The following is a 132238-nucleotide window of genomic DNA, read 5'->3' as shown; positions in this document are numbered from 1 at the left end:
ATAGCTTAAAAAATTTTCTTTCCGGTTAATTGACAAACTCTATTTTGGCCCTTTATGTTCCCCCTAATTAGTGTATAAAAATCCCCTTTGGTATGATTGTTTGGTATATAAAACTCTATTTTCTGGCAGAGTTTGAAAATTGTAAGTTAATATTAAAGGGAGTTACGAAGTGAGTGGTGTGCGTAGCTCCGGAGACGAAATTTATCCTTTTTCCAGCTATAATCCCACTTTCCCAAAGAAAAATAATTATTTTTATCTATATAACACTTTCTTCACCTTGAAATATCGAAAAATAAATTTCAAAAAATAAAATAAGGTAAATAGAAAAAAAAATTAAAATTTAATCCTTGACCTTGACCGAACCCCTGACCACCGTGTCTACAAACTTCTTTACCCATAGCGGTAACATCCACACCACGACTCACACGATGCTTCCACGAATATACAGCTTAAAAGAATTTCCTTCCGGTTAATTGACAAACTCTATTTTGGACCTTTATGTGCCCCCTAATTAGTGTATAAAAATCCCCTTAGGTATGATTGTTTTGTGTATAAAATTCTATTTTCTGGCAGAGTTTGAAAATTATAAATTAATATTAAAGGGAGTTACGGAGTGAGTGGTGTGCGTAGCTCCGGAGACGAAATTTATCCCTTTTTCAGCTACTAATCCCACTTTCCCAAAGAAAAATAATTATTTTTTATCTATATAACACTTTATTCACGTTGAAATATCGAAAAATAAATTTCAAAAAATAAAATAAGGTAAATAGAAAAAAAAATTAAAAATTAATCCGTGACCCGGACCGAACCCCTGACCACCGCGTCTACAAACTTCCTTACCCATAGCGGTAACAACCACACCACGACTCACACGATGCTTCCAGGAATATATAGCTTAAAAAAACTTCCTTCCGGTTAATTGACAAAATCAATTTTGGCCCTTTATGTGCCCCCTAATTAGTGTATAAAAATCCCCTTTAAAACGATTGTTTGGTATATAAAACTCTATTTTCTAGCAGAGTTTGAAAATTATAAGTTAATATTAACGGGAGTTACGGAGTGAGTGGTGTGCGTAGCTCCGGAGACGAAATTTATCCCTTTTTCAGCTATTAATCCCACTTTCCCAAAGAAAAATAATTATTTTTATCTATATAACACTTTATTCACGTTAAAATATCGAAAAATATATTTCAAAAAATAAAATAAGGTAAATAGAAAAAAAAAATTAAAATTTAATCCGTGACCTGGACCGAACCCCTGACCACCGCGTCTACAAACTTCTTTACCCATAGCGGTAACAACCACACCACGACCCACACGATGCTTCCACGAATATATAGCTTAAAAAAACTTCCTTCCGGTTAATTGACAAAATCAATTTTGGCCCTTTATGTGCCCCCTAATTAGTGTATAAGAATCCCCTTTGGTACGATTGTTTGGTATATAAAACTCTATTTTCGGGCAGAGTTTAAAAATTATAAGTTAATATTAAAGGGAGTTACGGAATGAGTGGTGTGCGTAGCTCCGGAGACGAAATTTATCCCTTCTTCAGCTATTATTCCCACTTTCCCAAAGAAAAATAATTATTTTTATCTATATAACACTTTATTCACGTTGAAATATCGAAAAATAAATTTCAAAAAATAAAATAAGGTAAATAGAAAAAAAAATTAAAATTTAATCCTTGACCTTGACCGATCCCCTGACCACCGTGTCTACAAACTTCTTTACCCATAGCGGTAACAACCACACCACGACTCACACGATGCTTCCACGAATATACAGCTTAAAAGAATTTCCTTCCGGTTAATTGACAAACTCTATTTTGGCCCTTTATGTGCCCCCTAATTAGTGTATAAAAATCCCCTTAGGTATGATTGTTTGGTATATAAAATTCTATTTTCTGGCAGAGTTTGAAAATTATAAATTAATATTAAAGGAAGTTACGGAGTGAGTGGTGTGCGTAGCTCCGGAGACGAAATTTATCCCTTTTTCAGCTACTAATCCCACTTTCCCAAAGAAAAATAATTATTTTTTATCTATATAACACTTTATTCACGTTGAAATATCGAAAAATAAATTTCAAAAAATAAAATAAGGTAAATAGAAAAAAAAATTAAAAATTAATCCGTGACCCGGACCGAACCCCTGACCACCGCGTCTACAAACTTCCTTACCCATAGCGGTAACAACCTCACCACGACTCACACGATGCTTCCACGAATATATAGCTTAAAAAAACTTCCTTCCGGTTAATTGACAAACTCTATTTTGGCCCTTTATGTGCCCCCTAATTAGTGTATAAAAATCCCCTTTAAAACGATTGTTTGGTATATAAAACTCTATTTTCTAGCAGAGTTTGAAAATTATAAGTTAATATTAACGGGAGTTACGGAGTGAGTGGTGTGCGTAGCTCTGGAGACGAAATTTATCCCTTTTTCAGCTATTAATCCCACTTTCCCAAAGAAAAATAATTATTTTTATCTATATAACACTTTATTCACGTTAAAATATCGAAAAATATATTTCAAAAAATAAAATAAGGTAAATAGAAAAAAAAATTAAAAATTAATCCGTGACCTGGACCGAACCCCTGACCACCGCGTCTACAAACTTCTTTTCCCATAGCGGTAACAACCACACCACGACTCACACGATGCTTCCACGAATATATAGCTTAAAAAAACTTCCTTCCGGTTTATTGACAAACTCTATTTTGGCCCTTTATGTGCCCCCTAATTAGTGTATAAAAATCCCCTTTAAAACGAATGTTTGGTATATAAAACTCTATTTTCTAGCAGAGTTTGAAAATTATAAGTTAATATTAACGGGAGTTACGGAGTGAGCGGTGTGCGTAGCTCCGGAGACGAAATTTATCCCTTTTTCAGCTATTAATCCCACTTTCCCAAAGAAAAATAATTATTTTTATCTATATAACACTTTATTCACGTTGAAATGTCGAAAAATAAATTTTAAAAAATAAAATAAGGTAAATAGAAAAAAAATTAAAAATTAATCCTTGACCTGTACCGAACCCCTGACCACCGCGTTTACAAACTTCTTTACCCATAGCGGTAACAACCACACCACGACTCACACGATACTTCAATGAATATATAGCTTAATAAATTTTCCTTCCGGTTAATTGACAAACTCTATTTTGGCCCTTTATGTGCCCCCTAATTAGTGTATAAAAATCCCCTTTGGTATGATTGTTTGGTATATAAAAATCTATTTTCTGGCAGAGTTTGAAAATTATAAGTTAATATTAAAGGGAGTTACGAAGTGAGTGGTGTGCGTAGCTCCGGAGACGAAATTTATCCTTTTTCCAGCTATTAATCCCACTTTCCCAAAGAAAAATAATTATTTTTATCTATATAACACTTTATTCACGTAGAAATATCGAAAAATAAATTTCAAAAATTAAAATAAGGTAAATAGAAAAAAAATTAAAAATTAGTCCTTCACCTGGACCGAACCCCTGACCACCGTGTCTACAAACAACTTTACCCATAGCGGTAACAACCACACCACGACTCACACGATGCTTCCACGAATATACAGCTTAAAAAAATTTCCTTCCGTTTAATTGACAAACTCTATTTTGGCCCTTTATGTGCCCCCTAATTAGTGTATAAAAATCCCCTTTGGTATGATTGTTTGGTATAAAAAAATCTATTTTCTGGCAGAGTTTGAAAATTATAAGTTAATATTAAAGGGAGATACGAAGTGAGTGATGTGCGTAGCTCCGGAGACGAAATTTATCCCTTTTTCAGCTAATAATCCCACTTTCCCAAAGAAAAATAATAATTTTTATCTATATAACACTTTATTCACGTTGAAATATCGAAAAATAAATTTCAAAAAATAAAATAAGGTAAATAGAAAAAAAATTAAAAATTAATCCTTGACCTGGACCGAACCCCTGACCACCGCGTTTACAAACTTCTTTACCCATAACGGTAACAACCACACCACGACTCACACAATGCTTCCACGAATATACAGCTTTAAAAAATTTCCTTCCGGTTAATTGACAAACTCTATTTTGGCCCTTTATGTGCCCCCTAATTAGTGTATAAAAATCCCCTTTGGTATGATTGTTTGGTATATAAAAATCTATTTTCTGGCAGAGTTTGAAAATTATAAGTTTATATTAAAGGGAGTTACGAAGTGAGTGATGTGCGTAGCTCCGGAGACGAAATTTATCCCTTTTTCAGCTACTAATCCCACTTTCCCAAAGAAAAATAATTATTTTTATCTTTATAACACTTTACTCACGTTGAAATATCGAAAAATAAATTTCAAAAAATAAAATAAGGTAAATAGAAAAAAAATTTAAAAATTAATCCTTGACCTGGACCGAACCCCTGACCACCGCGTTTACAAACTTCTTTACCCATAGCGGTAACAACCACACCACGACTCACACGATGGTTCCACGAATATACAGCTTAAAAAAATTTCCTTCCGGTTAATTGACAAACTCTATTTTGGCCCTTTATGTGCCCCCTAATTAGTGTATAAAAATCCCCTTTGGTATGATTGTTTGGTATATAAAAATCTATTTTCTGGCAGAGTTTGAAAATTATAAGTTAATATTAAAGGGAGTTACGAAGTGAGTGATATGCGTAGCTCCAGAGACGAAATTTATCCCTTTTTCAGCTATTAATCCCACTTTCCCAAAGAAAAATAATTATTTTTATCTATATAACACTTTATTCACGTTGAAATATCGAAAAATAAATTTCAAAAAATAAAATAAGGTAAATAGAAAAAAAAATTAAAAATTAATCCTTGACCTGGACCGAACCCTTGAACACCGCGTTTACAAACTTCTTTACCCATAGCGGTAACAACCACACCACGACTCACACGATGCTTCCACGAATATACAGCTTAAAAAAATTTCCTTCCGGTTAATTGACAAACTCTATTTTGGCCCTTTATGTTCCCCCTAATTAGTGTATAAAAATCCCCTTTGGTATGATTGTTTGGTATATAAAACTCTATTTTCTGGCAGAGTTTGAAAATTATAAGTTAATATTAAAGGGAGTTACGAAGTGAGTGGTGTGCGTAGCTCCGGAGACGAAATTTATCCTTTTTCCAGCTATAATCCCACTTTCCCAAAGAAAAATAATTATTTTTATCTATATAACACTTTATTCACGTTAAAATATCGAAAAATATATTTCAAAAAATAAAATAAGGTAAATAGAAAAAAAAAATTAAAATTTAATCCTTGACCTGGACCGAACCCCTGACCACCGCGTCTACAAACTTCTTTACCCATAGCGGTAACAACCACACCACGACTCACACGATGCTTCCACGAATATAAAGCTTAAAAAAACTTCCTTCCGGTTAATTGACAAAATCAATTTTGGCCCTTTATGTGCCCCCTAATTAGTGTATAAAAATCCCCTTTGGTACGATTGTTTGGTATATAAAACTCTATTTTCTGGCAGAGTTTGAAAATTATAAGTTAATATTAAAGGGAGTTACGGAATGAGTGGTGTGCGTAGCTCCGGAGACGAAATTTATCCCTTCTTCAGCTATTAATCCCTCTTTCCCAAAGAAAAATAATTAATTTTATCTATATAACACTTTATTCACGTTGAAATATCGAAAAATAAATTTCAAAAAATAAAATAAGTCAAACAGAAAAAAAAAATTAAAAGTTAATTCGTGACCTGGAGCGAACCCCTGACCACCGCGTCTACAAACTTCTTTACCCATAGCGGTAACAACCACACCACGACTCACACGATGCTTCCACGAATATATAGCTTAAGAAAATTTCCTTCCGGATAATTGACGAACTCTATTTTGGCCCTTTATGTTCCCCCTAATTAGTGTATAAAAATCCCCTTTAAAACGATTGTTTGGTATATAAAACTCTATTTTCTAGCAGAGTTTGAAAATTATAAGTTAATATTAACGGGAGTTACGGAGTGAGTGGTGTGCGTAGCTCCGGAGACGAAATTTATCCCTTTTTCAGCTATTAATCCCACTTTCTCAAAGAAAAATAATTATTTTTATCTATATAACACTTTATTCACGTTGAAATATCGAAAAATAAATTTCAAAAAATAAAATAAGGTAAATAGAAAAAAAATTTAAAAATTAATCCTTGACCTGGACCGAACCCCTGACCACCGCGTTTACAAACTTCTTTACCCATAGCGGTAACAACCACACCACGACTCACACGATGGTTCCACGAATATACAGCTTAAAAAAATTTCCTTCCGGTTAATTGACAAACTCTATTTTGGCCCTTTATGTGCCCCCTAATTAGTGTATAAAAATCCCCTTTGGTATGATTGTTTGGTATATAAAAATCTATTTTCTGGCAGAGTTTGAAAATTATAAGTTAATATTAAAGGGAGTTACGAAGTGAGTGATATGCGTAGCTCCGGAGACGAAATTTATCCCTTTTTCAGCTATTAATCCCACTTTCCCAAAGAAAAATAATTATTTTTATCTATATAACACTTTATTCACGTTGAAATATCGAAAAATAAATTTCAAAAAATAAAATAAGATAAATAGAAAAAAAAATTCAAAATTAATCCTTGACCTGGACCGAACCCTTGAACACCGCGTTTACAAACTTCTTTACCCATAGCGGTAACAACCACACCACGACTCACACGATGCTTCACCGAATATACAGCTTAAAAAAATTTCCTTCCGGTTAATTGACAAACTCTATTTTGGCCATTTATGTTCCCCCTAATTAGTGTATAAAAATCCCCTTTGGTATGATTGTTTGGTATATAAAACTCTATTTTCTGGCAGAGTTTGAAAATTATAAGTTAATATTAAAGGGAGTTACGAAGTGAGTGGTGTGCGTAGCTCCGGAGACGAAATTTATCCTTTTTCCAGCTATAATCCCACTTTCCCAAAGAAAAATAATTATTTTTATCTATATAACACTTTATTCACGTTAAAATATCGAAAAATATATTTCAAAAAATAAAATAAGGTAAATAGAAAAAAAAAAATTAAAATTTAATCCTTGACCTGGACCGAACCCCTGACCACCGCGTCTACAAACTTCTTTACTCATAGCGGTAACAACCACACCACGACTCACACGATGCTTCCACGAATATAAAGCTTAAAAAAACTTCCTTCCGGCTAATTGACAAAATCAATTTTGGCCCTTTATGTGCCCCCTAATTAGTGTATAAAAATCCCCTTTGGTACGATTGTTTGGTATATAAAACTCTATTTTCTGGCAGAGTTTGAAAATTATAAGTTAATATTAAAGGGAGTTACGGAATGAGTGGTGTGCGTAGCTCCGGAGACGAAATTTATCCCTTTTTCAGCTATTAATCCCACTTTCTCAAAGAAAAATAATTATTTTTATCTATATAACACTTTATTCACGTTGAAATATCGAAAAATAAATTTCAAAAAATAAAATAAGGTAAATAGAAAAAAAAATTAAAAATAAATCCTTGACCTGGACCGAACCCCTGACCACCGCGTTTACAAACTTCTTTACCCATAGCGGTAACAACCACACCACGACTCACACGATGCTTCCACGAATATACAGCTTAAAAAAATTTCCTTCCGGTTAATTGACAAACTCTATTTTGGACCTTTATGTGCCCCCTAATTAGTGTATAAAAATCCCCTTAGGTATGATTGTTTTGTATATAAAATTCTATTTTCTGGCAGAGTTTGAAAATTATAAATTAATATTAAAGGGAGTTACGGAGTGAGTGGTGTGCGTAGCTCCGGAGACGAAATTTATCCCTTTTTCAGCTACTAATCCCACTTTCCCAAAGAAAAATAATTATTTTTTATCTATATAACACTTTATTCACGTTGAAATATCGAAAAATAAATTTCAAAAAATAAAATAAGGTAAATAGAAAAAAAAATTAAAAATTAACCCGTGACCCGGACCGAACCCCTGACCACCGCGTCTACAAACTTCCTTACCCATAGCGGTAACAACCACACCACGACTCACACGATGCTTCCACGAATATATAGCTTAAAAAAACTTCCTTCCGGATAATTGACAAACTCTATTTTGGCCCTTTATGTTCCCCCTAATTAGTGTATAAAAATCCCCTTTAAAACGATTGTTTGGTATATAAAACTCTATTTTCTAGCAGAGTTTGAAAATTATAAGTTAATATTAACGGGAGTTACAGAGTGAGTGGTGTGCGTAGCTCTGGAGACGAAATTTATCCCTTTTTCATCTATTAATCCCACTTTCCCAAAGAAAAATAATTATTTTTATCTATATAACACTTTATTCACGTTAAAATATCGAAAAATATATTTCAAAAAATAAAATAAGGTAAATAGAAAAAAAAATTAAAAATTAATCCGTGACCTGGACCGAACCCCTGACCACCGCGTCTACAAACTTCTTTTCTCATAGCGGTAACAACATAACCACGACTCACACGATGCTTCCACGAATATATAGCTTAAAAAAACTTCCTTCCGGTTAATTGACAAAATCAATTTTGGCCCTTTATGTGCCCCCTAATTAGTGTATAAAAATCCCCTTTGGTACGATTGTTTGGTATATAAAACTCTATTTTCTGGCAGAGTTTGAAAATTATAAGTTAATATTAAAGGGAGTTACGAAGTGAGTGGTGTGCGTTGCTCCGGAGGCGAAATTTATCCTTTTTCCAGCTATTAATCCCACTTTCCCAAAGAAAAATAATTATTTTTATCCATATAACACTTTATTCACGTTGAAATATCGAAAAATAAATTTTAAAAAATAAAATAAGGTAAATAGAAAAAAAATTAAAAATTAATCCTTGACCTGTACCGAACCCCTGACCACCGCGTTTACAAACTTCTTTACCCATAGCGGTAACAACCACACCACGACTCACACGATACTTCAATGAATATATAGCTTAAAAAATTTTCTTTCCGGTTAATTGACAAACTCTATTTTGGCCCTTTATGTTCCCTCTAATTAGTGTATAAAAATCCCCTTTGGTATGATTGTTTGGTATATAAAACTCTATTTTCTGGCAGAGTTTGAAAATTATAAGTTAATATTAAAGGGAGTTACGAAGTGAGTGGTATGCGTAGCTCCGGAGACGAAATTTATCCTTTTTCCAGCTATAATCCCACTTTCCCAAAGAAAAATAATTATTTTTATCTATATAACACTTTATTCACGTTGAAATATCGAAAAATAAATTTCAAAAAATAAAATAAGGTAAATAGAAAAAAAAATTAAAATTTAATCCTTGACCTTGACCGATCCCCTGACCACCGTGTCTACAAACTTCTTTACCCATAGCGGTAACAACCACACCACGACTCACACGATGCTTCCACGAATATACAGCTTAAAAGAATTTCCTTCCGGTTAATTGACAAACTCTATTTTGGCCCTTTATGTGCCCCCTAATTAGTGTATAAAAATCCCCTTAGGTATGATTGTTTGGTATATAAAATTCTATTTTCTGGCAGAGTTTGAAAATTATTAATTAATATTAAAGGGAGTTACGGAGTGAGTGGTGTGCGTAGCTCCATAGACGAAATTTATCCCTTTTTCAGCTACTAATCCCACTTTCCCAAAGAAAAATAATTATTTTTTATCTATATAACACTTTATTCACGTTGAAATATCGAAAAATAAATTTCAAAAAATAAAATAAGGTAAATAGAAAAAAAAATTAAAAATTAATACGTGACCCGGACCGAACCCCTGACCACCGCGTCTACAAACTTCCTTACCCATATCGGTAACAACCACACCACGACTCACACGATGCTTCCACGAATATATAGCTTAAAAAAACTTCCTTCCGGTTAATTGACAAACTCAATTTTGGCCCTTTATGTGCCCCCTAATTAGTGTTTAAAAATCCCCTTTAAAACGATTGTTTGGTATATAAAACTCTATTTTCTAGCAGAGTTTGAAAATTATAAGTTAATATTAACGGGAGTTACGGAGTGAGTGATGTGCGTAGCTCCGGAGACGAAATTTATCCCTTTTTCAGCTAATAATCCCACTTTCCCAAAGAAAATAATAATTTTTATCTATATAACACTTTATTCACGTTGAAATATCGAAAAATAAATTTCAAAAAATAAAATAAGGTAAATAGAAAAAAAATTAAAAATTAATCCTTGACCTGGACCGAACCCCTGACCACCGCGTTTACAAACTTCTTTACCCATAACGGTAACAACCACACCACGACTCACACAATGCTTCCACGAATATACAGCTTTAAAAAATTTCCTTCCGGTTAATTGACAAACTCTATTTTGGCCCTTTATGTGCCCCCTAATTAGTGTATAAAAATCCCCTTTGGTATGATTGTTTGGTATATAAAAATCTATTTTCTGGCAGAGTTTGAAAATTATAAGTTTATATTAAAGGGAGTTACGAAGTGAGTGATGTGCGTAGCTCCGGAGACGAAATTTATCCCTTTTTCAGCTACTAATCCCACTTTCCCAAAGAAAAATAATTATTTTTATCTTTATAACACTTTACTCACGTTGAAATATCGAAAAATAAATTTCAAAAAATAAAATAAGGTAAATAGAAAAAAAATTTAAAAATTAATCCTTGTCCTGGACCGAACCCTTGAACACCGCGTTTACAAACTTCTTTACCCATAGCGGTAACAACCACACCACGACTCACACGATGGTTCCACGAATATACAGCTTAAAAAAATTTCCTTCCGGTTAATTGACAAACTCTATTTTGGCCCTTTATGTGCCCCCTAATTAGTGTATAAAAATCCCCTTTGGTATGATTGTTTGGTATATAAAAATCTATTTTCTGGCAGAGTTTGAAAATTATAAGTTAATATTAAAGGGAGTTACGAAGTGAGTGATATGCGTAGCTCCAGAGACGAAATTTATCCCTTTTTCAGCTATTAATCCCACTTTCCCAAAGAAAAATAATTATTTTTATCTATATAACACTTTATTCACGTTGAAATATCGAACAATAAATTTCAAAAAATAAAATAAGGTAAATAGAAAAAAAAATTAAAAATTAATCCTTGACCTGGACCGAACCCTTGAACACCGCGTTTACAAACTTCTTTACCCATAGCGGTAACAACCACACCACGACTCACACGATGCTTCCACGAATATACAGCTTAAAAAAATTTCCTTCCGGTTAATTGACAAACTCTATTTTGGCCCTTTATGTGCCCCCTAATTAGTGTATAAAAATCCCCTTAGGTATGATTGTTTGGTATATAAAATTCTATTTTCTGGCAGAGTTTGAAAATTATTAATTAATATTAAAGGGAGTTACGGAGTGAGTGGTGTGCGTAGCTCCATAGACGAAATTTATCCCTTTTTCAGCTACTAATCCCACTTTCCCAAAGAAAAATAATTATTTTTTATCTATATAACACTTTATTCACGTTGAAATATCGAAAAATAAATTTCAAAAAATAAAATAAGGTAAATAGAAAAAAAAATTAAAAATTAATCCGTGACCCGGACCGAACCCCTGACCACCGCGTCTACAAACTTCCTTACCCATATCGGTAACAACCACACCACGACTCACACGATGCTTCCACGAATATATAGCTTAAAAAAACTTCCTTCCGGTTAATTGACAAACTCAATTTTGGCCCTTTATGTGCCCCCTAATTAGTGTATAAAAATCCCCTTAGGTATGATTGTTTGGTATATAAAATTCTATTTTCTGGCAGAGTTTGAAAATTATTAATTAATATTAAAGGGAGTTACGGAGTGAGTGGTGTGCGTAGCTCCATAGACGAAATTTATCCCTTTTTCAGCTACTAATCCCACTTTCCCAAAGAAAAATAATTATTTTTTATCTATATAACACTTTATTCACGTTGAAATATCGAAAAATAAATTTCAAAAAATAAAATAAGGTAAATAGAAAAAAAAATTAAAAATTAATACGTGACCCGGACCGAACCCCTGACCACCGCGTCTACAAACTTCCTTACCCATATCGGTAACAACCACACCACGACTCACACGATGCTTCCACGAATATATAGCTTAAAAAAACTTCCTTCCGGTTAATTGACAAACTCAATTTTGGCCCTTTATGTGCCCCCTAATTAGTGTTTAAAAATCCCCTTTAAAACGATTGTTTGGTATATAAAACTCTATTTTCTAGCAGAGTTTGAAAATTATAAGTTAATATTAACGGGAGTTACGGAGTGAGTGATGTGCGTAGCTCCGGAGACGAAATTTATCCCTTTTTCAGCTAATAATCCCACTTTCCCAAAGAAAATAATAATTTTTATCTATATAACACTTTATTCACGTTGAAATATCGAAAAATAAATTTCAAAAAATAAAATAAGGTAAATAGAAAAAAAATTAAAAATTAATCCTTGACCTGGACCGAACCCCTGACCACCGCGTTTACAAACTTCTTTACCCATAACGGTAACAACCACACCACGACTCACACAATGCTTCCACGAATATACAGCTTTAAAAAATTTCCTTCCGGTTAATTGACAAACTCTATTTTGGCCCTTTATGTGCCCCCTAATTAGTGTATAAAAATCCCCTTTGGTATGATTGTTTGGTATATAAAAATCTATTTTCTGGCAGAGTTTGAAAATTATAAGTTTATATTAAAGGGAGTTACGAAGTGAGTGATGTGCGTAGCTCCGGAGACGAAATTTATCCCTTTTTCAGCTACTAATCCCACTTTCCCAAAGAAAAATAATTATTTTTATCTTTATAACACTTTACTCACGTTGAAATATCGAAAAATAAATTTCAAAAAATAAAATAAGGTAAATAGAAAAAAAATTTAAAAATTAATCCTTGACCTGGACCGAACCCTTGAACACCGCGTTTACAAACTTCTTTACCCATAGCGGTAACAACCACACCACGACTCACACGATGGTTCCACGAATATACAGCTTAAAAAAATTTCCTTCCGGTTAATTGACAAACTCTATTTTGGCCCTTTATGTGCCCCCTAATTAGTGTATAAAAATCCCCTTTGGTATGATTGTTTGGTATATAAAAATCTATTTTCTGGCAGAGTTTGAAAATTATAAGTTAATATTAAAGGGAGTTACGAAGTGAGTGATATGCGTAGCTCCAGAGACGAAATTTATCCCTTTTTCAGCTATTAATCCCACTTTCCCAAAGAAAAATAATTATTTTTATCTATATAACACTTTATTCACGTTGAAATATCGAACAATAAATTTCAAAAAATAAAATAAGGTAAATAGAAAAAAAAATTAAAAATTAATCCTTGACCTGGACCGAACCCTTGAACACCGCGTTTACAAACTTCTTTACCCATAGCGGTAACAACCACACCACGACTCACACGATGCTTCCACGAATATACAGCTTAAAAAAATTTCCTTCCGGTTAATTGACAAACTCTATTTTGGCCCTTTATGTGCCCCCTAATTAGTGTATAAAAATCCCCTTAGGTATGATTGTTTGGTATATAAAATTCTATTTTCTGGCAGAGTTTGAAAATTATTAATTAATATTAAAGGGAGTTACGGAGTGAGTGGTGTGCGTAGCTCCATAGACGAAATTTATCCCTTTTTCAGCTACTAATCCCACTTTCCCAAAGAAAAATAATTATTTTTTATCTATATAACACTTTATTCACGTTGAAATATCGAAAAATAAATTTCAAAAAATAAAATAAGGTAAATAGAAAAAAAAATTAAAAATTAATCCGTGACCCGGACCGAACCCCTGACCACCGCGTCTACAAACTTCCTTACCCATATCGGTAACAACCACACCACGACTCACACGATGCTTCCACGAATATATAGCTTAAAAAAACTTCCTTCCGGTTAATTGACAAACTCAATTTTGGCCCTTTATGTGCCCCCTAATTAGTGTATAAAAATCCCCTTTAAAACGATTGTTTGGTATATAAAACTCTATTTTCTAGCAGAGTTTGAAAATTATAAGTTAATATTAACGGGAGTTACGGAGTGAGTGATGTGCGTAGCTCCGGAGACGAAATTTATCCCTTTTTCAGCTAATAATCCCACTTTCCCTAAGAAAAATTATAATTTTTATCTATATAACACTTTATTCACGTTGAAATATCGAAAAATAAATTTTAAAAAATAAAATAAGGTAAATAGAAAAAAAATTAAAAATTAATCCTTGACCTGTACCGAACCCCTGACCACCGCGTTTACAAACTTCTTTACCCATTGCGGTAACAACCACACCACGACTCACACGATACTTCAATGAATATATAGCTTAATAAATTTTCTTTCCGGTTAATTGACAAACTCTATTTTGGCCCTTTATGTGCCCCCTAATTAGTGTATAAAAATCCCCTTTGGTATGATTGTTTGGTATATAAAAATCTACTTTCTGGCAGAGTTTGAAAATTATAAGTTAATATTAAAGGGAGTTACGAAATGAGTGGTGTGCGTAGCTCCGGAGACGAAATTTATCCTTTTTCCAGCTATTAATCCCACTTTCACAAAGAAAAATAATTATTTTTTATCTATATAACACTTTATTCACGTTGAAATATCAAAAAATAAATTTTAAAAAATAAAATAAGGTAAATAGAAAAAAAAATTAAAAATTAATCCTTGACCTGGACCGAACCCCTGACCACCGTGTCTACAAACTTCTTTACCCATAGCGGTAACAACCACACCACGACTCACACGATGCTTCCACGAATATACAGCTTAAAAAAATTTTCCTTCCGGTTAATTGACAAACTCTATTTTGGCCCTTTATGTGCCCCCTAATTAGTGTATAAAAATCCCCTTTAGTACGATTGCTTGGTATATAAAACTCTATTTTCTGGCAGAGTTTGAAAATTATAAGTTAATATTAAAGGGAGTTACGGAGAGAGGGGTGTGCGTAGCTCCGGAGACGAAATTTATCCCTTTTTCAGCTATTAATCCCTCTTTCCCAAAGAAAAATAATTATTTTTATCTATATACCACTTTATTCACGTTGAAATATCGAAAAATAAATTCCAAAAAATAAAATAAGGAAAATAGAAAAAAAAATTTAAAATTAATCCGTGACCTGGACCGAACTCCTGACCACCGCGTCTACAAACTTCTTTACCCATAGCGGTAACAACCACACCACGACTTACACGATGCTTCCACGAATATACAGCTTAAAAAATTTTCCTTCCGGTTAATTGACAAACTCTATTGTGGCCCTTTATGTGCCCCCTAATTAGTGTATAAAAATTCCCTTTAATACGATTGTTTGGTATATAAAACTCTATTTTCTGGCAGAGTTTGAAAATTATAAGTTAATATTAAAGGGAGTTACGGAGAGAGGGGTGTGCGTAGCTCCAGAGACGAAATTTATCCCTTTTTCAGCTATTAATCCCTCTTTCCCAAAGAAAAATAATTATTTTTATCTATATAGCACTTTATTCACGTTGAAATATCGAAAAATAAATTCCAAAAAATAAAATAAGGAAAATAGAAAAAAAAAATTTAAAATTAATCCGTGACCTGGACCGAACTCCTGACCACCGCGTCTACAAACTTCTTTACCCATAGCGGTAACAACCACACCACGACTCACACGATGCTTCCACGAATATACAGCTTAAAAAATTTTCCTTCCGGTTAATTGACAAACTCTATTGTGGCCCTTTATGTGCCCCCTAATTAGTGTATAAAAATTCCCTTTAATACGATTGTTTGGTATATAAAAGTCTATTTTCTAGCAGAGTTTGAAAATTATAAGTTAATATTAAAGGGAGTTACGGAGTGAGTGGTGTGCGTAGCTCCGGAGACGAAATTTATCCCTTTTTCAGCTAATAATCCCAGTTTCCCAAAGAAAAATAATTATTTTTATCTATATAACACTTTATTCACGTTGAAATATCGAAAAATAAATTCCAAAAAATAAAATAAGGAAAATAGAAAAAAAAAATTAAAATTAATCCGTGACCTGTACCGAACCCCTGACCACCGCGTTTACAAACTTCTTTACCCATAGCGGTAACAACCACACCACGACTCACACGATACTTCCATGAATATATAGCTTAAAAAATTTTCCTTCCAGTTAATTGACAAACTCTATTTTGGCCCTTTATGTGCCCCCTAATTAGTGTATAAAAATCCCCTTTGGTATGATTGTTTGGTATATAAAAATCTATTTTCTGGCAGAGTTTGAAAATTATAAGTTAATATTAAAGGGAGTTACGAAGTGAGTGGTGTGTGTAGCTCCGGAGACGAAATTTATCCTTTTTCCAGCTATTAATCCCACTTTCCGAAAGAAAAATAATTATTTTTATCAATATAACACTTTATTCACGTTGAAATATCGAAAAATAAATTTTAAAAAATAAAATAAGGTAAATAGAAAAAAAAATTAAAAACTAATCCTTGACCTGGACTGATCCCCTGACCACCGTGTCTACAAACTTCTTTACCCATAGCGGTAACAACCACAGCACGACTCACACGATGCTTCCACGAATATACAGCTTAAAAAAATTTCCTTCCGGTTAATTGACAAACTCTATTTTGGCCCTTTATGTGCCCCCTAATTAGTGTATAAAAATCCCCTTTAGTACGATTGCTTGGTATATAAAACTCTATTTTCTGGCAGAGTTTGAAAATTATAAGTTAATATTAAAGGGAGTTACGGAGAGAGGGGTGTGCGTAGTTCCGGAGACGAAATTTATCCCTTTTTCAGCTATTAATCCCTCTTTCCCAAAGAAAAATAATTATTTTTATCTGTATAAAACTTTATTCACGTTGAAATATCGAAAAATAAATTTCAAAAAATAAAATAAGGTAAATAGAAAAAAAAATTAAAAATTAATCCTTGACCTGGACCGAACCCCTGACCACCGTGTCTACAAACTTCTTTACCCATAGCGGTAACAACCACACCACGACTCACACGATGCTTCCACGAATATACAGCTTAAAAAAATTTCCTTCCGGTTAATTGACAAACTCTATTTTGGCCCTTTATGTGCCCCCTAATTAGTGTATAAAAATCCCCTTTGGTATGATTGTTTGGTATATAAAAATCTATTTTCTTTCAGAGTTTGAAAATTATAAGTTAATATTAAAGGGAGTTACGAAGTGAGTGGTGTGCGTTGCTCCGGAGACGAAATTTATCCTTTTTCCAGCTATTAATCCCACTTTCCCAAAGAAAAATAATTATTTTTATCTATATAACACTTTATTCACGTTGAAATATCGAAAAATAAATTTTAAAAAATAAAATAAGGTAAATAGAAAAAAAAATTAAAAATTAATCCTTGACCTGTACCGAACCCCTGACCACCGCGTTTACAAATTTCTTTACCCATAGCGGTAACAACCACACCACGACTCACACGAATCTTCAATGAATATATAGCTTAAAAAATTTTCCTTCCGGTTGATTGACAAACTCTATTTTGGCCCTTTATGTGCCCCCTAATTTGTGTATAAAAATCCCCTTTGGTATGATTGTTTGGTATATAAAAATCTATTTTCTGGCAGAGTTTGAAAATTATAAGTTAAAATTAAAGGGAGTTACGAAGTGAGTGGTGTGCGTAGCTCCGGAGACGAAATTTATCCTTTTTCCAGCTATTAATCCCACTTTCCCAAAGAAAAATAATTATTTTTATCTATATAACACTTTATTCACGTTGAAATATCGAAAAATAAATTTCAAAAAATAAAATAAGGTAAGTTGAAAAAAAAATTAAAAATTAATCCGTGACCTGTTCCGAACCCCTGACCACCGCGTTTACAAACTTCTTTACCCATAGCGGTAACAACCACACCACGACTCACACGATACTTCCATGAATATATAGCTTAAAAAAATTTCCTTCCGGTTAATTGACAAACTCTATTTTGGCCCTTTATGTGCCCCCAAATTAGTGTATAAAAATCCCCTTTGGTATGATTGTTTGGTATATAAAAATCTATTTTACGGCAGAGTTTGAAAATTATAAGTTAATATTAAAGGGAGTTACGAAGTGAGTGGTGTGCGTTGCTCCGGAGATGAAATTTATCCTTTTTCCAGCTATTAATCCCACTTTCCCAAAGAAAAATAATTATTTTTATCTATATAACACTTTTTTCACGTTGAAATATCGAAAAATAAATTTTAAAAAATAAAATAAGGTAAATAGAAAAAAAATTAAAAATTAATCCTTGACCTGTACCGAACCCCTGACCACCGCGTTTACAAACTTCTTTACCCATTGCGGTAACAACCACACCACGACTCACACGATACTTCAATGAATATATAGCTTAATAAATTTTCTTTCCGGTTAATTGACAAACTCTATTTTGGCCCTTTATGTGCCCCCTAATTAGTGTATAAAAATCCCCTTTGGTATGATTGTTTGGTATATAAAAATCTACTTTCTGGCAGAGTTTGAAAATTATAAGTTAATATTAAAGGGAGTTACGAAAAGAGTGGTGTGCGTAGCTCCGGAGACGAAATTTATCCTTTTTCCAGCTATTAATCCCACTTTCCCAAAGAAAAATAATTATTTTTATCTATATAACACTTTATTCACGTTGAAATATCAAAAAATAAATTTTAAAATATAAAATAAGGTAAATAGAAAAAAAAATTAAAAATTAATCCTTGACCTGGACCGAACCCCTGACCACCGTGTCTACAAACTTCTTTACCCATAGCGGTAACAACCACACCACGACTCACACGATGCTTCCACGAATATACAGCTTAAAAAAATTTCCTTCCGGTTAATTGACAAACTTTATTGTGGCCCTTAATGTGCCCCCTAATTAGTGTATAAAAATTCCCTTTAATACGATTGTTTGGTATATAAAACTCTATTTTCTAGCAGAGTTTGAAAATTATAAGTTAATATTAAAGGGAGTTACGAAGTGAGTGGTGTGCGTAGCTCCGGAGACGAAATTTATCCTTTTTCCAGCTATTAATCCCACTTTCCCAAAGAAAAATAATTATTTTTATCTATATAACACTTTATTCACATTGAAATATCGAAAAATAAATTCCAAAAAATAAAATAAGGTAAGTTGAAAAAAAAATTAAAAATTAATCCGTGACCTGTACCGAACCCCTGACCACCGCGTTTACAAACTTCTTTACCCATAGCGGTAACAACCACACCACGACTCACACGATACTTCCAGGGATATATAGCTTAAAAAAATTTCCTTCCGGTTAATTGACAAACTCTATTTTGGCCCTTTATGTGCCCCCTAATTAGTGTATAAAAATCCCCTTTGGTATGATTGTTTGGTATATAAAAATCTATTTTCTTTCAGAGTTTGAAAATTATAAGTTAATATTAAAGGGAGTTACGAAGTGAGTGGTGTGCGTTGCTCCGGAGACGAAATTTATCCTTTTTCCAGCTATTAATCCCACTTTCCCAAAGAAAAATAATTATTTTTATCTATATAACACTTTATTCACGTTGAAATATCGAAAAATAAATTTTAAAAAATAAAATAAGGTAAATAGAAAAAAAAATTAAAAATTAATCCTTGACCTGTACCGAACCCCTGACCACCGCGTTAACAAATTTCTTTACCCATAGCGGTAACAACCACACCACGACTCACACGATGCTTCCACGAATATACAGCTTAAAAAAATTTCCTTCCGGTTAATTGACAAACTCTATTTTGGCCCTTTATGTGCCCCCTAATTAGTGTATAAAAATCCCCTTTGGTATGATTGTTTGGTATATAAAAATCTATTTTACGGCAGAGTTTGAAAATTATAAGTTAATATTAAAGGGAGTTACGAAGTGAGTGGTGAGCGTTGCTCCGGAGACGAAATTTATCCTTTTTCCAGCTATTAATCCCACTTTCCCAAAGAAAAATAATTATTTTTATCTATATAACACTTTATTCACGTTGAAATATCGAAAAATAAATTTTAAAAAATAAAATAAGGTAAATAGAAAAAAAATTAAAAATTAATCCTTGACCTGTACCGAATCCCTGACCACCGCGTTTACAAACTTCTTTACCCATTGCGGTAACAACCACACCACGACTCACACCATACTTCAATGAATATATAGCTTAATAAATTTTCTTTCCGGTTAATTGACAAACTCTATTTTGGCCCTTTATGTGCCCCCTAATTAGTGTATAAAAATCCCCTTTGGTATGATTATTTGGTATAAAAAAATCTACTTTCTGGCAGAGTTTGAAAATTATAAGTTAATATTAAAGGGAGTTACGAAATGAGTGGTGTGCGTAGCTCCGGAGACGAAATTTATCCTTTTTCCAGCTATTAATCCCACTTTCCCAAAGAAAAATAATTATTTTTTATCTATATAACACTTTATTCACGTTGAAATATCAAAAAATAAATTTTAAAAAATAAAATAAGGTAAATAGAAAAAAAAATTAAAAATTAATCCTTGACCTATACCGAACCCCTGACCACCGTGTCTACAAACTTCTTTACCCATAGCGGTAACAACCACACCACGACTCACACGATGCTTCCACGAATATACAGCTTAAAAAAATTTCCTTCCGGTTAATTGAAAAACTTTATTGTGGCCCTTAATGTGCCCCCTAATTAGTGTATAAAAATTCCCTTTAATACGATTGTTTGGTATATAAAACTCTATTTTCTAGCAGAGTTTGAAAATTATAAGTTAATATTAAAGGGAGTTACGAAGTGAGTGGTGTGCGTAGCTCCGGAGACGAAATTTATCCTTTTTCCAGCTATTAATCCCACTTTCCCAAAGAAAAATAATTATTTTTATCTATATAACACTTTATTCACGTTGAAATATCGAAAAATAAATTCCAAAAAATAAAATAAGGAAAATAGAAAAAAAAATTTTAAATTAATCCGTGACCTGTACCGAACCCCTGACCACCGCGTTTACAAACTTCTTTACCCATAGCGGTAACAACCACACCATGACTCACACGATGCTTCCACGAATATACAGCTTAATAAATTTTCTTTCCGGTTAATTGACAAACTCTATTTTGGCCCTTTATGTGCCCCCTAATTAGTGTATAAAAATCCCCTTTGGTATGATTGTTTGGTATATAAAAATCTACTTTCTGGCAGAGTTTGAAAATTATAAGTTAATATTAAAGGGAGTTACGGAGTGAGTGATGTGCGTAGCTCCGGAGACGAAATTTATCCCTTTTTCAGCTAATAATCCCAGTTTCCCAAAGAAAAATAATTATTTTTATCTATATAACACTTTATTCACGTTGAAATATCGAAAAATAAATTCCAAAAAATAAAATGAGGAAAATAGAAAAAAAAATTTAAAATTAATCCGTGACCTGTACCGAACCCCTGACCACCGCGTTTACAAACTTCTTTACCCATAGCGGTAACAACCACACCACGACTCACACGATACTTCCATGAATATATAGCTTAAAAAATTTTCCTTCCGGTTAATTGACAAACTCTATTTTTGCCCTTTATGTGCCCCCTAATTAGTGTATAAAAATCCCCTTTGGTATGATTGTTTGGTATATAAAAATCTATTTTCTGGCAGAGTTTGAAAATTATAAGTTAATATTAAAGGGAGTTTCGAAGTGAGTGGTGTGTGTAGCTCCGGAGACGAAATTTATCCTTTTTCCAGCTATTAATCCCACTTTCCGAAAGAAAAATAATTATTTTTATCAATATAACACTTTATTCACGTTGAAATATCGAAAAATAAATTTGAAAAAATAAAATAAGGTAAATAGAAAAAAAAATTAAAAATTAATCCTTGACCTGGAATGATCCCCTGACCACCGTGTCTACAAACTTCTTTACCCATAGCGGTAACAACCACAGCGCGACTATCACGATGCTTCCACGAATATACAGCTTAAAAAAATTTCCTTCCGGTTAATTGACAAACTCTATTTTGGCCCTTTATGTGCCCCCTAATTAGTGTATAAAAATCCCCTTTAGTACGATTGCTTGGTATATAAAACTCTATTTTCTGGCAGAGTTTGAAAATTATAAGTTAATATTAAAGGGAGTTACGGAGAGAGGGGTGTGCGTAGCTCCGGAGACGAAATGTATCCCTTTTTCAGCTATTAATCCCTCTTTCCCAAAGAAAAATAATTATTTTTATCTGTATAAAACTTTATTCACGGTGAAATATCGAAAAATAAATTTCAAAAAATAAAATAAGGTAAGTTGAAAAAAAAATTAAAAATTAATCCGTGACCTGTACCGAACCCCTGACCACCGCGTTTACAAACTTCTTTACCCATAGCGGTAACAACCACACCACGACTCACACGATACTTCCAGGAATATATAGCTTAAAAAAATTTCCTTCCGGTTAATTGACAAACTCTATTTTGGCCCTTTATGTGCCCCCTAATTAGTGTATAAAAATCCCCTTTGGTATGATTGTTTGGTATATAAAAATCTATTTTCTTTCAGAGTTTGAAAATTATAAGTTAATATTAAAGGGAGTTACGAAGTGAGTGGTGTGCGTTGCTCCGGAGACGAAATTTATCCTTTTTCCAGCTATTAATCCCACTTTCCCAAAGAAAAATAATTATTTTTATCTATATAACACTTTATTCACGTTGAAATATCGAAAAATAAATTTTAAAAAATAAAATAAGGTAAATAGAAAAAAAAATTAAAAATTAATCCTTGACCAGTACCGAACCCCTGACCACCGCGTTTACAAATTTCTTTACCCATAGCGGTAACAACCACACCACGACTCACACGATACTTCAATGAATATATAGCTTAAAAAATTTTCCTTCCGGTTAATTGACAAACTCTATTTTGGCCCTTTATGTGCCCCCTAATTTGTGTATAAAAATCACCTTTGGTATGATTGTTTGGAATATAAAAATCTATTTTCTGGCAGAGTTTGAAAATTATAAGTTAACATTAAAGGGAGTTACGAAGTGAGTGGTGTGCGTAGCTCCGGAGACGAAATTTATCCTTTTTCCAGCTATTAATCCCACTTTCCCAAAGAAAAATAATTATTTTTATCTATATAACACTTTATTCACGTTGAAATATCAAAAAATAAATTTCAAAAAATAAAATAAGGTAAGTTGAAAAAAAAATTAAAAATTAATCCGTGACCTGTTCCGAACCCCTCCCTGACCACCGCGTTTACAAACTTCTTTACCCATAGCGGTAACAACCACACCACGACTCACACGATGCTTCCACGAATATACAGCTTAATAAATTTTCTTTCCGGTTAATTGACAAACTCTATTTTGGCCCTTTATGTGCCCCCTAATTAGTGTATAAAAATCCCCTTTGGTATGATTGTTTGGTATATAAAAATCTACTTTCTGGCAGAGTTTGAAAATTATAAGTTAATATTAAAGTGAGTTACGGAGTGAGTGGTGTGCGTAGCTCCGGAGACGAAATTTATCCCTTTTTCAGCTAATAATCCCAGTTTCCCAAAGAAAAATAATTATTTTTATCTATATAACACTTTATTCACGTTGAAATATCGAAAAATAAATTCCAAAAAATAAAATAAGGAAAATAGAAAAAAAATTTAAAATTAATCCGTGACCTGTACCGAACCCCTGACCACCGCGTTTACAAACTTCTTTACCCATAGCGGTAACAACCACACCACGACTCACACGATACTTCCATGAATATATAGCTTAAAATATTTTCCTTCCGGTTAATTGACAAACTCTATTTTGGCCCTTTATGTGCCCCCTAATTAGTGTATAAAAATCCCTTTTGGTATGATTGTTTGGTATATAAAAATCTATTTTCTGGCAGAGTTTGAAAATTATAAGTTAATATTAAAGGGAGTTACGAAGTGAGTGGTGTGCGTAGCTCCGGAGACGAAATTTATCCTTTTTCCAGCTATTAATCCCACTTTCCCAAAGAAAAATAATTATTTTTATCTATATAACACTTTATTCACGTTGAAATATCGAAAAATAAATTTTAAAAAATAAAATAAGGTAAATAGAAAAAAAAATTAAAAATTAATCCTTGACCGGGACCGAAGACCTGACCACCGTGTCTACAAACTTCTTTACCCATAGCGGTAACAACCACACCACGACTCACACGATGCTTCCACGAATATACAGCTTAAAAAAATTTCCTTCCGGTTAATTGACAAACTCTATTTTGGCCCTTTATGTGCCCCCTAATTAGTGTATAAAAATCCCCTTAGGTATGATTGTTTGGTATATAAAATTCTATTTTCTGGCAGAGTTTGAAAATTATAAGTTAATATTAAAGGGAGTTACGGAGTGAGTGGTGTGCGTAGATCCGGAGACGAAATTTATCCCTTTTTCAGCTAATAATCCCAGTTTCCCAAAGAAAAATAATTATTTTTATCTATATAACACTTTATTCACGTTGAAATATCGAAAAATAAATTCCAAAAAATAAAATAAGGAAAATAGAAAAAAAAATTTAAAATTAATCCGTGACCTGTACGGAACCCCTGACCACCGCGTTTACAAACTTCTTTACCCATAGCGGTAACAACCACACCACGACTCACACGATACTTCCATGAATATATAGCTTAAAAAATTTTCCTTCCGGTTAATTGACATACTCTATTTTAGCCCTTTATGTGCCCACTAATTAGTGCATAAAAATCCCCTTTAGTAGGATTGTTTGGTATATAAAACTCTATTTTCTGGCAGAGTTTGAAAATTATAAGTTAATATTAAAGGGAGTTACGGAGTGAGTGGTGTGCGTAGCTCCGGAGACGAAATTTATCCCTTTTTCAGCTACTAATCCCTCTTTCCCAAACAAAAATAATTATTTTTTATCTATATAACACTTTATTCACGTTTAATTATCGAAAAATAAATTTCAAAAAATAAAATAAGGTAAATAGAAAAAAAAAATTAAAAATTAATCCGTGACCCGTACCGAACCCCTGAACACCGCGTCTACAAACTTCCATACCCATTGCGGTAACAACCACACCACGACTCACACGATGCTTCCTCTAATATATAGCTTAAAAAAACTTCCTTCAGGTTAATTGACAAACTCTTTTTTGGTCCTTTATGTGCCCCCTAATTAGTGTATAAAAATCCCCTTTGGTACGATTGTTTGGTACATAAAACTGTATTTTCTGGCAGAGTTTGAAAATTATAAGTTAATATTAAAGGGAGTTAGGGAGTGAGTGGTGTGTGTAGCTCCGGAGACGAAATTTATCCTTTTTCCAGCTATTAATCCCACTTTCCGAAAGAAAAATAATTATTTTTATCAATATAACACTTTATTCACGTTGAAATATCGAAAAATAAATTTGAAAAAATAAAATAAGGTAAATAGAAAAAAAAATTAAAAATTAATCCTTGACCTGGAATGATCCCCTGACCACCGTGTCTACAAACTTCTTTACCCATAGCGGTAACAACCACAGCGCGACTATCACGATGCTTCCACGAATATACAGCTTAAAAAAATTTCCTTCCGGTTAATTGACAAACTCTATTTTGGCCCTTTATGTGCCCCCTAATTAGTGTATAAAAATCCCCTTTAGTACGATTGCTTGGTATATAAAACTCTATTTTCTGGCAGAGTTTGAAAATTATAAGTTAATATTAAAGGGAGTTACGGAGAGAGGGGTGTGCGTAGCTCCGGAGACGAAATGTATCCCTTTTTCAGCTATTAATCCCTCTTTCCCAAAGAAAAATAATTATTTTTATCTGTATAAAACTTTATTCACGTTGAAATATCGAAAAATAAATTTCAAAAAATAAAATAAGGTAAGTTGAAAAAAAAATTAAAAATTAATCCGTGACCTGTACCGAACCCCTGACCACCGCGTTTACAAACTTCTTTACCCATAGCGGTAACAACCACACCACGACTCACACGATACTTCCAGGAATATATAGCTTAAAAAAATTTCCTTCCGGTTAATTGACAAACTCTATTTTGGCCCTTTATGTGCCCCCTAATTAGTGTATAAAAATCCCCTTTGGTATGATTGTTTGGTATATAAAAATCTATTTTCTTTCAGAGTTTGAAAATTATAAGTTAATATTAAAGGGAGTTACGAAGTGAGTGGTGTGCGTTGCTCCGGAGACGAAATTTATCCTTTTTCCAGCTATTAATCCCACTTTCCCAAAGAAAAATAATTATTTTTATCTATATAACACTTTATTCACGTTGAAATATCGAAAAATAAATTTTAAAAAATAAAATAAGGTAAATAGAAAAAAAAATTAAAAATTAATCCTTGACCAGTACCGAACCCCTGACCACCGCGTTTACAAATTTCTTTACCCATAGCGGTAACAACCACACCACGACTCACACGATACTTCAATGAATATATAGCTTAAAAAATTTTCCTTCCGGTTAATTGACAAACTCTATTTTGGCCCTTTATGTGCCCCCTAATTTGTGTATAAAAATCACCTTTGGTATGATTGTTTGGTATATAAAAATCTATTTTCTGGCAGAGTTTGAAAATTATAAGTTAACATTAAAGGGAGTTACGAAGTGAGTGGTGTGCGTAGCTCCGGAGACGAAATTTATCCTTTTTCCAGCTATTAATCCCACTTTCCCAAAGAAAAATAATTATTTTTATCTATATAACACTTTATTCACGTTGAAATATCAAAAAATAAATTTCAAAAAATAAAATAAGGTAAGTTGAAAAAAAAATTAAAAATTAATCCGTGACCTGTTCCGAACCCCTCCCTGACCACCGCGTTTACAAACTTCTTTACCCATAGCGGTAACAACCACACCACGACTCACACGATGCTTCCACGAATATACAGCTTAATAAATTTTCTTTCCGGTTAATTGACAAACTCTATTTTGGCCCTTTATGTGCCCCCTAATTAGTGTATAAAAATCCCCTTTGGTATGATTGTTTGGTATATAAAAATCTACTTTCTGGCAGAGTTTGAAAATTATAAGTTAATATTAAAGTGAGTTACGGAGTGAGTGGTGTGCGTAGCTCCGGAGACGAAATTTATCCCTTTTTCAGCTAATAATCCCAGTTTCCCAAAGAAAAATAATTATTTTTATCTATATAACACTTTATTCACGTTGAAATATCGAAAAATAAATTCCAAAAAATAAAATAAGGAAAATAGAAAAAAAATTTAAAATTAATCCGTGACCTGTACCGAACCCCTGACCACCGCGTTTACAAACTTCTTTACCCATAGCGGTAACAACCACACCACGACTCACACGATACTTCCATGAATATATAGCTTAAAATATTTTCCTTCCGGTTAATTGACAAACTCTATTTTGGCCCTTTATGTGCCCCCTAATTAGTGTATAAAAATCCCTTTTGGTATGATTGTTTGGTATATAAAAATCTATTTTCTGGCAGAGTTTGAAAATTATAAGTTAATATTAAAGGGAGTTACGAAGTGAGTGGTGTGCGTAGCTCCGGAGACGAAATTTATCCTTTTTCCAGCTATTAATCCCACTTTCCCAAAGAAAAATAATTATTTTTATCTATATAACACTTTATTCACGTTGAAATATCGAAAAATAAATTTTAAAAAATAAAATAAGGTAAATAGAAAAAAAAATTAAAAATTAATCCTTGACCGGGACCGAAGACCTGACCACCGTGTCTACAAACTTCTTTACCCATAGCGGTAACAACCACACCACGACTCACACGATGCTTCCACGAATATACAGCTTAAAAAAATTTCCTTCCGGTTAATTGACAAACTCTATTTTGGCCCTTTATGTGCCCCCTAATTAGTGTATAAAAATCCCCTTAGGTATGATTGTTTGGTATATAAAATTCTATTTTCTGGCAGAGTTTGAAAATTATAAGTTAATATTAAAGGGAGTTACGGAGTGAGTGGTGTGCGTAGATCCGGAGACGAAATTTATCCCTTTTTCAGCTAATAATCCCAGTTTCCCAAAGAAAAATAATTATTTTTATCTATATAACACTTTATTCACGTTGAAATATCGAAAAATAAATTCCAAAAAATAAAATAAGGAAAATAGAAAAAAAAATTTAAAATTAATCCGTGACCTGTACGGAACCCCTGACCACCGCGTTTACAAACTTCTTTACCCATAGCGGTAACAACCACACCACGACTCACACGATACTTCCATGAATATATAGCTTAAAAAATTTTCCTTCCGGTTAATTGACATACTCTATTTTAGCCCTTTATGTGCCCACTAATTAGTGCATAAAAATCCCCTTTAGTAGGATTGTTTGGTATATAAAACTCTATTTTCTGGCAGAGTTTGAAAATTATAAGTTAATATTAAAGGGAGTTACGGAGTGAGTGGTGTGCGTAGCTCCGGAGACGAAATTTATCCCTTTTTCAGCTACTAATCCCTCTTTCCCAAACAAAAATAATTATTTTTTATCTATATAACACTTTATTCACGTTTAATTATCGAAAAATAAATTTCAAAAAATAAAATAAGGTAAATAGAAAAAAAAAATTAAAAATTAATCCGTGACCCGTACCGAACCCCTGAACACCGCGTCTACAAACTTCCATACCCATTGCGGTAACAACCACACCACGACTCACACGATGCTTCCTCTAATATATAGCTTAAAAAAACTTCCTTCAGGTTAATTGACAAACTCTTTTTTGGTCCTTTATGTGCCCCCTAATTAGTGTATAAAAATCCCCTTTGGTACGATTGTTTGGTACATAAAACTGTATTTTCTGGCAGAGTTTGAAAATTATAAGTTAATATTAAAGGGAGTTAGGGAGTGAGTGGTGTGCGTAGCTCCGGAGACGAAATTTATCCCTTTTTCTGCTATTAGTCCCACTCTCCCAAAGAAAAATAATTATTTTTATCAATATAACACTTTATTCACGTTGAAATATCGAAAAATAAATTCCAAAAAATAAAATAAGGAAAATAGAAAAAAAATTTAAAATTAATCCGTGACCTGGACCGAACTCCTGACCACCGCGTTTACAAACTTCTTTACCCATAGCGGTAACAACCACACCACGACTCACACGATGCTTCCACGAATATACAGCTTAATAAATTTTCTTTCCGGTTAATTGACAAACTCTATTTTGGCCCTTTATGTGCCCCCTAATTAGTGTATAAAAATCCCCTTTGGTATGATTGTTTGGTATATAAAAATCTACTTTCTGGCAGAGTTTGAAAATTATAAGTTAATATTAAAGGGAGTTACGGAGTGAGTGGTGTGCGTAGCTCCGGAGACGAAATTTATCCCTTTTTCAGCTAATAATCCCAGTTTCCCAAAGAAAAATAATTATTTTTATCTATATAACACTTTATTCACGTTGAAATATCGAAAAATAAATTCCAAAAAATAAAATAAGGAAAATAGAAAAAAAATTTAAAATTAATCCGTGACCTGTACCGAACCCCTGACCACCGCGTTTACAAACTTCTTTACCCATAGCGGTAACAACCACACCACGACTCACACGATACTTCCATGAATATATAGCTTAAAATATTTTCCTTCCGGTTAATTGACAAACTCTATTTTGGCCCTTTATGTGCCCCCTAATTAGTGTATAAAAATCCCCTTTGGTATGATTGTTTGGTATATAAAAATCTATTTTCTGGCAGAGTTTAAAATTATAAGTTAATATTAAAGGGAGTTACGAAGTGAGTGGTGTGCGTAGCTCCGGAGACGAAATTTATCCTTTTTCCAGCTATTAATCCCACTTTCCCAAAGAAAAATAATTATTTTTATCTATATAACACTTTATTCACGTTGAAATATCGAAAAATAAATTTTAAAAAATAAAATAAGGTAAATAGAAAAAAAAATTAAAAATTAATCCTTGACCGGGACCGAACACCTGACCACCGTGTCTACAAACTTCTTTACCCATAGCGGTAACAACCACACCACGACTCACACGATGCTTCCACGAATATACAGCTTAAAAAAATTTCCTTCCGGTTAATTGACAAACTCTATTTTGGCCCTTTATGTGCCCCCTAATTAGTGTATAAAAATCCCCTTAGGTATGATTGTTTGGTATATAAAATTCTATTTTCTGGCAGAGTTTGAAAATTATAAGTTAATATTAAAGGGAGTTACGGAGTGAGTGGTGTGCGTAGATCCGGAGACGAAATTTATCCCTTTTTCAGCTAATAATCCCAGTTTCCCAAAGAAAAATAATTATTTTTATCTATATAACACTTTATTCACGTTGAAATATCGAAAAATAAATTCCAAAAAATAAAATAAGGAAAATAGAAAAAAAAATTTAAAATTAATCCGTGACCTGTACCGAACCCCTGACCACCGCGTTTACAAACTTCTTTACCCATAGCGGTAACAACCACACCACGACTCACACGATACTTCCATGAATATATAGCTTAAAAAATTTTCCTTCCGGTTAATTGACATACTCTATTTTGGCCCTTTATGTGCCCACTAATTAGTGCATAAAAATCCCCTTTAGTAGGATTGTTTGGTATATAAAACTCTATTTTCTGGCAGAGTTTGAAAATTATAAGTTAATATTAAGGGGAGTTAGGGAGTGAGTGGTGTGCGTAGCTCCGGAGACGAAATTTATCCCTTTTTCTGCTATTAGTCCCACTCTCCCAAAGAAAAATAATTATTTTTATCAATATAACACTTTATTCACGTTGAAATATCGAAAAATAAATTCCAAAAAATAAAATAAGGAAAATAGAAAAAAAAATTTAAAATTAATCCGTGACCTGGACCGAACTCCTGACCACCGCGTCTACAAACTTCTTTACCCATAGCGGTAACAACCACACCACGACTCACACGATGCTTCCACGAATATACAGCTTAAAAAATTTTCCTTCCGGTTAATTGACAAACTCTATTTGGCCCTTTATGTGCCCCCTAATTAGTGTATAAAAATCCCCTTTGGTACGATTGTTTGGTACATAAAACTCTATTTCCTGGCAGAGTTTGAAAATTATAAATTAATATTAAAGGGAGTTACGGAGTGAGTGGTGTGCGTAGCTCCGGAGACGAAATTTATCTTTTCTCCAGCTATTAATCCCACTTTCCCAAAGAAAAATAATTATTTTTATCTATATAACACTTTATTCACGTTGAAATATCGAAAAATGTATTTTAAAAAATAAAATAAGGTAAATAGAAAAAAAAATTAAAAATTAATCCTTGACCAGGACCGAACCCCTGACCACCGCGTCTACAAACTTCATTACCCATAGCGGTAACAACCACACCACGACTCACACGATGCTTCCACGAATATACAGCTTAAAAAATTTTCCTTCCGGTTAATTGACAAACTCTATTTGGCCCTTTATGTGCCCCCTAATTAGTGTATAAAAATCCCCTTTGGTACGATTGTTTGGTACATAAAACTCTATTTCCTGGCAGAGTTTGAAAATTATAAGTTAATATTAAAGGGAGTTACGGAGTGAGTGGTGTGCGTAGCTCCGGAGACGAAATTTATCCCTTTTTCAGCTACTAATCCCTCTTTCCCAAACAAAAATAATTATTTTTTATCTATATAACACTTTATTCACGTTTAATTATCGAAAAATAAATTTCAAAAAATAAAATAAGGTAAATAGAAAAAAAAAATTAAAAATTAATCCGTGACCCGTACCGAACCCCTGAACACCGCGTCTACAAACTTCCATACCCATTGCGGTAACAACCACACCACGACTCACACGATGCTTCCTCTAATATATAGTTTAAAAAAACTTTCTTCCGGTTAATTGACATACTCTATTTTGGCCCTTTATGTGCCCACTAATTAGTGCATAAAAATCCCCTTTAGTAGGATTGTTTGGTATATAAAACTCTATTTTCTGGCAGAGTTTGAAAATTATAAGTTAATATTAAAGGGAGTTACGGAGTGAGTGGTGTGCGTAGCTCCGGAGACGAAATTTATCCCTTTTTCAGCTACTAATCCCTCTTTCCCAAACAAAAATAATTATTTTTTATCTATATAACACTTTATTCACGTTTAATTATCGAAAAATAAATTTCAAAAAATAAAATAAGGTAAATAGAAAAAAAAAAATTAAAAATTAATCTGTGACCCGTACCGAACCCCTGAACACCGCGTCTACAAACTTCCATACCCATTGCGGTAACAACCACACCACGACTCACACGATGCTTCCTCTAATATATAGCTTAAAAAAACTTCCTTCCGGTTAATTGACAAACTCTTTTTTGGTCCTTTATGTGCCCCCTAATTAGTGTATAAAAATCCCCTTTGGTACGATTGTTTGGTACATAAAACTGTATTTTCTGGCAGAGTTTGAAAATTATAAGTTAATATTAAAGGGAGTTAGGGAGTGAGTGGTGTGCGTAGCTCCGGAGACGAAATTTATCCCTTTTTCTGCTATTAGTCCCACTCTCCCAAAGAAAAATAATTATTTTTATCAATATAACACTTTATTCACGTTGAAATATCGAAAAATAAATTCCAAAAAATAAAATAAGGAAAATAGAAAAAAAAATTTAAAATTAATCCGTGACCTGGACCGAACTCCTGACCACCGCGTCTACAAACTTCTTTACCCATAGCGGTAACAACCACACCACGACTCACACGATGCTTCCACGAATATACAGCTTAAAAAATTTTCCTTCCGGTTAATTGACAAACTCTATTTGGCCCTTTATGTGCCCCCTAATTAGTGTATAAAAATCCCCTTTGGTACGATTGTTTGGTACATAAAACTCTATTTCCTGGCAGAGTTTGAAAATTATAAATTAATATTAAAGGGAGTTACGGAGTGAGTGGTGTGCGTAGCTCCGGAGACGAAATTTATCTTTTTTCCAGCTATTAATCCCACTTTCCCAAAGAAAAATAATTATTTTTATCTATATAACACTTTATTCACGTTGAAATATCGAAAAATGAATTTTAAAAAATAAAATAAGGTAAATAGAAAAAAAAATTAAAAATTAATCCTTGACCAGGACCGAACCCCTGACAACCGTGTCTACAAACTTCTTTACCCATAGCGGTAACAACCACACCACGACTCACACGATGCTTCCACGAATATACAGCTTAAAAAAATTTCCTTCCGGTTAATTGACAAACTCTATTTGGCCCTTTATGTGCCCCCTAATTAGTGTATAAAAATCCCCTTTGGTACGATTGTTTGGTACATAAAACTCTATTTCCTGGCAGAGTTTGAAAATTATAAGTTAATATTAAAGGGAGTTACGGAGTGAGTGGTGTGCGTAGCTCCGGAGACGAAATTTATCCCTTTTTCAGCTACTAATCCCTCTTTCCCAAACAAAAATAATTATTTTTTATCTATATAACACTTTATTCACGTTTAATTATCGAAAAATAAATTTCAAAAAAAAAAATAAGGTAAATAGAAAAAAAAAATTAAAAATTAATCCGTGACCCGTACCGAACCCCTGAACACCGCGTCTACAAACTTCCATACCCATTGCGGTAACAACCACACCACGACTCACACGATGCTTCCTCTAATATATAGTTTAAAAAAACTTTCTTCCGGTTAATTGACAAACTCTATTTTGGTCCTTTATGTGCCCCCTAATTAGTGTATAAAAATCCCCTTTGGTACGATTGTGTGGTACATAAAACTCTATTTCCTGGCAGAGTTTGAAAATTATAAATTAATATTAAAGGGAGTTACGGAGTGAGTGGTGTGCGTAGCTCCGGAGACGAAATTTATCTTTTTTCCAGCTATTAATCCCACTTTCCCAAAGAAAAATAATTATTTTTATCTATATAACACTTTATTCACGTTGAAATATCGAAAAATGAATTTTAAAAAATAAAATAAGGTAAATAGAAAAAAAAATTAAAAATTAATCCGTGACCCTGACCGAACCCCTGACCACCGCGTCTACAAACTTCCTTACCCATAGCGGTAACAACCACACCACGACTCACACGATGCTTCCACGAATATACAGCTTCAAAAAACTTCCTTCCGGTTAATTGCCAAAATCAATTTTTGCCCTTTATGTGCCCCCTATTTAGTGTATAAAAATCCCCTTTGGTAGGATTGTTTGGTATATAAAACTCTATTTTCTGGCAGAGTTTGAAAATTATAAGTTAATATTAAAGGGAGTTACGGAATGAGTGGTGTGCGTGGCTCCGGAGACGAAATTTATAACTTTTTCTGCTATTAGTCCCACTCTCCCAAAAAAAAATAATTATTTTTATCTATATAACACTTTATTCACTTTGAAATATCGAAAAATAAATTTCAAAAAATAAAATAAGGAAAATAGAAAAAAAAATAAAAAATTAATCCGTGACCTGGACCGAAACCCTGACCACCGCGTTTACAAACTTCTTTACCCATAGCGGTAACAACCACACCACGACTCACACGATACTTCCACGAATATATAACTTAAAAAATTTTCCTTCCGGTTAATTGACAAACTCTATTTTGGCCCTTTATGTGCCCCCTAATTAGTGTATAAAAATCCCCTTTGGTATGATTGTTTGGTATATAAAAATCTATTTTCTGGCAGAGTTTGAAAATTATAAGTTAATATTAAAGGGAGTTACGAAGTGAGTGGTGTGCGTAGCTCCGGAGTCGAAATTTATCTTTTTTCCAGCTATTAATCCCACTTTCCCAAAGAAAAATAATTATTTTTATCTATATAACACTTTATTCACGTTGAAATATCGAAAAATAAATTTTAAAAAATAAAATAAGGTAAATAGAAAAAAAAAATTAAAAATTAATCCTTGACCTGGACCGAACCCCTGACCACCGCGTCTACAAACTTCTTTACCCATAGCAGTAACAACCATACCACGACTCACTCGATGCTTCCACGAATATACAGCTTAAAAAATTTTCCCTCCGGTTAATTGACAAACTCTATAGTGGCCCTTTATGTGCCCCCTAATTAGTGTATAAAAATCCCCTTTAGTACGATTGTTTGGTACATAAAACTCTATTTTCTGACAGAGTTTGAAAATTATAAGTTAATATTAAAGGGAGTTACGGAGTGAGTGGTGTGCGTAGCTCCGGAGACGAAATTTATCTTTTTTCCAGCTATTAATCCCACTTTCCCAAAGAAAAATATTTATTTTTATCTATATAACACTTTATTCACGTTGAAATATCGAAAAATAAATTTTAAAAAATAAAATAAGGAAAATAGAAAAAAAATTTAAAATTATTCCGTGACCTGTACCGAACCCCTGACCACCGCGTTTACAAACTTCTTTACCCATAGCGGTAACAACCACACCACGACTCACACGATGCTTCCATGAATATATAGCTTAAAATATTTTCCTTCCGGTTAATTGACAAACTCTATTTTGGCCCTTTATGTGCCCCCTAATTAGTGTATAAAAATCTCCTTTGGTATGATTGTTTGGTATATAAAAATCTATTTTCTGGCAGAGTTTGAAAATTATAAGTTAATATTAAAGGGAGTTACGAAGTGAGTGGTGTGCGTAGCTCCGGAGACGAAATTTATCCTTTTTCCAGCTATTAATCCCACTTTCCCAAAGAAAAATAATTATTTTTATCTATATAACACTTTATTCACGTTGAAATATCGAAAAATAAATTTTAAAAAATAAAATAAGGTAAATAGAAAAAAAAATTAAAAATTAATCCTTGACCGGGACCGAACACCTGACCACCGTGTCTACAAACTTCTTTACCCATAGCGGTAACAACCACACCACGACTCACACGATGCTTCCACGAATATACAGCTTAAAAAAATTTCCTTCCGGTTAATTGACAAACTCTATTTTGGCCCTTTATGTGCCCCCTAATTAGTGTATAAAAATCCCCTTAGGTATGATTGTTTGGTATATAAAATTCTATTTTCTGGCAGAGTTTGAAAATTATAAGTTAATATTAAAGGGAGTTACGGAGTGAGTGGTGTGCGTAGATCCGGAGACGAAATTTATCCCTTTTTCAGCTAATAATCCCAGTTTCCCAAAGAAAAATAATTATTTTTATCTATATAACACTTTATTCACGTTGAAATATCGAAAAATAAATTCCAAAAAATAAAATAAGGAAAATAGAAAAAAAAATTAAAAATTAATCCGTGACCTGTACCGAACCCCTGACCACCGCGTTTACAACCTTCTTTACCCATAGCGGTAACAACCACACCACGACTCACACGATACTTCCATGAATATATAGCTTAAAAAATTTTCCTTCCGGTTAATTGACATACTCTATTTTGGCCCTTTATGTGCCCACTAATTAGTGCATAAAAATCCCCTTTAGTAGGATTGTTTGGTATATAAAACTCTATTTTCTGGCAGAGTTTGAAAATTATAAGTTAATATTAAAGGGAGTTACGGAGTGAGTGGTGTGCGTAGCTCCGGAGACGAAATTTATCCCTTTTTTAGCTACTAATCCCTCTTTCCCAAACAAAAATAATTATTTTTTATCTATATAACACTTTATTCACGTTTAATTATCGAAAAATAAATTTCAAAAAATAAAAAAAGGTAAATAGAAAAAAAAAATTAAAAATTAATCTGTGACCCGTACCGAACCCCTGAACACCGCGTCTACAAACTTCCATACCCATTGCGGTAACAACCACACCACGACTCACACGATGCTTCCACGAATATACAGCTTAAAAAAATTTCCTTCCGGTTAATTGACAAACTCTATTTGGCCCTTTATGTGCCCCCTAATTAGTGTATAAAAATCCCCTTTGGTACGATTGTTTGGTACATAAAACTCTATTTCCTAGCAGAGTTTGAAAATTATAAGTTAATATTAAAGGGAGTTACGGAGTGAGTGGTGTGCGTAGCTCCGGAGACGAAATTTATCCCTTTTTCAGCTACTAATCCCTCTTTCCCAAACAAAAATAATTATTTTTTATCTATATAACACTTTATTCACGTTTAATTATCGAAAAATAAATTTCAAAAAATAAAATAAGGTAAATAGAAAAAAAAAATTAAAAATTAATCCGTGACCCGTACCGAACCCCTGAACACCGCGTCTACAAACTTCCATACCCATTGCGGTAACAACCACACCACGACTCACACGATGCTTCCTCTAATATATAGTTTAAAAAAACTTTCTTCCGGTTAATTGACATACTCTATTTTGGCCCTTTATGTGCCCACTAATTAGTGCATAAAAATCCCCTTTAGTAGGATTGTTTGGTATATAAAACTCTATTTTCTGGAAGAGTTTGAAAATTATAAGTTAATATTAAAGGGAGTTACGGAGTGAGTGGTGTGCGTAGCTCCGGAGTCGAAATTTATCTTTTTTCCAGCTATTAATCCCACTTTCCCAAAGAAAAATAATTATTTTTATCTATATAACACTTTATTCACGTTGAAATATCGAAAAATAAATTTTAAAAAATAAAATAAGGTAAATAGAAAAAAAAAATTAAAAATTAATCCTTGACCTGGACCGAACCCCTGACCACCGCGTCTACAAACTTCTTTACCCATAGCAGTAACAACCATCCCACGACTCACTCGATGCTTCCACGAATATACAGCTTAAAAAATTTTCCTTCCGGTTAATTGACAAACTCTATAGTGGCCCTTTATGTGCCCCCTAATTAGTGTATAAAAATCCCCTTTAGTACGATTGTTTGGTACATAAAACTCTATTTTCTGACAGAGTTTGAAAATTATAAGTTAATATTAAAGGGAGTTACGGAGTGAGTGGTGTGCGTAGCTCCGGAGACGAAATTTATCTTTTTTCCAGCTATTAATCCCACTTTCCCAAAGAAAAATATTTATTTTTATCTATATAACACTTTATTCACGTTGAAATATCAAAAAATAAATTTCAAATAATAAAATAAGGTAAATAGAAAAAAAAATTAAAATATAATCCTTGACCTGGACCGAACCCCTGACCACCGCGTCTGCAAACTTCTTAACCCATAGCAGTAACAACCACACCACGACTCACACGATGCTTCCACGTACATATAGCTTAAAAAAACTTCCTTCCGGTTAAGTGACAAACTCAATTTTGGCCCTTTATGTGCCCCCTAATTAGTGTATAAAAATCCCCTTTAGTACGATTGTTTGGTATATAAAACTCTATTTTCTGGCAGAGTTTGAAAATTATAAGTTAATATTAAACGGAGTTACGGAGTGAGTGGTGTGCGTAGCTCCGGAGAAGAAATTTATTCCTTTTTCAGCTACTAATCCCACTTTCCCAAAGAAAAATAATTATTTTTTATCTATATAACACTTTATTCACGTTGAATTATCGAAAAATAAATTTCAAAAAATAAAATAAGGAAAATAGAAAAAAAAATTTAAAATTAATCCGTGACCTGGACCGATCTCCTGCCCACCGCGTCTACAAACTTCTTTACCCATAGCAGTAACAACCATACAACGACTCACTCGATGCTTCCACGAATATACAGCTTAAAAAATTTTCCTTCCGGTTAATTGACAAACTCTATTGTGGCCCTTTATGTGCCCCCTAATTAGTGTATAAAAATCCCCTTTGGTACGATTGTTTGGTACATAAAACTCTATTTTCTGACAGAGTTTGAAAATTATAAGTTAATATTAAAGGGAGTTACGGAGTGAGTGGTGTGCGTAGCTCCGGAGACGAAATTTATCTTTTTTCCAGCTATTAATCCCACTTTCCCAAAGAAAAATAATTATTTTTATCTATATAACACTTTATTCACGTTGAAATATCGAAAAATAAATTTTAAAAAATAAAATAAGGTAAATAGAAAAAAAAAATTAAAAATTAATCCTTGACCTGGACCGAACCCCTGACCACCGTGTCTACAAACTTCTTTACCCATAGCGGTAACAACCACACCACGACTCACACGATGCTTCCACGAATATACAGCTTAAAAAAATTTCCATCCGGTTAATTGACAAACTCTATTTTGGCCCTTTATGTGCCCCCTAATTAGTGTATAAAAATCCCCTTTGGTATGATTGTTTGGTATATAAAAATCTATTTTCTGGCAGAGTTTGAAAATTATAAGTTAATATTAAAGGGAGTTACGAAGTGAGTGGTGTGCGTAGCTCCGGAGTCGAAATTTATCTTTTTTCCAGCTATTAATCCCACTTTCCCAAAGAAAAATAATTATTTTTATCTATATAACACTTTATTCACGTTGAAATATCAAAAAATAAATTTCAAATAATAAAATAAGGTAAATAGAAAAAAAAATTAAAATATAATCCTTGACCTGGACCGCACCCCTGACCACCGCGTCTGCAAACTTCTTAACCCATAGCAGTAACAACCACACCACGACTCACACGATGCTTCCACGTACATATAGCTTAAAAAAACTTCCTTCCGGTTAAGTGACAAACTCAATTTTGGCCCTTTATGTGCCCCCTAATTAGTGTATAAAAATCCCCTTTAGTACGATTGTTTGGTATATAAAACTCTATTTTCTGGCAGAGTTTGAAAATTATAAGTTAATATTAAAGGGAGTTACGGAGTGAGTGGTGTGCGTAGCTCCGGAGACGAAATTTATTCCTTTTTCAGCTACTAATCCCACTTTCCCAAAGAAAAATAATTATTTTTTATCTATATAACACTTTATTCACGTTGAATTATCGAAAAATAAATTTCAAAAAATAAAATAAGGAAAATAGAAAAAAAAATTTAAAATTAATCCGTGACCTGGACCGATCTCCTGCCCACCGCGTCTACAAACTTCTTTACCCATAGCAGTAACAACCATACAACGACTCACTCGATGCTTCCACGAATATACAGCTTAAAAAATTTTCCTTCCGGTTAATTGACAAACTCTATTGTGGCCCTTTATGTGCCCCCTAATTAGTGTATAAAAATCCCCTTTGGTACGATTGTTTGGTACATAAAACTCTATTTTCTGACAGAGTTTGAAAATTATAAGTTAATATTAAAGGGAGTTACGGAGTGAGTGGTGTGCGTAGCTCCGGAGACGAAATTTATCTTTTTTCCAGCTATTAATCCCACTTTCCCAAAGAAAAATAATTATTTTTATCTATATAACACTTTATTCACGTTGAAATATCGAAAAATAAATTTTAAAAAATAAAATAAGGTAAATAGAAAAAAAAATTAAAAATTAATCCTTGACCTGGACCGAACCCCTGACCACCGTGTCTACAAACTTCTTTACCCATAGCGGTAACAACCACACCACGACTCACACGATGCTTCCACGAATATACAGCTTAAAAAAATTTCCTTCCGGTTAATTGACAAACTCTATTTTGGCCCTTTATGTGCCCCCTAATTAGTGTATAAAAATCCCCTTCGGTACGATTGTTTGGTATATAAAACTTTATTTTCGGGCAGAGTTTGAAAATTACAAGTTAATATTAAAGGGAGTTACGGAGTGAGTGCTGTGCGTAGCTCCGGAGACGAAATTTATCCTTTTTCCAGCTATTAATCCCACTTTCCCAAAGAAAAATAATTATTTTTATCTATATAACACTTTATTCTCGTTGAAATATCGAAAAATAAATTTCAAGAAATAAAATAAGGTAAATAGAAAAAAAAATTTAAAATTAATCCTTGACCTGGACCGAACCCCTGACCACCGCGTCTACAAACCTCTTTACCCATAGCGGTAACAACCACACCACGACTCACACGATGTTTACACGAATATATAGCTTAAAAAACTTGCTTCCGGTTAATTGACATACTCTATTTTGGTCCTTTATGTGCCCCCTATTTAGTGTATAAAAATTCCCTTTAATACGATTGTTTGGTATATAAAACTCTATTTTCTGGCAGAGTTTGAAAATTATAAGTTAATATTAAAGGGAGTTACGGAGTGAGTGGTGTGCGAAGCTCCGGAGACGAAATATATCTCTTTTTCAGCTATTAATCCCACTTTCCCAAAGATAAATAATTATTTTTATCTATATAACACTTTATTCACTTTGAAATATCGAAAAATAAATTTCAAAAAATAAAATAAGGTAAATAGAAAAAAAAAATAAAAAATTAATCCGCGACCTGGACCGAACCCCTGACCACCGCGTTTACAAACTTCTTTACCCATAGCGGTAACAACCACACCACGACTCACACGATACTCCCACGAATATATAGCTTAAAAAATTTTCCTTCCGGTTAATTGACAAACTCTATTTTGGCCCTTTATGTGCCCCCTAATTAGTGTATAAAAATCCCCTTTGGTATGATTGTTTGGTATATAAAAATCTATTTTCTGGCAGAGTTTGAAAATTATAAGTTAATATTAAAGGGAGTTACGAAGTGAGTGGTGTGCGTAGCTCCGGAGACGAAATTTATCCTTTTTCCAGCTATTAATCTCACTTTCCCAATGAAAAATAATTATTTTTATCTATATAACACTTTATTCACGTTGAAATATCGAAAAATAAATTTTAAAAAAGAAAATAAGGTAAATAGAAAAAAAAATTTAAAATTAATCCTTGACCTGGACCGAACCCCTGGCAACCGTGTCTACAAACTTCTTTACCCATAGCGGTAACAACCACACCACGACTCACACGTTGCTTCCACGAATATACAGCTTAAAAAAATTTCCTTCCGGTTAATTGACAAACTCTATTTTGGCCCTTTATGTGCCCCCTAATTTGTGTATAAAAATCCCCTTTGGTACGATTGTTTGGTATATAAAACTCTATTTTCTGGCAGAGTTTGAAAATTATAAGTTAATATTAAAGGGAGTTACGGAATGAGTGGTGTGCGTAGCTCCGGAGACGAAATTTATCCCTTTTTCTGCTATTAGTCCCACTCTCCCAAAGAAAAATAATTATTTTTATCTATATAACACTTTATTCACTTTGAAATATCGAAAAATAAATTTCAAAAAATAAAATAAGGAAAATAGAAAAAAAAAATAAAAAATTAATCCGTGACCTGGACCGAACCCCTGACCACCGCGTTTACAAACTTCTTTACCCATAGCGGTAACAACCACACCACGACTCACACGATACTTCCACGAATATATAGCTTAAAAAATTTTCCTTCCGGTTAATTGACAAACTCTATTTTGGCCCTTTATGTGCCCCCTAATTAGTGTTTAAAAATCCCCTTTGGTATGATTGTTTGGTATATAAAACTCTATTTTCTGGCAGAGTTTGAAAATTATAAGTTAATATTAAAGGGAGTTACGGAGTGAGTGGTGTGCGTAGCTCCGGAGACGAAATATATCCCTTTTTCAGCTATTAATCCCACTTTCCCAAAGAAAAATAATTATTTTTATCTATATAACACTTTATTCACTTTGAAATATCGAAAAATAAATTTCAAGAAATAAAATAAGGAAAATAGAAAAAAAAATAAAAAATTAATCCGTGACCTGGACCGAACCCCTGACCACCTCGTTTACAAACTTCTTTACCCATAGCGGTAACAACCACACCACGACTCACACGATACTTCCACGAATATATAGCTTAAAAAATTTTCCTTCCGGTTAATTGACAAACTCTATTTTGGCCCTTTATGTGCCCCCTAATTAGTGTATAAAAATCCCCTTAGGTATGATTGTTTGGTATATAAAATTCTATTTTCTGGCAGAGTTTGAAAATTATAAGTTAATATTAAAGGGAGTTACGGAGTGAGTGGTGTGCGTAGCTCCGGAGACGAAATTTATCCCTTTTTCTGCTATTAGTCCCACTTTCCCAAAGAAAAATAATTATTTTTATCTATATAACACTTTATTCACCTTGAAATATCGAAAAATAAATTCCAAAAAATAAAATAAGGAAAATAGAAAAAAAAATTTAAAATTAATCCGTGACCTGGACCGAACTCCTGACCACCGCGTCTACAAATTTCTTTACCCATAGCAGTGACAACCTTACCACGACTCACACGATGCTTCCAAGAATATACAGCTTAAAAAAATTTCCTTCCGGTTAATTGACAAACTCTATTGTGGCCCTTTATGTGCCCCCTAATTAGTGTATAAAAATCCCCTTTGGTACGATTGTTTGGTATATAAAACTCTATTTTCTGGCAGAGTTTTAAAATTATAAGTTAATATTAAAGGGAGTTACGGAATGAGTGGTGTGCGTAGCTCCGGAGACTAAATTTATCCCTTTTTCTGCTATTAGTCCCACTCTCCCAAAGAAAAATAATTATTTATATCTATATAACACTTTATTCACTTTGAAATATCGAAAAATAAATTTCAAAAAATAAAATAAGGAAAATAGAAAAAAAAAAAATAAAAACTTAATCCGTGACCTAGCCCGAACCCCTGACCACCGCGTTTACAAACTTCTTTACCCATAGCGGTAACAACCACACCACGACTCACACGATACTTCCACGAATATATAGCTTAAAAAATTTTCCTTCCGGTTAATTGACAAACTCTATTTTGGCCCTTTATGTGCCCACTAATTAGTGTATAAAAATCCCCTTTGGTATGATTTTTTGGTATATAAAAATCTATTTTCTGGCAGAGTTTGAAAATTATAAGTTAATATTAAAGGGAGTTACGAAGTGAGTGGTGTGCGTAGCTCCGAAGACGAAATTTATCTTTTTTCCAGCTATTAATCCCACTTTCCCAAAGAAAAATAATTATTTTTATCTATATAATACTTTATTCACGCTGAAATATCGAAAAATAAATTTTAAAAAATAAAATAAGGTAAATAGAAAAAAAAAATTAAAAATTAATCCGTGATCCCTACCGAACCCCTGACCACCGCGACTACAAACTTCCTTACCCATAGCGGTAACAACCACTCCACGACTCACACGATGCTTCCACGAATATATAGCTTCAAAAAACTTCCTTCAGGTTAATTGACAAAATAAATTTTGGCCCTTTATGTGCCCCCTAATTAGTGTATAAAAATCCCTTTTGGTACGATTGTTTGGTATATAAAACTCTATTTTCTGGCTGAGTTTGAAAATTATAAGTTAATATTAAAGGAAGTTACGGAATGAGTGGTGTGCGTAGCTCCGGAGACGAAATTTATCCCTTCTTCAGCTATTAATCCCACTTTCCCAAAGAAAAATAATTATTTTTATCTATATAACACTTTATTCACGTTGAAATAACGAAAAATAAATTTCAAAAAATAAAATAAGGTAAATAGAAAAAAAAATTAAAAAGTAATCCTTGACCTGGACCGAACCCCTGACCACCGTGTCTACAAACTTCTTTACCCATAGCGTTAACAACCACACCACGACTCACACGATGCTTCCACGAATATACTGCTTAAAAAAATTTCCTTCCGGTTAATTGACAATCTCTATTTTGGCCCTTTATGTGCCCCCTAATTAGTGTATAAATATCCCCTTAGGTATGATTGTTTGGTATATAAAATTCTATTTTCTGGCAGAGTTTGAAAATTATAAGTTAATATTAAAGGAAGTTACGGAATGAGTGGTGTGCGTAGCTCCGGAGACGAAATTTATCCCTTCTTCAGCTATTAATCCCACTTTCCCAAAGAAAAATAATTATTTTTATCTATATAACATTTTATTCACGTTGAAATAACGAAAAATAAATTTCAAAAAATAAAATAAGGTAAATAGAAAAAAAAATTAAAAATTAATCCTTGACCTGGACCGAACCCCTGACCACCGTGTCTACAAACTTCTTTACCCATAGCGTTAACAACCACACCACGACTCACACGATGCTTCCACGAAAATACAGCTTAAAAAAATTTCCTTCCGGTTAATTGACAATCTCTATTTTGGCCCTTTATGAGCCCCCTAATTAGTGTATAAAAATCCCCTTAGGTATGATTGTTTGGTATATAAAATTCTATTTTCTGGCAGAGTTTGAAAATTATAAGTTAATATTAAAGGGAGTTACGGAGTGAGTGGTGTGCGTAGCTCCGGAGACGAAATTTATCCCTTTAACAGCTACGAATCCCACTTTCCCAAAGAAAAATAATTATTTTTTATCTATATAACACTTTATTCACGTTGAAATATCGAAAAATAAATTTCAAAAAATAAAATAAGGTAAATAGAAAAAAAAAATTTAAAATTAATCCTTGACCTGGACCGAACTCCTGACCACCGCGTCTACAAACTTCTTTACCCATAGCGGTAACAGCCACACCACGACTCACACGATGCTTCCACGAATATACAGCTTAAAAAATTTTCCTTCCGGTTAATTTACAAACTCTATTGTTGAGCAGCGAACTTTCGGATAATACCCATACCAAAAGCACAGCCGCCCAAAATAAATACCTAGAACATCGTGCCAAGGTATTACGAGAAACAAAAAAGGCCAAAAGGGTGAGGGACTTAATCCCCTCCCAAACCCCCTTAAATATCCCAAAAGATAAAATTGCCCCTATAATTATTAAAACAAACTCAAATATAAGAGCGTTGTGTAACGCCATATATAAAATTATCAAAAAAGATGATATTCAATTTAAAGTGTCTGGGGAAGACATTAAGGCGTATGTAAACACAAGCGACCACCACCGGATACTGACCAAGTTCCTAAATGATAATCAAATTGACTATGTAATTATCCCCCAATTTAACGAAAGGCCATTTAAAATAGTGGTAAAAGGCGTACCTATTAGTACCCCTTTGCAAGAAGTAGAGGAAGATATGACAAACCTAAATTTTTCAGTAAAAAAGGTGAACCAACTTAAAAGGTCATCTGACCAGTCACCCCTCCCCATTTTCCAAATCCATCTGGAAAAAACCGACAATATCGAGGAAGTTTACAACATCACAGAACTTTGCTGTGTGCAAGTGACTGTTGAACCATTCAGAGCCAGAGACAAACCCCAGCAGTGTTACAACTGCCAGGGGTGGAACCATAGTTCCAGCAATTGTCACGTCAAGACAAAATGTGTAAAATGCGCAGGATCACATGCAACAAAAGATTGCACTAAAAAGTTCGAAGATCCTACTAAATGTGCCAATTGCGGTGGACCACACACCGCAAATTACTCAAAATGTCCAAAAGCCCCTAAAAAACTAAATAAGAAAGGTACCAAAAATGTGGAATCTCGAAATACCCCAAAAACTTTCATAGCAAAAAAGACAACTCCCGAACTTAGCTTTGCCAGAGCCGTTTCGAGCAATGGCAATAATAGCAAAGAATCTGGATCAAGGCCAGACGTAAGTAAAAATCTAAACGCAGAACAAAGCTCAAATGCCCTTGACCAAATTTCAGAGCTTGTAAGATTTGTTAAAAATCTTGAAAAAATTTTCAGTCAGGATCTTAAAACGATCAATGACAATATAGAAACCACCGAAAATCCCCTAAATCAGTTGTTCACCATAATGAACCAATTCTTCAGAAATAATAACCAAGGAATCAACTCAAATACCAATAATGCAACAAACCACTAAAAACAATATCCTCATCTGCCACTGGAATGCCGGTGGATTAAGACCCAAAATTAATGATCTAAAAATTTTTTGCCAGCAATATAACCCCGATATTATTCTACTTCAGGAAACCAAACTCAAACCCAATGAACCTATCAAAATATGTAACTATGCCTTTTTTCATACCCCCCGGAGTAACTGCACAAGAGGCCAATACGGAGGCACAGGAATCTTAATAAAAACCCTTATCCCCCACCGACAAATTTTCCTCCCCCCCCTTAAAATTTGTGAAGCCACGGCAATTGAAATATGTATTAATAACGACAACTACCTACTGGTTTCTATTTATATTAATCCCAAAGCTAATATAGCATTTACTTTAGACATTGAAAATATTTTAAGCATTAATCGTAATATCCTTATTGCAGGAGACTTTAATTGCAAACACAGAGCCTGGAATTGTCCAGTAGCAAACAAAAACGGTAAAAAATTACAAGATTTTATTGAAAAAGCAAAACTAGACCTTTCCTTTCCTGATACACCAACCAGATTCGGTTTAAATACAGCCAACACTCTTGATTTTGCAATTCACAGAGGACTTAATTTTAAAGTCCAGTCCAGAACAATAAATGAGCTTTCCTCTGACCATAACCCAGTTCTCATTAACCTAGATCTCCAAATACCGCCCGATCATAAAAAACCAAAAGTCTATACAGACTGGGATTCCTACGCCGATACCTTAACCAATGCCGAAATTAACTTTAACCCGATCAACTCTAAAGAAGATCTTGACGCGACAATAGAAAAACTTTCAGCTACAATTCAAAAAGCCCATCAAAATTCAACCAAAGAAATTAAAAACGCTAAAAATTGCCTCATTCCTAAAAGTATACTTAATATTATTAAAAATAGAAACAGAGCTCGCAAAAAATGGCAAAGAACGAGGCACCCTGAAGACAAAAACCTCCTTAAGGAACTAAATCGCAGAGTCAAAACTGACATCAGTAATTTTCAACAAGAGAAATGGGAAGATTACATCAAAAATTTGAACCCAGAAGATGGCTCCATCTGGCGAGCAGTAAATAATTTCAAAAAAAAGAAAACCTTCTACCCCCCCTTAATTGACGATAAACAAAATGATAAAGTGGTCTATTCCATCCAAAATAAAGTTAATCTTATGGCAGAAAGTCTAAAAAACCAACTCAGTAATAATAAAAAAGTCCCCCAAGAAACCCAATCCGCCGTTCAAAATTCCATTAATATCATTGATAACTCTCCCATCGACCATCCGCCAGATAATATCTTGCCGAATGATATTATAACTGCAATTAAAAAACTAAAAAATAAAAAATCCCCAGGCAAAGATTCCATCAACAATAAAATGCTTAAAAAGTTACCTATTAAATTTATCTTCTATCTCACCCACATTATTAATGAAATCTTTAAACTCTGCTACTTTCCCGATTGTTGGAAGATAGCCGAAATTAGACCCCTCCCCAAACCTGGCAAAGACCACTCCAGAGCCGTAAATTATAGACCAATAAGTCTTCTATCTTCCCTTAGCAAAATTACCGAAGATGCTATTTTAAACAAAATAAGATACCACTGCGATACTCAAAAAATAATTACCCCCCAACAATTTGGTTTTCAACCTAAATTATCCACTGTCCACCAACTTCTCAGAATTACCGAATTCATTCATGATGGCTTCTCGTACAAAAAACACACCGGAGCAACCTTTCTTGACCTAGAAAAGGCATTTGACAAAGTATGGATTGATGGCCTTATCCATAAATTATTCAAATTAAATTTCCCTGTACCACTAATTAAACTCATCAGATCCTACTTAACAAATAGAAAATTTTTCGTAAAAATTAACAACTCCTCATCTGCAACTCATAATATCAGTAGTGGTGTGCCGCAAGGCAGTAAACTTGGCCCCGCCCTTTTTCTAATTTTCATCAATGATATCCCAAAAAATGATAAAGCAATACTAGCTCTGTTTGCTGATGACACAGCTATCCTAGCACAAGGCCATTGTAAAACCAACATAATTAACATCCTAAATGAATATCTCATTCAAATTAAAAAATGGTTCAATAATTGGAAACTCTCTCTTAACATTGATAAAACCCAAGCAATCCTTTTTTCGAGAGGAACTCTCCCCATCCCAGCTCAAATCTCAATCGAAAACACCGAAATTCCCTGGAAGGATAATATCACTTATCTAGGCATGGATCTTGATAAACGCCTAACTTTTAAAAATCATGCGAACAATATCTCACAAAAATTTAAAAAAATTAGAGCAGTTCTATTTCCTTTCTTTAACAGGAAATCAAAATTAAGCCTTAAAAATAAACTCCTACTCTATAAAATGATCCTTCGTCCCATAGTTAGCTATGGATGCCCTATCTACGGTGGTGTTGCGAAATCCCACCTGAAAAAAATACAAACCCTTCAAAATACAACGTTAAGAAGCATCGCAAATGCACCATGGTACTACAGAAATGAAAAAATTAGTCAAGACCTAAAAATCAAAAGCATTAATAATTACTTCCACAAACTAGCCACAAAATTTTTCAATAATTTGCCCCTTATTAATAACGTTGAAATCCAAAATCTCCCAATCTATGATTACTACCATCAATCCAATAAATATAGACCTAGAACGGTACTCAAAATAAACCCTTCCAAATAAATTATTCATTATTTTTCAATTTTTATAAAACTTTCTTTCTTCTTCTCTTATGAGTAGATTTATAAATCCAATCTCGGATTTCCAAGCTAAAAGTTCAGAAAAGTCACCAGATGGAAGCACCTTACGGTTGCCCGATTAGTGTCACTTTCAGAAGATAGATGACGCCACGAGATGGCAAAATATTTCTGTAGAAACGAAGAAGTATTCACATTCCAATGAAGTTTTTAATTATGAACTCTAAAGCTTCTTGTTTTTTATGATAAAAATCAGCTGCAAATTAAAATAATTTCAACTTTTGTTAGTTGAATATCATATTATTGTCTTCTCAACGAAAAAATTTTATAGAATTTTGTAAATATCAAAATCCCCTTGTAAATAAATAACCCACTTCATACTTATTTATATTGTTAACATTATTACTGTTATGAACCCCCTGTAAAAAAGTGACCCCATTCATTTCCATTGTACATACTCATGTTATCATTATCATCATCATTTGTTCCCCCCTTGTAATATACTCCCCTTTATGTTTAATAAACGGGTGAGCCTAAAAAAAATGTGAAAACCCTTTTCGGATGCATAGGAAAATTGACCCCCAGGAAATATGGACTCTAGTGATATCTCCATGACTTTCCACAGGCCAACAGGGCGATAGGATCTCGGAACTAATCCCCCCCCTTTTTTTTTTTTTTTTTATCAACTTTTAGATCTTCTTCAAGTTCTCCCTAAGTCTACTTAGATATTTTTTCATCACTTCATGTAAAATTTTCCCACCTGAAGAAATCTTAGCTCATCAGGCACAACAACTTTTATACTGGGGATAAACACAATTGTGTAGGTGCCCCAAAAAATGAATGTAGTTCCAGTTCCAACTCTATTGTGGCCCTTTATGTGCCCCCTAATTAGTGTATAAAAATCCCCTTTGGTACGATTGTTTGGTACATAAAACTCTATTTTCTGGCAGAGTTTGAAAATTATAAATTAATATTAAAGGGAGTTACGGAGTGAGTGGTGTGCGTAGCTCCGGAGACGAAATTTATCCCTTTTTCAGCTACTAATCCCACTTTCCCAAAGAAAAATAATTATTTTTTATCTATATAACACTTTATTCACGTTGAAATATCGAAAAATAAATTTCAAAAAATAAAAGAAGGTAAATAGAAAAAAAAAATTAAAAATTAATCCGTGATCCCTACCGAACCCCTGACCACCGCGTCTACAAACTTACTTACCCATAGCGGTAACAACCACACCACGACTCACACGCTGCTTCCACGAATATATAGTTTCAAAAAACTTCCTTCCGGTTAATTGACAAAATCAATTTTGGCCCTTTATGTGTCCCCTAATTAGTGTATAAAAATCCCTTTTGGTACGATTGTTTGGTATATAAAACTCTATTTTCTGGCTGAGTTTGAAAATTATAAGTTAATATTAAAGGAAGTTACGGAATGAGTGGTGTGCGTAGCTCCGGAGACGAAATTTATCCCTTCTTCAGCTATTAATCCCACTTTCCCAAAGAAAAATAATTATTTTTATCTATATAACACTTTATTCACGTTGAAATAACGAAAAATAAATTTCAAAAAATAAAATAAGGTAAATAGAAAAAAAAAGTAACAATTAATCCTTGACCTGGACCGAACCCCTGACCACCGTGTCTACAAACTTCTTTACCCATAGCGTTAACAACCACACCACGACTCACACGATGCTTCCACGAATATACTGCTTAAAAAAATTTCCTTCCGGTTAATTGACAATCTCTATTTTGGCCCTTTATGTGCCCCCTAATTAGTGTATAAAAATCCCCTTAGGTATGATTGTTTGGTATATAAAATTCTATTTTCTGGCAGAGTTTGAAAATTATAAGTTAATATTAAAGGAAGTTACGGAATGAGTGGTGTGCGTAGCTCCGGAGACGAAATTTATCCCTTCTTCAGCTATTAATCCCACTTTCCCAAAGAAAAATAATTATTTTTATCTATATAACATTTTATTCACGTTGAAATAACGAAAAATAAATTTCAAAAAATAAAATAAGGTAAATAGAAAAAAAAATTAAAAATTAATCCTTGACCTGGACCGAACTCCTGACCACCGCGTCTACAAACTTCTTTACCCATAGCGGTAACAGCCACACCACGACTCACACGATGCTTCCACGAATATACAGCTTAAAAAATTTTCCTTCCGGTTAATTTACAAACTCTATTGTGGCCCTTTATGTGCCCCCGAATTAGTGTATAAAAATCCCCTTTGGTACGATTGTTTGGTACATAAAACTCTATTTTCTGGCAGAGTTTGAAAATTATAAATTAATATTAAAGGGAGTTACGGAGTGAGTGGTGTGCGTAGCTCCGGAGACGAAATTTATCCCTTTTTCAGCTACTAATCCCACTTTCCCAAAGAAAAATAATTATTTTTTATCTATATAACACTTTATTCACTTTGAAATATCGAAAAATAAATTTCAAAAAATAAAATAAGGTAAATAGAAAAAAAAAATTAAAAATTAATCCGTGACCCGGACCGAACCCATGACCACCGCGTCTACAAACTTCCTTACCCATAGCGGTAACAACCACACCACGACTCACACGATGCTTCCACGAATATATAGCTTAAAAAATTTTCCTTCCGGTTAATTGGCAAACTCTATTGTGGCCCTTTATGTGCCCCCTAATTAGTGTATAAAAATCCCCTTTGGTACGATTGTTTGGTACATAAAACTCTATTTTCTGGCAGAGTTTGAAAATTATAAGTTAATATTAAAGGGAGTTACGGAGTGAGTGGTGTGCGTAGCTCCGGAGAGGAAATATATCCCTTTTTCAGCTATTAATCCCACTTTCCCAAAGAAAAATAATTATTTTTATCTATATAACACTTTATTCACGTTGAAATAACGAAAAATAAATTTCAAAAAATAAAAGAAGGTAAATAGAAAAAAAAAATTAAAAATTAATCCGTGACCCGGACCGAACCCCTGACCACCGCGTCTACAAACTTCCTTACCCATAGCGGTAACAACCACACCACGACTCACACGATGATTCCACGAATATATAGCTTAAAAGAACTTCCTTCCGGTTAATTGACAAAATCAATTTTGGCCCTTTATGTGCCCCCTAATTAGTGTATAAAAATCCCCTTCGGTACGATTGTTTGGTATATATAACTTTATTTTCTGGCAGAGTTTGAAAATTATAAGTTAATATTAAAGGGAGTTACGGAGTGAGTGCTGTGCGTAGCTCCGTGATGGGGTGCGGGTTCGAACCCCATCTAAGGATAATTTTTAAAATTTTTTATATTTTTTTCTTTTGTTTTTTTACATTATATTATTTATTTGTTGTGTTTTTCGATATATTAAAGAATTCTATACAAAAAAAATAATTTTTTTTATTCGGTAAATTTCAAATAATGCTTAGAAATTCGAAAATTTCTGGAAAATTAGTTTATTTTTATTATATATTTTTTTTAAACTCCTTGTACAATATTTTCACGATAGTTTAGCATTCGAAATGTGTTCCATGCTTAAAATCAAGTGTCTTTCTTGGTGAAAGAACGCATAATGGAATAAAAAATAAAATAAAATAAAATGGCGGGAAAATGATTCAAATTTCAAGTCCATCTAACTCTCTTTAATATTAAGCTATAAATTTCAAACTCGGATCGAAAGTTGGCCTCGATGAGCCGAATAACCCTACCATTGGAAATTTTTATAGAGCAATTAGAGGGGCCAGAAAGGCCCCTCAAGTCTTTTGTTTAGCTAACCGAGGGAAGGTTCTTGAATATATGTAGTAGCTCGATGACCGTGTAAACGTGGTTCAATAGCTAAGACCGCTTGCTAGTGACTTACGCCTTAAGCGAGGTGGTGCAGGTTCGAACCCCGGCCGAAGGCAATTTTTAAAATTTCTTATATTTTTTTCTTCTGTCTTTTTTTTACTTTACATTATTTATTTAATGTGTTTTTCGATATATTAAAGGATCCTATATGTAAAAAAAAATTTTTTTTTCCTGGAAATTTCATATAATGCTCAAAAATTCGAAAAATCCCGGAAAATTAGTTTATTTTCATGATATTATTTTTTAAAATTTCTTTTACAATATTTTCACGATTGTTTAGCATGCAAAATGTGTTCTGTGTTTGAAATCAAGTGTCTTTCTTGGTGAAAGAACGCATAATGGAATAAAAAATAAAATAAAATGGCGGGAAAAAGGTTCAAATTTCAAGCCCATCTAACTCCCTTTAATATTAAGCTATAAATTCCAAACTCGGGCGGAAATTTGGCCTCTAAGAGCCGAACCACCCTACAGAGGGAAATTTTTATAGGCCTATTAGAGGGCTGCAAGTGCCCCTTAAGTCTTTTGTTTAGCTCACCGGGAGAGGGTAATTGAAGCTATGTAGTAGCCCCATCTCCGTGTAAACGTGGTTCAACGGCTAAGACATCGTGCTGGTGACTTACGCCTTAAGCGAGGTGGTGCGGGTTCGAACCCCGGCAGAGGTTAATTTTTAAATTTTTTTATTTATTTTTCCTTTGTTTTTTTTTACATTATATTATTTATTTAATGTGTTTTTTGATATATTAAAGGATCCTATATGTAAAAAATAATTTTTTTTATTCGAGAAATTTCAAATAATGCTTAAAAACTCGAAAAATCCAGGAAAATTAGTTTATTTTTATTATATTATTTTTTGAAACTTCTTTTATAATATTTTCACGATAGTTTAGCATGCGAAATGTGTTCCGTGTTTGAAATCAAGTGTCTTTCCTGGTGAAAGAACGCATAATGGAATAAAAAATAAAATAAAATGACGTCAGAAAGTTTCAAATTTCAAGTCCGTCTAACTCCCTTTAATATTAAGCTATAATTTTCAAATTCGGACGGACAGTTGGCCTCTATGAGCCGAATCCCCCTGCAAAGGAAATTTTTTATAGACCTTTAAGGGGGCTGGAAACGCTCCTTAAGTCTTTTCCTTAGCTCACCGGGAGAAGGTACTTGAAGCTATGTAGTAGCCCGATCTTCGTATAAACGTGGTTCAACGGCTAAAACTGCGTGCTAGTGACTTACGCCTTAAGCGATGGGGTGCGGGTTCGAACCCCATCTGAGGATGCTTTTTAAAATTTCTTATATTTTGTTTTTTTTACATTATATTATTTATTTATTGTGTTTTTCGATATATTAAAAAATCCTATACAAAAAAATTATTTTTTTTATTCGGGAAATTTCAAATAATGCTTAGAAACTCGAAAATTCCTGGAAAATTAGTTTATTTTTATTATATTTTTTTTACTCCTTTTACAATATTTTCACTATAGTTTAGCATGCGAAATGTGTTCTGTGTTTAAAATCAAGTGTCTTTCTTAGTGAAAGATCGCATAATGGAATAAAAAATAAAGAGCAAGGAACTAACGCTTCACCGTTATAAATTTTGAACATTTTATGCCAGTGATATAAACGAAAAAGAACTAGAGCTATAATTAGAACATTTCAAGCATGATTTGGCCTAGTAGAATAAGTTAGATAAATTTGGAATAGATGCATAAAATAGTAAAAAACAACATTCTCGGAGACACGTTTCCATACATTGACGTTTGTCATATTTTTTTCAAGCGTGACATTGGACAATTGTCACTCATGATAACTAGATGTAGTGGCGCACGTTCATTCTCCATACTAAACTTGATAAAAAATGACTTAAGAAAGAATGATTTTCCATGAGCATTGAAAATGATGTGCTGGAAATTGATTTTAGCAATGTGATAGAGGGCTTCACCTCTCAAAACGCGTAAAAAGTATTGCTACCTTAAACTTTTGGTGAAAATAATGTAATTAAAGCTTTTATAATAATGTATCAATGTTTTACTTTCTTAAAATAAAAATTATTCAAAAGCAAAATTTTTTCTTTATTTCTTTTCTTTATTACTCATAAAGAGCCCCCTAATGAAGGCAGGCCGAGGGCCCCCAAAACGGCTCTGCTTTTTGTATTATACATTTTCATTTAAAAAAGTTTAATATATTGCCTTAACGCTAGTTTCTTGTACAAAATGAATAAATAATGAAAATGTGACCGAGCTTACACTTTATCGTTCTCATTTACCTGCTATATAACTAAAGCTTTTCTGGAGAGTATGCATAGCGCTATCGAAAGACGGAGCTCCAAAACTAGCACAGCAGTACGTTGTAGTTCTCGGAGGTAATGTCCCAATAGTTTCGTCAAGAGAGCAATCCAAAGTTTAGAACAATTAATGTTAATATTTTACTTTTTGTGTACTTCACGATATCTCGAAAACTTATAGAAAGAATTTCAAACATTTTTGCTCTTAGTTATAAAATTCGTTTATCCAAAAGAAAATTCTATGCAAAATATAACTTATAGTAAATGGTAATTATTTTATTTAATAATAGTCGAAAAATTGAACTGCAAGGTAGAAATTTTTTCAAAATTTAACTTTTCACTAATTGACTGATTTCACTGAAATTTTGCTATTTAAAATTGCATTCTTTAAAATGATGTAAAAAAATTATCCACTATACAATTCAAAAATTTCATGACTTATATTAAATAAAAAAACAATGATCATTTACTAAAAGGTATATTTTGAGTGGAATTAAATTTAAATAAACGAATTTAACAATTGTGAACAAAAATCTTTCAATTCGTTTAAAAAATACTGAACAAAAAAAAAATTAACATGAAGGGATCCAAATTTTGGAATTCTCTTCTGTCCAAACTATTGGAACCGTACTTCCAGAGTTCTGGCTGCCCCCAATATCTTGGGGGTCAGACATCTACATCACTAAAAAAAAAAAGTTGGTTTACTCAGAGAATTTTTGTGTCTGATTTCGTAAAATATTGTTACTGTAAGACTATCTTTTTTGTGTTAAAAGGGCATTTATATTCTATTCCTTTACTATTTGATTAATTAAAAGCGGCCAAATACTGTCTTTGGAGATTCTTGACCTCATTTCATTCGTTTCTTTTTGCCTACTATGGCAGGTAACACAACTTTTTTTTTATTATAATTAATTTAAGACAGAAATTAAGATTTGTATACTAATGAATTTGTAATTTTTGTTGAGAAGAATATAATTACATGTAGAGAATTGGCATTTTATGCTTAAATTTCATATTGGTTCAAAATCAAAGTCACTGATCCTAACCAATTTCAAGCATTGATTTGAAATAAATACTGTACTAAAATTTGGATATATGTCCAATTTTATTGTGTTTTAATCGATTTTATTAACACACTGTGTTTTTAATCGGATTTATTAACACAGAAACTGTCCGTGTAGAACAGTTTCTGTGTTAATAAATTAATGCAATAAATTCAAATATGGTGTTTTACGTTTTTTAAAGTGTTGACCAAGCTGTAATTGGTCTTGTACCAGGAAGGTTCTGGGTTCGAATCCCGCTTAGTGCATAGGAGTAATCTATCTGTCCTTTTAAGGGTGACATTGATCCATCTTAATGGGACCCACAAAACAGAAATAAACAATAGTGCCTGTCACGTGCCATAGGTTGCCAAAAGTGGAGGGCATTGAAATAATATTTTTGAAAAATATTAATCTTTGGAATGTCTTGCACATCATTCATACAAAGTCATCTTAAAGACTAACAGTTAAAATTGAGTCAGCTACTTTTCAAAAAAAATCTTCCTTGCGTTTCAAATTTTATAAATTAGAATGTCTTTAAAGATTAACAGAATATTGTATTTGAAGTTTATACGATTGTATAATATTTTTATGCTCAATTGACTGAATTAAATGATAAATTTTATATTATGCCTTTTGAGGTAACAATATGTCTTTTTAAATCTGTTCTGTCTCTTTCTTTTAGCATCTTGCTTTTTTTTATATGTCACGTTGATGCACTCTTTTATATATATATACATATATATATATATATATATATATATATATATATATATATATATATGTATATATATATGTATATATATATATATATATATATATATATATATATATATATATATATATATATATATATATATATATATATATATACATATATATATATACACATATATATATATAACGTCGTTGCCGAGAGTAAGGATAAAAACAGGTCTTAGGCAGGGAAAGAGGGCACAGTATTTAATTTTTAGAGAGAGAAAAATCATCAAAGTGACACAAAATCCTTGCGTTCTTCGATAAAAGTTAGTTTCCCAAAACTGTGGCTTTTCTTCAAGTGCTAGCTTCTATTGTTCAAAACTTATCAGTGTTTCAATCAAATGACTTCTACTAACGTACTATTGGACATATTTTCTAAATTTAAGAAGTTTTTAATTAAATACAGTAGCATTAAATTCTAAATTCAAATTTATTTAAACTGAAACAGTTGCAGTGAAATAGTAGTAAGCTTGTATATAAAGTGAACTAAGTACCTTGGATAGATATTCTATAAAATAGCAGCTTTCCCTTAAAATATATCTTCAAGAAATGATAAATAAATGAGATACATTTTCTTTTGAAAATTTTTATTTTTACCTTTTTATTTATTTTTTAGTGGTAAGTAAGAATACAGCATATATGTAAAAAGTACAAAATAGGACAAAAAAAAAATACAATCACATAAGGTTTATGACAGCTACTAGAGTCAACATCCTGAGAAAAGGAGCAGCTAAAAGTCTTGTCTGCTTATTCAGCTGTAAAATAGAAGCATTTTTCTTGTTAAAAAAATTGAAATCATGTTACCTTAAAGTTCTGCAGTGGGTCAGAATCTAATCTAAGACATAAATTATATTAATATCTGACAACTATGCCAAATAATAAAGAGCTTAATTATTTTTTATGAATTTAAAAAATTTACAATTATATCTAATACATATAACAAAATTAATGACTAAATTTTGACTTGTTATGGCACAGGGATATTCTTCAAAGCGAATGAAAATCTGCATAAATCATAGTAGAAACATGAAGTCCTGGTAAACATATCTCACAGAAAAGCTTTAAGCAGACAATGCTGTGAGATTATTCTCCGGGACAAATGTAAATCATCAGTAGAACAAACGGCAATGTGAATACTAATAAAATTTTTTTATTAAAAACAAATTATATTAAATATTTAAAGAATAATTCCTTATATAATCCAGGCAAAAGCTAGAAGAGAACAAGTTGCTTCAAATTAGTATTGCACTCAAGATACCTTGTGAAAATTTGAATCAATGGCTAAGTATATAACTAAAAGCACAGCTTTTTAAATTGTAAATCTAAAATGGATTGAATACATTACTTCGAATCAACTTGAGTAACAGAGTGAAAGAGGGACATTTAACACAGAAGTATACATTTTAAGAGAACATTTTTAATTAGCAGAAGAGTGTTATAAGCATGCACACATACAATTACATATATAAGAAAAATACCCATAAATTATTAAACTTCCGACACCTTCAGAGAAGTTTCACTACTCGTTATTAAAAAGCATAATAAACATTATTACAAAGCAGTAATGTTAAATATATCACATTATATATAAGCAGTAACATTCATACATAGAAATGTTAAATATTTTTTTCTCGGCAAAAGACAGACGAGAACAAGTTGCTTCAATTAGATAACAAGATATCTTGAATTGCAATCAAGATATCTTGTGAAGATTTCAACTGATGGTTGAGTATATAGTTAAAAACACAACTTTTCAAATTGTAAATCTGAATTACAACTTGAATTACAGAGTGAAAGAGGATCATTTAACACGGAAGTATACATTTTAAGAGAACATTTTTAATAACCAGGAAAGTGTTATAAGCATGCACACATACATTTATATATATATAAAATAAAAAATGCCCACGATTTATTAAACCTGGCTCATCCAACATCTTCCGGGAATACTTGCAACACCTTCAGAGTAGTTTCACTACACTTTTGGGTGGAAGCGCTACTCCAACTCATACTTTGGGATTTGGTGCATTCGTCACTTAAAAAATTAAAACATAAAAAAGGAGTTGAAAAGGGTGTTAATATCTGAAGGCATGTTGACGCAGTTAACAGAACATTGGAGCACACATCCACAATTAGGCAATCGCTCTCGTGCTTTGCTAGTCGACCAAAAAGCTTTTATTAACAATAAAAAATTGGCCCACTTCCTCCATGCATGTTTAACTTGTCATGAGGTTGAACTAATTCTTTCAACTCAATCTTCTAGCATTCAGGTGTTCACTCAAGTATTATAGTTATAATGGGTTTTGCAAAAATGAATTTTTGAATCACATAGTTACAGTCTAGTAAAAGAAGTAAAAACTAAAGGAAGATAGATCTCATTGTTACAATTTTAAGTTATGTCTAAGTGTTGATAGGTTACTGGGTTACAAAGTTACATTGAGAGTTAAATTGTTAAAATTAAATAAATTATTGTTACGAGAGGTTTGCTGCTCGGTTTCTTATTTTCAATTCTTTTGCAGGTCTTCAATTTAGTCAGGTTATTTACGTCTGAAAGAGAGGGGTAGTGTCTGATTAATCTTATTTAATATTTCTATTGCAGAATCCATCAGAGTTTAGACATAAATAACAGCATTTAAAGAACAAGACAATCACAGGATATTACATCACAACATTTAATAGTTAGTCACAGCACAGATTTTTTAAAATTTATTTTCTTTGCATATGACATAAATGAGCTCACGGCCAACGGCTTGATCGGCGGGTGCACTGCCTATGGTAGAACTTAGTTGCAGAACTGTGGCGAACAATAATTTTGTACAAAATAAGAGGTAAACAGCAGAGCAACAATTTTGTGCTTTTGTATAAACAACTGAAGTTTATTTAAAAATGATAAAAGATTTCGCTTTTGTAAGAAATAATAAGTCTGTGTATAGTTAATTTTGTAAATATACATCTTTAACCTTAGCTGATAATTGTCTTTGCCAGGTCCTGTGAATGTGCCATTTACATAGCAAATGTGAAACCTTTTCAAAAATCGTATTGAATGGATCAGCTGTAAATTTATTATTAGTCATTATACAATTACAATTTAGGTTTGGAATTTTAGATTTAAGAGAAAGAAATACTTAATGGTTTCTGCATCTAAACTGCTAGTAATAAAATGTGCAACTGGATAACTATGTCCAAACTCTGTAACTGAATTTTATCTAAAAATATGATAAATATTTGTGTTATGAATTAAGCTAAAGAGACTTTACTACATCATCAAGTAAAACTTAAATAGAACATTAAACAAGAAAACCCATATTTCTTTTAGACTGCTCTTATATCTCACAACTTGCAAACTTAATTCTTTATTTTGATCTTTTAGAACAGACACATTTACAGACTGATGGCAGAAATAACTAACTTTTTAAAAAATTAACATAAGCAACTAACTTAACTTTCTGATACAAGAACAATGTTAACCTTAAAGGAGAAAAAATAAATCTTCAAAAAATAACTAAAGCATTACACCAATATTAACAAAAATATGGTTTAATAACGCAAGCCTGCGAAATTGAAGTTTTTGAAAAATACAAGAGAAGTTATTGTTGATTTATATGTTATTTGATGTGCTGATTTCGAAAATGATCTTCATTTTTCCTAATCACATTAGGATTTTTCGTAAAATCGATATTAATGTTTTTACTAAAATCCTATTCGGAAAGGAATTTTCTCAAACAATTTTTCAAGTACTATCCGGTAACTGCTCTCTTCATTCATTTTGATCTATGTAAAATTTAATCTTGTGAAAGAAAATTGATTTTTGAGTTATCAGCTAATTTTTTATAGGTCAAAATGAATAAAAAGTACTGTTACCAGACTGCACAAGTCACCCCTCTGGTCGAGAGAAAAACAATAAGTCCCTTGCGCTTAAACTTTTTATATCAGTTTCTGGAAGAAAATCACCAACATACAATTTTAATAAATTTTTTTTTATTAAGATAGCTTACGTAAAATTGACGATTGACCAAAAATAGCAAATATTGTGTACGTGTACATGAAAGTTTGAAACAAATACAAAACAAGCAAAAAACTTATTGGTAATTTAAAGGTAATGTAAAAAAGAGAAAAGTTTATATTTAAGGATATACTCGTTTTCCTCTGAAACTTATTTTTGATGATTTTCTTTTATGCTAAATCTCAGATCTATCTCGAGCTATCATTCAACAGTAGTCGGCGAGCATGTTCTTGTCCCATCTTCCTTGATATTTACGCTCCATATATCTGATATCTTGATGGAACCTTTCTTCTTGTTCTTCGCTGACTGCTCCTAAATTATCGGGTAAAAAGTTCACATGTGAGCAAAGGAAATGCATTTTTACACTCATGAAGCTACCCAAAGTTTTAAATTTGTCCAGCATTTTCATTACAATTTCCTAATTATCAGGATCCTTGTAATTACCCAGAAATTTACTGACGACATCCCTGAAAGCAACCCAAGTTTCTTTTTCCGTTGCTGCCGTGTCTCAAATTCTTTATCCTTCATGAGTTTGCGGATATCTGGACCAACAAAGATTACTCCGTTCAACTTGGCTTGGGATAAACCTGAAAACTTTTCGAACGGGTATTTGAAACAATCGCCATCTTTTGGAACAGCCTCGACAAACTGCTTCATTACACCTAATTTTATATGTAGCGGAAGTAACAATACTTTTTTCGAATCAACTTAGCTGTTTCGAATAACGTTCTTGGTGCCTGGGTCAAGATTTTGTCTTTTCAGTCATTCTTTTTTTTACCCAATGTTGAGTCTTGTCACGGCTGTCCCATTCACAAATGAAACATGGGAACTTTGTAAATCCACCTTGTTGACCAAGAAGCATGGAGATAACTTTCAAATCACAGGAGATGGTCCAACTCTAATCGATGTATTTTAGTTTGTCTAGGACGAATGCCAGGTTTTCATAGCATTCTTTTAAATATACTGAGTGTCCAACTGGTACAGATGCATACTGGCTCCCATGATGAACAGCTTTGAGGCTTCTTTTAGATGAATCTATAAACAGCCTCCACTCATCTTTTTCGTAGATGACATTAAATTTGCTCATCAATCCAGGAACATCAGAACAATATACAAAGTTCTCCTCTTCATCAAAGTACTTAATAAATTCCTTTTCACAATTCCTGTACCAATAAAATGATGTTCCTTTGGCCAATAAGTTTTTTTTTCCTTCTGTCTGGAGCCTAACAATTCATCTGCCTTTTTCAAAAGGCCAAGATCTCTGCTCAGATAATTAAGTTCAACCTGAGAGAAGGGCTGAGGTGAACCGACTACAGGTGGCTTATATTCAATATCGGAGTCTTGAACTTCTGGATGTTCCAAGTCTGAAGAAATGATTGGCAATTCAGTTGGAGGCGCAGGCACACCTGGTCCATAAGGAACGAGGCATATAGCCGATTTAATACTATCAGAATAAGATATTAGCCTTTGATTTTTCTGGTTATACCCACGAACATGGCAGGAACAAAAATAACAATCATCAAAGTGATTTTTGGGCTCCCTCCATGTCATAGGAATTCCAAATGAGACACTGCACACAAAATTTATGGAGAGCCCACGATTTGTCCTGGTCTCCTAATTTCATGCCAAAATTTGCCCCATTAGTTGTCTTACATAGTCTGTAATGCTCCTCATACAATTTTTAACAACACTATACTCGCCGCATACATAACAAAAGTCACCTGGGAAAGTTTTACAATGTCTCGAACTCGAAGTCATGTTTCACGAAACACACAGAAAAAAAGCAGACGTTAAAGTCACTCCCTATTACGTTTGCTAGTGTTTCTGAGAGGTCAGCGAACCTAGATAAAAATTCTCGCGATGCTATTGGAGAGAGATTGTGACAGAGTAGTCATAGAGGGCTGCTTCTGTAGATTTAACCTAAGTAGAATGCTTTTCAGTCAAGAAGTTAAGCAATTCAAAAACGAAATTTTTTTATGGTAAATGTTCATAAAAATTCCTGTAAAACTGAATTTTTCAAAAAAACGCAACGTGATAGAAAGTTTTCATTATTATTTTCCATTTCAGCACCAAAATATACATTAAGTTCAGCTATCAGACCCCTTGAATTTTTTTTCATCGAAGGCCTGTGTAATAAAAGTTTATTAACTTCCAGACATAGTTTTTTTTCTTCCTCTCTTCTTCAGCCCACATTTGATTTAGGGTGAAAAAGAGAGACCTTATATTATTTTGAATGTTTTATAAGTCAAAATCAATCCTACTGAATATTGATACATGACAATTCATCATTTATTATGAAGTAAGATTTAAATACTTTTAAAAATGACATTAATTAATTTTATTTCTCCCTATTTTTAGAAATTGAATGCTAAAATAATAAATTTTTAAAAATTTATAAAGAAAAAAGAAATAATTTTTTTTAAATAATCAATATAAAAAAAACAATATATTAATACATTTATTGTTTATTAATAAAAGAGGAAAATACTAACCAGCCTTTCTTTCTAACCAACCAGCTTAATGTCTTTTTCTTAGCCTGCATTTGATTAAAGACAAATACTGGGAAACATCAAAAGATATTTATTCTGAACTTAATTATTTTATTAAAATTTTAATTTACAAACAGAACACTATAACAATACAGTTTTAAAAAAAACACTTAAGGTAAAATGCCACCGTTAATAATATTCAATCGCACAATGTCAGATTCGATTTAAGCGAAATCTTTCAAGTCTTGAAAAGTGATTTCACGTCACTCTCTGAAACCGAGTTTAGGACGAGGGTCAGGGAGAGACTGACCGAGATGTGTTATCGGTCGATTAGAGAGAAATTCAAATTGGAATGTAGAATCGCAGTCAAAATAGTGTTGAATCAACTTGCACCTAAACAAGTTGATCTTATTCTGGGAAAGGAAAACAACATTCATCCGAACATTGTTAAGCTCACTTGGTCGAGTTGCACAAAGTTTATTCTAAACAAAAATTTTAGAATTTCAAGTCGAGCGCATCAGTACAGAAAACTATATTACAATAAGGAAAGCTTTGTTATCGTAAGGGAAGAGAATGTGAAGCATGCAAGAAAGGCTATAAAGCGATTGCATAAACTTAAAGTCATTGTTCAGAAGGATAATACGCTATCTTCCATAAGTCATTTAAATTCTTGTAAAAATAGCTTACTGATAGAAAGTACATAAAAAGAAATTGCAACATTTAAGTGATTTAACTATTATTTAAATTTTGCCTATTCTACTTTTCAGTCTAGATTCAAATTCAGTGCCTGCCATTGGAAAAAAAAAACTTTTCAGTCTGATTATACGAGCTAATAATTCATAACACATTTATTACTTTAATTGAAATAATTAAGTATAATTAAGCTATGTAACAAAATATTGCTAGCTGTTGAGTAAATAATACATGAAATTCATTCAAAATGATGTTATGTAAAGCATTACTCTATAATAGGATTTTAAATAATTTATGATTTGAAATCTTTTAGGGAGAAAGAGAGATATTTTCTAATTATGCTATTTACAATCACCCAGGCACTAATTAAGTTAATTTCTATTAGATGTCTAGTATGTTTTTAAGATGTCACAGTACCTTTGCAACAATTATTTTAAATAAAGATATAATCATTCATTTTGTGGATGCTTTACATTAGGGGTGCACAACCTTTTTCAGTGAAGGGCCACATGCACAGCAGATTGACCAATGAAGGGCTGCATGCCAAAGTGTTTAGACCGACATATTGAAAGCAATTGTTGGTGGTGATTGTTATATAAACATCATTGTTTATATAACACTAAATTCTTTTTGTCGGTTTACCTTGTAATCTCTTTGCAGAAAATACAATACTTTAAAGCGTTTAAAATTAGAAAATGCAAAACTGATTACTTAAGAAGGAAAACAGAATTCGAAAATCAGAATCAATTTATCAGAAAAAATTTAGATAAACTGAAATAATTAAAAAAAACTATGGAAAAATTGAAATTTTTTTATCACACTACAAAATACAGAAGTCCATTTAAACATAAATTTTAACGTTAAATTTTTTTTCATAGAATTAAATTTCAAATAAATAAATATTCTAGTTATTAATATAAATTCAAGTTAAATACTTTGATTTAAGGAAAGTTTATACGGTTAAAAATTATTAAAACTAAAACAAAACCCCTTAAGTGGAAAATAAGATTTAGCATTTATTAGGGACTGTACTTTAAGACATTACTTTTTCAGACATTTTTATTTTAAATTAATAATAAGAGGCTGAGAGAGGAAAGAAAGAAAGAAAACACATTAAATTTTAAGGAACTATATTCCTTAATAATAAAAAAACTATTAAGATACTTGTTTACAACTTTTTATGACGAATATATTTTTAACATAACACTTACTATTTACAATTAATACACAATCAATTAACAATCAATAAAATTTACATTACTTTACGAAACTTATCTTGATTAAATTTTTTATACAGTTAAAATTTAATGATATACAAATCATTTCCCAGCATATAATCATAAATGATATAAAATGCTCCAAGAAGGTAGAAAATGGTTTAAAAAATTTCTTAATGGTTATACTGTAATTTGCAAAATTTTTTAATATTGTGATAATTTTATCTACTTGATCATGTGATATTTTTTGAGCCATTAAATGAAAATGTAATGATTGTATTTAAAGACTACTCTGTAATTTTGAACAGGCCAAATTCATTCTGGAAAACAGTCTTTCGACAGAAGCTGTTGTTGTGGGTAGTATTAAACTTAGAGCAAATAACATAATCAGTTTTGGAATTTGTCCTAGATGGTGTTCTTCCTTTCTGGGTTTTTAAATCGCGGAAATACAAATAGCGATGTGTTATTTTTTAATTGATTGAATATGAATTGCTATGTGTTATTTTTTAATTGCTTGAATACGAATTGCCATGTGTAATTTTTAAATTACGTAAATAAAAAACTCGATGCCTGTCAAATCGCGTGAATACGAATCGTGTGGCTTTTAAATTGCGAAAGGACTACTCACAACACTTGATTTTTAAAATGCATGAATATGAATCGCGATATATGGTTTTTAAAACGCGTGCATATTAATTGCGAGAAAAGTAGCAAAGGATGATATTTTAAACGCCAGAACACAAATCGCGATATGTGATTTTAAATCCCGTAAATACGAAACGCGATGGATTATTTTTAAATCTCGTTAATGTTAATACGAAATGCAATGCGCAATTTTCAGAGAGCGTAAATACAAATTACGATGTATGACTTTTAAATTACATGTGAGAACAAAAAGAATAGGTTCGATGTGTGTTGTTAAACTTGCACGCGTTCATGGGACTAAAAAATTATGCCGTGTTTTGAATTATTTTTTTTTGCGAAACGGACCGCGTTTAATATAAACACATCTCGTTTTTTTATCCCGGGAAGGTGTTGATTTGGCTAAGGTACGTAATTACTTTTTAAGTTACGAAAAAAAATTAAAACTGAATCGAATTTCGCGAGTTGTAATATTGTGTGAAAATATCAGGTATATTCTAAATCACAAATAAAAATGGAGCAATAACGGGAAAGAAGAAAAAACACGTTCGAAAAACCTCTTAAAAAATGCGTGTTAAAATCGGTACAACGCAAATGATAAAATCGGCACAAACAGAGCACATAAAAAATAATTATTTTAATGCGCGATTCAAAACTCGCTTGCTGTCAAACCATAGTATTAAAAATATCATAATCTTTTTAAATCACAGGGAAAGCGTAATAACTACTAAAACAATGACCAAAATACTTTTATATTTCAGATGAAATTGGAGTAAATTAAGTCCATCAAAATTTTATGTAATTTAAATGCCGGATTTGAAATTAAAATGTCACAATAGCGTATAAAAAATGTCGGTACTTTCAAAACCTTGTAAAAATGTGTAGCAATAATTTCTAAAATAACGATTGAAAAATAATTTGATTAGCGATAAAATCGTTACAAGTAAGCCATGTCAAAAAATGGTTACCTAAATGAGCGATTCTTTACTCGCAATTCGCAATAATATCTTGCTAAAATATCGAAGTTTTAAAAACCGGGCGGAAATGTGCAGCAATAACTGTTGAAGAAAGGATCTAAAGTCATTTAGATTTTCCATGAAGTTTGCACAAATAAAGCGTTTCATAACTTTCAAAAATCGCTATTTCAGAAACTACTTGAAAATGGGTAGCAATAACTACTGAAAAGTCATTGGAATCGGCACATACGAAAAGCGTCAAAAGTGGTAATTAAAATTCGTAAATCGTAATAATGATGTATTAAAAATATTGGGATTTTTAAAACTATGCTGCAATCGTAACCATCGAAAAACTACATTGATTGAGATTGGGTGCGTCAAAAACTTAAAAGTGTAAATTTAAATTACCGAATTTTTATATTATTCTTCAAAAACAAATATTTAATTTTTTTCTCATTTTGTTCAGATTGCAGCCGCGGGCCGCACATCGAGGGTTGGCGGGCCGCATTTGGCCCGCGGGCCGCAGGTTGAGCACCCCTACTTTACATGCTCATTTAACTTATAATCAATAATTTATTTTCAAAAAGTAATTAAACTGTTTAATTTTTTTAACATTTTAAAAAAATTTGAAAAAATTGAAAAATTTTAAATCCCTAAAGCTTTTTTATTTGAACATATTTTCAAATTTTTTTTTCCTTGGTGCTTCCAATATTCATCTTAACAATTTTGTGCATTCATTTGTTGATTAATCAATTAGAATATTTTTGATAGATTATTTTGTAAAAATGTAGAAAAAAAGATTAAAAATTTCTGTTAGGTATATATAACATGCTGTAAAAATTTTAATACCTCATAAAATGCTTATTCCATGCACAGTTTAAATAAGTGTATTATACTCAAGATAAAAAAGTAATAATACTTAAATAGAAAAAATTCCTTAGGGATTTAATTAAGATAAAAACACAAAATTATCATCAATGAGGAAAAGCACTCTAAAATCTGTCTGCTGTGCAAGTTTCTGTATTAGGACAATTTAAAATCAGTCATAACTTTTTTAAAAATGTAGATAGATAGATGATTTTTTTTCAGTGAATTTGAAATAGTTTAAAGTTTTATTATAAGCAATAAAAAAAATTCGATACTTTGGTCATTTTTTGGGTACTGTGACCTCTTAAAAATATTTAATTTTTTTGCAGACATAAAGCATGTGATTGAAATGGAAAGTAATGAACATAAAAGAATAAATGTATTTTAAATGCAATTGAAATATTTGACTAAAATTTCAAGTATTACTCAAAGGTCTTAGAAATAATATTTCTTTTAAATATACATGTATTAAAATAATTTCAATATCACATTATAAAGTTAACTATTTGATAATAGTAATTATTGTCCAATATGTCATTTGCAATATTGATAAAAACTAATAAAAATTTCATAGCAAATCAAATAATTCAGATGTATTTAGTTTATTCTAAAAATAATTAAGGAGTGGACTTTAAATTAAAAATATTATCTTCCTGGCTTTTTCATTTTCCACTTTATTTTTCATTTGAGTATACTAGGACATTTACCAAAATTAAAAAAGCAAGCCTCTCACAGAGACATAAGTAAGCTTTTCTTCTGTTATCTGTTCAATATTAGATGGCTAAATATATGGTTCATCATTAAATTGGAAGCATTTGAGATGCAACAACATCCTCAAAAATATTCATAGAAAAGATCTGCATAATAAATGTTATTGTGATTTCATAATTAATAAAAGGCTAAGAAATAGAAGTCCTATCACTTTTTCTTTTTTATTTGTAGTGAAGAGCAGTTCTGGTATGATAACAACAAATGAAAAGGAACAATTCTGGCACCGCCGCTGGAATAGAACGCATGAAGAGAAAGGTATTTTGTTGCCGTTGAGGATAAAAGAATTTGAAAATGGTTTCACCTACCTTCCAAAAATATATAAACTTATAAATAAACTTAACTTATAAACTTATATATAATAAACTTACCATAAATGATAAATAGGTTTAAGTAGCATTAAATTTTACTCAAAAATGATAACTAGCTACAAATTAGATTAAAAAAAAATTTTAAATTTAAATCAGTGACATTTAAAAAAAAAAATCCAAGTGGTTTAAATTACGATTTTTCCTCTTTCAATACCTATTCATGTTAAATAATTCCTTGTTAACAATGCTTGATATTTCTGATTCATACCGAAATAAATACAATAATGTTATCTTTTAATAACTGGTACATTCATATATTTTAAATAGGCATTAAGAAAAGATGCTGGTGCATGCAAAAGTCTCATTCAGACATGTATTCTTTAATCCAACATGCTAAGCAGGGCATGTATTAAAATGTTGAAATTTTTTAAGCACTAGGAGATCCTGAATAACACACAAAAATAATGGGTTAGCGTTATTTTTAAAAAAAATATCTATAAATTTATGCATATAGACATAAATTTATTAAAGAAAATTATTTAGAGTCAGATAATAATAATAAGAACAAACAGGTATGAAAGTTACAACAATAAATTTAACACGTTAAGCAACATACTGAGCTGGTTCCAAGAGTTTTTTTGCAGTTACACCATCTCCCTGCTTTAACTTGATCAATGCCAATTCAGTCATAGTGAAAGGTATCAAATACATATCATCTTTAACTCACTTTTCACTGAAATATTTCCAATTGTTTAGGATCACAAAAAATATAATTAAACAACCAAAAAATCCTAAAGGACTTTTGAAATGAAATCATAAGCTTTTCTGTATTGTTTAGCTTTATTCATTCACATATAGCATGAAATAATTATTTCTTATATTTTAGTATTTTTATTATTCTTTTGAGGTCAAAATGCAGCAAATTTATATTTTGTTTGAAAATATTCATAAAAAGAAGTTTTTAAATAATAACATGTAATATAAGTCTTATAATGTATAATGTTAATCCTTCACTAAATAGTTTTTTTCTTCCTCTTTTTTGAATCAAATTTTCGCTTAATCATAATACTTCATTAGAAAGTAGAAATTTTTCTCCACTTCCATAAACTTTCTTGTCTCCAGTTAAATAAACTCAGTAAATATTAATGGTTACCTTTTGTAGAAAAATATCCAACATTCTTTTTCTTATCTAGGGAAAAACTATTATTTGGAAAGGAAGTAAAAAGTTTCTTTTAAAACAAAATTTCTTAAAACTTTATGTTAATAAGTAAATCAAAATGAACCAACTACTTTGTGATTCATATGTTTATGCTTATTATCATCTTTTTTAGAGTATAACAAAAGTTTGAAAAAATAATGGACATTAAATATAGCTTAAAAACATAGAAAAAATATTACAAAAATAGAAATTAAATTTTCAAAGCATGAAAATTAATAGAGTCTATTTCAACAAGATATTTTTAAATAATGCAACAACCATTTTTAAACTTTTATCAACATTAATTTTAATAATATAAATCTTTATATCAAGAAGCTGGGAGAAAGCTGTGCACAATTCTTATTAAAATGTAAGTTGTGGAGAACACTTTGATTAAAATTTATAAGAAAGCTAATATGAACTAATTTATTTAAGTAATTAATCACAAATTAAAAACTGCCAGTAATTACATAGGCGTCAGAATCTAATAAAACAAATAGGATTGATGAATTAGTCACATCAATTATAAATTAGCTATCAATAATTTTAAAATAAATTTCATTCAACGTATTTTATTTTAATATACAAATTAAATTAACAAAAAAAAAAACACTGGTTTTCATTATTATAATAATTGTAATTTAATTGAGACAATTATCAGTCAAGATCAGTAGACTACTGATGGACTCTGGTCTACTGATTGAACTATATTTTAGAGTGAATATTTTTAAAGATACATTCTCTTGTTATTGAATTGTTATTGCAGAAATTGTTATTGTTAGAAATTGATCAACTTGTATTAAAGATTTTAAAATTTTGCAATATGATCTACAGATTTAGTTTCTAGCCAAGTTATAGAAATAAGCACCTGTACATTGCTTCTAGATTATATTAATTGAACTGTATTTGTGCTTTTATTTTTATTCGTTAATTTGTAAATCACTCTAGTATTCAGCGGTAAATTACGTGCATGTTAACTAAAGACTATAATACTTAAGTAGTTTTATACAGTATTTTAAACCCAGTTTTTATTTAAACCCAAACAGACAACAATCAATATAAGGACTCTTGCTGACTTAAACAGAGCACTTAAATTATAGTATAGTGAGGTAACATATATAAAATAAAGGCTCTAAAAATTTAATTGTTAATAATTCTTGCGAGGTAGATACATTTTTTTCTGTAATTTAAAAAATAGATAAAACACTTCTCTTTAAATACTTCTTTTAGGAATGAAGACATTTAATTTCAAATGCTATTATGGAAAGTTTCATGGAACCAGGTGTGCCAAAAATTACATATGATTTGAAAAATTAAGCAAAGAACGGTGGATATTTACTAAAACATTTTTCTTGTTTAATTACAAAATTAGATACTAAGATTGTCAGCAGATGGAATCTATGGCTACAAACACCATTGTTCCAACTAAAAAAGTATTTGCAAGAATGTCATGTCTAAATTAATGTCCTTAAACTTGGCCAGGTTTTGCTGCATATGGTAGTCATTTAGAAAAATTTCCTTCTGTTGTCTTTTAATATTATCAGAACTTTTGTTCAATTATTTACAACTAACTTTAAAACTAAAAAATTACCTAGTTTCTTAAGAACAGTAGAAAAGCAAGTAATTCTATCACCTTCATTTTTTCTTTAGTTAATATTTCAAATTCTAGGTCATTTTTCTGACAGCAAGTATAATGAACAGTAAAATAACATTGCATGCATCAAATGGGACTTTCATATCTTACATTTTAATGAAGAGGTCTATGCAATAGGGAAGCCTACAAAAAAGAATGTAAGCTATTTATAAAAACGCAAATGAAATGAGTCAGTCTATAATATTGCATGTGCAAATAAAAAAAAAACACAATAGCAAATAAAGCTAATTACCAATAATTTATTCATTCAAATTATTTTAAAATACAGTCGTTTAAAATCGTACCAAGAAATGACTTCACGGAAACAATCTTCAACTTGATTGATGCGACCCAAATTAGTACCGCTGACTCGACCAAATTATATACACCTCTCAGTAATATTAATCATGTCGCGTGCCCGCTATATCTAGATAAATATGATTATGAAAAAAATTAGAGACAATAACTAAAAACACACAAAATTCACTGAATTGGTTAAGTAAGAACATTTTAAAAAGTGCAATGTCATTAATTTTGAAACTTCACAAGAAACTTGATTTATGAATATTTTACAAGATGAAGTTTTAAATAAATTTTATCTAAAACTGATTTTGCCAGCTAAGTGTTACACAATGAGTCAAGATGCAACAAGTTTTCAACTGTGATAAAACTAGTGCTTTTATATATATATATATATATATATATATATATATATATATATATATATATATATATATATATATATATATATAATTTCTTAGGGAAAATTTCACTTCGATATTCAACGTTTTTTATATAAGTTTAAAAACTATTTTTTATCACAATCAGGCTGAGTTATGAGAGCGAATGCAAAATATATGTCTATTGTGGCAAAATGACCGATGCACAAAAACTAAGTGACAGTACAATAAACTACACATAAATATTTTTGAAAATTAAAAAGAATAAAACAATTTTAGTACTTAAAAAATTAATAAAAATAAGAATCAAGGAGGAAAAATGTTTTAAGAAATTAAAAAGAATGCATGAAGAAAGATTTTAAGGAATAAGAACTTTAAAAAAAATGAGCCCCACACCAGACTCCAAAGAATGGAAATTAGTACTTGATAACAATACTGTATTTTTCACTGAGGAACCAAAGTATCAATCTCAGACATGATAAATGTTAGTGTATTTTTTTATTTATAAGATAGACAAATGATTCCTAAAAGAAGAAATTATCTGAATTTTCTTCAATGTTTTTTTCTTTTAGTGCTTAATATTTTTTCTTTTCGTATATAAAAAATAAATAAAAGACTTACAGACAAAAGAAACATTAAAACAAACAAATTCCTCCATAGTTGAACTAAGTGTGGCTTTAAAAAAAAGAAGAAAAAAAGACATTAAAGATTGTAAAATCTATTGCAATAACTGAAAAAAGATTGATGATAAAAACCTCAAGTATTTACTACGAAATCGCACAAATTGAGCAGGTGAAAAAGAAGTTAATCAAATGTATGTTTCGAGATTCACATATTATAATTAATAATACTGTACTAAAAATATTGAGATTTTAAAAATATTCAAAATTTAGCAGTGACAACTGCTGAAAAATTGATAGAAAAACAACAGTAGAATTATCGTATAAGATTATTAATATTCAGTTGCGCAATTTGAATTTTCTGTATCATAGTAATATCTGTGTTTTAAGATATCATGTGAAAATCAACAGTAATAACTCAAAAAAAAAAAAAAACTTAAATCAAGTCTGCGAAAAATTAATTACACAAATAAATACGTGATTTGAATTTCTCGCTTCTTAATAATATTGTATGAAAATATCACGATTTAAAAAATCCTGACGATATCAAGTAGCAAAAACTTTAAAAACCTCAACTAAAACTTGGTAGTGTCCTCATAAAACAAACGATAATAATAAATACATGAATTGAATTTTGCGTGTCACAATAATATTGGAATTTTAAAAACCATGAGAAAATCAGTAGCAGTAACTGCAAAAGGAAAAATAAAACATCGAAATCAGGAATTATAATGATATCCAGCGAGTTGAAATCTCCATCTACAGTTATCATATGAAAAATTCAATTTAGTTGCATCCAATTAAAAAACGAGAGCAAATATATAATATTGACTAAATAATTCCTTTATTACAAATCGGAATTTATTACATATTTAAAATCAAAGTTTAAAAGGAATGAAAAAAAAAGCACCATTTTTTTTTCTAGGGAACGATAATTGAAATGTTTCCATTTCAGAATTACTTTGAAGACCGTCAACCAAATTATTTTTCTATTTGCCTCCGTGGTTCATTAATTTTTACCGAAGAAGTTATTACAGATGCAAAGTTTTATAAGAGTTAGTTATTACAGATATGAAGCATAGAAACTCAAACAAATCTGCTGAAAAAAAGTTCTTTTGGATCTCATTAAGTACTCAAAAAGAAAAAAAGAGGTGCTTGTAAAGGAGGTATAAATTTCATGTTAACTAAATTTTGTGTAAGTGGTAAAATTTAAGTTTTTGATTAGCGAAATTCCGAGAAAATTTTGTTGAAATATAAATTATTGATTTACGAAAGTCCGTGAATCAATAATCTTGAGATTCGTGGAATTCTGCAAATTAACAGAAGAAACACATGCCTAATAAGAACAAAAATTCCAAATAATCCCAATTTAAAATGAATTTTAAAAATCAAATTGAATAAGTCAAATATATTAAAAAAATAATAGTAGATAAATAAAAAGGATTCTACCTATACATTATTAGCCCTTACTGTTTACATTCAAAACTGCAATGAATTTATCTTAAAAAAAACATACCTTTGGCATCTCAAAGACTAGAAAATATAGTTTTGATTTTACAAAGAATATTTTCAGTAAGTTCGCGAGATTTTGCTATCATTGGAAAACTGTTCCAATTATACACCAATTCCTAAAAGAAACAATATATAGCTGTAATGAAATATTACAAGTTACAAAATTATAATGTTATGAATAAATGTTAAAATAATTTATAGTGTAATGAATAAAACAGTTTAACACATTTAATCAGCAATATATATATATATATATATATAACAATTGCATTCTAGAGATTAAAAATGCAATTTGAATATTTAGTAAAAACGGCAGCTCTAGACACATTAGTTACCCATAAGATTTCTTTTTGTGTGTAATGCAGATTTTTGCTAAACATTTTTAAATAAAAAAAATTACAATAATAAAAATAAATTCTGCACAAAAAAAACAAATTCAATTTAACAAAAAATAGCTCAAAAATAATATTGACCCACCGGGGGAAAGATTAGGAAACAAGCAATTGTCCTTAATTAAGACAAATAACCTATTAAAAATACACATAAAGCATGTAAAAAATTTCGCCAAATAATGTTTTTTTTTTCTGAAAAAGTTCCCCCCAGAAGTTTTTTTTTTTACGTAAATGAACATTTTTTTTTGGAAATATCAACTTTGCCATTATCTCATAAAAAATAGAAGTATATTAAATTTAGAAATATTTTCATAATACTCTTTGTTATCTTGTTTTCTCATTTATTACTAAAATAATACTAAACATATACATTCATTATGTAAAACATTTACAACAAAAAAAATTGATAGTTTTAAATCACATATTGAATAAAAATAAGGTAATTATTTATACTTAATTCATGAATTCATTAAAATAAATAATACAGATCTCAGTGAGCAATGAAGTGAACTCAGTGAACTGATGTGTCAAAATAATTACTGTTTTTTGAAATAAATTTGCCTTCAAAGTATAGACTTCAGATTTTCTTTTTCTCTAGATACATCAAAAATAAATCTGAAAGCTAATTTAGATTATAGTTTAAAAAGTCTTTATTAACAAATTTCCTAACATAAATTTCTTTTCCTACAATTTTCTAAAGTTGTAACACCTAATATTTTCTTTATGTTTCTCATGGCCAATCATAAAAAATGAATCATATGACCAGAATAAAAATTGCAATTTAAATAATTTTAAAATCACTGAGGTTTAAAGTAATTATTTCCCTAATTAAAACTTATCTTTAAAAATGATACTTACATTTAAATTATAATTATATTTTGTTAAAAAATTCATCAACACAAAAATTGTAGTTGGGTATAATATTAGGCAGGTGAAAAACTGAAAACTTTAGCCAAAACGCCATCTTCTTCACGTATGAATAAACACCAAATTTACAAAATACAGAATATGAAACTTCTCATTGAAAAACAAATTATGAAAATAATTTTAGAAACTAACAAGCAGTAGGTAATAAAATTTTTTTAAAAAAACTAATTATAAAGCTTAAGAACACAGATTCTTTTCTTTTAAAAAAAAATAAGTGATATAATTCAAAGATGATATGAAAAACTTGTGATACCTATGATATACTAACAAAACTCATGATATACTAAAAATTTAGAAATGCAATAAATATTTCTTTACATTTTCATTTTAATATTTATCTGTGTTTAGAAATAAAAACTTGTTATTAAACGAAATTTGAAAATATTTACAACATTTAGATAAATGACTTAGTTTAAAAAAAAGAATGTGTGTAAAATATTCAATTTACAAATTTTTTTACAACAATGAGCTCATAAGTAAATAATCAATTTATTTAAAAAAAAATTGATATCAAGAATCTTTAGTTAAATAATGATAGTAGAGAATAAAGAGAGTAGAACTTGTAAAATGTAAACTTTTTAAAATTGTTTGATATTTTAAGAATGTAACAGAAAATAATCAAAGTTTAATTAGGCTAAACTTAAAAGTTTAAAAATAATGTTTGCAAACAAAAAATTAGTTTAACTTAGGCAAATATACTTTCAAAGAAATTCATTATACTACACTTAATTTTAAAATATTTAATTTTCACTTTTTTCTTAAGCAATCAATTTCATTTTTAAAAACAAAATAATTTGCCATTATTTGAAAGGTACCAAATATTAAAATAAAAAATTAGATTATAACTAAAGTAATAATAAATAAGCTTTCACTAAACAAAACAAGTTTTTTTAAAATCTAATTCAATAAAATCTTAACAATTACAATTAATAACTAACAGATTTTAATTTTGATATTTCAATTTGATTTTAACAAAAAAATTTAATTTATGAAATATGGTATAATTAAAATAAAAGCTAAAAATAAACATAAGATAATTGTTACATTTTTATATAAATTGACATCACATGAAGAATATATGTTAAAAAATACTGAAACTGAATATAAACAGACTCATTGAATATTTTTGACTGGTAATTTAATAGCCAATATAAAGAAATAAAGAGTTTATAACAAAGGAATATGGTTAAATGATATTTAGAAAAAAGAATTTAAAAAAAACTGGGTCAAAGATTATATTCTTTTATTTTCAAAAATTTAATATAAAAACTAAACTTTAATTTTTTTCAAAAACTTTTTTCTTTCAAAAAATGAAGTAGAAATAACAAGAGAAATAGTTCACACTACTTTTTGTATATACAAATAATTACTTATAATTATTTATTTTTTATTTATAATTTTGATTTATTATTCAATTATAAATACAAATATCATGTGTATCAGATATTAATATCATCATGTGTATCAAATATTGGTTTTGGATTTACCAATGAAAATAATGTTTTAACTCATTAAACTTAATAATGCTGGAACAATCAGACGACCTTTCTGGGACACAAACTTGACAGATTTTCATACTACATACTTTTCTAAAGGTATTGATTTACCAGCTAATCCTTGTCTTAAGCTTGAAACTTTCCTAAAACAGCACATAAAATAAACTGCTTAATATTTTTAAAATTCAAGAGAAATAATTTAAATGCTACGTTGCAGAAAAAAAGAGCTAAAGTTCCAAAATGAGATAAAATTATATTACTTTAAAAACTTATGATCATAAAAAGTTTTCCGCAATGATATTTAAATGTAGTCTTGTTTTATAAGCAAGACCTTTAACGGGAAATAAGAATAACTTTTATTTATAACACAGCTATAAAGGTATACCGTATATTCCGGCGTATAACGCGCACTTTTAATACAAAAAATAACATTGGAATTTACGGGTGCGCGGTATACGCCGAATATAAAAAATTATAGATTAAAAATATTTAAATATAGAAAAATACTTTTATTTTAAAGAAATAACATACCTTTACCTATATACTTCATTGATTTTCGTTATTACATAAATAGTTCATTATATTCGTGTTCCGCTATCAATTACAATTATTAAAATTTTTTTGTATTATAATTACAACTTTTTTTGTATCTGTAAGGTGGGACCTAAACATGTCCCACTCTAAAAGGCTTTCTGGTTTTCTTACGCAACCAGGACGGATTTGCCAGATGTTTTTTACCCACAATTTAGCACCATTTTTGTCCATCCAGAATCACATTATTGCTCTTTCAATTCTAGCCCTCACATGCATGTCAAATTCAGTTATTTTATTTTTTCAAAAGATAGGGAAAAATACTTTTTATTTACGATCTTGAAAGATGAGATATTGCACATGTACAATCCAAATTTTCATGCTCGTTATACGAAGAGTATATCTTAAAATTTAAAAAAGTAATTAGAAATTACGGGTGCGCGTTATACGCCGGGGCGCGTTATGCGCCGGAATATACGGTAATTGGAAGGCATATCAGCCTGGTAATTTATGAACATAAAAAACAAACAGAAAAAAATTAAATTCTAAAAATATTTTAATGTTTTTTTTCAGTTTAAATTATTCAAATTTCAAATAATCACTGAACGCATGTTAACAAACAATATTTGAGAACAAATATTATTTTTTAAATAAAAAAAGATCATCAGAATCATGCTCCTCTAAATTACTTATGTCATTAAGAGTGTCCTAAGAACCTGTTTGTATAATTAGAAAACATTTTTAATTATTTCAACATTTTTTAATTCTTAAAAAAAAAAAATAAAGATTAAGCAGTTTCAAGAAAATTTGAAAATATTATTCATTTATTAACTAAAGATATCTAAGAAACTATGTAAGATGCAAGAATTCTAAATAGATTACATTTACAGATAAAGACAAGCATTTCTGTAATCATTACTAAAATAAATCTTACTCCATCATTTCTGAAATAGCACCTTGTAATTCTGTATTTCCTCCTTCCACCATCATAAAGAGAATTGAAGCATGAACATAAGTATAAACCGCCGGAGACCACTCTAATCTCAATATATCAGAGCATTTTGCTGCTTCTTTCCAATCACATTCAAAGCTAATCGAAATATAATAAAGTTTATCATATAAACAATGTATGTTCACAATTATAAAAGCAAGAAGGTAATTAATTCTGAATGTTACCGGTGGCACCACACCAATTCCCAATAACCAAGATAATGACATTTTTTACACTCTTGCTGAACATTAATAGACAGTTGATATGTGTTAATGGCCTAAATACCCAAAATGTAATTTTTAGTACAAGATGATAAATACTATCTACATTGGTGGACAAAATTAAGAGATGGAAAGCATTTTCGCACATTTCTATGACGCTATATTCTTCTACGACGCACATTTTTATGACGCTATTTCTGGACGGTTATTGATATGGAGGGAACCTGGAACACGATACCATCCCAGGAACATTATCGAAAGGGACCATTATGCTGGTGAAGGACTCATGGCTTGGGCAGGGATCATGCAAGATACCCGCACACCGCTCCTATGTGTTTGACAATTGATCCGTTAATGCCCAGAGGTACAGGCAGGAGAACCTAGAGCCCTATGCGCATTTTTTCAGGGATGCTGACGGCCCTGAGTTCATTTTTATGGAGGACAATGCGCGACCACATAGGGCTCTCATGGTTGATGAGTATCTGGAAAGCGAGGATATTCAACGAATGGATTGGCCAGCCAAATCCCCTGACCTGAATCCTATTGAACATGCTTGGGATGCTCTTGGGAGAGCTATAGCGATGCGCCAACCTCCCCCAGAACCATTCTGGAGTTAAAAATTCCTCTAGTGGAAGAATGGGAGGGTCTTCCACAAGTCCTCCTTAACTCCCTTATTAACAGCATGCATACTTGTTGCTCATGCTGTCTGTTTGTCAGGGGTGAACATACACCATACTAGAGGCAACACACACTGTACAAGCCTCACTTGTCCTTAATCTTTTATCCTTAAGTTCAGACTACATTGGATTTAATGGCAATAGGTCTTGCCAGTGAATGGCACTTTCATTTTTGTTTCGCATACTTTATTATCATGGAATAAGCTATAACCATACCAAATTTATTTATTTATATTTAGTATTTTTTTAGATATTTGGGAAAATGTCTTCCATCTCTTAATTTTTTCGACCAGTGTATTTTAGATAATTTATCATCTATAATTATGTGAATATTAATAAGCATGATTAATTAAAAAATCTAAACTTCTGAAAGTAAGGAATATAAATATTAATAAAAATGATATAATGAAAAAATAATCATTAAAATGCATATTATTAAAAGTAACAACTAAAAGGAGAGTTATTTTAATAGGACATAATTATTTTTCACATCAGTAACTAAGAGTTGATAGAAAATAAAAGAAAAACTCGATATATCAGCAAAGCTGTCACTTGTGTTTTTGCTTGTCTTCAACTTTGAGATAAAAGACTAAATTAAAACTTTGTTTTTTCATATTCCCAATTTTAGGCAAGAAGGAAAAATAGCTGATAGTAAAAATATGATTATTGATATAATCATTTGCTTGGGATTTTTCCTTAGTTCATGTTAACCTCTAAAATGTAGTGCACTTAAGAATTCTAAATTATAGAGATTTAGTGTTGCAGTATCAATTTATGCAAAGTAACAGAATTGCTCAAATTACATACTTAATATTTTAGATTGGGTCAAAAGAACAGTAAATAAGGATGAGAAATAAGAGCAAATCCACATACATTTATCTCAGGCATAAGAGTAGAAAAAAAATCTTAAATGACCTATCAACTAAAATCATTAAAAAAAAACAAACAAAAAAACAATATTTGCGTAATAATTTGCGCAAAAGAAAATAATTAAATTATTTGCATACTTATTTAAAGCCTTTTTACTTTGTACTTAGACAGTCAAACAAACTGTTAACTTTCAAAAGTAAATTATGATTAAAAAGAATAAAATAATAACAGAGTAATAAAGTCTAAAGTTTAGAAAGTCGAAGCCAAAATCTGAAATATCTAATGCATGTGTTCTATGGTGAATGGCCAATTTTATCTGCGACATATGCATGAATGCAATTATTTAACACCGTAAGTTTAAGTAAAACATTCTTAAATGAATGTAAATAAGACAATTCTCATTATACATTAACATACATAATACATTATGAAATTACAATAAATTCACAGATCATTATTTAAAATGTAATTTAAATCATGAATTAATTGATAAATATACAAATGATTTACCTCATTAATTTGCCCTTTCTGCATTTTTATTCAGTCAGATAAGAAAATGAACAAAGCTGCCTAAATAAAGAACAAATTCTTACTATAAATTATAATTGTTTTTCAGCAAGAAAATCTTGTTTTATATAAATTATAAACTTTTTTTAAAAAATTTTTTTAATTTGACATCAATACATTTTTGAATGTTATATTAAAATTCAGGAAATTTCCAATATTTTATTGGAATGGTAAATATAAGGTTCATACACAGAAAACTACAATATTGCGATTAAAGCATAGCTTATAGCAAGCTTATTTGGCAAACAAAATAATAAAACAATACTGAAATTGCCAAAAATTAAGAGCATCAGTTTAAAAACTAAATTCTTATAAAATAGTAATTATTTAAATTGGTTTGGGTTTAATAATTTATCAAATATACACATAATATATATTATAAAAAAAATAATAATTAAAAAGAAAACATAAAAGAATCTGCAATGTTGAATATTTCTATTATATTCAAGAGCGATATTTATGCAGAAATACACAAAAGATATCTGAAATATTAGATACTTAAGTTACTTTAGAAATATGGGTATATCTCATGCAGAATTCATTTATTTTGTACAAAAATTATTTGAATCACTAAAATTATTAATTCAGTTTTTATTATGTATAGGTAGAGCGGGATGTATATATTCAATTATTTTGATAAAGATGTAACACATTTCAATAGAATAATATTATGCTTTATAGTAGATATTTTTCAAACTTATGAGTAAATTCCATATCAGAAACAAATTTTTTTTTAAAATATGGAATTATGAATACAGTAAAAGCTTTAACGAGTATAACATATTAATATAAATCTGCTATTGTGACAATTAGTGATTTCAAAAGTACAAAAATTATATATTTATAAGGAGTTAAAAATGTCTAGCATTCAATTATTTTGAAAAAAGTTTTATTATTTATATATATATATATATATATATATATATATATATATATATATATATATATATATATATATATAGTTCAAAATGAAAATAAAACAAAGAAAAATAATAGACATATGAAAAAAAGGGGGGGATAATAAGTAAAAAAAATAACAAACAGTTTAAAAAAAAAAGATGAAATTTTATTTAAAAAAACCAGAAAAAAAAAGATATAATCTTTTCATCAGCCCACACGATTATATCCACAAAAAAGAATACTTTCTGATATTGCATCAATATAGCCAAATCAAAATATATTAATACAATAGCGTGAGGAGCACTCAAAAAATGTTTTTACAAAAATTACAACAAATAAAATAGAACACAATATGTAAAAATAACATGTACTAAAAAACAGAAAGTAAAATAAAAGAAAAAGAAAAAACGGTATGAAACATAGACTATAAAGCGAGTAGCAAATAAGATGTACTTACATGGACGGGAAATTTTTCAAGAATGATTTTAAAATGTTTTCGCAACATGATTGCCAGATTACAAAATATGAAAATAAAAGCGCAAATTGAGTGTAACTAGAGGGTTTTAAAGTGCCGTTCTTACTGCACTGCTGAAGTGATTCGTTATTCTGTGCATTGATTTGTTAGTTACCAAGGATGGTTCCGAAAAGGATGTGCGCGAGGTAATATTATATTGGATAATTTAAAAAAGTTGACCATAAATAGTTTTAAAAAATAGATGTTTATTTAAGAACAAACATAAAATAGAAAAGAGAAACATAAATTGCCTGTTTTGCAAATAGTTTTAGTCACGGATTTGCCCGAAATGGATTTGCACATGGAAAAATTATCTAAATTATCAAAGAAAAAAATTTTCAATACATAATTTTAACACGGATTTGCCCAAAATGGATTTGCACATGGAAAAATTAACAAAGAAGAAACATTTTAGTAGATAATTTCAGCCACGGATTTGCCCGAAATGGATTTGCACATGGAAAAATTGTATAAATTAATAAAGAAATTTTTGGTAAATAATTTTACCCTCGGATTTGCCCGAAATGGATTTGCATATGGAAAAATTTTATAAATTAATAAAGAAATTATTTAGTAAATAATTTTGGCAATGGATTTACCCGAAATGGATTTGCACATGGGGAAATTATATAAATTAACAAAGAAAATGCTTAGTAAATAGTAAAACTACCAGCCCCAGTATATAATATTTCATAGCATTAAAAAAAAAATTTCAATTTAAAAACGAAACAAAATTATTTCTAAGTTTTTCATTTACTTGTTATGGTTACAATTAATTGAAATGAAAACGCGAAGGCCTTGATTTGTAGAGCAAAGGAGGAAAAAAAAGACAATTATTAATGTAACAAAGTTATTGAAGAAAGAAAATAATTATAATAATGACATCAATAGCACAGAGCTGTCTACATGAGGTGTTGCAGAGCAATACTGACTAAAATAGATTATTCTACAGAAAAAAATAGACAGTTAATTAAGAATTTTGGGACTTTTCTCTTAATATGTTAGGTATCAAAAATGTACGATTACCTCTCTTATCTTCATCACTGCCCCCCCCACCACACTTTGCATTGCTGTGAGAGAATCAAGCATCTTTCAACTTTGGGAAGTTCTCTCATAAACTGTTTACTGTTACATGAACTGTTTTTCATTGTTTACTGCGATTGCAGCAGCCCCAATAATTTTCTTCATGCATATAGTTTATTTATTTTATTAATCTTCATCTAATAAATGTATAATCAAAACGAAACAGTCCACTTCATATTATATACAATCAGGGGTCTGTTCAGACATTTTGTAGAAGGTCTGGTTTTTGTAAAATTGTGAAAAAAATGACTCGTAATTTGTGAATATGAAATAAGCGCTAGGTCACATTCTTTCAACCAGGGTCCTGTTTTTATGAATTCGTGCAAATAGGTATTGTGCAATTATTGCAAAACACTTTTTCAAGGAGTTTTTAAATTGTAAATAGATACAAGATTATGCTCAGCACTGTAAAATTATAATTTAAAAAAATTTAAAATTTCAAAAATAAACAGCAATCGCTGCTTCAAAATTAGAGATGTAACATACAAATATTTGGTATTTAGCCTATACTGCAGAACTCAGAATATTCATTTCGGATGAATAAAAGAAGCGGCTGCCGAAAACAAAACTTAATTCGTTTACATCTGGCTTTCTTGTTTTCGCCACTGGAAAGGGTTTATTCAATTAACAAAACAATAATGTAGATAAACAAATTTGTGAACGGTCTGATTAAAAGAAAAATCATTTTATGAAGGGTCGGTTTTTATGAAAAAATATTTCGTGAATATTTCGTTAACGGACCCAAATTTCTTCTAAACAGACCCCTGACAATGCACATAATTTTCAATTTACTAACAGGAATGAAATGGAGATTATCGGCTAGAAAGTAAAACTGAAAAAGTTTGATACCATTAAAACTCACTTAGAATCAGAAACTCTAGGACAACTGGTTCTAAGGCAATTAAACTAATCACACAATTAACTTATTATTTTAAATGTATCAACATTGGTATGGATAAAACTAAACTGAATGAGTTTCTTATACACATAATTAATTTTTTTGATAACTTTCATTAATTTAAAAATATGTTACTAGATAATACTATTTTTTAGTACATATCTTATCATGTTTATACCTTTTTTTTCTCATTAATAAATAATTCTGATAAAAATATATATATTTTTTAAATAGTACAACTTTTTAAATAATGTATAAATTTTCAAACTTAAAAAATACAAAATGCAGCAAGAATATTTCATTACACATACTTTTAATCCATAACTAATACACAGAGAGAAATTAACATGCTATTTACATAGATGTTTCTTTTTAAAAGTTAATTAATTGTGTTTCAGAAAGTTCATTAGTTTTCTTTGTTTTATCATATTATCATTGAAAAAGTGACTGATTATTTTGAAACATTTTGAAAATATATTTTTGAAATTACAAAATATTTACAATTATGAATCTAGATATTTTTTTGTCAATAGTGATATCGCTAAATATCTTCAATGAAATTGAATATAGAGATGAAATATAGATTTGTTTAATAATGTTTCTTGTGTTTTGAAAAATCAATTTATATTTTTTCCCACAAAATACCTATATATAAGCATAATTCAAAATTTTTGAATTCTCCAATCTTTATATGAAAGCTGGCAGCTATGCATTTTAAATAATTTTTTTACATCTAGAGTTATAACGAAACACACAATGACTATTAATTTACCTTCATAGATATCAGAATAGGATTTTCGTTTTTTCCATTCAGCCATTCTCTAGCTGTAAGTGATGGAGTAGATGCAGCAGTGTCAGGAACAAATCTTCTTGAAATTGTTCAGACTAATTAAATATAAGTTTTGAGTATGATATGTAAGTAAATATATAAAACTAGTTACAATATATTTTTGTTACTTAGTGTGCAAAATCAAGAAATACCATCAAGTTAAGCAACAATTACAATAAGATATCATGACAGGAATACATTGTCAGGCAGAGGGTAAAATAGTAACTAAAATCAAAAACGGAATTCTGTGTTCAAAAGTAGAACTTAAAGAGAATTTCCAAGGGTAGTTACGAAGTTAGTTGCAAACATGTTGATTACAATATCTTTTATTCCTTTGTGTTTATCACTTCCCACATGAACGAAAAAGGTAAAAATATCAAAGTTTTTTCATATGAAAAAAAAAAGAAATACTGTCAAACCTCATTAATGCGAAATGACTTAGCGTGAAATATTGCTTTACATGAAATATATGTTTGGTCCCGTGAGTCAGCAATCAATTATTACTGTATTTAACATGAAATTTTCAAGCTGTTTATCACTTTATGTGAAAGGTCACAACACAGATAAGAAGTATGTGCATAATGTGTCAATTATTCATTTTAAGGAATATTTCTATTATCCATGTTTGTTAGGAATAGCAGATGGGCAAATAAATAAAATAGTTAAATAAAGTTATTAAAATTTTTAAGCTTATTTTAATTTGTTTGGTACATATGCATAGTATAAATAGTACATAATAAATTGTTTTCATAAGATATCGGATAAGATGGAAACTGGTTAACATAAATAATTATGATAGTCCTGCCAATTTTGCATTAACAAGGTTCGGAAGGAATTTTCGAGGAAGTAAATTCAAATTAGGAGGAGGAAATTTTTTTTGGTACCAATTTTTTAAATTATTGAATGTTTTCTTTTAAGAAACAAAAGCATCCATAGTAGTTGATGTGATATTTTACTAAAGGTATTTCAGCACTTCTACCTTGTAAGCACTACAGCCTGTCGTACATCAACCCTTCATTTTCTTCACCTGACAATAATCAAACACTATGAATCTCCATCTGTTTTAGATCTGGCTATCTTGTGGGTAACCTTTGTTTCTTTTCACTGTTTTCCTTATTAAGTAGTTGGGGAAATTTGGTTTAGTAAAGTGATCAACCTTGTGCTAAACTCCCAAAGTTACCTTTATACAGTATCTCCCCTCTGACCTGGATTACTCTGCCTAAGCTACCCTAAGATAACGCCTCAGTAACCCCAAAAACATTTTATAGTGAAATTAAGGCCAAGAAACATGCAAAATTTCATTGATTTTATAATATGCAATAAATTAGACATCATATGCATATTTTTTAGAAAAAATCTATTTTTAGATTTATGAAATTTCTTTTTTTAGATCTGTGAATTTCATGGAAAAAAAATGCCCTTTCGTTAAAATCTGTAAATAAATTTTTCTATTTACTTTCATTTAAATATTTTTAGCCCCAGATCATATTATGATCTAGTTAGAGAGATAAAAATAAAATATAAAGTAATAGATAGGAACATATCAATATATCAGCCCTTCCCAATTAATATCCTGGCTACTCAAATATTAGTATAAACATCTGTAGAACTATTCTTTTCAGGAAGAAAGTTTTTCATTATATCCAAGAAAGTTGAATTTCCAGATAGTTAAAGTTCTCAATAATACCTCAATCGTTATACAGCATATTATCCACAAAAGTTATTAGATTTTCAAGCTTCTTATAATTTTAAAACTGATATACTTTAATATGAATTTTATAAGGGTATTGTATCATAAATAAAAATAAATACTTTACTTAATATGACTTATTAACAACTTATTTTTCTCGGCACAATCATAGAAATCGTTTCACAGAGTGGTTTGACAGCATGCAGTTTGTAGAAACAAAATATTTCACATTCAAAACAACCAGATCTCTTTCGGATATGATACAGAGGCCATACTGAAGGAAGCCAGTCAAAAATTTATTTAAATAATGATTGCATTTTTGGATACTTCTTATGCAATATTAGAAAAAGTCTTCTGATTAATGGGGCATATTATAAGTTTTTGGGAAGCAATTTTCTTTTTAGAGCAAATGTATATATATATTTTAGTTTTAGGGTATTTTTTTTTTAAATTTTGAAAGTACTAATCTCACTTCTACACCTTCCACAGAATTTAACACCAGTAGACTATTCCAGTTATAAATAACTTCAAAGAGCTTAAGTTAATTTACAGCTGATATAAAAGTACAGTCTATTTAAATAGAAATCGAAACCCTCTAAATCTAGCCTTTTGTGGAAGTTGATTTACGAACTATGTTTGACGGTGCAAAACAAGTTTTCTTTCTTTAGTCTTTTGTTATTTTAGATCTTCATATTAATTTCAAAGTTTAATGCAAATTACATCTCATTTTTTCAATTTTTTAAATACAATTGTATGTTATATGAAATTTCAGGAAAGAAACCATGTCTCAGATTAAAATTTTTATTTAATTACAAAGGATTTATTTATTTTCTTATTTCATTTTAAGAGCATTTAAGGTATGTTTTTCATGGGCATTTTATATTAGAGAATTACTTTTAGAAATAACAGAAATAATTTGGTCATTTTTCTGAACATTAAAAGGAAGTATGACACTGGATTAAAAAAAAAATATTTGAAACAAATCATGTTAGTATCAAACCATGAAATGAGTTAAATCAAGCTAAGAAAAATTCAAGAAATTTCCTTCAACAAAATCATAGCTCTTTATTGCCTATGCTCAGATCTAGATAATTTTCTGTTAATCAGATATTCTGTTATTATTATAATAAAAAATTATTATTTATAAGCTGCTTACATACATTCTATACTCCCCCCCCCCCAAATTTTTTTTTACTATCTCAAGCAAAAAGGGAGTGAAAGACTATACGAGGACTTACAATAACTCAGAAATATATACGAGAATCAAAGTCATATCCAAACAAGGGCTAGGGGGAGGGCGATTTCATAACGTTAAAAACTTTGAGTGAGGACAGCAAAATAAAAAGGAGGAAAATATTGATGAAGATATTGAAGATTTTTTTCACCTCTCTGTTTGACATGTTTCACAGGTTACGTTTTCTACAAAATTTTGAAACATTCCTTGTGGATGATTATAACCCAATGCGACAATTTAGTGTGATTGCCACAGACCTCTAATATCATACAATAAATTACAAATTTTATTAAACTTTGAGTTAATACCATTATTGATTACATTTTAAAATGATTTTGTACACTTAAAAATTTAAACGTTTTTACCGTTTTAGAATGAATGATTTTAAAAATTATATGTGATTAAAATGCATGCTAAGTTTCAAAAACCATTTTCCTGGCATGGCACCAGCGATCTTTTCAATAATTACTGTTGTAAAATTGCATACATGTCAGTCTGATTTTTTATTTCTTAACTGCTAAAGACCTTTCTGAACAAGGAATGATTTCCAGAATATTTTTTAAAAATAAGTTTTTCAGACAATTTTTTGTTTACCAATTAAAAACTCTTGCCCAACAAGATTAAGAGTGTTTTCGGAAATTCTTTTACAAAGGAAAATAAATAAAAGCCAGTGCAGCAAACATGAAAGTTATAATTTTAAATGCTATAAAATTTCAAAATCCATAGAAAATTACCTAATGTGCATTGCATAAACCAATAAACAGAGCACCCTGAATAACTTTTTATCTAATGATCAGATCTTCATATTCTAGGACTCAATGGTTTGAGTGGGTAACCTCAAATATGCTAAATTATTTGAGCAGATAATAGATTAGGTCACAAAATCAGACACATAAACATACTTTCTCTGAACAAACACACCCTTTTTCTGACGAATTAAAATTATTTACCCCCTAAATGAAGGGGAATATTTCTCGCTATCTCGGAAATACGGTCACTAAAGTTTGATTAGGAGAGCAGTCTAAATTTGAACCCTTAATGTTAATTTTACTATTTGCATATTTCCCCATAGGAACAGAAATTGTTATGCAAATTAAAAAAATTGTTGGACGCAATTATAAAATCCGTTTAGACACAGATAATTCCATGCAAAAAATAAATTTTAGCGAGTATTTACTACTTTTTATTATTTTATTTAATAGTCAAGAAACTTATGAATTGTAAGGTATACAGTTATTTGCAATATTTTAAAGAATGTAATTTTAAAAGCCAAACTACGCAGTTTGAGTGAAATCGGTCCAATGGTTTCCGAGAAATCCTCCTCTGAAAATTTTGTATTTTTAAAATTCGATTTCTCAGGAACCATTTGACCAAATTTGCTCAAATGTTGTAATTTGCAATTCAAAAATACATTCTTAAAAACAATGTAATAAATTGCATGTCTTAATGTTAAATTTTTCTTCCGATTATTATTAAATAAAGTAATAAAAATTAATAAATATTCCCTAAATATTTATTAATTTTTATTACTTTTATTACTTATTATTTTATAAGTCCGCTTACACGGACTTATCTAAGGCTAAACGAACTTTATAACTGCGAGCAAATTTTTTCCTTTTTTTACTTAAAACTTTCTCCAGATATGGTGAATTAAGCAAAAAGGTAAAATATTAAGGGGTTCAAATCTTTGGAGCGTTCTCCTGTCAAACTATTGAGACCATATTGCAGCAACCCCCAATAATTTTGGGGGACAGAAATTTTAATTCATCGAAAAAGATATGTTTATTTAGAGAAAGTACATTTTTGTGTCGTATTTCATAATTTAAAATATCATTTGCACTAACTAATTAGCATAATTGAAGTCCCTTTTTGAAGTCATTAAGATTAACCCCTAGAATGTGAAGATCTGAATCATCAAATCAAAAATTATTCATGGTGGTTTGTCTTTTATTTTGAGCACTGTGTGTTATATATTTATAAAGAGAGAAAGAGAAATTATCTTGCTGTAAAGAAGTGTCAATGTTTTACAAAAAAAAGTTTAAATATTAAAAAAAAAAAAAAAAAAAGAATCTTAAACTTTTTTTTTAAAAGCCTTTAATTTGGCCAGATTTTTCTACCAACAAGAAAATTATAAAAAATCAAAGAATAATTCTTAAATTCTTTTCAAAGTTCTGCAAACTTAGAAAATGCAATCTACAGTAATTTTTCAAATATTAAAAAATTAGATTACAAATGCTTTATATTTCCATTAACTGTGACTCTTCTTCATATTGACATTTTGTCCCATTTTCATAATTAGCATAAAGAGTGCAGACTAAGAATACTCAAATGGTGAACTAACAGTTGTTCTGTCTTTGTGACAGCGAAAGAAAAAAAATTCAGAACATTTTTTTTGCAAAGTATTTATATACCAAACTATTAAAAAAAAAAGCAAATTTTGATTAACTTAAATACATTAAAAGTGAATTTTATAGCAAAAGAATTACACAGTATACTATTTTTAGTTTCAAAACTTTTTTTAGTCAGATAGTTTAACAGTATCCAGTATAATTCCATTAATGGAGTACTGAACAATTCATAAGATTTAGAGATCAATACATATACAATTTTACAGTGCTGTTACATTGAAATAAAAAAATAAATAATCAGTATCAATCAGTTAACATTTTCTCATACCAATGTTTAATTAAATTTTATAACAGAGTTCAAGACTTCCTTAACACATAGACACGCATTTACAGTGAAATCACCTTCATGCTATGAGTAAAGCGTATTCTGCTTCCAATGATATTTTAATAACGTGAGTCTCTGGAGATCACGAGAATAATATATCGCTCTGTGTGTTTCCATAGTATCATGTCTGTTTATTTGTGTCCGTTGCTTCCTATCTCGCCACTTCACACAATCAGTTTGGATCAATGAGGAATATTACTTAAAATCTTTACTCTAACTAGTTAAACTTTCGAAAAGAAAATGGAAAACTTATTTCTTAGCGAGTCAAATAGAAGTGAAGAAGAAAGCTTTTATGAGGCTCACAATAATTTCCTTTAATAAATCATTTTTGTACTACTTTTATAAAAATTCGGTGGTTTTGTTACGTCCTGCGAAATACCTTTTCAAATACATACAAATACCCTTCACAAGGAGTTAAATAAGCGTCACTCCAATATGGGTGACGTGGTCTGATCAGAAACTAAGCTGATATCTGAATATGGGTGATGTGGCAGTCAACATATTAAACAAATAAGTTTAAAGTAGGGTATCTTGATACAAATCTTGAAACAAAAGCGCAGTGAATGTGTTTCTTAACACTTTTGTACAAAAGTAATTTAGTGGATAATACCTCAATTTCCCATTTGAAAATGTTACGACATGATAAGTATTGATTATTTTTTAAATTAGATGAAAGAGATAAATCAATATAACTTTTAAAACTACAAAAATCAACACTTTAATGTTTGTTATTGTATTTGCATAAATAAGTTTATGGACCGTGAATTATTTACCATAAAAATTTGATACTACATAAGATTTATTGAGTATCTTTTTTAAAAGTGACTGCATTCCTAAATAATTTGAAACAAAGTATCCTGCAAGTAAGGTTGTATGACTTAATAGTGTATATAAGTTAGTGGTTCATAAATTTGAACCATCGAATAGTGTGCGTTTTGAAAGATGTTGGATTGAAAATTCAATTTTTTCAAAATAATTTAACCATTCCCAAAATAATAGAAAATTCAAACTCTCTTATGGGCAGTTCAGTAATTATAAACATGATTTGTATTTGTAGAAAATGGAATGTTCTGAACACACAAAAATCAGGAATATCATGACAAAGTAGATAAAAATCAGGACAATATATGATCAAAAATATCAGGACAACTAAGGACCCTGAGATGTTCCAAACTCTTAATAGTTATAAAAATAGCATATTATTCATTAAAAAGCATTATTTTGTTTAAGACTTTAAAAGAAAGAAAATCAAGCAAATATTTGACCTTTCCAGCAAGATACACCTTTTAAGTATCATGATCATAAAAAGGGAAGAGAACGCCAGAAGGAGTATCAGAGGAGTGTCCAAATTATGCTGAAAACATAAAAAAATTTTAGTTTACAATTCAAACATTATTAATGAACTTTTTAAGGTGAAATATTTTATAGGAGGTGAAGGTTTGGTTATGTGTGTTAACATACACCCTTCTGGTGGTTAGTTTTGGAGAGATACATTTCTTACAAATTTGTCTAAAAATCTTATTAAATATACTTTTTAACTAGTCAAGAATTTTTTTCAATAATAATCTGAACCTGTATTCTGGTTTATATCTAGAATTACAAAGTTGTTTACGTTTTCTGTAGTAATTTCCCCCCTCGCTATCTTTACTAAACCGGACTAATGTGGACAAGTTAAGGTGCTAGCTACAAATTTGATAATTTATTAAGTAGTCATTTATCATAACTCAGAATGGTATATCTAAAGCAAAAATGAAATCAATTACAATCTAAGCCTTATTGGAGGGCATTTCACTTAACTAAAAAAGACATTTTAAACAAAATCAATACATTAAAAATTACTATTTAATTCGATTTATTTGATAGCACTGAATCAACTTAAAATTGAATCAGTTTTAATAACCATAATTTTAAATTGATGATGTAATGGTTTGAATGGATAACACGAGGTGCACATGGTTTAGTGATATTTCCCTCACTGGGGTAATGAAAACCATTGTTTTAATTTAACGTATGGCAAAAATTCTTTAATTTATCTATATTGAATGGTATTCTTTTATCAAACCTGATAAAACACCACCTTTAAATTTTCTTAAAACTTTTAAGGGATGAATTAATCTAAAGGTTTTGTGCTAAATATTGAAATCATTAATTGTAAAGGTATATTATTTTGCAAAATCATTTTGATTTAGGAAATGAATGAATTATATATTTAATCAATATCAAATGAATTATATATTTAACCAATATCAAATGAATTATATATTTAACCAATAAACATTTATTCCAATGGAAGTTGAACAGAGTCATTGTCCACACTACCCATACCACCATTTGTCTACACTAGTAGCATGAACACATGTTGTATTTGTTTAAGCTTAATACTGGTTAATTGAAAATATACAGAGCAAAAGGCAATATCAAAATAGGCAAAAATGTATAATTTTAAACTTATTGGCACCTCTTTTGAAATAAGGAAAATAAAATATGCTATAAAAGAGAAAATATAAAAGTTTCTTTTGCACCTTAAAAACCCTCTTTTACAAATTTAAACAAAAATATTCAGTCTAACTTTACAATTGCATGGAAGTGTACAGTCCGCAAAAAAAAAGAAGAATCACCCTGAATAACTTTTGTTCTAATGATCAGATTTTCACGAACTAAGTGTCAATCTTAATGGTTTCTGGGGGTGACCTCAAATATGCTAATTAATTAGTGCTAACTATTAATTAAGTTGCGAAATCGGACACAAAAATGCACTTTCTCTGAATAAACATATGTATATTTTTTTTTACATATTTGGAATCTAGACATGTAAATTAGGGGGGTAGACAAAATTTTAAAAAAATTGGGTGGTAAATTGGGTCGCAATAAAGGTTTATATATTTGGCGATAGTCCAGAAAACCGCCAAAAAAAGTCGCCTGCGCAAATGATTATTTTAAGATAACCCATTGACTAATTCAAAAGAGGAATGCTTAATTTTACTAGATTGCTAGGCAACCAATTCCTGACTGTAAAAAAAATGAAATAATGTTTCGTGATTGCTCGGAGAGGTTTAATTAGTTGTTAATAGTAAATATCTCGTAGTTTTTAGGCAATAGACAATTTTTAAGCTGATTTCTGTCCAAAATGCAAAAAAAAATAATTTTTTAATCCTATTTGAAAAGAAAATTTGAATTGATTTATAAATTATTTATGATTTTCTAAGTTTTTAGAATTTAAATACATGAACTTTTTATCTGATATTATTTAGATTATGCTGCTTTTGCTATATTTATTCGAGGATCTCATACTAAAATCAAATTAACATAACTTATTATAGCTATATACAATATTTTAGGGATAATCATTTTTACAGCTTTAATAGAGTCTTCGAGGCAAGAACGTTTGAAGGAAAAAAGTGCTTGAAAATTAAATGTAGATTGTATAGTAATTCTAATGCACATTAACAAGGTTTTCAATAATTTACGATATTTCTTTTTTCTATAACTCAAGGAATTGCTGAATGTTAAGTGGCATTTTAAAAACATTGAAATATGTTATGTTTAAGAAAAAGATATTGAAATAATGTTGCATATTGTAAGATTCATTGTTTAAAAAAATCGCTTCATTCTGCTAGATATTTAGGTTACATGGTTTTCTTTGGATAAAGATGATTAGCAAATAGCATCCTCATGTTTCGATACATTCCGAAACTTACGTTCGTAAATTCACCATAAAATGTCACACAGCATATTCTTCAATTACGATAAGCTACATTTACCACCAAATACTGCTACTATGATTATTTTCGTTTTCTTATACAGGGTGATTCTAAAAAGATGGGCAAAATTTTAGGAAGTGATAGTACACACCCAAGCAAACAATTTTTATCAAAGAATGCATGGTCGAAAACAAAACGCAAAGGTGCTGGCGCATTTGGAAAGTTGTTTGATGCAAACGTCTTATGTAGAAGACTCCCATTGAAACTGCAGAAGAACTTGTCGCTAAGCTTTCGGCTGCTGCAGGGAAAGTTCGTGATATGCCTGGTGTGTTTCAGAATGTTCACCTATCTCTTCTTCGCTGTTGTACTGCATGCATAGTCACTGCCGGCCACTGTTTTGAACATTTATTGTAATCACATGCCATTAAATTTGCTTTTATAACTTAATTTCATCGTTCTTTGTGTGTTTTTGCCTCATATAAGAACATGAACTTTGACGCCCTTTAGCGGTTTTGCGTTTTGTTTTCGCCCATGCATCCTTTGATGAAAATTATTTGCTTGGGTGTGTACTATCACTTAATAAATTTTGCCCATCTTTTTAGAATCACCCTGTATATATCTGATACTCTCTTTTTAAACAGAGCTCGTAAGATCCTTAAGATACTGAAATGGGGGCACAAAAACTTAAAAGTTAAAATATTTAATTTCATTAACTCAAAGTATCTGGTCTCAAAATTTTAATTTTTAAGTTAAATATAACTTTTACAATATTGATGCTCTTACGTTTTTAAAGACCACATGAATCCTGTTAAAATATTAAAATGCATATGTTTACTTTAACGAGTGTAAAATCCTTATCAAAATAATGATCAAGATCCAAATGTAAAACAGTATAATTGACGATAAAAACTCAACTGGCTTTTATCGTATATTTCAATATCTTATTCTTAAACATAACATATTTCAATGTTTTTAAAATGTCACTAAGCATTCAGCAATTCTTTGAGTTATAGAAAAAAGAAATATCGTAGATTATAGAAAACCTTACGAATGTGCATTAGAATATGAAGAGGGAAGTAAAAGTCGACATGTTTTGAGAGTTCAAATATAATCACCCATTCTCAAGACTTGTCAGGCTTGAATAACTTCAGAAAAGAATTCAAAAGAATAAAAGAATTACTGAAGAATTCTTTGAGATATTACAGAATCAGTCCCTGCTAAATATTTCATTGGAAAAAGCAATTCATGAAATAAAACGATGACTGCAGCAACATTTTACAAATATATTGCAAGAGTTACTACCAGGCCCGGACTGGCCAGTAGGCAGACCGGGCAAATGCCCGGTGGGCCGGTCTGACCTGAGGGCCGGTTGGGCCGAACCAGCAGCGCAAATTTTTTTTATATACATTGCATGAATTTCAAATAATATTGCGCAAATAATAATAATATTAAATAACATATTTATGATACATGTAGTAATAATATTGTTTTAATGTACAGGGTGATTCAGATCATGCGTGCCACCCATTTTTTTCAAGAATGGAGCAAATAATCGATTTGAAATAAAAAATCTAACAACTAAATCGACCCCAAGGAATTCAATAGTGATATTGCTAATTCCCGGAAGTACCGGAATTTGAACACAATTTTGATTTTTTAAATGGAAACCTATATCTTATTTGGCATCACTGGAGAGGGTTTTCGAAAAAAAGTAACTTCTACTTGAAATTTTTTTTATATCTCTTGCCGTTCTCAAGATAATAGATACGAAAAAATTCTGATTATTTATTTCAACTTACCAAAAATAATTAACTTAAATTATCAAAATCGCTTCAATTTTTATAAAACATGGGAACAAAAGCACAAATGTGTTTGTTTCAATGAAGGTATAAGACATTATGGCAAAAAAAAAAAATTTTTTTTTAGTGAATGTGTCAAAATCTATTTAATATGTATTTTTTCTTATCTATTATCTTGAAAATAGTAAGAGATATTAAAAAATATTTTAAGTAAAAGTTACTTATTTTCAAAAACTCTCTCCAATGATGCCAAATAAGATATAGGTTTCCATTTTAAAAATCAAAGTTGTGTTCAAATTCTGGTAATTCAGGCTACTTGCGGGAATTAACAATATCACTTTTGAATCCCTTGGGGTAGATTTAGATATAAGATTTTTTATTTCAAATCTATTATTCGCTCCATTCTCGAAAAACATGGGTGGCACGCATGGTCTGAATCACCTGTATTTTATAACTTAATATTAAATTAGTTCCTGGAGATACTGTTAGATGTCGTTGTTGACACATGATAAAATCAAATAAATAAATAAATGTCCGACTGTGAGTCTTTAGTGTTGTGTAAGATTCTCTTTCTTTATTATTTCCAGTATTGCACAAACGTGAACTTTTATTTTATCCAGTAGAATTTTCTACAGTGTGTGACTCTTCACTAGACTTTTAATGTAATGTATTATTTCTTTTTGTGTGTTTTTTAAATTCTATTTGGTAAGTACCTATTTTTAATTTGTATTTCTATATTGTATAGGTATTAAGTTCCAGGGGTTTCCTAAGGATCGTTATCGACCCCCAACCGGTCGAAGGACTTTTAAAGGGGGTCTATAAGGACGAAGGGGTTATGGGGGCCTATTGTCGAATTTATACCGTACTAAAACATTAAAAGTAAAAACTGGTTCAACCTCAGAATTCAATAGCATATCTATTTGAATAATATTTGAATACACTATACACTTCATTGTCTTCTAGTAAAAATCGTAATAAAGTTGATATTTGTTTGTATAGCAAATTGTCTAATACATATTGCATTTATTCATGCAATGTTTTTTCATATTTTGATTGGAAAATTAAAGAATTTTTATGAAACAGCTATTCTTAATGGGCTCTTAATCTTATAAACTGCTAAAGATAAATGTCTGTCCTTTTCAAACTCAGATTCAACTGTAAAGCCGTTATATGTCACATTGATTACAAGTTTGGAGACTATACAACAAAATTCAAATTTCAAGCCATATATCCGTGCAAAGGCAAAAATATTTTTAGAATCATTTTGCAAATATGAAACAGTAATTACCGCCAAAATATTCTCAAGAATATTTGAATTAACTACACCGCTCTCCCAATATTTGCAAACCTCTGGTTTAGACATCTTAAAAGCTTTTGGAATGGTATCACAAACGTGTTCAGAACTAAAAAAAATAGTGAGAGATTTTGAAGGTGTACAAAAAGTTACAGATGATTTTATTATTCGCCTAAATAAGGAATTTGAAAAAACTGAAACTGAAATAGAAATTCAAACAAAGTTTCCACAAAAAAGAGTGAAGAAAAGAAAATTCATGCCGGTTGAGATAGCGTCGAATGAAACAGTTTTTGATGATGAAACCACTGCATTTAAGATAAACGTCCATAACATTATTTTCAGCACAGTTGTAGCGTCAATGGAACGCCGGTTTCCCGCAAATGGAAAATTGTACGCTGATATTTCCTATCTAGATCCGAAACATTAATGTTACTAAAATACGTCTTAACAAGCTTCAATCTGGCGAACTAAATGAGTTAAGCAAAGTCTTGCTAAAATTTGATGAAACAGCTATAGGTGAAAATTTGCGGATTGAACTAAAAAATTTCGCTTTACATTGGGAAAAACTGAAAAATTCAGACCTAGAAGATTGTAAAATAATAAGAGAAGATCATTCAAATGAAGATAATAACGACTTTACTTTGGAAACACAAGAAGAAGTAAGTCTAAAATGTGAAACACGCAGTGCGTGCAAAAATTGTGTTATTTGTTGCTACAAGATATTACAGATATTCAAATTATTGACCAATTCTAACAATTTAATTGGTCCAGCATTAAATTTTTTACTAGCATTGTCAATAAGTCAGGTGGCTTGGGAAAGATCATTCTCCACATTAAAAGTAATTAAAAATCGAATGAGGAGTACTTTATCTTCGGATAATTTGAATGCTCTCATGGTAATGGCAATAGAAAACGATCTATTAATGAAATTAGATAGCAACGACAAAATCGATAAAGTGGCAGAAAATAGTGAGCTTCTTCAAAAGTCATTAAATTAAAATTTAATTTAATGACTTTTGAAGAAGCATTAAATCTATTTTTAAAAAAATGTTTAGATAAATCATTCATGTATGTGCAGTATAATAAATATTTTTATTTACTCTTCATCTTTCACCATCTCCTTCGCAGAGGATCAAAATTGTGATGGCATGCCCAACGTGCAGCTCTAGTGCGACGTAAATTAACAACAACAACAACTTCATCTTTCACCTTTTTGATTTTATCAACCTATGTTTCCTCATAAGAACCATGTATTTTAAACTGAAATATATTCTATAAAGGATTATTAAGCAATTTTAATCTACTTTCTTACTTCGATAAATTAACTTACGTTCATGAGAATTTATAAGTAAAAAATGCCTAAAAATGATACATTAGGAGCCACGTACGCTTCGCGCACACGGTGTTTATCTGAAGTAGAGGGCCGATATCTCCAAAATGCCCGGGCCGATTTTAGATCCCAGTCCGGGCCTGGTTACTACCCATGGGTAATTAAAAATGCTATTAAATTCCCTATTCCCTAGGTATAAATCTCATATCAATTTGAAACTGAGCAAGTTTCGTTCATCAAAACAAATTTTCTGGTTTAGTTTTTTACCTAATTCATGGAAATCTCCCGTTAGATCTTGAAAATAAAAGAATTGTAAAACAATATGTCGAGAAAGTTTTACATCCATTTTTACATAAGATTTTGAGGCATCAACTGATGAAGTTAAAATGCTTTTATGAAATGCGATATTTTTCCATTCGATGTAGAAAACTTTGACTTTAACAAATGCATGCAAAACAGACACCAAGATTTAATGAGCAATACAGCTTATCAACAAAACACGTGCTTCGAGAGTAACGATGCATTATTTCTTCAGGAGCTTGAGAAGGAAATCTCACAAGTTCTGTTGCAAATTTTTAAAAGAACATTGACAGAAAAGTTTAATCTCCCAAATATCCAATAGCCTGTGCTTTTCTCTATATGGAAGAATTTATTTCAAAAAGAACATTTGGTTAATCAAATTTTGGCACTGAAGCTGATACAACTAGCATTGATAATGAAAGTATCTTAAAAACTGATTTTGAGATAAGTCCTCTTAAGGCATTGTTAGTTGCAAAAACAATTGGTTCCATAAGTAAATGGTAAGTACTGCTGAAGACCTACTAGATATAAGTCAATGAGAGATAGATTTTACTCAAACTTCGAAACTCCTTTTTCTCATTTATTATCCAGTGAGGAATTCTAGAAATGGTACTGAAAAATCAAAAGAAATTTCGAAGATACATTTACATTAGCCAAAAATTTGGAAAAAAGAGGAAGGTTAAATCAAAAGAAAAAGAAATAAATTACTTTTTTGCATTATCTTCAGAAAAAGAATGAAAATTTAAAGAGATTGAAAGAGCTGAAAAAAAGTTAAAGCAGAAAGTATGACAAAGAGAAAAAAAATACTTAAAAAGATTTTAAAAAAAGCTTCAAAAAATATGGGGAAAAGAGTAAACAAAAAAATAAACATTCATAATTTAGAATAGACTATTAAACTGTGAGAAAAAAAAATGAAATATTTTTTTTTTAAATTATGTATTCAAACATATTTTACTTTCCATTCCATGACTGAAAAAAAAGTAACATTTTCCACGTTAACTGTGGTTATATGTTGTAATTCCAAATAAAATCTAAAATCTTGTAAAATCTTGTTTTTAGACATTTGTGTGGCCTATGAATTCCTAACGAGCATCAAACATTCTCAAAATTAAGTGTTCATTCACAGGAAAATTTAGTGTTTATTCACTGGTAAGAACTGTTCCTTCACTTGGTTATCTTACTACTTATTATTTAAACCACCAAAAGCTTAAAACAATATTATGTAAGTTATCTAATTTTTTTTTTACCTAATTCTCATTTAATAACAAATATGTCGACAACATCATTTAGCTAAAATTATAAATTTTGAAATGTTCATGATTTTTTTTAAAGGCAAGCTAAGCTTAAATGTTCCTTCATTGGTTAGTTTACCCTACAAGATGTTGAGAGATTTGTGATGTGAGAGATGCTTAAAAATGTTGACTGTGTATTTTTATTAGTATTTATGAAATATATATTCAAGAAATTGATAAATATATTATTCCAAATCTATGCATACGTATGTATATTATTGAAATTGTATCAGTGTTTGAAAAACAAAATCAAAAAATAAAAAATAATCACATTAAATAAACACAATCTGATGTAAAATCATATTCTATCAGATGCACGCTTTTATAAACCTAGGCATTCGTTGAATAAAGTGTTTTTTATTCAAAATGCTTCATTCAAATTTCTTTACTAAATTGTAAATAAATTATTAAACGAATAAAAAAGAAACATTATATCTTATGGTTTGAAAGAAATTAAAATAAAAAGATTAGCAAACGATTAATAGGGAAAAAAATATGAATGAAATTTTACGCTACGCGCGCAAAGTCAAGTTCCTCGCAAGTTTATCACATTTTAATATTAATCGCCCCAATTAGTTATTTCTTTATTGTCACCAAATTATTTTTTTAAAAATAATTAATTTTAATTTTTCTCAGCTTCTAATAAATAAAAACAGTTGAAACTTTAGATTTTTCAATTGAAAAATATGTAGATTAATATGGCATAAAAAAATTCATCCCTTATAATTCAAAATTTTTTCATCCTCAATTTAATTAAATAATAAAAAATAATTAATAATTATTAAAAATTATTTTTTTCATGAAATTATCTTTGGGTAAGTGAGTTTTATGAGTGGGTGCAATTTTCTTTGAATTGCTTCATTAATTTTAAAAATATGGCTAAAAACCTAAAAAGTGAAATTAACATTAAGGGGTACGAACTTTGAATCGCTCTCCTGATCAAACTATGGGGACCATGTTTCCTAGATTGCGGCTACCCCCTATATTTCGAAGGTTAAGAATCCAAATATGTTAAAAAAAATGTATGTTTAGTCAGAGAAAGTACGTTTTTGTGTCTGATTTCGTAACTTAATTGATAATTAGCACTAATTAATTAGCATATTTGAGGTCACCCCCCGGAGCCTTTAAGACTGACACTTAGTTCGTGAAAATCCAATCATTAGAACGAAAGTTATTCAGGGTGATTCGTTTTTTTTTTTTTTTTTGCGGACTGTACATCAATGTACACTTCACTTTGACATTTTAAATTTTTATTTTTACATTTTAATCATTCAAAATTCAATTTTGATGACTAAAAATACTTTGTTTAATCAGCAAATCAAATAAATAACGAAATAAATAATCAAGTAATCAAATATATAATGAACAAAAACATTTTCTTTTGAGTTTTAAAAAAAATCTAAATCAATGAGGCAGATTTTACATTTATTTTAATCTATTTTGAAAAAAATGGGTTTTTGAAGTTTCTTCTTAATTCTGAGAAAACATAAACCATCTTTTAAGTTTTCCTGTTCTGTTATACAAATTAACAAAATTAATATTTAAGATTTTTCTGCATTTGTAATTTTAGTAAAAAAAAAGAAAATAATAATTAACTTATGCTGTGTCCATTTTATCAGTGTTAAAATCATGTTTTGTTTAAGAAATACAGATTTAACAGTGTAACATTTTATTTCAATCAGAATTTTTTTTTAATTCTTTTTGTGTTTAATGATTAAAATTCTAATAAGATGTATAAATACTAAATACCATTTAACTATAAAACTACACTAAAATTCTTAATATTAGTAATAAAAAAAAGGTTAATATTATTTAATTAATGCAAACCATTTAAAACTAATTAACCAAAATCAACCCGACTTATTAACAATGATATATAAAGAACTTTTTTTTATAAGGTCTCTCTGCCAAAGTAGTTTTAGCAAACAAATAATTAACTTGCTAAGCAAAGAAATATACCAGGTGATTTCGTGTTTAGGGTTGTAGCAGCCCTGAACGAAACATCGGAGGACAATTTTATCAGGGTACATAAAAATCAGATTTTGTTTAAAAGAAAGATATATATAATAAATATTATAAATTTTACTTCAATAAGATTTTTTATTTTAAATTATCTTAATTATTAAGGATCTGAACTCTAAAATGCACAAATAATATTTAATATTACTTAACAGTAATGCAATTGATTTCCCAAAAACTAATCGAACAATTTTGCTAAATTTTTGCATTTCGCAATTTACAACTGCATTCTTTAAAATGATCTAGAAACTTATATACCTTACAATCCAATAGTTTTTTGACTATTACTATTAAATTAAAAAAAAATTTATATACTAAAAGTTGTATTTTGTATAGAATCTTCATGAATTTTTTTTAACATAATTATAAGCAAAAACTTTTGAATTCGCTTAAAAAGTTCTAAGACTGATGGTGAAATACGTAAAAAGTAAAATTGACATTAAGGGGTTCAAACTCTGGTAGTGACTCCTGCCCAGGCTATCCAGAATATATTTTCCAGAATACCGTTAGATCCCATATTCTGGGGGTTTGAAATTTGAAACCATCAACAAAGAAAAGTATGTTTATACAGAGAAAATACATTTATGTGTGTAACTTAAAATATCGTCCGCATTAATTAATCAGCATATTTGAGGTCACGCTCTTGAACCATTAAGACTGAGTCCTAAAAGGTAAAGATCCGATAATATTAAATCAAAAGCTACTTAGGGTTGTCCTTTTTATTTTGCGCACTATACATAAGGAAATCTAGTTAAAATCTTTCATGTAAAAATTAACTAAAATGAGTCATAAAATAATGTAGAACATAAAAAGTTTGTGGCTTCAAAAAGTAAGAATTTCCTTTTCTTCTCTACAAAAGTTTATGATTAATACCTTATAAAATGCATAAATTAATTTAGCATAAAAATGCTCTTTAATTTAGTTGAATTCGGATTAGATAATTGCTGGCTGACCACCAAAAAATCAAGAAAGCTATTTTTTAAATTACAATAAGAAAAAAAAAATCTTATGAAAAATTTCTTTTTTTCTATAATGGAATAAAAAAAAGCCTTTAGAATTAAATTTAAAAAAAAAAATAGACAAATAACTAACTTACTTCTGACTCTGCCTGGAGGTAAGGATACAGAAGAAGACATTGACCAGCAAGAGGAACTAGTAGAAGAAGGAGGGCTGGGATTCAAATGCTGATCCGTTAGAAGCGAATCAGTGTAGCTCACCTGCTGAAAAACGTAAAATATTTTCAAGCAATGAATGTCAGATACATGAAAATACAATTTGAAGAAAAATATAACCTTCAGAACAAGAATACTTTTAAATAAAAGGCATTATTGGAGAATCACACTATCTTATGGTTTTTGGGTTTCATTATTAGCCAGTTTAACATTTATAACAGTAACGTTTCTTGTGCCTTGCAAGACAAATTAACTATGAAATTTGTCGCTGGCTTATCCCGCATGAACAGTTCGTCATAGAATGCTATGACACTGACCTTCTTAGTGCTGCGAGTTATAAATATGCCAAATTTCATTATTTTTGGAACACAGACTTAGCACAAAGACATACAGACATTCATTCCTATATATATATAATTTTATTTCCCAGTGACGTTATTAAAATTTTAAATAACTTCTATGTTTGGAAAAATGAGTACTTACATCATATTTACTCCTTTAATCTCAAATATGTAATCACAAAGCTAAGGAACTAGTAAAACTAGGAGACTTTATTACTTAAAATTGGAAGAAAAATAAATTCTAGAATCATTCTACCAAAATAAGTGAACATAAAAATATTTAGAACAAAGCTGTTAAATGTTTCAAAAGTTATAGTTTAAAGCAAAATGCAAATATTTTAAGTTCAAAGTGAGTTTCTGCAGCAGACAAGTAAAGTCAGACATAAAGACAAGTAAAGATAATGAAGTTTGAAAGTTTCATAGTTTGGAAGTTATAAGGGTTTTTATGTGCAAATAGGTTTAACTGAACATATTTGCTTTTTATGAAAGAGTTGGGATTTAGCAATTTTTATTGTACTATGATCAGTTTAAGTACTCAAAGAGCATTTCCAGAGTGTGTAGCGTAATCACACAAAAATAAGTAAAAGTAATATTTAAGCACTTAAAAAATATTTTTAAGCACTATATACGTTATCAAAATGAGAAATAATTTTCAAAGACTTTACATGATCATTACTTTTCCCCTAATCTCTTAAGGATAGAGCTAATATCTTGTCGAGACAAATCCCCAACTTTCTTCGGGTTGGCATTCTAAATAATATAATCATGCAGTACTAGCTATTTTACAATACCTAGACACAATAATAGCCACAGACATTTTAAAATAGCTGCAGCTGTTTGAAAGTTAAAAGAGTGCATAGAGACTTCAACTTTACTGAGTTTCAGGTATATATACTGCATTAGTTTATTACTTTATAATGAAGCTCCTCTGATTTTGATGTACTTCAATTTAGGACAAAATAAACATAAGTCAAACATTTAAATGGAATATCTGACCCTTACTGAATAAAAATTATAAATTTAAATTTATACATTTAGTTAGTATTTGAATATGGACTTATAAGTTTAGAAGTCGAACAAAAAGTTTTTATAATAAAAATTCAGGGTTAGTCAATTTTCATATAAACTTTTCTTTTAAAGGTCAATATTTTTTGCGAAATAAGCTTATTTTACTAGTCAAATACATAGTGATTATAATTTTATGTTGGAATAGTTTCTTAATATTTTATTTATAACGATATGAACGATGTATTTTATTTATAATGATCTTGACTTGAAAAGTGAGACTGCACTCGAGAAAAAATAAATTAAAACAAAGGAAAACAAAATATGTCATACAATACAGGCTTTATAATGGGCTAAGGAAAAATTAAAGAAAAAAATAAGGAAATTTTTTATAACAGCAGATATATGCCAGACTACGTTTAAAAAAGACAAAGGGCAAACTAAAAAAAAAAAATTTGTTTTACTGAAATATATATTAAATATCCAAGAAAAAAACTAATTTATTGATTTGTTAAACGATTATTTTGATTTTCTGTGTTTTATGCTTGTTTCAAAAGGGAACGCTTTTCCTGATATTTCAGAATCAATAAAACTTAGAGTTAATAACTCATATCAAACAAGTAAAATTCAAATATATATAGCTAACAGTTCAGATTATTCTCACCAAGAATCATATAGCAGTATCAGTAGAATAAAAAGAAATAATAATTTTAATGGTTACCAAAAATCAAACATAAAATGAAAAAAAAAAAAAAAAAAAACTGAATGGTGAAGTTAAAAAAAAATCGATTCAGCACCTTCAATTTCATATTTCTCTCAAACAAAACTATTTAAGACTATAAAACAAAACCTTAAAAGAAAGTGATGATACAAATCAAGTTTGTTATGAGGATTGAAAGACTGAAAGAAAATATTAGTGATGAAACTATGTTCTGTGCCTCTTATGAAAATCAAGGCATTTGAGTTTGGATATGCATTCATACAATAGTATCGGAAAAAGTGCGGGAAGCTGGTGTGATAGTATGGAATTGCATGAGCACAAATGAAGATGATTTTATTTTTCAACTAGCCTCACACCATACACTAAAATATTTCAAGATCTTGCTTAATACAAAATCACAACGGCACCGTAGCCAGTTAATTCCCCAGATCTTACCCAACTGATAGTTTATGGATAATAAAGAAAGAACTATAAGAAGTTGCTCTAATTAACAAAAAGCGAAAAGCATTAGGACTACTAAGACTTGAAAGAAAATTGTCAAACACTTGTTTATTCCATGTAATTGTTTATATGCAGTGATCAAAGCTAAAGGTGATGTTAAAAAATAAGTAATTTTTTTTCTCCTTTTATAAATGAATTGTAGTGCTTATAATAAAATATTTCAATATTTTGGACCACATCAATTTTTATTCTTATGTTATGTTATTATTTCATTCAAAAATACATTGTGCAATGTTACTTTTAATTTTCATGTTACTTTTTAATTTTTTCAATGTTTAAAAATAACATAAATAACAATATATATATATATATATATATATATATATATATATATATATATATATATATATATATATATATATATATATATATATATATATATATACAATACATTCTTTATATAGTTGTGAACTCAGCTTTAAAGAAACAAAACTGGAAATTACATATATGAAATTCATACATTGGAATTAATTAAGATCAAGTACTTGTATAAACACAACAAAAAATTTGTTCCCTAGGATATAATTATTTTATTATGAGTTATTTAATAAAAGGAATAACAAATATCACAATTTTGACCAGAAAAGGTTATAAAAATTAGTAGTTCAAATGAAGAAGCCACTTTTTAATAAAACTTCTTTTTAATAGCGAATTTTGCGATTTTAACTACTATTTGGTTTATGTAAATGATAAACTAAAGACTAGTTTGGCTGTTTTTTTATTTATTAATTTATTTTTTTGGTGTCAACTTTTCCAAAACAGAGAAAGGAAATTAAATTTTATTATTTTGAAAAAATTTAAAGCTTTAATATTTAAATTTAAGCAAAAAATAATTTTTTTCATAGTTTAGCTATGCTACATGCCATAAAATGCTCTGAAAATCTTAACAAAATATCACACAATTTAGCTCTCTAGGTCAACTCTCTATCTATTAATTTACAAATTGTAAAAAATTTGTAAATTTTCAAAATTTCAAACATGTTTAGATTATCCAAATTATTGACCTTAATTTTTTTATTGAATGATTGATGTAGAAATGCCCATTACTCTCAAGAGTACATAGAAAATCTGCTACAAAATTAATTTTATTTAAAAGTAGGCAACATAAGTTATATATATATATATGGAACAAGTTATTAAAGAATTAAAATATACAAGTGGGCTGCGCCCCCTGCTCGCTAACGCTCACCAACCCCCGCAAATTGCTACGCAATCTTAAATGGTTTGCCTCGCAAGCCAAGCTCGTTTTGCTCACTACTAACTTAGGTACATTGCAAATGCGCGAAATTCTCAAAACAATCATTCAAATCCATATAACAACTTTTTTTTTCTTTTAAATTACATCTTTGTAGTAAATACTAAGTCATTAAAATAAATTTGAATTCAAATAAATGACATGTAATTCGTTAAGCCCATTAGAAATGTGCTATAGTATAAAATCTTAAGATAAAATTTCAACAACTGATATCTCTTTAAAAAGGTTAAAATTTTGGCTATAATTAAGTCTATTAAAAATTGAAATAAGTGAATTGCAATGGAAAAACCTGCATGAACAAAACATTATGTTTTTAAAAAATAATAACCATGAACGATTCACAACTTTGTTAAAAACATAAGAATAAATCTTTGAACTTTGACATACATAAGAAAAACTTGCAGATACTAAACATTAATTTGAAATAAATACTAAATACGAACAAATACTGAGAAAGATTAAGGGCTTTGTTAATAACAAAAAATAATTACTATTAAAGATTAAGAACTTCCTTAAACACACAATTATAAATTTCTGGACTTGGAGCTATCACTGTTAGGCTGTCAAATGATCTAACCCTAGAGAGGACAACATAAAGTTGCCCATGACTAAAAACTGGTTCAGTCTATATAAATTCGTGAAAAAAAGCGCTTTTGACAAAATATTAAAATGGAGATCTATCAACAAAGACTACTCACTTCTGCCTAGCTTAATAGTATGAGATTGCCGCAGCTGAATTGAACAACCTGCTGATGCTCTCTCTGGTTATTCCAGTTTCCGTTTTTAAAAGGGCTATATGTCGAGCCACTTCAGCTAGATTTGGCATGTGAAATTTTTAGCGGCAATCATTGGTTGATTTTCTAGCGTTGCCATTCAGGAAGTTGTAATGAGGCTTTTTTTGTCGCCGTGTAAGAGAAATATATATATATAGATTTACAAATAAATCAGTTTCCTGAGTTATAACTTAATTAAAAAAAGAAAAAATTTTAAATATTGCATAAGAATTTTGAAAAATTCATTAAATGCTTTAATAAAAAAAATTATACTAAAATTAAACAATGAGAAATAAGTTTTATTTCTTTTAGAATTCATAATTTAAATAGTGAAAACTAAACTATTTCATTCATGTAAATGTTAATATAACTGATAAAATGATTTTTATGAATAAAAAATTTTTTTTTAATGTGTGATATACATTTTGTAAGTTGCATAGTAAGAAAGGAAAGTTATTTTGATATTAGTAACTATATTAAATTTAACTAAACTTATTTGCAAATAGCATAAGATATTTAAAAAAAATTTTCTTGCCAGAAGAGATTCAGAATATCAAAATTGTACTATGTTAAGAGAAATTCAGCAGAGTTTAAAATGAAGATTTTATTTTGCTCATTTTTCAGGTATCCACAGAATATTACTTAAGATTTCAGGAGACAAAATATATTTCAGTTCTTCAGATTTAATTACAATTTTTTAAATAAAGATTTAACCCCTAGCAAGCTTATCAATAATTATGATCACAGTGAATGAATAAATATTAAATTTGACTTTAAGGCAATAGAATAAAGAATTGTTTGATATTTGCACTACTTTAACTAATATTTAAAGTTTCCCTGTATTTGATCTTGCTTAACACAATTAATTAAATGTATTACATTACTATTTCATGAAAATGTTATATTAACTAATTGAAAAAAGGTAGCATGCTTAAAAAATAATGAAAAGTAATGGAATCTTATTAAAGTGATAGAAAAAAATTTTCACAAAAAAATATTCTATTATTATTTACAAAATAAACAAATTTTAAAGAACTGTAAAAAACTTAGTAGAAGGGTTAAATCTTGTTTATATTGATGCTTTATAATGAGCAGGAAAATCGTGTCACCAAATTCATACATGTCAAAAATTAAAAGAGTCATTTTTCTCAATTCTTCTCTTTAACTTGTCCATGCTAAAGCATTCTTTTTTATTTGTCTTATTTTTTTAATTACTATTATTTCATGTTAAACTGTGATTAAAAATTCTAAATGAGCAAAAAAAAAATATGCACCAATTACACTTTGTATTTAAATTATATTTTTAAGAAAATAATGCAAATGAAATATCATAACTGTTCCTTTGTTCCCAAAATGGAATTTTGAACTTTTAAGTAATTTATTACATTAATCAAGAAATCTATAGATGAATTCACATCTAATCTGATTTAGTATGAATTTCTAATTGATTTAAGTATACATGATTCATATTCATAGATTAATTTATTTTGTTCTACACATAATTTTGAATATATCCCCAATATTTGTGTATAAACTATCCCAAATACATAAAGTGCCAATAAAACTCAATTGGTGGCTTTAGATGAATAAAATAAAATTCCCGGGTTATAAAGAGCATTTTTCTTGAAAGAATATTAAAGTTTGCTTTTATAGTATATAAGTTTTACTTAATCTTAAAAAACTCCATGTGTTACTTTATTGAGTGTAATTACTGTCCCCCCAGCTTTCTTCAATAAATTGGGAGTAAAAAAAAATTTATTTGTACAAACTATATAATAACTTACCTTTATAGCAATTTCTTTCAATGTATAATTACCGAAATAATTACATTAGGAAAATGACTGCCGAATAAAGGATTGTATTCAAATAAGAGATAAATATAATTAATTGAGAAAAAGTTAAAAAAATTTAATTAAAAGTGTTTGGATAGTTATGAATATATTATTTTTTGTGTCCCACAGATAGTTTTTTGATTTAAAAACGTGAGCTTTGTAAAAAACAAATAAACTGAATAGCTAAAAAAACTATATCTAAAATTAGATGTATTCTTTTAAATTTATCTTCATAATTTTTATTGGAAGTTTGCTCAACATATATTTCTTTCTTTTTTGCACCAAAAAAAATTTAGAATATTTGCATAAAAAGTTTCACTTATAGTTTTAACTAGATTAAGATCTAAATGTTGTAATTTCAATTTGGATCTTTTAGTTAGCTCTACTTATAAAAAGTTATTAATATTATATATTTTTTATTTTTACATATAATAAATAAAGATTCGGTTCTTTTAAAAAAAGAAAAACAATTTCTCCATGACCTAGAAGTTAGCAATTTCAGCATTAGTAATTTGTTGATAGTTTTTAACATAAGGGGTAACCTCCCGATTACTTACTGAATTGAGTGACCCCTGAAGCGCGGATAAGCAAATTTGGGGATAATCTGTTAAGGGTTCCAAGAATGTGTTGACTAAATAAATGACCATGAGGATAATACATTCCCAGTCATCAAATTAAAGCAAGATGGAAAAACTTTGCTATCAATATTATTGCTTTGAATGCAACAATACCATCCAGGAGAAGAAACTGGAATCTATTCATTGAAATTTAAACTTCATCCTGTATTCGTAGTTCCACAACTGTAAACCATGACTCACATTGTTTTGCTGTTTCTCACCATTTTCAGTGCTCCTTATTACTAATTTAATGCACTTGAAGCTGCAATGTTTCAGTGTAGACCTATTATTTGATTAGTTGCGAACATCTAGACTACAAACATGAATCTTTGCTAGTATGTTGTTCTCAAAAGTCTTGAAATAGTTTCATCTCTATGAATTTATTAGTTCTCAATTCTAAACATTATGTTGTTTGTCATTGTGAAAAAAAGGTGAAGCGCTGATGATCTGAATTCTCTACCTGTGAATAATCGGAAGTTTACTGTAAATCAATTGTATAAATATGGGTAATAAAATCAATATCAAGAATAAAAGTTCTACTTATGCCAAAAGTGAAGAACAAAAGTGGCATAAATAAAAAGATTACACAAAGCATGCGTATTTATCAAAACTCAATAAAGAGTTAACTTATGAGCTTCTAAGTTAACATATAAATAGGAAGAATCCACAATGTGCTAGTTTGGAAAAAAAAAGAGTAGCAAGAATTGTTAGAAAAAAATATGCTAGGCCCTTTAAGAATAAGTTAACATTAATATCCTCATTAAAATCGATGCAAATATGTGCATAGTTAATTAGAGGTATGACTTTTTACAGTCACGAAGAATGGCACTGAAAATCCTGAGACATAATTGCCAAATGAACTTTATTCCAAACATCCTGAAACTCCAACAGATAGTATGGAATAAAGCAAATAAATCAGTGTTAGGTTTGCAAGTACTCACTTGGAAAATGATTTTAATTTATAAACATTATGCTTTACTTTCATCAAAAGTCTACATTTTATTCAAGAAATAATAATAATACAGTCGAACCCCGCTATAGTGAACCTGGGATATAGTGAACACTCGGATGTAGTGAACTTTTTTAGCGGTCCCGTCCTTATTCCTATTTAAATAATGTTATTTTTTAACGCTTATAGTGAACAGCTTAGAACTCGGAAACTCGGTTATAGTGAACTCAAATTTCATTTCTTTAAATATCTTTTTCAGTCCTCCATCTTTAAACTTGTAGGTGTTGGGACTGAAAATGAATGCATTCCAATAAAATGTGCCATATTACTCTCCTTTATGCTTATCACTTTTAACCATACTGTAATAAATGTCAAACAGATCATTTATCTTATACTCCCTCCTCCCTGACAAGCCTTGCTTTATCTCTTTTCCCCAAGCTTGCTCTACAACTAGTTAACTTGGCCACCTGCTGAATTTTTAGAATTTTCTTATCTGTTCAAACCATATTCTTTACAAATCACCCCTTGACAATCAAGAAGGGGAACAATTTAACTCATTCTACAGCTGCTCTCTTCATATTCTTACATTATCTATTTGAGACAAGATTTTTATTTCAAAAGCAGTGAAAATGGCAAATTCTCTAAAGAGAAAAGCGTTTTCGATAGAGGACAAAGTTAAAATTGTAAAGCGTATTGATGATGGAACCAATCAATCGACACTGTGTAAGGAATTTTCCTTGTCAAAGTCTACAGTTTCAAACATTTGGAAAAATCGAAGTGCAATTCTTGCGGCATACGACAAAAACATGGTTTCATCGAAAAAACTGCGTGGAGCTGAAAGAGAAAACGTAGAAGATGCTTTGTTAAGATGGTTCGAGATCTTGTTCAAAATGTAAAAATCTTGCATTCTTTGCACATTGTAGATAAGAAAATTGATGAACTCAATTTAAAATCAAATTGTGTTCAATCAAAAATCACAAATTTTTTTCATAAAAAGTGAAAATAAAACTAATATTTAGCGACGTAATTACTTTTTCCATCAATTTTTGCTTTATTATCTGTTAATTAGTAATAATATTTTAAATAACTTATACAAAATTGCAAAGCCAATTTTCAATCATTCAACTGTCTTATGCAAAAAATATTCTTCAAAAAATTTGGATATAGTGAACCAACGGTTATAGTGGACACATTACTGAGTCCGCAGACGGTTAACTATAGCGGGGTTGACTGTAATTGGAAATAATAATAATAATAGGAATTGGTTTTCAAGAATATATTGTAATAAATTCAAAAATATTTGTGTCATTTTTAAGAAAAAATATGTGGTTGGTGGTTGCGATTATTTACGATAGCAATTTGTAATCAAGTACTTAGTAATACAGATTCAAAAACATTCTTATTTTTTTATATTAAATTGTTTAGACAATAAAGTAAAAGTATATTTTACTATGTGTTTAGGTATTGTGGATAATGCACAAGAAAATGAAGGAGATAAGATTATCATTAATGGGTTGTTTGAATGAAAATGTTTACTGGTTGTAGGCACAAAATATATGACAAATTTTCAAAAAGTGAAATGAACTGTCATTTACATATTTCCTAGCAATATTATTTATTTTCTTAAAAATATTCAATAACTTTTCAAAAAAATATCATTTAAAATATTTTTCATATTTTTTTAATAAATTATTTATTGATAAGAAAAAAGTTAATTATTTTCTTTGTATGTTTTAAAAGCATTTAAGTGAGCATGCAGTAATTAATTACATTTTCTCATGCAATGGCAATTTAAAACTTTAACTAAATTTTTGTCTTAAAGTTTCTTTATTGCTAGTCATTGATTTGCAGACTTCAATCAACAGTTTTAATGTAAAAATTATCAACATTTAGTTAATTATGATATGAATTCCTAATTGACTGAGAATGACATATAGGGTACATGGGTGGAAAAAGATGCAAAGAGTGAACTGATATTATATTGCAAAATATGAAAACATTTGCAGAAGTAAATTGAATGATGAATTTTATATAATCAATTAAAAAAAAATTTGTACCAGATTACAGTTACTCTTGTACATGCTATTAAACAGAGCAAATGCTGGGCTGAATAAAGTTCAGCAACAAGGGCTACACTACATGGAATTTAATATATAAAGTTTTTGTATGTAATAATGTAGTACAATTTTACAAAAGTAATTGAATGAATTTTAAAAAAAATATTCAAATGTACTTAATACAGGATTCCCACTCTTTTAAGAAAGCAAAAATAAAGGACTTTAAAAATAATAGGATTGCTTATCATCGAATATGCATATATACCACCAGTGACAGTGCCAATTATTGACCTTTCTTGAAAAAGAAAATCAATCAATAAAAAAAAACAATAAAAGGCAACTTTATTATAATATAAGTACTGATAAAATTGTATTTACTAACAGGGTTCGTCAAAGTGAGACCGAGTAATTTTTGCAAACCTAAGTCGGATTTTTGAAGGGAAAAAAAAAAAAAACATTTTCAGAAAAAAACATTTTTGCTGAAAATAATTTTTTGAGCAAACAGTTTTAATTAAATTACTTACTAATAAAGAATATCACATGTTTATAGTAATTAATTCAAGAAAAAACTTACTTCTTACATGAATCATAATACTTGATTTAAAAAAAATTGAGTGAATATGAATCGTGAAATTGGATTTTAAAAAAGCGAAAATACAAATTACAATACTGAATTTCTAAATTGCGGAAATAGGAATCATGATGCATAACTTTTAAATCATGAGAATATGAATTACATCGCATAACTTTTAAATTAGCTAAATATCAAAATTGAAGATTGATATTAAAATCGTGTGAATGAGAATTGTGATATTAGCAGATTCCGATGGAGTTCCTAATATTCAGAATGGCGAAAATCAGCCAAATCAAAGGAATCAAATTGGCAGAAGAATCATAAACGTCTCGTCAATGTGATTTAGCAATAGTTTCAAAATCTCGTCGGATTATAAAACTTTGATTCGCGAAGCGCGCTAACCAATGGTCTAACAGAATTCCGTGATATTTGCGGAAAAGTCACAAGCCCTGCTTCTCGTTTTTAGACCTGCCCTGGGTTGAAAGAAAATTGGTATAAGGAGTGAAAAGGCACTAGAATGTCGAAAAATCAGAACATTTTGGCCTAAAACCGTAGTTTCAAAACAAAGCTAAAAAATCGGAACAAACGCGATTTAACCGGAACAGTTGGCAACTATGCCAGACATGCATCACATATTTAGTTGTGGGCCAATCTCGCTAAATATTCAGTTATACCGAAAAAATTCTTCTTTTCCATTAATAAAATGTTTCAAATGAATATTAAAAGAATTAATACTAAAAAGTATAATTAGAGTCATGCATGATAGTAGTTTTCTTAATATGTCATGTCAAATTAAGTCCTTCTTCAAGTAAAAACAGACAATGCTGGTATTTAAGCACCTTAAATCATTCATTTTTTTTTCATTTGGTTTGAACTTTTTTTTTGTAAATTTACTGAAATAAATATTTTTATGAAATTTTTATAGAATAAAAACACAATTATGTTCAGAAGACTTATAATTTTCAAACCAATGTTTTTCAGTGAAACTTATTAATAAAAGGCTCTAAAACCATTTTTTAAGGGTATCAACACATTCCTTAGGCAGAAAATTGATAAGGTTACTTAATTAATAAATACTGGTAAATTATTTAATTTTTAATCATTTATAGACATTTACTTGTAATATTTTTTATTATCCTCTATCATTCTTAATATTACTCTCTACTATTACTATGATTTGATATTTTATTTTTATTGCAAATTAACAGTTTAAAACAAAACAGTATTCTTCATTATTACTGTCATTTTCTTATCCTGCAATATCACCTTATCATATTATGTTTATGGTACCTCAACTTTTATAATGAGGATTACATAAAATTATTTCCAGCCAAAACTGTTATTAGGAATTAACTTTACATAGGATTACTAAACAATCTGATGAAAAACATGAACTAATTTTACTACCAAAAGTTAATTAGAAATTTTAAAAGAAGAAGAAGAAACATTTTAAGTTGCAATGTTAACTCAATAAAATGATTATTAAAATCTAAGTTAGAATTTTATTCTAATCGACATTTATAACAAAAGGTTTGGGACAGATTTTAGACAAAATGCAGAATATATTAATGAAAGAACCAGTATATGAATGAAATATGCTTACCCCCCTTGCTCAGACACACCCTTTCTTGTCTCTCTTAAATGCTCTACCATAGTCTAATTCTAGGTGATAAAAGATCAACTTTTTGTTTAAAAAAATTGAACTGAAAAAATTGTTCCCATCAACTATAGTGATGCTGAAAAATTAAATATTTTTAAAAACCTTGTACCAAAATTAAGTACTTTTAATAGCCTTTATTTCCCAAAATAAAAATTAAGCAGTTTTTAAGGACTTCTAAGGAGTGTGGGAATATTGTAATAAGGAGGTCACCCAAGTCTGCACAACACTTGGGTTATCTGTATATGTAATAAAGAAATTTACAAGTTTTATATTATTTAAAACTTACTGTAGAGGTATTCTTCATCCTCTCCCAGACTGTTTCATGATTAATCTCAAGTTGATCATCTTTTTCCAACAAAACAATTTAATTATAGGTGAAGCAGGACTGTGAAGATGAGTCCTACAAGTAATTAATATTATGATATAAAGATTGATAAGTATAAAAGAGATACAAAAAATCAAAACAAATTAAAACCATGAAAATAATACACAAGCATCAAAACTATGATGGAGCATTATATTTGGTAAAAAGCACATTACAGAAAAATTATACAGAAAAACATTACAAATAGGTATAAAAAAAAATTTGAAAACAAATATAACTGAATTTAAAAAAATAAAAAGAGCAGTAAAAAAAAATTTAGGCTGATTTTTCTTAAGTATTTAAGCCCTTTCTCATAGGCTGATTAAAATATTCCACACTATTTGTAACATTTGTTTTTGCAATGTTTTCTGCATTGTACTTTGCATTAAAGATGATTTAATGTAACTGTATACAATTGTGCACTCTAATTGAAACTTGCATAGAATTTTCAATTTGTAACATGTATTTTTGATTTTTTGATATTTATACTATTTATAATACTATTCAAACAAATGTAACAGAATTAAAAAATGTCATCAAGCTCTCTGTTAGAAGTGTTTAAACCCCTCTCTAAAAAGTATTTAAGAGAAATTTTAAAATATATTTTAAATGTTTCTTTGAATATCAGTTTAAGAATCTACCAGTTATTTAAAATTCAACTAAAATTTACGCAAACATAGAAAATAAGAAGCTTTTGATAAATGTGAAACTTTACAGCTTGTCGTTAAAAAAAAATGTGTCAATATAAAAAGTGAAGAGAAATTCTTATTGAAGAGAAAAAGGAATAGCAAATCTTAAAACATTATTAGAGGTCAATGCATTAAGGATCTTATTTTAAGAATCTTGTGAAAATTATATATATCAAAAACTATGGTTCTATATTCATCAAAATACTATATGATTTTTTTAATAACCATATTAAGAAAAATATATGACCATATTAAGAAAAATGTATGTGACCATATTAAGAGAAATACATGAACTTTTAAATTAAGAAATAAAAAGTTAATAACCACTTCAAAACCTGAAAGATAAATAAAAGTCTTCAAAAGACACATTAGCAATTGCAACTTCTAAGTTAACTCTTGTCAAATTTTAGATACAAGTTAGAAAAATATTCCACCTGATAGAAATATTTATTATAAACAAATCATTGTGAAATAATGGAAATGTACAAGAATTAAATAAGTTTAATTGAAGTATAAAATAAAAATTTTCAAAAACAACAAAGTAATGCAAACAGCAGTATTGAATTGTTTATCCACATACACAAAAGGAATACTTAGAAAATAAAACGGACAAAATCAAAAAATGTTTAAATTAGACAGCACAAAAAATATCCTTATAATAAATACCATTCTTGAATTTGCAAAAAAAAAAACTATATAATTGCTCAAAAATATCTTTCTGAGACAAACTAAAAAGCGTAGTAGAGTTTTAAAGCAGTCTTATCGATATGTTATCAGTTCATAATATACTGAACAAAATTAATTTAATTCTATTCAAAGAGGATTAAACATTTTAGAGAATGCTTGCAATTTCAATTGTGATTTTTGGTGTAACCCAGAAAAGTAAGCTTATGCCCAAATATTGTTGTTCAGTTCTCACAAGCGATTGCATGCACACAAGTTTGTATCTAACAAGGGTGGAACACATCTAGAAAATTCCTATTAAAACAAAATTAAGCTTAAATTAAGAAGGAGCATGTGGCTAAGATAGGGCACAAATTAAACGTGTGATAATATTTAAGAATAGCCAAGACAAGTTATTGGTCGAAAATGTCATCACAGTTTGTGGGGAGGGAGATGGTGGGTATTGCATGAGGCAATTTTGAAAAATCGCTGAAAACTTTTTCTTAAAATAAGTTATTTTATTTATTTTTATTTAATCATTTATAATTGATTTCTTATTAGTTTCAAGAAATATAACTTCATTATTTTCAAATGCGTATTTTAGTTTATTTTAAAACTAAGTTAATATTGGTTTAGTTGAATTTTTTTTTCTTTCGTGGTGTAACAGTTAGGCTGTTTACCTTCTACCTGTGAGGTCAGGAGTTCAATTCAAATTTCTTTATCTAAAAAGGTTAAAAACTATTTAATAAGTTTTATTCAAATTATAAATTATAATTTTTTTAATCAACATTAATTTGTTTAAAAAATTAAATTTTTAAGACAAAAATTTATACATGTTTTATTTTTCTTATTTTTTAATCAAAATATTTGAATTAATTTTTAACTAATTATAACATTTCAATGCGAGTTTTAAATTACAAAATTTCTTAACTTAAATTTGTAATTTAAAAAAATAACAACAAAATTTTAACTTGGAATTACACATTTTTTAATTATTCCATATATTTTAATAAGATAAAATTAAACAGATACTGATATTTTTTGTTTTTAAAATAATTTATAAATTGCATAAAACATGTTAAATAGTTCATTTTTAGAAAAGAAAGTTAAAGATAATAAATATTCTATCGAAATCTGAACCTCTCAACAGAAAATGGAAAGTCTAAATGCTGCACCACAACTGCAGGTGAGTTTCAAAGTTTTTCTGAATTTAAAGGTAAATGAACTGAAACTTTAAAGGGTAATATTTTACCCTTGGGGCATCTCCTTGTAAAACATGCACAATCTACAGGGGTAGCAGCAAAGTTTTTTAAAATTTTAGGGTAATTTTAGGAACTTTTTTCAAAAAATTTTAGGGGTAATATATGATTTTGCTAGGATAAAAACAGATCACACGGTAGCTTATTACATAACAGAAGATTATTACAATTCATCCACACATATCATAAATAATTGCAAGCCATAAAATAAAGCTCTGAAATTTATTAAGTCAAGAATGAAATCTCTGAAGTGTAAAAATGAAATTTCAACTTTACATATTACCTATCAGAAATTAAGTGCATAATTCAGGAACAGGCAAAAGTGAGAATAAATCAAAAGAAAAAATAAATTGACACCAACTTGGATTTTTATTTAATTTTTAGCTTCTTAATCAAAACTTTATTATTACCCTTTACCTTACCTTATTAAGAAAAACTATTGTGTGATATTATTAGATTTCAAATCAGCAATTTATATTAGAAGTTAGAGAAAAAGAAATTAATCATGATCATTTTTCTAATATATTCTAGATATGATTTGTGAGATTCTTTTACTGCCCTCAATAGTGTTGTAGTGATCTTCAACACTCCTTCATAATTTCGAATGGTATCTTTGATTAGTCTAAGAGACATAATAGTATTCTCATGGTGACTCACATTAAGCATTGCTTTATTTATCGAAAAACCTCTCTCAGGATCAGAATTCCCATGTGGCAAAATTAAAACAGTTTTAATTAATGTAGTTAAATTCTTATATTTTAGATTATTGCTTTTTTATTTATATTTAGCCTATAACTCCAGTTTTTTAGGAACACCAACAAAATTTTATCAGATTTTTAGGAATTTTAGGGTTTGCACATAGTTTTAGGAATTTTATGAATTTTAGGGGGAATGTGACCCCTGAATCTATATAACTTTTTACATTAGGCATTTTTGTGTGCCATAGTTGTAAAATTATTTTTGAATTATTTGCTTTATACTTTTATCCTATCTTAAGAATTAGAGAATATGAATTATCAATCAAATATAAAATAGTACTTACAATTAAAGCAAAATATATATACATAAAAAAAAAGAATTCGGAAGTTATAATATGATGCAATTTTTTGTCAAATAAAAATACTTAAGAAAATTGGAGTAATTTACAAACTATATACAAATTGAGCAATCAATTATGAATATAAGAAATTATGAAGATAAAAGATTTATGAATGAACAGTCTCAATTAAACTCAAAGCAATAACTTCCAACTTAACTGAATGAATCATTTCAATTAGATGTATTTTGCAGTTTCATTGTCAATATTTTATATATTTACAGAAACCGAGAAAATGCTAATCATGACAAAAACATTAATAAAAATTCTATAAAATTAAAAGTTTTTTTTTATTTTTTTATTCCACTTATTTCCTACCTTAATTCCCAAAGAAAAGGAAGAATCGCTTAATATTCAATCTTTATATTAAATCCAAATTCATAAAATGATAAAAAAGTTAAATGAAGTTAATGCAATGATTATATTTAAACTTTGAAAAAAATACTGCATATCGATTGGTAACTAAAGCCGTGTACAGAAACAAAAATTGTCTGCAAAAAATTCTGGCTTTCCAAATATCAAAGTGAAAGATAATCCAACAAGAAAAAGTCAAAGGGGAAAATTATGTATTCCCCTTTCACCTTTAAGAATTTACTCATTGGAGCTTTTTGAAAACTACATTGCAAATTTTTTTACCATTTCATAATTATGAGTATATAAATTAAATACATCAGAAATTACCAGATTTTTGAATCGGAATAAAACTGCCCTTTTCACACGTAAGCAAATAAATAAAAAGTTGCACACATTAAAAATAGTGCATGCTATGCATGGTTAAAACAAGACTAATATTAGACATGGTTTCGTTGAAGATTTCCTTTTCCCTGTTGGTTTTCCCACATCCTACTTTTATTTTGATATCCAATCACAGGAGAGGGGTAGATAAGGATAAGGGTCTTTTTCCAAATTTAAAACAGACTCCCATTTAACTGACCTTGAACTATTTTTAAAGTATAAAAAAAAAAACGACGAAAGAAAAGGGAGTGTTTTTATATTAGCTTTTATTAGTTGTATACAATAGTTGTTTAACATAAAGTTAATATCTTTTATTAGAATTTTATCCTTAAATTAAATTAGTACTGAAAAGAAAGTAAAAACCAGAGGGTGATGCAATATCCTGACACATGGAATAAGGTTTGAAATTTGTTTAATTTTGCTGATAAGGGAGGTGTTTGAAATTGCCAAAACTATGCTTATATAATATTTGAATGACTTCTAATTTAAAGTAATGATAATGCGATAATGGTAGGGACAACCATTAATAATTTGCCCAAATAATGTAACAGTAAAAGGATCAAATGAACATCAAAATGGATTTTTAAAAAATTGGTCGAAATTATTAAATAATGTTGTGCTTTACCAAGAAGCTATAAACTTGGAAAAACAGTTATCAATTGCTTACATTCACTCTTTGGAAATAACAGTAAAAGGATAAATAGAATGGAAATAATCAAGGTTCAGCTGTTAGAACACTATTAGAAACTTCACAAGTTTGAAAAAAGGTAATTTAAAACTTTTCTTTTAAAATTAATACAACAATGATACTTTTAACAATATTAATGATAGAGCATACCTAATAATTCAAAGATACATAAGTGTTGGAAGAGCTTGAGAATTCTCCTTAAGACACACTAAACAACATTTTTTATATTATTGATCGGAAAAAACAAAATCTTATCTCCAATAATTATAATTTTTCAAGGGGATTGAAAAACATTCTAAAAATGCAACATTTAGTTATTTTGTTATAAGAAATTCATTAACAGTATATTTTAATACCAGTGTTCTCCTTAACCCTTTTGTGAAGGGCAACCCTTTCAGCTTGCCCTTTGACCCCAATAAATGCTCTTTGCCCTTTTTATAAAAATAAGACACTCTCTTTTAAAAATATTGTCTTTTTATTCAGATTCCATTTTGAAAAAAATTAATTCATTGCTTAAATAACAATTACACATTGGTAAAATTATGTGTTTATAGGTTAAATTCAGATTACTTTTACAAACATTTACTTTGTTTGGACTATTCTCAACTGGCTAACATTCTATAATAGAAGTATCTTTTTAGGGGGAGGTCGGGGAGGAGCATATTAATAATTTTTTTTAAGTAATTTTAAAACTAATTTCTAAATATTTTTTTTTCAAAAAATGCACATTTTAAAGTTTATTTTCTTATAATTTTTAGTTAAAATTATTAAAAAACGCTCTCAAGCTGTTTATCAATTAATCATTTTTTGTTAGTTTACTTTTAATTGAAAAAAAATATGCACAGAGTTTGTTTGTTAGCATACCTTTAATTATTTTCATTAACAACAATCTCTTCTCAGATTTTGATAATGAGAGAGAATTACCTTCGAAATATACTTATAAGATAGTATGAGACAATTTATGATAGTATGAGGTAATTTAAAAATTGTTGTGGATAAAATTCACTTATAACATAATATTACCAATTTTAATTTTTAATGTGAGTTCCTTTCAAAACTCAAAAAGCTTTTTTCAGAGAGGAAGCGCCCAACCCTATTTTATTCGTAGGGAGAACTCTGTAATACAATATATTTCCTATTTATATAGACACGAGTCAGAAGTGATTCTTTTTTTTTTTAAATCTCATTTGTTTCAAATTCATATTAATAAACAAAATTCAAATGAATAAGTCACTATATAAGTCAAAGTAAACTAACTAAAAGGATTTGTTATTAAATAAGAAATTGATTTAATTTAAGAAGGATTTTGTTGAGAAGAATAAAAAGAAATATATAAAAATATAGAAGACAAAAAATCTAAATTTTGAGGTTTTTTAGAAACTTTATAATTTTATAATAGCTATATAATAGATCATTATAATGACTTTTTCAATTTTGTATTTGCTTATTTTGCTTTTAAAATATTTGTACAAATATTTTAAGACACAAATCTGTTGCAATGCCGATAATAAGAATTAGTATAAGACCCTGCTATTTCGTTATCCAAATAAAACTTATTTTTTTAAATTCTGTAGGAGAAAAAACATTTTTCAGAAAATCAATAATAAAATTAGGTTCTTCAAAAAATTTTTAGAAGCTTAAACTGCTGAACAAAGTTTAATGGGAATTATTGAGAATTTTAGAATAATCAATTATTTTTAAAATCTATATTCTACCAAAAAAGGTATTTTTATTTTGCAGTATGCTTTCATCTGATTAAGCAAAGAGAAAATAGCATGGGTAAAACTAATAACATTAATTTACTTTTTTAGTTTACATGATACATAAACCTTGATTTCTATTTTTATCATTTTAAAGATAAATTTGTGATTGTTCTCATTAAACTAAAGAATAATTAGGTCATTGAATGAGCCTAAAAGCTAAACTTTTAGGCGCATTCAATCACCTAATTCCTCTTCTTTCCTCTAAAAAAAGTTCCTCTGCTTAAAATTTTTTAGGACAAATTTATTGCATGAAAAATTTTTAATAAAAAGTTCAAAATAATAAGGTATAAAATTTTTAACTTTTCAGTGTTTTATGCAAATTTTATTATAATTATTTATTTTTATAAACAAAAAAAAATTTCAAACTTAAAATAGTTTTTTATATAATATGTATCGTCACTGAGAAGGAAAATAAATAAGAAAATTTGATAAAGACTACAAAAATTGCAGCAATTACAAGTTTACATATTTTATAGTCATTATTTTATATTTATTAAGAGTTTTATCAATTCAAATTTAGCCAAACACTGCATGGGTATAGATGTGGTCAGATAAATACCCAGTAAGTATGGTATTTATAAATGGGTATTTACCTCTGCCTTGGGGGTAGTACCCTAAATCAAGGCTTTTATAAGTTTTCGTCATTTTTAAAATATATAACCATCATTTGCCTTGCTTATAGTTCTGGCAATAACATAACATTTTTAATTTCAAAAAATGAACACTAAAGAATATCAATTCCAGGAAAAATATTTCAAAAAACTATAAATACCAAGCAGAGGAGCTAAATTGTCACAATAAAAAGCAATGTTAAAAGGTATTGTGCAGTATCACAAAGTAGACTTTATGTTAAGTGATTTACGTGAAAATTGAGCGCTTTTCAAGAAAAAATCATTTTTTTCGAAGACAATGGCATTAACTGGATAAAATAGAAGAAATTTATATGCATAAGGGATGAGTTTAAAAATTCTTAACTGTGTTCATTTCTATTAATTCTATAAATTTAATATTTATATTAAATGACTAAACTAAAACTGGAAATTTCTTTTGTAAGTTTTTGTAAAAAAAAAACAAAATATAACTATTTTATTTAAAATAAATGCTTTTTTTAATGTAATTTTAAAATCAGTTGATATTTTAATGAAATTTTAAAAAAAAAAAATCATTTTTTCAAAAAATATTAAAGTGAAAAATTTAATTTTTATATTAGTGAATTATTTTGTCAAGTATGAGGAAAACAAATCTTTAAAATACAAGATAATTTAGACAATTAAACAAGAGATTGACAAATTTGACTGAGTTAAATTTATTAAGATCTTGTATTTAATTTTCAGTTTTATGTGAAATATTGATTATTAATATTGTTCTGAGTTTTTAATTAAATTTACAACATTAAATTTTAATTAAATATGTCTTTAAATTAAACTCTTTTGTGATTTGTAATAAAAATACACATTGTAATGGACAATATTAAAAATTGAATGAGTTTTTAAAGATAAGTCTTTCTTCAATATTTGTTTATAGAATTATGGAAGTCAGGGATGGACAAGGAATATTTTGGAGGGTGGTGGATGCACTTTTTAGGTGGTGTTATGTGATATATATTTATATCAGTAAACTTAATATTTAAGGAAAAAGGAAACAAAAAGCACTCTTAAATTGTGCTTAAAGATGTACAAAAAGATCTGTATGATTGCTAGCAGAAATAATAATCGAATTGCTTTTTTCATAACGTTAAATCTTTTTTTCTCTAGCTCCTGCAATCGAATGTGTTTTAATGTTTTCAGTCCAAGTTTCCTTTACAGTGATTCGTTTGATTGTAATAATATTTTTAATTTTTCCTTGCTTAAATTTACCAACCTTAATGACAGGGTAGTAAGTAAATTTGAACTAAAATAATGAGTGTTTAGGGAACTAGTACTTAAAAACAAGGACCTAAAAATTTTTTTATACGAAATAAAATAATGTCTCAAATAAATTCAAAAAAGAAAGAAAACACCAAAAAAAATTTTTTTCTCATTTCAATAAAAAAAAATTACATTATTTCCTTCAAATTAACTAATTTATAGTTTTTTATTCATAAAATTTGTAACTAATAAATTTTTCTTAAATTTATAACAATGGGTAAATCTTTTGATTTTGTAGTAAAAACTTTGAAAGAAAACAAAAAATCTTATAGTTAAGATGAGGTTCGATTTATTGAGATTGCAACTATAAATGAGGTAAGTACCCAGTGGGTAGGGTATTTACTCTTGCAATGGGTAAGAATGAATTAAATTTATTGTTAATTACTGACTAACCATTATATCAGCTTCTTGTTTTTGACAACCAAGGATAGCACCATCAATTTTTTTCATGCTTACAATCTTCCAAAATGGATGTCCAACATTTTCATCTTCTAGATAAGAAAGAAAAAATATTTTCAATTGAATGCATGAATAAGCATAATTATAAACATGAAAAGAAAAAAAATCTGATTTTCATCATCTAGATAGGAAGGAAAAATATATTTTAAATTAAGTGTATAAATAAGCATAGTATAATAGTGTATAAATAAGCAACATGAAAAGAAAAACAATATTAGGATTTTACAAAAATGTAAATTTCGCACCAACTCTCGAACCATATAGATATTTTATCATGCGCTTCAAAATTTTATAATTACGCTCACTTTAAAATCAACTTATAGAATATACCAATTGAATTAAGGGTATTATTTTAAACTAATTACATCAACAACAAAAATTTTTTTTTAGTGATAAAATTAAAAACTTTTTATATTTTGGGTGTCCTAAAAGTAAAGTAAATATTTTTAAATAATGCTCTTTTTTATGATGTGAGCCCTTTTTTAGGGGCTCTTTCCAGCTTCATGTGCCCTGCCCTTTTTAAGGTCTAGAATGAACATTTTCTTAGTATCTTAATATAATAGTTACAGAACAATGAAATATAGATTATCTTTCAATTAAAAATAGCAATTGGAATTCTGAGAAATAATAATGTTTAAAAACATCAGAACATTTCAGATTAACAAAGCTAAGTATTACAGAATACACACAAATTTATCAAGAAAAAAAAATAAACAAATGAGCTAGTTCCTTGAATGTTTAGCACTGTCTTAAACTAGCAAATGAATTATTTGAGTTTTGTTAACTTTTCGGATTGAGTAAATTTCTTGTTTATATCGTTACAGAATATAATACATATTTATCACACCCTTGGCCACCAGAATTAAGGTATTATATTATTGTTGGCCAAGATCACACTAAATAGGTTTACACCATGTATAATATCCTACACAATTCGGTAATTTACCCCCAAATAAAACTTCAAAATAAAAGAGAGCAGATATAATAAATTTAAACTAAATCTAGCTTAAAAATAACAAGTGAACTATCGACCTAATTAAAGAAAAAATCGAAATACTATTTCGATCTGATGATATCCATATACGCCCCATCCCAGCATATACTTTTATTTCTGGATGTATTTCCTGGATAACCTGGGTCTTGGCAAATTTAGTTGGCTTCACAGGTCAGATTACGAATATATCCCTGCATAATTTAAACTGCTACTTGAAACAACCGAAATGATAAAATATAAAATAGCACTTTTACTTAAAAACTAATTTTGCTGGGCTTAAATGACATGTTTACATAATTTCACGAACATTCACATAAATTAAATTCATTAGCGCATTAAAAATTCATGATCAACAATGCAGTCACAAGAAACATCCAGCAGGACAAGCACAAGAACTTTAACACGGGTCAACATCAGCAGAGCTATTACAATTTAGTTAAGTTTCAAAAACCTTTTTTAATTTTAGTCAAATTTTTGATTTAAAAATACTCTTTTGGTAATTTTATCAACCAATGCTAAAAGCAAATTCAAATGCTACAAATAAAAAAAAAATTGTTGGCTTTAAATTAATTTCGAAAGATTGTGCGAAAATATTTTCACGCTCTTAGCTTACTTGTTTTCTATGACGTTTTAAGATATTTTGGGTGTAGTCGCATTTACGTCGCAGTAGAGCTGCACGGGCTATTGGTGACGGTCAGGGAAACATCCCTGAGGATGATCCGAAGACACGAAATCACAATTTTGATCCTCTGCAGACGAGATGGCACCCAGTGGCCCCCATCTCCCCACAAAAAAATTGCTAACTTCCCAGTTCCATGTTAGCTTGATCGAAATAGAGCTACTTTGCTTACTCATAACATGACAATGCTTCTTTTATTTACGTACTTTGAAAGAAAAAAAAAATTCTCTCGTCTAAATTCCTCCCCAAACTATTCGTTTTCTTTAGTAAAAAATAATCAAAATTTATCTGCTTATTAGCTATTATTCGCTATTTCAGAAAGGAAAAATAGTTATTTCTATATACAGAACACTTGATTCACGTTAAATTGTCGAAAAGTATATTAAAAAACATAATATGAAATAAATAAAAAAATTTAAAGTCGACCCTTGCAGGGTCTCGAACCCAGGACTTCCGGAACTACAAATCATCCTTTCCCACAGCGCTAACAACTGCACCACACTTCACATGCCTGCTCCGCGTATATTTAGCTTAAAGCACCTCCTCCCGGTAAATCAACAAAACTTATTTTGGAACATTGTGGGTTCACTAATTAGTCTATAAAAAATTCTTTCGGTTCAATTGTTTATTACATTAGACTCTAATTTCAGGCCGAGTTTGAAATTTATAGGTTAATATTATAGGGAGTAACGGGGTGTGATGTGTGCGTGCCTCCTGATACGACTTTTGTCCTTTTTTCAGCCATTATTCGCTCTTTAACAAAGAAAAATAATTCTTTTCATATTTAAAACACTTTATTCACTTAAAAAAATTGAGAAAGAAGCTAAAAAAATAACATTAAATAAAATAATTAAATAAATAAAAAATAATCAAAATTTATCTGTTTATTAGCTATTATTCGATATTTCATGAAGGAAAAATAGTTATTTCTATATACAGAACACTTTATTCACGCTAAATTGTCGAAAAGTATATTAAAAAACATAATATAAAAAAAATTAAAAAAATTTAAAGTCGACCCTTGCAGGGCATTGAACCCAGGACTTCCGGGACTACAAATCATCCTTTCCCACAGCGCTACCAACTGCACCACGATTCACATGCCTTCTCCGCGTATATTTAGCTTAAAGCGCCTCCTCCCTGTGAATCAAAAAAACTTATTTTGGAACATTGTGGGTCCACTAATTAGTCTTTAAAAAATTCCTTCGGTTCAATTGTTTGTTACATTAGACTCTAATTTCAGGCCGAGTTTGAAATTTATAGGTTAATATTATAGGGAGAACCGGGGTGTGATGTGCGCGTGCCACCAGATACGACTTTTGTCCTTTTTTCAGTCATTATTCGCTCTTTAACAAAGAAAAATAAGTCTTTTCATATATAAAACTTTTTATTCCCTTAAAAATATAGAGAAAGAAGTTAAAAAAATAACATTAAATAAAATAATTAAATAAATAAAAAATAATCAAAATTTATCTGTTTATTAGCTATTATTCGATATTTCATGAAGGAAAAATAGTTATTTCTATATACAGAACACTTTATTCTCGCTAAATTGTCGAAAAGTATATTAAAAAACATAATATAAAATAAATTAAAAAAATTTAAGGTCGACCCTTGCAGGGTATCGAACCCAGGACTTCCGGGACTACAAATCATCCTTTTCCACAGCGCTAACAACTGCACCACACCTCACATGACTTCTCCGCGTATATTTAGCTTAAAGCACCTCCTCCCTGTAAATCAAAAAAACTTATATTGGAACATTGTGGGTCCACTAATTAGTCTTTAAAAAATTCCTTCGGTTCAATTGTTTGTTACATTAGACTCTAATTTCAGGCCGAGTTTGAAATTTATAGGTTAATATTATAGGGAGTAACGGGGTGTGATGTGTGCGTGCCTCCAGATACGACTTTTGTCCCTTTTTCAGCCATTATTCGCTCTTTAACTAGGAAAAATAATTCTTTTCATATATAAAACTTTTTATTCCCTTAAAAATATAGAGAAAGAAGTTAAAAAAATAACATTAAATAAAATAAATAAATAAATAAAAAATAATCAAAATTTATCTGTTTATTACCTATTATTCGATATTTCATGAAGGAAAAATAGTTATTTCTATATACAGAACACTTTATTCACGCTAAATTGTCGAAAAGTATATTAAAAAACATAATATAAAGTAAATAAAAAAAATTTAAGGTCGACCCTTGCAGGGTATCGAACCCAGGACTTCCGGGACTACAAATCATCCTTTCCCACAGCGCTAACAACTGCACCACACTTCACATGCCTTCTCCGCGTATATTTAGCTTAAAGCACCTCCTCCCTGTAAATCAAAAAAACTTATTTTGGAACATTGTGGGTCCACTAATTAGTCTTTAAAAAATTCCTTCGGTTCAATTGTTTGTTACATTAGACTCTAATATCAGGCTGAGTTTGAAATTTATAGGTTAATATTATAGGTTAATATTATAGGGAGTAACGGGGTGTGATGTGTGCGTGCCTCCAGATACGACTTTTGTCCCTTTTTCAGCCATTATTCGCTCTTTAACAAAGAAAAATAATTCTTTTCATATATAAAACTTTTTATTCCCTTAAAAATATAGAGAAAGAAGTTAAAAAAATAACTTTAAATAAAATAAATAAATAAATAAAAAATAATCAAAATTTATCTGTTTATTACCTATTATTCGATATTTCATGAAGGAAAAATAGTTATCTCTATATACAGAACACTTTATTCACACTAAATTGTCGAAAAGTATATTAAAAAACATAATATAAAATAAATAAATAAAATTTAAGGTCGACCGTTGCAGGGTATCGAACCCAGGACTTCCGGGACTACAAATCATCCTTTCCCACAGCGCTAAGAACTGCACCACACCTCATATGCCTTCTCCGCGTATATTTAGCTTAAAGCACCTCCTCCCTGTAAATCAAAAAAACTTATATTGGAACTTTGTGGGTCCACTAATTAGTCTTTAAAAAATTCCTTCGGTTCAATTGTTTGTTACGTTAGACTCCAATTTCAGGCCGAGTTTGAAATTTATAGGTTAATATTATAGGGAGTAACGGGGTGTGATGTGTGCGTGCCTCCAGATACGACTTTTGTCCCTTTTTCAGCCATTATTCGCTCTTTAACAAGGAAAAATAATTCTTTTCATATATAAAACTTTTTATTCCCTTAAAAATATAGAGAAAGAAGTTAAAAAAATAACATTAAATAAAATAAATAAATAAATAATAAATAATCAAAATTTATCTGTTTATTAGCTATTATTCGATATTTCATGAAGGAAAAATAGTTATTTCTATATACAGAACACTTTATTCACGCTAAATTGTCGAAAAGTATATTAAAAAACATAATATAAAATAAATAAAAAAAATTTAAGGTCGACCCTTGCAGGGTATCGAACCCAGGACTTCCGGGACTACAAATCATCCTTTCCCACTGCGCTAACAACTGCACCACACTTCACATGCCTTCTCCGCGTATATTTAGCTTAAAGCACCTCCTCCCTGTAAATCAAAAAAACTTATTTTGGAACATTGTGGGTCCACTAATTAGTCTGTAAAAAATTCCTTCGGTTCAATTGTTTATTACATTAGACTCTAATTTCAGGCCGAGTTTGAAATTTATAGGTTAATATTATAGGGAGTAACGGGGTGTGATGTGTGCGTGCCTCCAGATACGACTTTTGTCCCTTTTTCAGCCATTATTCGCTCTTTAACAAAGAAAAATAATTCTTTTCATATATAAAACTTTTTATTCCCTTAAAAATATAGAGAAAGAAGTTAAAAAAATAACATTAAATAAAAAAAATAAATAAATAAAAAATAATCTAAATTTATGTGTTTATTAGCTATTATTCGATATTTCATGAAGGAAAAATAGTTATTTCTATATACAGAACACTTTATTCACGCTAAATATTCGAAAAGTATATTAAAAAACATAATATAAAATAAATAAAAAAATTTAGAGTCGACCGTTGCAGGGTATCGAACCCAGGACTTCCGGGACTACAGATCATCCATACCCCCAGCGCTACCCACTGCACCACGCTTCACATAACTGCTCCGCGTATATTTAGCTTAAAGCACCTCCTCCCGGATAATCAACGAAACATATTTTGGAACATTGTAGGCCCTTTAATAAGTCTATAAAAAATTCCTTCGGTACAATTGTTTGTTACGTTAGACTCTAATTTCAGGCTGAATTTGAAATTTATAGGTTAATTTTATAGGGAGAAACAGGGTGTGATGGGCGCGTGCCTCCAGATACGACTTTTGTCCGTTTTTCAGCCATTATTCGCTCTTTAACAAAGAAAAATAACTCTTTTCATATATAAAACTTTTTATTCACTTAAAAATATTGAGAAAGAAGTTAAAAAAATAAAATTAAATAAAATAAATAAATAAATAAAAAATAATCAAAATTTATCTGTTTATTAGCTATTATTCGATATTTCATGAAGGAAAAATAGTTATTTCTATATACAGAACACTTTATTCCCGCTAAATTGTCGAAAAGTATATTAAAAAACATAATATAAAATAAATAAAAAAAATTTAAGGTCGACCCTTGCAGGGTATCGAGCCAGGACTTCCGGGACTACAAATCATTCTTTCCCACAGCGCTAACAACTGCACCACACTTCACATGCCTGCTCCGCGTATATTTAGCTTAAAGCACCTCCTCCCTGTAAATCAAAAAAACTTATTTTGGAACATTGTGGGTCCACTAATTAGTCTTTAAAAAATTCCTTCGGTTCAATTGTTTGTTACATTAGACTCTAATTTCA

At 29.8% G+C, this 132238-nt stretch overlaps 1 long non-coding RNA gene across 9 annotated transcripts; it reads right to left on the bottom strand.

The window, feature by feature from the left end:
• Positions 1 to 57367: 57367 nt before the first annotated feature.
• LOC147812630 (uncharacterized) lies at positions 57368 to 127343 on the bottom strand. 9 transcript variants are annotated; one of them, XR_015433505.1, is made up of 11 exons: positions 126812 to 127322; positions 125689 to 125786; positions 116418 to 116531; positions 111113 to 111351; positions 103771 to 103894; positions 92205 to 92293; positions 74391 to 74502; positions 71880 to 72001; positions 71533 to 71718; positions 69360 to 69476; positions 57368 to 57552 (listed from the first exon to the last, which is right to left on the bottom strand). It is a non-coding gene; the product is annotated as an uncharacterized LOC147812630 (long non-coding RNA). The 9 variants fall into 9 exon arrangements; XR_015433509.1 differs by lacking the exon at positions 111113 to 111351 and having other exon boundaries at positions 126787 to 127343; XR_015433501.1 differs by lacking the exon at positions 111113 to 111351.
• Between the last annotated feature and the right edge of the window lie 4895 nt (positions 127344 to 132238).

The sequence above is a fragment of the Parasteatoda tepidariorum genome, chromosome 4 (assembly GCF_982258835.1).
Source record: "Parasteatoda tepidariorum strain Cologne lab strain chromosome 4, Ptep-v5.0, whole genome shotgun sequence".
Lineage (NCBI taxonomy): Eukaryota > Metazoa > Arthropoda > Arachnida > Araneae > Theridiidae > Parasteatoda > Parasteatoda tepidariorum.
This window is presented reverse-complemented; position numbering and strand designations above follow the sequence as displayed.